The following is a 122,614-nucleotide window of genomic DNA, read 5'->3' as shown; positions in this document are numbered from 1 at the left end:
GGGGGGGGGGGGGGAACTGGCAAGTCGGTTTCGGGGTGACGGAAAGGTCTATATGTATATGTGCCGATACATGACAGTTTCGTTTCTCAGTAGTGCGCGGGAACGTAGAGGGCGCGTGCGGCGGCAATTTTGAGGCCCCGTAAGTACACTGCGTACGATAAAGTCCCAACGGACTCAAGCTTCAGGGGAGACCTGCTCAAGCAGGAGGGTCTTGTAGATGCAAAATCCACCATCTTTTCGCCTCACACCTCATAAGGTGGATTATGGCGTATATACATAACCGATTTTCATTAATTTGGAGTTCATTTCATTTTGCGGCTCTTGCCGTAAATTCGTCTTTTTGCTGTGGACAATTAATAAAATGGGTAAAGTGAGAACATCTCACATTAAACAATTTTTTCATGCTCAAGTAACGCAGTAAACACGACAAAAGAAAGACGGGAGATGACACAAGCGCTGACTAACAACTGGTTGTTTTATTCTGGGAAAAGTATAAAGGCGCAGGACACAGGGAACAACCGAAAAAAAACAGAACAAAGGTTAAAACTTAAAAAACATACTGCGCACGCACTTCACAGTCGAGTCGTGACGTCTTTTTGAACGAAATTCGAAGAGTATCTTCCATAGTAGACGGCACTCCCCTATCTCCTGGACCTCACACAATGCCAAGAAAGCCTGACTCCTTATCTACCAAATTGATAGATGGTGAAGCTACACACTCATCTGCTTCCTTCCTGATCCAATTGGCCTCGACCAGCTCCCTACAAATGCAAACAGGGTTATTAAACAGGACACTTGTCTTATCTACTGTGGGAAGCAATCGTTGCACTCGCTGCAATGCAAAACCAAGTTGTACGACACCGCTACTTTTTCACCCATCTTTGATGTTCGAACAAATTCCCATTGCTTCCCCACTTAGAAAGACAAGTCTCCTGTTTAATCACATTGATCGAATTTGTAGGGAGATGGTGGAGGCCTTTATGATCAGGAAGGAAGCAGATGAGCGTGTTGCTTCACCATCCTTCAATTTCGTTGATAAGGAGGTAGGCTTTCGTGGCAACTGTGTGAGGTCCAGGAGATAGGGTAGTGCCGTCTACTATGGAATATAGTCTTCGAATTTCGTTGAAAAAGATGTCATGACTCGACTATGATGTGCATGCGCAGTACGGTTTTTAGTTTTAATCTGTGCTCTTCTGTTATTTGGATTGTTCCCTGTGTCCTGCGCCTTCATATACTTTTCCGACAATGTAATAACCAGTTGTTAGTCAGTGTCTATGTCGTCTCCGTACTTCCTTTCGTCCCGTTCACTATGCTGCTTAAGCATGAACCCAAGCAGCGCAGTTAACTGGCCCAATATTGGAAATGTATTTGCAAAGGCCGGTCCCACAAGGAACCAGAGTGGAACCATCCATTTCCAATACAGGGCGATTACCTGCGCTGCTTGGGAATCCTTACCAACTAGCCCAGTTTTATGTTCTCGTAAACAAATCTTTGCATTTTTTTTATTTTGTATTGCGATGCGCAAGAACAAAGAAAACGTATAGCAAGGTTGACTGAAACCCATCTGCGTTCTAATTTTTTTTTCTCCTGAACCCGTTTGAACCCGTTTGAACCGGTTCGAGACGGTCCGAACCGGTTCGAACCGGAACGGAATGGCCTTCTGGAGCCGAACCCGGAACTGAACCCGAAAGGCGTGAACCCGAACCCGAACCGAACCCGAAAAAATGCCGGTTCGACACCCTGGTTCTAGAAGACCTTGTGGTGGCAAGAGCGAAGCGCGTTGCGACGGGAGGACGGTGGCGCTGCCGCCGAATCCTTCCTCCATGCTACTGTATCCATGCGCCGAACGGCGCCGAATACAAAAGCTAGCCGTCTGTTTCGCCGCGCCGCTGCATTGAGCGCGTTTTAGCGTGGCCGCTGGGTAAAAAAGTGGCGATTTCAGCTGCTTGAAGAAGTTGGGATAAGAACAGCAGAAAGAATATTCGTTGGAGGGACGCAAAAATGTTCAAAACGACAACAAAACGCAGAGGGCACCCCTCACACCTGTGGCTCCACTCCATAAAAAGCCGCCTGCGAACACGCGCACTGAACAGGACAGCCCTAGGAAGCACTGCTGGCCAAAGGCACAAAGCGTGTGAAAGCATCTTGCACAGAGAAAGTGCAGTGCATGGCAAGCTAGGCGGCCAACGGACGCGGGAAAAATTGACAAACAAAGGTTATGAGTAGGAGAGGGGCAAGAACGTAAAATGTGTGGAATGAAACTAGGGGAGGAGTTGCGAAATCACATTGGAACAGCGAGAAAGCGGCGGTGGAGCAAGGGGTGTGAAGAAGAGGAAAAATAATTAACAGAGAAGTGGAAAAAGAATTAAGTGAAATGAGGCGCGAAAAAGCCTTCACAATAAAAGCAAGTAGCCATTCCAGGCGGAACAAAACAAAACTAAGCGGCAACGACGAAAAGCTTACACGTCTGACGACCGTCCAGGTTTGCGGAAAAAAAAAACGTCATTGTCCTTTATGTGAGAATGATGGAGGGAACGCTGACGGTAACATGTCTCTTGTCGAAGTAATTCGAAAGTCTCCAATAATCCCTCTGATTAAGGAGCAGTTTCCATTATTCTTGCTACAAACAGCTAGTTTTGAAAGGATGATACAGTCGCAATACTGCTGTCCGCTGACCACCCCCTTCACAGCAGAAATGTGGAGGCGGGTTAATTAGCGGGCATAGATTTTCTACCTATGTGAACGCGAGCGCGCTGTAATGCCATTTATTACAGAAAATGCACATGCCCCACTTATGGGGACAAAACGCGCGTCGAAGCCGGAAAGACAATGATCTACGAAGAGTGAACATTCGTCGTTATTTGCATAATTTCCAAATGCGTCTGTTTGCGCTACTGGGCACGTTATAATGTTAAACTGAAGTATATATTACGTAATAGGGGCCCGTAGAAAGCGCCGGAGTGACACGAAAAAGCATCGAGGAATGCTGAGCTTGCTGTGTAACTTTTTTTACGCTAATCAACACGGGTTTAGGAAGGGTCACTCCTGCGAAACACAGTAATTCGAACTAACTACTGATTTGCATTTTAATATGAACGATAACCTTCAAACTGATTGTATATTCCTTGACTTTACCAAAATGTTCGACCGCGTAACTCACTGCCGCATGATTGTATTGATCGATTGTGACAGTTTGTATTTGTTAATAATCGGTCCTCTAACCTTTCCCCGGTTAACTCCGGTGTGCCGCAGGGCAGTGTGCTTGGTCCCTTATTATTTCTTATTTGTATCAATGATTTACCTAATAATATAACTTCCAGTATGCGAATTTTCGCGGATGATTCCATTATATACCGCCCTATAATGACCACCTGGCGCTCCAGTCAGCCCTTCTTATTATTAACGACTGGTGCAACTCATGGTTAACGACTCTTAATGTATCAAAGTGCAAAGTCATCTCTGTCACCCGTAAAAGTAACAAGTCTAGCTACACATAGCGTATTCAAAATGACCCACTCTCTCATGTATCACATTACAAATACCTTGGCGTTAACCTTTCTTCAGATCTTTCATGGTCATTCCATACCTCATCCATATGCGCCGTCGCCTCAAAGTCATTGGGATACCTACGCCGTAATCTCCGAAATTCACCATCTAATATTCGAAAACTAGCATAACCTCACTTTTGTTCGTCCACAACTTGAATTTGCTTCTCCCATTTGGTCTCCCTATCATAAGAACATAATCATCGCGTTAGAATCTATCCAGAACAGGGCAGCACGATTCATTTCACGAAACTGTGACTACCGTTCAAGCGTCACTCAGATTAAAACCGACCTTTCTCTACAATCATTAAGCACGCGCCGTGACATCGCTCTCCTAACACTCTTTCACAAATATGCGCGCTTCAATAGAACTAGTTCAACTCGATGTCTCATCCCGCACGTCGAAAAGATTATATAATCAGTTCAGTTTCGCAAGGATATATGGTGACACATTCGCTTTCAATTCATCTGCACTGCCACGAGCCGTCAGATTATGGAATGATCTGCCAGACAACATCGCTTCCGCGTCTAATCTAGAATCTTTCCATTCTCAACTCGTCACATATTTCATTGAAACCGTCATATAGCACGCCTCCGTTGAAGTTTTTTTTCTGATTTTTGTTCTTTACTTTGCTGCTACTCTCATGCCATTCGGATGTTTTCTTACTTATGTTTGCCTGCCATGTTTCCATGTTTGCCTTAATCGCGCTGTTTTACTCATTGTTCCCACGTTCGGTGAGCACATTATCCTTTATTGTAGTGCTTTATTTTGTGCCGCGTATTCTTTCTTTTCTTTTCCTGTTGTTATTTCCGCGTCGTTTCTTCTTCTCTACTAATTTGTTGATATATTGTTTATCATGCCTGCATGTTTACCTTTTGTTTCTTTGGTTATTAATGCACTGTATGGATTTATTTCTTTTTTTTTGTCATGATCATATGTTACCTTTTGTTTCCTTTGGTTATTAATGCACTGTATTATAATTTTTTCGCCTCCCTTACACAATGCTCAATGGGCCTGTAAGGTACTTCAAATAAATAAATGAATAATAAAGGAACTGAAAAATCCAGCTTCGAATGACATTGATACCATTGAACAGGCCGTTCATTGATTTTTTTTACTTGCCTTGTACTTTTGTTTTGTGCTTTCTGTATTGCGTTTATTGTGCCCCTCCTGCCAGGTCCCTTCACTGGGCCTGCAGTATGCCCTAGATAAATAAATAAATAAATATGACATGTGTGTCCGCAAGGAGTGACCAGCGTCTTACTTTTTACATTGCTGGATACGTAGCCCGAAAGATGTTGGCTAAATCAACGTGTGATGCATGCAGAAAGCTCCGACTTGCTGCCAAAAATGACATACGAAACCTTCGTGCCGCAGATTCTACAAGCCCTGTGTGCAAGGAGGCCCTGTATATCCGTCAGGTTTTCTTTTTATGTAAAAGAGTGCGGTGAGGGGCTAGTTGGTACGACATTATGAGAACAAAAGTAACTGCGCAAAAGGACGGGACAAGAGGGTCGCCGGAAAATTCGGCGTTGACGTCATTTTTTCTGCACCTTGCAAGTTGTCGCGTTTGTGCAATTTGGCGAGAAAAGATAAGCAAAAGAAGGTTGAGTGTGGCATTAACCACATGAATAAGTTCGTACAGTGTAAATGCAATGTAATTTATCAGATTCCCCTGAGTTGTGGTAGGTTCTACATAGGGCAAACTGGCCGCTGCGTCAACATTAGATTATTAGAGCACGCAAATTCCTTAGAAGATTCAAGGGGGCAGCATCTGCCTAAGCATTGTCACACTTGCAAGCATGATGACAGAGATTGTAATCCGCTTTTCGATAGGACTAAGATTATCGGACGCTCGAGGGATGAGAAAGAACGAGAAATTATCGAGGCCTTGGAAATCGCGAGGTTAGGGCCTGATAAGTGCATTAGCGATGCTTCAGTACACCTGTACCGCAAGGAGTTGGAGTTCCTTGATTCCACGAGATGAGTGTCGCTTCTGTTTTTTGTTTTTGTGGTTGGTGCGCATGCGCTTTGCTGCTGAAGGAAAGAGGAGTAGGTGGAATAAATCAGTTGTCAGTCTGCGTTTGTCCCGTGTGGTTCTCTTTCTCTTGTCCCGTCCTTTTGCGCAGTTACTTTTGTTCTCATAATTTCTTTTTATGTTCCTGGAAAACTTAGAGAATCTTTTCACCAGCTGTTTCAGCACGCATGAGCTTCACCACGAAAGTGTGATGGATATTATCGCACTTTTTCGTTGCAAGCTAGCGGGAGAATATTGGCTGTCCCGATCACTGTGAATCACTGAGTGCTGAGATGATGACATTTTATGAGACAACAAGGTTGCACTTTTTTTGAAGTCGCTGAACCGTGCCAGGGTGCAGAAGCGCGAAGCGGCGAAATATCTTAAACTTAGTCTCTTTCCACAAAATATTTAATTATTTCAAATTTCTATACATTGTTCATACGAATTACTGAAGACACTTTGGAAATTCTAAAGTGTGCTGGCGAAAGCCTGGTGGTTCGCATCTGGTGCCATGTCCAGTCGTCGCATGCGCTCCTTGTTCTTCTGGCGTGTGGTGTTGGGGGAATCCGGCGTCCGCTGCCGCTTCCCCGAACCGCTTGGCGCGGAATCACGGGGCGGCTTCGGAGCCACGCGCTTCACGCACTCGACTTTCGAGACGTCTGGCGAAGGAGCGGCTATGCAGCTGCCAGCGCCGACGCGCGCGGGCTCGTTCTACCGCTACTGTGTGATGTCACGGTTGCTATGCACAGTTGCGCCCCCCACTGGCGTGCCGGTCGCTAAGCAGGGGAGGAGGTTGCGCCGCTGTGCGGAGGAGAGGCCACAGTTGGCACGATTCCAGCGAACGGACGGACGTGGAGGAAATGTGTGCGCGCTATCCGCTCGGCGTTCGCTGTGATCTGTGCCCTGTGCTCCGGTCGTCCTTGTACCTGCCTAGACTTGGGGCCACATAACATCTTCATTATTTTCAAAGTGTGTTTACTTGCGGTTTACATCTGTTTGGGCTTTTGTAATACGATTTCACATGCGTGCGATTATTCAGTGTTGTTGTACATATAGATGTCTGTAATCTTTTATTGTGCCGACGGTTTCCTGTTTTCACGATTTCTTTTCTTGTGCGTGTTCAGGTTTTGTGGTGGGCACAACATCTGAATATATGTAGGCAATATTCCTTTGCGTTTGGAGTGCAGTTCTGATGCACAGAAAGCAGCCATTGCATAGATTTGCAACATCGTCGTGTGTGAGAAACGTCTCAGCTGTACATTTTCGCTTCATTCATTTTCATCTTTCTCAAGGCTAGCTGCGATAAACTTCTTCAGTGATGTGATGTCATGCAACCAATTATATTCTGCTATTGTTCTCCTTGTTCCGCCACTCTAAAAAACCATTTCAGTACGCCTGTGAATTAATATTGGACAAACAAAGGAAGAATATATAGATCAACTGCGATGTGTTGTGTAGTGCCGTGAAGTGAAACTCGGTAATCTCCGGATCCATTTCATCGGGGGCGAACCACTACCCCATTTCGTCGGGAAGACATTCAGCCTGACCTTTTTGAAAAGAAGGAAAATGAAACCTCGGAAGAACCGAGGTAAACAGTTGGCCTTTTTTCCCAAAATGAAAGCACCCTTGCAACTCGCCGATTTCCTTCTAAAAGGCTCACTTATTTCCTTTGTGCCTTTACATCGGCAGCCAAGTGGTGATGTAAAAAAAATGAGGGGGGATACTTATGCGATAATTCCTATGTTTCTGCATGTCGCTATTAAGCAAAGTGTCATTTATGTCTCGCAGCTTGTGCATATGTATATTGCATGTAGGATTATATTGCCACCTGGTGTTCTCAGGTGGCGCTGAAGTGTCTTCGAAGACGTTGAAGTGTCTCGCGCTGGCTGGCTGGCTGCTGCAGCCAGCCAGGACCCCTTTCGTTGCGTCGTCCAATCTGTCAGCCTATACCCTATTAATTCTCCTTTTCCTCTAAAGCTCCTAATCCTTCCAACAGTTCACCGCCTGTGTCTTGGCCACTCCCCCGTAGTGGGTATGTGCCATTCTACTTGAGGCCAACCAACCAACCATTCTGCTGGTTAGCGACCTGTCGCCCTGTTTTCCGTTACATATTTTGGTGTAGGCGCTGGGTACGATCCCTGTATATGTCTAATACTCCTCCGCATACCCTGGGCTCCAGTCCTTCGCTGGTGGACACCCCTGTGCACCGTGCTAGCCGGAGAAACCAAGGCCTACCTCCCGAACACGGGCTTTTGGAGTCTGCAAGAGCACCCACCCATCGACCTGTTATGCCAGCTGCAGCCTACTATACCTTGCAGAATCCGCGACTGCCCAAACCATTCCATGGCAGTCAGCTCGAAGACGTCGAAGACTGGCTGGTCGAGTTTGAACGCGTGGCCTCGTTCAACCAGTGGGACGACGCAGCTTCGAAACGTCTTCTTTAGCCTGGAGGATGGTGCACGTACGTGGTACGAGAACCGAGAAGATGCGCTAACATCATGGCACGAGTTCCGCCGACGCCTGCTGGAGACCTACACCAGCACGGATCGCCGAGAACGGGCTGAACGGGCTTTGCAGTCTCGCATTCAAATGCCGAATGAGACTGTAGCCATGTACGTGGAGGATATGACTCGGCTCTTCCGGCGAGCTGACCCAGCCATGCCCGAAGAGAAAAAGGTGCGCCAACTCATGCGCGGCATTAAGGAGCAACTTTTCGCTGGCCTCGTGCGCAGTCCACCTGGGACTGTTGCTCAGTTTCTCACGGAAGCGGTCACGATGGAGAAGATGCTCCTGCGGCGGTCTACCACCTACGACCTGCCGGTACTCGCCGCTTCACTTACAGAGCCGCTTCCTGCCTTCGGGGCTAAACCTGATCTCCGCGACCTGATCCGCTCCGTTGTGCGCGAAGAGCTCCAGGCGCTTTTCGGTGCTCCCCTGCCGACGGCCGGCTCTCCCGCTAGCCTCGTCCGCGAAGAGATTCAAGCCTTACGACCTTCGTTCCCGTCCGTTGACCCGCCGGCTTTACCCACGGAGTGCCGTCGTCCAACGTATGCTGAAGCCTTGCAACGTCCTGCGCCCTCTTCGGCGCAGTTTCCTCCGTCCAGTCAAGGCTCGCTGTTTTCCGCACACCCCGACACGTACTACATCGACAATCGACGATCGCCCCAGCGGAAGACGGACCTGTGGCGTGCTCCAGATCGGCGGCGTCTCTGCTTTCACTGCGGGGAACCCGGTCATCTGTATCGCCAGTGCCCGTATCGACAGCTTGGGCTGCGGGGGTTCCCTATCGACATGCCCCGTCCACCAAGAGGTCAACGACCCGGGGAGATCGAGGACTACGTAGCCCAGCAGCGCATGGCGACAATTCCCCAGCGGCAGTCTCGGTCTCCATCACCACGCCGACCTTCGCCACAGCCCCAAAGCTCCTCCTGGATGGCGCAGAGACGGTCGCCAAGTCCCCGCCGGGAAAACTAAAGAGAGCGACCTCAGGGGGCGAGGCCGCTGGCAATCGATGCGAACAAGACCCCCCGACAACGCGAACAGCGACCGACCGCGATTTAAAGGCAACGACTGCAGTACCTGAACTCGGAGATCGATTCTCGTTGGATATACCCGTGCTTCCCGATGGCTATAAGGTTAGTGCTTTGGTGGACACTGGCGCTGATTTCTCGATTTTAAGCGGAAAGCTAGCGGCGCTTCTTAAAAAAGTAATGACGCCATGGTCCGGCACGCAGATTCGCACGGCTGGCGGACATGTCGTTACTCCGCTTGGCCTATGCACAGCAAGAGTCGAAATTCGCAGCTCCACATTTGTTGTCAGCTGCCTAGTTCTACCTGACTGCTCCCGTGACTGCATCCTTGGCGTTGATTTTCTCCGGGAGTATGGAGCTATTATTGACCTCCGAAAGCGCACTGTCACATTTTCTACCGAGAAAGCTGATGTTTACTCCGAGGACTGTCAACGCCGCGCCGCCCTTCGAATATCCGCCGAGAGCGTTTGGATTCCGCCACGCGCCAGTGTTTTTGTGAGTGTTCACTGCGACGGACTACGTGAAGGGACAGCGGTCGCAGAAGGCAACCTGTCCCTTTTGCTCACCCACGGCATCTGCTCAGCGCGAAGTCTCATCCATCTCCGCGACGGCTGCTCTGAGCTCCTGGTGACTAACTTCTCTAACGAGCCCCGGCACCTTTTTCATGCTACTGCCATCGCATTCGCCGACCCCTTAGCGGAGGTGTCTGAATGTTTCGCGTTCGAAGCTGTTAGACCTGTGCGCCCATCCCTTGACATCAGCCCGGACCTTTCGGCGACTCAACAGCGAGAACTACGTGCCCTCCTACTCGAATACGCTACCTGTTTCGCTTCTTCGTCGAAAGTCCGGCAAACGGCTCTTCTCAAGCACCGCATCATTACGCCCGACGATGCCCGCCCTATCCATCAGCAGCCGTACCGTATCTCACCGAAGGAGCGCGAGGCGATCCAAACGCAGGTGAAGGAGATGCTTTCAGATGGAATAATTCAACCTTCCAGCAGCCCCTGGTCTTCACCTGTCGTGCTGGTGAAGAAAAAAGATGGGACACTCCGCTTCTGCGTGGATTATCGAAAACTGAACAACATCACTAAAAAAGACGTCTACCCGCTGCCTCGTATCGACGACTCGCTCGACATACTTCGTCGCGCACAGTACTTCTCCTCCATTGATTTAAAGAGTGGGTACTGGCAGATAGAGGTCGACGAGCGGGACCGCGAAAAAACGGCGTTCGTGACACCCGACGGACTGTACGAATTTAAAGTGCTACCTTTTGGGCTATGTTCAGCGCCGGCAACTTTCCAGCGGATGATGGATACCGTTCTCGCTGGACTAAAATGGCAAACTTGTTTGCTTTATCTCGATGATGTCGTCCTATTTTCCGAAACCTTTGCCGAACACCTTGAACGCCTGAGGACAGTATTAGATGCCCTCCGATCGGCCGACTTAACGCTAAAGCCAGAGAAGTGCCACTTTGGGAACAAAGAGTTGAAGTTTCTCGGTCACCTCGTGAGTGCCGATGGCGTTAAGCCCGACCCCGAGAAAACTGCTGCCGTCGCCAACTTTCCTGTTCCTGCAACAAAGAAAGTGTGCAACGTTTTTTGGGTCTGTGCGCATATTACCGCCTCTTCATCGCCGACTTTTCAAAGATTGCCGCACCCCTGTACCACCTCACGCGCAATGATACACAGTTCGTGTGGGCTGCCGAGCAGCAGGAGGCTTTTGCCGAGCTGCGCAGACGATTGCTAACAACCCCTGTTCTTGCGCACTTTGATGAAGAGGCTGAAACCGAAGTCCACACCGACGCGAGCAACGTCGGCCTCGGCGCCGTACTCGTCCAACACCAAGGTGGCGTGGAAAGGGTCATCGCGTATGCAAGCCGCACGCTTTCTCGCGCTGAAACAAACTATTCGACCACAGAAAAAGAATGCCTTGCGGTTGTGTGGGCAACCATGAAATTTCGTCCGTACCTCTACGGCCGCCCGTTCAAAGTAGTTACCGACCACCATTCGTTGTGCTGGCTTGCCAATCTTCGCGACCCATCGGGGCGCCTAGCCCGATGGAGCCTCCGCCTCCAAGAATTCGACTACACCATTGTGCACAAATCTGGCCAGACGCACGAAGACGCTGACGCACTCTCTCGCGCACCCGTCGGGTTAGCGGATGATAGCATAGAGGACGAGAGTGGTTTTATTGGAGTTGTCAGCGACTTAGACTTAATGACCCGACAGCGAGCTGACCCAGACCTGCGACCTATCATTGATTATCTGGAGGGCCGAGCTTCTGTCGTACCCCGCCAATTTTCTGGGAACCTGCCGGCCTTCTGCCTCCGGAACGGCATTTTGTTTAAGAAAAACTCCAGCACTGTTGACCGAGCGCACCTCCTCGTCGTTCCGGCAGATCTCCGCACCGATATCCTTCTTGCTTGTGGCCGACCTCCGGCCACTTGGGCTTTGCCCGCACACTCGCACGCGTGCGCCAGGCGTATTATTGGCCCAAACTTTCTCACGCCGTCCAGCGTTACGTCAGAGGCTGCCGCGATTGCCAACGTCGTAAGGCGCCTCCTCTCAAGCCAGCGGGCTTGCTCTAACCTATTGAACCGCCTCGGACGCCGTTTGATCAAGTCGGCATCGATCTTCTGGGCCCATTCCCTGTGTCATCGGCCGGTCATAAATGGGTCATAGTCGCGACCGAGTATGCGGAAACCAAGGCGGTGCAGCGCGGTACGTCATCTGAGATCGCCCAGTTTTTTATGCAACAAATCGTGCTGCGTCATGGCGCACCGTCCCACGTAATCACTGATCGAGGTACGGCGTTTACGGCACAGCTCATGCGCGACGTGTTCGAGCTCAGTCACACGAACCATCGCAAAACCACTGCCTATCACCCACAGACGAACGGGCTCACAGAGAGACTCAACAGAACGATCGCCGACATGATCGCAATGTACATAGACTCGCAGCACAAAACCTGGGACGAGATTCTCCCGTATGTCACATACGCTTACAACACGGCCACCCAGGAGACGACCTGATTTACACCATTTCGTCTGGTCTACGGACGTGACGTTCAGACGATGCTCGATGCAATGCTTCCATGCTGCACTGATGACCACCCACTCACGCCCGACGCCGAGCAGTTCGCTCAGCGCGCCGAGGAAGCACGTCAACTTGCCCGTATTCACATTCAGCGGCAGCAGAGCACGGATGCGCGCCGCTACAACCTCCGTCATCGGCCCGTCGAATACCATCCGGGTGACCAAGTTTGGGTATGGACCCCGGTACGCCGCCCAGGCTTGTCTGAAAAACTGATGTGCCGTTACTTTGGACCGTACAGAGTTTTGCGCCGCGTCACCGAAGTGACCTACGAAGTTCTTCCTGACGGGACTGTGCAGCCTCAGCGTCGCCCACCCCGCTCTGAGGTTGTACACGTTGTCCGCATGAAACCGTACTTCACGCGGTAATGGATAGTACGCTCAGTGTTCCGCTAGTTTTCGCGTGGGACACCTTCGCCCACCTCCCTTGTACATTTTTGTGTGCCTGTGCTGTTTTGTTTTTTCTCTTTCCGCTGCCCGTACTGCAACTACAGTGTACTGCAACCCCGCCTTTACGTTTTTCTTTTTTTTTGGGAGGGGGAGTAATGCCACCTGGTGTTCTCAGGTGGCGCTGAAGTGTCTTCGAAGACGTTGAAGTGTCTCGCGCTGGCTGGCTGGCTGCTGCATTCTGCTGGTTAGCGACCTGTCGCCCTGTTTTCCGTTACAATATAATGATCCGATCCGATCTGATCGTGATTAGGATGTATACTTAAGGTGATATGGTATGTACTACTGCCTCTGCGCGCTCGGCGAGGCCAAGACCTAGTCAGGAGACCAATAGTCTGATCGTGATTAGGATGTATACTTAAGGTGATATGGTATGTACTACTGCCTCTGCTGCGCTCGGCGAGGCCAAGACCTAGTCAGGAGACCAATAGTCTCCTTTTGTCTTGCCTCGTGGGCAATACTTGTATTGCCTAAAAAATGAATAAATAAATAAAATAAATAATGCCACAACAAAACAGCGCGACTCTCCGATCCCCCCCCCCCCCCTCTCCGATCGCCCCTGTTGCCCCGTCACCTACTTGAGAAGACCAGCAATATGTCTTCGGGAAAGGCGTTTCAAAAAGAAAGGTCTGCAGACGTGGGTGGCCCTGCCTCAGCCTTACTGTGTGTGAGGGGAGCGGGTGCCACAGGCCACTGCGATGTGCGGCGCCCACGCACCTCATCGGGAAGCTTGTATGGGCAGTGAAAGGGAAAGTGCCCTGTGTCAGTATGTAACGCCTTCTTGCCTCCTCAAATGTCAGATTCGCTTTTTTCTTTATCGTAATTATTTCATCTCCTTTCTTACAGGTAGTACACGACTTCGGATATGCGGCGTGGCCAGCTTCGCAGTTTGCGCAGCGTCGCAGCCGTCGGATTGGTGAGATCATCAGGTATCGCGACCGCGGCAGCTTTTGCAGCCATGTACAGATATCTGGCATTTGAAGCAGCGTCGAGAGTTTGATATATATGGACGGACGGATATTTCTGGTGTACTGTTGGGACTGGGTTAGCGACATCGGCGCCTCCGTCGTGGTGTCGGGCCCGAGTCAACGGGGATGCGCAGTTGAGGGAAGACGAAGAGCTTTACACGCAAAAGGTTGCACCTTGCAGGTTGTGGACCAGAGAGAGCCGATACATGGTGGTACTCTGTATAAGTGGAATAAATGTTCCCTAGGTCCTCCGACATCGTTTCTATTGTAAGCGATCGGACAACGCAATTCCACATCTGCGCCTACTCCCGCCCAGACGGCGGCAGTCGTCTCCTCGAGTGGCGCTCACGTGAATCTGGCTCGGTGCGCTGGTCCGTCCGGAGTGCCTACCGCATCGCCTGCCTATACTCTCTCATCTCTTCCCGGCGCCGTCTGGACGCCGTTTGTGTTTGTGATGGTTGCTTTTCGCTAGTGTGCGGTGCGTCGACATCAGCATCACCAGCATGGACGGCGAGAAGCGCAGTGTGTGTGGTGCGCGAGCATGACGAGCGGACATGCGTGGGACAGTGCGAGCCCTATTGAAAAGCGCGAACAAGAATTGGGTTGTAGTTGCAATATATCCGTTGTTTATTCTCAATAATTTGTGTGTGCGTCGAGTGTCCTTACTCGCTCCCCTTCTCGCTTTTGTCATCTCTAACACTATGCTATCACGTCACATTACGTAGCAAGGGGAGAGTCAGGAGGACCACCCAGGGTCGAAGGGCAGCTTGGAGCCATAGTCGCATTTGGACGTTAAACCTCATTAAACCAAGATTAGATACGGGAATATTGATCTGGCTGCTTTTATATCTTTGTTCACCATGAATGGTGTGGTACTTGGGGAAAGTTGGTGTCTTCTTGTGGAAGAACTGAGAGGTCACTTCGGTCCGTCCTTTTGTAGCGAGAGCTACATTACCCGCAGTCTCACCGTTGCATGCGCGAGGAGCGGAGTGACGTCACAGCACGCAGCTGGCGCGCCGCGCCACTCCCCTCCGACCGAGAGGAGCCGCCGAGTGACGTCACAACCAGTGATGCCACGGCTGCTGATTTATCAGTAGATCTACTGATTTTTAAAATTATCTGCTGATTCAGTGATAAGGCACTTGAATCTACTGATTTTCTTGCTTTTCTACTCAAACGAAAGCAAAAGCTGCTACCTTTTCGGAGAATGTTCAGTTACCACTGAGCAACGTCAGTTCTTCCGCTTAAGGTGCCTTGATTTTTACATTGAGAGTGTCGACCAAATTCTGAAGCGTATCCCTTTTCAAGAGCCGGTTTTAAAACATCTCGAACTCCTATATCCTACTGTGTCCATGACGGGGAAGGCAGCGTCTCTTGCACCACTGGCCTTTCCGCCTTAGTCTCCGCCTTTCCGAATTTAGTCTCCGGCAAAGCCTTGCAATCTTTGGATACCGAATGGCGATATTTAAGAAACGCTGATATCCCTACAAGCGAAGATACCTCGTTGCACGAGTTCGGCAGTGTTTTCTCAAAAACATTGTGATGGAAGCGCCGCTTTTCCTGCATTGACCGAGTTTGTGCAGCACGTCACAGCTTCAACATTAACAGGCTTTGCTGCTTTGCTGGCTTTGCTGGCACAGCCACTTGTGGAATTTCACAGCATATCTAGTCATATACATGGTCATTTTGAAGTTGCCTGTTCACGCGCAATTCTTATTTCTGGATCGTCATCATCGTGATCAATCTATATTTATGTCCACTGCAGCACGGAGGCCTCTCCCAGCGATCTCCCAATCACCCCTGTCTGGAATATACTATACTCTAAAGATTTCAGGTACTAACTACCATCTCACGCCTTTGAATATGCCATCAGAGGGCTTCACTGTTTTTTACTTCGTGCTTGACAATGGCTCTCTGGATCCCCGGGTTTTTCAAAAGTATCGCCAAGAAAATCGTGGCCAATTTTTGTACTATTTCTTAGACGCTACAATACAACAGCAGAGTGCTAATATAAGCGCTGAATTCGTGGGCTCATAAACTGAGTACAAAAATTGAAATTAAAAATCTACTGATTTCTACTGATTTTTCGCGAAAAAATCTACTACGATTTTTTTATGTGTCGTGGCAACACTGGTCACAACTGCCGCCGCCGCTTGCCTCCGACCGAGAGATGATGGTGATGCGGCGGTGGAAAAAAAAATTAGCTGCGGTTCAACTACTGCTGAACTTGGTTAGAGAGCGAAAGCTATTGCGTATCGGGCCACTATAAGCGGCTTGGTGTCTGTAACGTTGATTGCGTTCCCGACACTGGATAAGCAGCTCGCCCACCCTGGCAGTTAATGGTTGACCGCGAGAGTTTACTCACCCAATGAACGCTGTGGTCTATTGCAGCAGTGCCGCGTGTCTTCCTCAACGTTGCCAGAGCTAACGCATGCAGCCCACATCTAGATCTCTCTCATCACCCCACATACCCATAAACGCGATTTAGGCGTCCACTGACCCAATGAATCAGTTATGCGCATTTCCTTTCCTTAATTAAAATCATCGGAGTGTAAAACATGGTCAAGGCCAATGAACACAGTGAACGCCGACGCCAAATGGCTTCAGTGCCGCGTTTCTGCCACAACGTTTTCAATGCCAACGCATGCAGCGCACATTTGTCACTACGCCACATAGCTTAAAGCACGACTGAGGTGTGCAGCCTGGCTTCTTTCAGCCTGTCCGGCTCACTTTGCATATCTGCCGACGATAAAACGCCGGCTCCTCCTCTGTTCTTGCAACGCGGTTTCACCCGCTCCTCCTCTGACGTCATGCCAGATGGCGCGGCTACAGCGCGGCGCTGCCAGCTGCGACGGTTGCTAGGCAACGGCTGAGTTGGCGGTGTGGCCACCGGCCACAGCGAAACGGTGAGAATACGGCCAATGTAGCTCTCGCTACAAAAAGTACTGTCATGGCGGCCAAGGAGAGTGAGGCCGACGCTGTACGGCGTAGGAGACCCGAGAAACTTGAGTCGTCGGACCCCAAGGCCTGGCAGTTAGCCGTCCATGCAAGAAAAAACAAGCGGCGCAGGGCCAAGAGAGATGCGGAGACGCCGGAGCAGAAAGAAGAGCGCATCGCCAAGCGCAGACGCACCTCTCGATATGTATATCCTGGCATAGCTGAGCTAAGCCACTGCCATTTTTTTTTCGCAGGCCGATCACTTAAAAGCCAGGGGGTGTCCATAAGAAGTACGTGTTGTTCCGCCATGCATGTGCCAGTCGACAACCAACTATAGGGACGGGACAGGAACTTAAAAACAATTTCGGTCCACGCCAGCTATACACCATTGCTCTAACCGAATATGGGGAAACTCAGGGTAGTTACAGCACACTAGGTTAACCCTAGCCGCCAGGAGAAAAAGAAAGACCAAGAAGGGAGGAGAGGACAGGAATGTTGTGAGAAAGGGATAGGCATGCAGCAGAGGACGGGAAAAAGCGACTGCCGATCTCCCCCGGGTGGGTCAGCCCGGAGGGCCATCTATGGGAAGCGGGCGCCAAAATGGTGTGTTGCCTGCGCCGATGAGCCTTAAAGGTCCAAACACTCGGCATCTACCCAACCTCCCAGGGTCCCGGCTTTCCAGGACATGGCGTTGCCACGCACGGCCATGCTCGATATCCGTTGTGTCGCACAGTACACAAAAACAACTGCTTTAACAGGTACCCCGTGCGGGCGGGTGTCAGCTGGAGTTATGTTCGCATACATGCGTGCAATGCTTGCCTAACTTCTATGCATACAACTACGAGTATCGCTTCTGTCCGTCCGTGCCCTCCCAGCACTAGCAGAAAGCAGTTCAAACAAAGAGTTTAGCCAGATGCGGCCCCGTAGTGTTCACGGGGATTGTCTGCTGAGCATGCAGCGGCGGACTCTGATCCCGGTCACATTTCGAAAGGGACGAAACACCAAATGCATGACCTACAAATGCATTCTGATCCTACCGCTTTTTGTAATTAGTATCTTACGAAAGCACACACCTACAACACACGGCACATAAGTTATAATAAGGAAAAAATACGTACGAACTACGGCGCCCAGAAACTTAGCTGTAGAATTTCCAGTTTTTTAAACGATCGACATCCTGCTGTAAACATTATTCAAGAAAGTAAGTCATTGAAAGCTTTGAAAAATCGCATCACCATGTATCTGCTCCAGGCATAACCACTCTTTTCGTTTTTATTCTGTTGTTTCTCAAAGTATTTGTCCATTATGTATTTCCACCTCGTTTTGTGACAGAAGCCAACAGCCACAGAAACCGAGGGGCACAGGGGATTTTTTTAATTAATTTATTTGTTTTGTGGTGTTGATTAATTTAGAATATTACTGAGTATGTTATCGCTTAAAGCTAATTGATTAGAAAAGCAGAAGAAAAACCAACCAAATGCCGCCGGTGGGATCCGAACCCACGACCTGCGAATTACGCGTCCGGTGCTCTACCTCTGAGCTACGGCGACGACTGTCAAACCTTCTGCTTTCGGGGGTATTTATGTTTACAAGTAACCTAACCTTGAGAGTGTTCATCAGCGCCACCCACGTTCACAAGCGGCGGACGTAGAACGTCCTGAATTACCGCAGGTGTGACGTAGAACGTCATCGAACGGAGAGGGTAGAAGTTGCTTGAGAACCCTCTTATGCTTCCTATGGCCTCAAGGCTGCCAGAACCGAGGCCCTCGCTAAGCAATTAAGCGGACAAGGAAAGGGGAATGAGGGGCTCGTTATAAATATGACAGAAGCCAACAGCCACAGAAAAAAAGGGGCACAGAGGATTTTTTAAATTAATTTACTTAATTAAAAAAATTACGTCACACCTGCGGTAACTCAGGACGTTCTACGTCCGCCGCTTGTGAACGTGGGTGGCGCTGATGAACACTCTCAAGGTTAGGTTACTTGTAAACATAAATACCCCCGAAAGCAGAAGGTTTGACAGCCGTCGCCGTAGCTCAGAGGTAGAGCACCGGACGCGTAATTCGGAGGTCGTGTGTAAGGGATCGGTAGTGTACGCGGGGTCATCGGAACGCGGCTGGGGGCGCTCAAAGCGAAGCGTCTCCTTTCTTGGAACGCGGCCGCTCGCGAACGCGCCCGGAACTACGGGTGTCCCCCCGCCCCGCGTTACCGATTCGCGCACGTGCTGGCACGAATGTGTATTTGTGTTTGTTTTTACTTTTAGTTTGCAATGGAAAGGGCGTTTTGCCCTACGGAAGCTGGAGGGCTGGCCATGCTCTCGGTAAACAAATCATGTGAGCAGTGTAACATGATTGGGTGCTACCAAATGTGGGCCGGGCCTTTAGGTCTTTAAAACCGGACCCCGGGGCCGGAAGCGGGGTTCTGCGCTAAGGTGACATGCTATGCGTCTTCGGCTACGCCGAGTAGGGGCCTCCCCTAGTGTTAGCCAGTTGCGCCTTTTTGTTGTTTGTCCTTTTGCCGCTTAATATGTCTCTAGTGTGCCTTAACTTGCATATGATTGTAAATATCTGTACATAAACTTCAAGTATTCCCTTTATCCCTGCGTCCCAACTCATCGCAAGACCGTCTCTGACGGGGCACCCCTGGTGCGAAGATCAAGCTTCAGTCTTCGAGTTACACAAACCTTCTCTGGCGGGGCATCTCTGGTGCGAGGAAGAAAGATAGAGAACCTGAACTTTACTTCATGGGTTCGGATCCCACCGGCGGCATGTGGTTGTTTTTTCTTCTGCTTTTCTAATCAATTAGCTTTAAGCGATAACATACTCAGTAATATTCGAAATTGATCAACACCACAAAATAAATTAACAAAAAATCCTCTGTGCCCCTTGGTTTCTGTGGCTGTTGGCTTCTGTCATAGTAATAACGAGCCCCTCATTCCCCTCACCTCGTTTTTGTGTCTATTTTATGCGCTGAATGTCTTGTGCTCTCGAATGGGAGCAAGAAGGGCGCACTTTTTGTCAGGCATCCATTTTAGACACCCTATCCATTTCCCTTTTAGTCTACGCCCTAGGCAAATGTACCATTGAGTTGTCTGAATAAACACTTTGACTTTGAAAACAGCTGTGCCATATGTCAGAGGAAGCCAGGCGGACGCCTCACGGCAGTCCGTCCAAGGAAAGCGAGACAGGTACAAGATTAATTTGCATTTGGCGGTCCCTATTTATTGGCGTCGTCAGGGCTCGTGGCGCTGCAGGAGGAATTCGCGCAGGGCGCGCACGGCGCGGTGTCGGTGCGAGATAGCGTTCTTCTCGTCGGCGCTCATCTCGGCGTAGGTGCGCCCGTGGCCCTCGGGCTGGAAGCAGGCGTCCCAGCCGAAGTTGTTGCTGCCCCTGGGCGCCACCACGGTGCCGCGCGTGCGGCCGTGGAAGAGGCGAACGGGGCCGTCAGCGGCCGTGCTCAGCGCCAGCGTGCACACGGCCTCGGCGCGCTTGTCGTCGAAGCCTGCCAGCATGCGGTGCAGCCCCTCGGGGCCGACGCTCTGCAGGAACCACTTGACGTAGGGCCCCGGCAGGCCGCCCAGGGCGTCGAAGCACAGCGAGGTGTCCTCCACCAGCACCGCGCCGCCAACTAGCCGCGCGGCGGTCTCGCACTTGGCCCGGCAGATGAAGTCGCTCTCGCCCTGCGGCTCCGGAAGGTCCAGGGCGCGATTCTCCAGCTGCGAAGAGAACGTCTCGTCATCGACGTCATCAGCCTGACTACGCCCACTGCGGGACAAAGCCCTCTCACATATCTCTCCAATAGGAGGATGGATGGATGGACGGACGGACGGACGGACGCACGGATGGATGGATGGATGGATGGATGGATGGACGGACGGACGGACGGACGGACGGACGGATGGATAGCAGCGCTCCCTTTGAAACGGGGTGGTCAGCTTTTCTTTTTGTTCAACCGTGTTGTTAACTCTCATTATGATTCGTCATCTTCTTTCACTACGGTTCCCTACACTTAACCGTCACATCTCTGCTTTCCAGCCACCAGTCCTCCAATCGCTTTTTGCTAACTTGCACTGCAGATTTATTTACATGACCATTGTTATCTTTAAACCCTAGCGCCTCCGGAAGAGTGACTGTGCCTGCATCGACATCCGGATGGATACCATCACATTTGAGTATGAGGTGTTCAATTGTTTCCACAGATGCACATGTGTCATCATCTTCGTTGATTTTTTTTTTGTAGCTGCGCGTTCTAAGACACCCTGACCTAGGTTCAAAGAGTACAGCGCACTGCCTCTTGAGTTATCATAGAAAACTGCTTTCCTGATCTGTCTTTTCCTGTACTGATATAGTTCTACACTATGTTTCTTTTCCATTGAACTCATCCAATTTTTAACTTCCGCGTTTTTAACCTCTCGTTTAATGCTCTTTCTTTCTCTGTCCTGATGACCGGCATACTTACTGGTTAGTATTTTAGTTCATTTCCGCCACTGTGAGTTAACGTTCTTTCTGTATAAATATTTAAATACCTTAGCTGCCCACCTGTTATCGTCCAATTTCCTCAGGCGTTCTTCATATAGTATTTTACTCTTAGCTTCCCGTGCTTCGAACGAAGCCCAGCCCACATCCCCTTGTACTGCCTCGTTTGTGGTTTTGCCGTGGGCACCTAGTGCTAATCTTCCAACAGCTCTCTGATTTACGTCTAGTCTCGACTGAACTTCTGCCCTTAAGCACAGAACCGCCTTGCCGAAAGTAAGTCCCGGCACCATTATTCCTTTCCAAATACCTTAGTACTTCATATTTGTTCTACCCCCATAATGCCCTATGCTTCATTATCCCGGCGTCTCTTCGTCCTTTTGCTCTAAGAGCCTGTTCATGCTTTTCCGTGTATATCTGTCCTTCGTTTAGCCATATCCCGAGGTATTTGTATTCGGCCACTTAGGGTATTTCGTGGCCTTGTATCGTAAGCACCCGATCAGATGTATCGTTAAAAATCATCACACCTGATTTAGTTGCGCTAAAACAGAATCCTAGAGCGTCTCCTTCGTCTCCACAGCAATTAACCAAAGTTTGTAAATCTTCATGGTATCTGCTAACAGTACAATATCGTCCGCATACATTAAACCTGGGAGTCGCTGCTCAACTACATTTCCGCCTAATATGTACGACAGATTACAACCTAGATTACTTTCTTCTAGCCTTCTTTCCTTATTTATCACGTAGAGCATGAACAGCAGCGGTGATAGAGGACAACCTTGCCTTAATCCTTTGTGCACCCCCACAGTTGTGGTACTTTTTTTCCCTTCCCATGTAATTTAAACTTCATTATCTCGGTAGATTTCCTGTAGAAAATCAATTACTTCATGACCGATACCTAAATTTTTCAATATGCTCCACAGGAGTTCCCTGTACACGTTATCGTATGCACCGCTTATGTCCAGAAAGGCTAAAAACAGAGGTCTGTTTTCCGCCTTAGCTATTTCTATGCATTGGGTAAGCACGAACAGGCTATCATCTAAACGCCTACCCCTTCTGAACCCATTCTGAAGTTCTCCGAGTATCCGATTACCTTCTACCCATGCCTGCATTTTTAATTTCACCGCCTGCATGGCCAGCCTGTACATAACAGACGTTATCGTAATCGGACGGTAGGATTTGATGTTCATCTTATATCCTTTCCCTTTATAAATCAAATTCATTTTACTCTGTCTCCAGCTGTGCGGAATTTGCTGATTTGTTATGACTGTCTCCAATGCTTTTATGAGCGCTTCCTTGCTTCTTGGGCCAAGTTCATTAATAAGCTTAATTGGAATTTCGTCTATCCCTGCGGATGTGGTTACGCTTACGCCTTTTCCCAGTTAAGACTAGTCAGTTGTAAGCTGAATATTTGCTTCCTAATTCAGCGCCATCTATCGAGTGAAACACGAAGCCTTAGCTGCCGCCATTAGCTTGGTGAGCCACTCCGGTAGCGTCCGCGCACGCATGCAGACGAGACGCCGTCCATGCGGAATCGCCCGCTTTCCCCGCGTTTCTCAACCGCTGTGTTGAGAGCCACCCGCATCATGCCCGCTCACTGCTGTGTGCCACTGTGCAAGCAACGAGGAGTGCTCGACGAAAGCGGCTCAAAGGCAAGTACACTCATTATCAGCCTTTTCTCATTCATGCACTTTTGCTGTAGGTGTCCTTCTGTTGCTTCCCACGGTGCGCTTATTGGGAGAAGAGGTGGCTGATTGCAATTAAACGTGACGAGGGGAAGTTTAATGTGACAAAATTCACCAAAGTGTGTTCGAGGCATTTCGTGGAAGACTGCTATCTTGGAAATGTAGCGGGGAATCGGCGTTTTCTCAGACAAGATGCTGTGCCGACTGCGTTTGCCTTCTCTGCGCCGAAACCTCCGCCGAGAAGAAAACCTCGAAAGAGGCACTCATGCAGCATAAACTCTGCCACCAACGGTGCTATAGTCGGATACAACTTAAAAAGGCAGCGGCTTTTCCCCGTCAAAGTATCCCCTCTCAGCCAATGGCGTCGGCCGATTCTCTTGACCCTTTTAGGGTGACAAAGCAGGGAGTGGTAGATGAAAGGAGATAGTCCCCTCCCTCCATAGTCGGGGATAGGCCCCTCTCTCCATTGTGGCACCGCTCCCTGCACTGTCACCATAGCAGGGTCATGAGAACCGGCCGACGCCATTGGCTGCAAGGGGGTCCTATGACAGGGAAAATCCTCTGCCTTCTTAAGTTGTATCCGACTGTAGTGCCGCCCACCGATGTTGTCACCGAGCCACCGAAGGCGGCAGAAATGGGCGACGGGAGCATTCCTGCCGAGGCTAGCTCATCGAGCAGCATCGGTGACGACCCTGCGTGCGATTTTGTGTGCTCGCAGGAAGTGGCGGACCTCAAGCAAAAAGTTCAAGCTCTGATGGCACGTGTTAAAACCCTTGAAGCAAAGCTTAAGGGCCAGGCAGAGGAACTGAGCCTAGCAAAAGCCTCTTTCAACAGGGTGCAACGTGAAGGTGAGCTAGTAGAAGCTAAAAATGTGCAGCTTGAAAAACGATCTGAGTCGAAAATTTTCCGTTGAATGTTTTAAAGACAGCCCTGAATACATAACATTCTACACGGGCCTTCGAAGCTATGAGGCTTTCGTAAGCAAAATCCGATAGTTCGGCATCTCATGGCTTTGTTGCTGCTTGACCGGCAGCGAAAGATGCATTTATTTCGAAGAGATTTGGATTCGAAGTTGAAACAGTTTTTCCCGCCGCTGATTCAAACTCAGGACTCTCTTATGACGACACAGGACAAAGTGACGTGACACATGACGTGCACATGACGTAACGTAGACTGTGATTTCTGGCGGGTAGCAGTGCGGTCTAGCAGCAGCCGAAATGAAAGCTACCGCCGGCCGCACGTTGAACGCATCTATCGGCTGCCAGCCCGGGATAATTGCGACGTTTTTTTCGACGACGTTCGCGCGGCAGAAAACGTAGCGGCGGCGCGACGCCCGGCAGGAGATACAAGGAGCATTGAAGCGGCGGCGCGTCGCCACGTATCCCTCGACGCGAAAGCAAATATGATCAACAAGTGGCAAACACCACTGTGCAAGGAGGTCTGTGAGAATAGCGACTCTGACCATTCTGTTGAAATCAGGAAAGTTTCACTTCGACACCATTTTACACATTTTAGCAGGCGTGCTCGAATGCATGCCGTCGCGTACCTTCGGACGCCCGCTCAGCCGTGGCTGTCTGCGACACATTCGCTTCAGGGAGGGAGCGCAGGCATCCCGATCCAAGATTCGGCCGCGTTCTCCAAAAAGAGCGACATTTCAAGCCTGAAGAAGCGTTTATTTTCACGACAATAACATTTCCGTGCCAAAAAAACACTGCGTAGCTGGACGGCCATGGCGGCCATGTTGGCGGCGGCAGGCAGAGGACCGGAAGAGCGGGCTTACTGCGCTGCTATTGGCTCGCTTCAGCCGTCGCTTCCGGTCTCACCGGACGCCGCGCGTCAAAATCTAGCCGGTCCTGATCGGCGGCGGCGGGCGCTTTTCTCGACGCCGGGCGTCAAATCTGCGCCGTCGGGCGAAAATCGCCTCAAAAACGCTCCATGTATTCCGGCCTGCACTTCAGCGACCTCAGCCCAACAGAGCGTGCTATGCTTTTGAGGGCTGAAGCGGCTGGTGTGGCTGGATATCAAGGATGTCCAAGTGCCGAGGAGCCGGCATTGTCGACAGCAAGTGTGGGAGCAGTCATCGCCGAGCCATCGTCACGACTGATGAGATAGAGACTGGTACATGCGGACATATGTGAATTCTGTAATAATAGTCCTCGTAGACCGTAGTCCAGGCCAGCTGGCCACTAAGCGAACACGCCGAGCCGTGCGTTTGCTAATATCGAGGCTCGTGGAACATTAGCTAGCCATAGGCGTTTTCCTCTTCCTTCTCCAAAGCATGTGACTGCGAGGTGCACGAAAACAACATTTAAAAGCCGGCAGCTGCTATGTCGCCTACTGTCATGAGAAACTGTGATAAATCCTCTTATTCATTTACTGACTGAACGCTATGTAAAATTTGCATTGCTACTGCAGATAAGCATTCGCAGTCAGCGTTTTCTTTTGCGGTTGTTTCAGGTGCAGTTGTGGATAGTGCCAAACTTCTGACGAACTTTTAGGAGCTGAAGTGTGTGCTGCTGCGAGATGGACCACGCCGTTGTGGCTCAGTCGGAGGGCTGCATCACGGAACAACCAGGCTGCTATGCCTGAACATCGCCGTGCTCCACGTTGCTTACTTCGAACTACGCGCACAGCAGGTAACTATGAGCGACGGTGTCCACAAGCGAGGTTCTGTTCCCGTTTGATGCTGATGCTGCGTTAGGCTGCGCATACGGTACAACTTAGCATTCCAGGGCATTCATCCCTGAATGTTCTTGAGCGAGAGTGTGGTTTCCTAATTGCAACTATGTACCGCTTGGACTCGCGTCCTCTAATGGAGTCCAACGTTCTGGGGCCTTGGACAAACCTTCCTCACAAAGGAAAGCGGTGAAAGCGCTCCCGAGATTCTTAAGGGACTCGGGGTTGTATTCCCGTCTATAATCTTTAAGTTTTCAGTGTGCGGCATAGTGGTCGCTGGACACTTGGAAAACACATTTTATTGCTGCTCTTTTTCCTTTTTTCCCTTTGTTCCCCTCCCCAAGTGTAGGGTAGCCAACTGGGCATCGCCTGGTTAACCTCCCTGCCTTTCCGTCCTTTTCTCTCTCTCTTTATTTTACACCGGATCATAGTGCAGTTATATTTTTATGAGTAAGCGTTTCATGCTAGATGCAGTGCAAAAAAGTTAATTTCCGGTGCACTTCATTGCCTATGATAAGTCTTGTAGCGTACCGAGTTTTACAACTATGAAACTGTATTCATCCTTGGGTGTTATCTAACATGCATGCACGTGTGTATTGCCATCACAGTGCATGATTCACTCAGTGCTTTGGTTATTTATTCCCAGAAGGTACCGATACACAGCATACCAGCAGTTTGTTCGGTGGCTCTGGCATTGCCTGGGAAAAAAACATAGCCCTCACCTTGCCAGCCTGCGTTGTGGTGAAGATAAGGGCATATTTTTCCCGACGAACACACCAACAGGCTTTCGATACCCTGAATATTAAGAGGCAAGTACAGCCAATTAATTTCTCATGTTCTTGTTGTGTGGGCTATATTCAGTGCCCTTGAAGGCAAGAACAGAGAAACGTGGTTCTCCTTACATCTCAAGAGAACTTCTTATTGGGTGGGTTGGTAGCTGTTCATTAGAACAATTTAAAGGCATCAAAGCCACTACACACCCCACAGTGGAGTACAATGGAACAGAGAACCACTCACAGCTGCTTTATTTCATGGTAAACACGTGCATATGTATCCTCAGTCGTCAATTGCTCAAAGAACATATTCATGCATCAGTCATCATCATCAGCAGCCCGACTACGTCCACTGCTGGACAAACGCCTCAGCCATAATAATTCTTCCATTAACCCTGGCCTGTGCCAGCTGCGGCCACCCCATCCCCGCAAGCCTCTTAAACTCATCCATCCACCTGACTTGCTGCGCTTGCCCTCTCTTGGAATCCACTCCGTTACCCTTAAGGACCAGCGGTTATCTCGCCCTCGCATTACATGCCCTGCCCAAGCCCACTTCTTCCTCGATTTCAACTAGGATGTCATTGACCCGCATTTGTTCCCTCACCCACTCCGCCCTCTTCCTGTTTTCTAATGTTACACCTATCATTTTCCTTTCCATATCTCGCTGCGTTGTCCCCAACTTACGCTGAACCCTCTTTGTTAGCCTCCATGTTTCTGCCCCATAGGTGAGTACCGGTAAGATACAGCTGTTGTATACTTTTCTCTTCAGGGATATTGCTAAACTGCCATTCATGAACTGATAGAACCTGCCATATGCGCTCTACCCGTCTTATTATTTTAGTTATTTCCCTCTCGTGATTCAGATTCACTACATGCCCTAAGCAGACGCATTCCCTTACCACTTCCAGCACCACGCTACCAATTGCGAACTGCTGTTCCCTTGCTCGGCTGTTGAACATTACTTTGGCTTTCTGCATGTTAATTTTTAGCCCCACCGTTCAGCGTTGCCTGTCTAATTCATTGATCATGCTTTGCAGTTCATCTGCTGAGTGACTTAGCAGGGCAATGTCGTCAGCGAATCGCAGATTACTCAGGTATTCTTCTCTTATCACCAACTGTTTCCAATCCAGGCCTCTGAATGCCTCCTGTAAAGAGGCGGTGAATAGCATTGGCGAGATCATGTCTTCGTGCCTGATACTCTTCCTTATTGGAATTTTATTGCTCACTTTATGGATGACTGTGGTGGTTGTTGAGCCGTTGTAGATAGTATTTTTACCAAAGGCACATTTACACCCCGATTCCGTAATGCCTGCATGATTACTGAGGTTGCTACTGAATCAAATGCTTTCTCGTAATCTATGATGACCATATACACATAGTAGTTGGTTATATCCTGCGCATGTCTCCATCACCTGATTGATAGAGAGAATATAGCCTATTGTCGAGCAGCCTTTACGAAAGCCTGCCTATTTTTTCGTTATTTGAAGACTCATGACTCTATTTTTGATCAAGTGTGATGTGATAAATAGTTCTCAGAAAACTTTTTCTCGGCCTTATACAATGTTATAGAATTTCCACTGATGCACGAGCTACCTTTCTGATGTGGAATGCTTCAATCAGTGCCCTGGCTATTCTTACTTCTGGCAAGAAATCGCATGACAGCAAAGCATGGCTCACAACAGCATGAAGGGCAAGGTCTAGTGTGCTTTGTTCAATTTCAGCCCTCTTTATTTTGTTCATGCTCCCTGAGGTTTGCTCATTTACACAGTGCCCGGTTTATCCTATACAGGAAAAACCACTCACGAGGGCAATTTCATATAGTACCCCTACGGTGCACCCGCGCTTGGTTCCGCAGCCCCTTTTTCTTTTTTCTTTCTTTCTCTTGTGAGTGCATGGCTTCCTGAGTGAAGATCCAAGGCAATGTGAAGGAATCCCTCTTTTTTACTCATTTTCATTGTGAGGAGTCGAATGGCAGAAGCCCCCCCTTTTTTTTTTGAACACATAGGATAACACCAGCGCACCCAGTTTGTATAGAACTCAGTGTTCAGGTCTAAAAACAAAAACTATAAAAAGAAAATTGTAAGACAAGCTTACAGGATGAAAATATAAATATGAATTGCAAATAAGACACATTACAATACTAACACATACTATAGGTTGCCACAGAACGTAACAAATACTATAGGTTGCCACAGAACGTCAGACAAAAAGCCAAAAAAGATAAAGGAGAAAAACAAAATCATGGCCAATGTACAAGGTAAATCAGTGGTATTTAAAATGCTTTATTTTCTGGGGAATGATTTGTGGTAGTGAAATATGCAAATGATTTGAATAGGTGTATCCTCACACTCTTTCATGGCACGAGATGCTGGAGATGAGTTGAAAGCTTTCCAATTTCTTTTTTTTTCCCACAGCTACATCAGTGCAGCAGCCACTTCATGGCTTTGCAAAGCGTGCTTTGTGGGCTTCCACCAGGCCTGCCCTGAATGGCCTGGACTGCACAGTTTTTGCGCGAGCTGGGCCAACTCTGGGTTCTGTGTGTTCCATGGCCTCTCTGAAGCTAGGGTACAAAAGACGGAGCTCGTTGACCTTCATTTGTACGTCCCCTGCATGCCCTGCAATAAACAAAGGCATTGGTCTCTCAATGGTTGACTTCACTTTGTTTTTGTTTTTCCACAATCTACGAAAACTAGAGCCTGACTAGTTCCACTATGAGGGACCGAACAAAGCTCATGAACAAGTCTTGAATGCTGATATCTTGCTTTGCAGCCAACGTCAATTAAAAGAACTCTACCGAATGTTCACCTTTGCGTTGATGAAAACAATGGTATTGTGTATTTTTTAACAAGATGAAGGCTTCTGGTAGATTTATTAAAGGCTTTGCACCAGCAGTGGTTGCTTCCTATGCACTTTTACACACAACCACCAACTACACAAGAATATAATATGCAAATCGCAGTGACTTGCCAAATGTTGGTGCTGTCTTCTGTGGGGTGACGAATGTGGCACCGTGCCTTGCATTTGCTGTCTTTACGTGCCACATGGGTGTGCCATCGCTTCTCACAGCCTGGTCCCTGTCACCGTTCTCATTAAAATGAAGAGCTGCCAGGAGTGTGCTAGAAAGGTACAGAAATATGACCACAGACTTTGAGACATCTTTACCATGTTGGAAAAAAAATTTCCTTATGCTTTGTGTGCTGCACTGCTCAGACATGATGGATGACATTGTGCATGTGTCCTTATGCAGACTCACCGAGCCCTCATACCTTCATACTATGTAAATGCGGTTGATCTGGGGGCGAACCCATTCACCCGTCGTAATATTACTAATGAAACTGACCGCCATTCCCTTCAAACTGATCTTGACGCTGTAACGGCTTGGTGTTCCTCCTGGCTAATGTCTCTAAATGCATCTAAAACAAAGTTAATGTCGTTTACTACCAGTTCCACTCGAATTCCTTCAGCCTACTTCCTCAATAATGATAGAGTAGAACTTGCAACAACTTACAAGTACCTAGGAGTTCACTTTCAGTCTGACCTAACTTGGCATCACCATATTAACACAATCTTAGCATCAGCAATCGTGCACTCGGCCTTATTAGGCGTAATCTCGAACACGCGCCTTCACACTTAAAAAAACTTGCTTACATCACTCTAATCTGCCCTAAAGTTGAATATGCTTCTGCCATATGGGACCCCCAACAAACTTACATCATAAACAACCTTGAATCCCTGCAAAACCGTGCTGTTCTCTTCATCTTTTCAGATTATTCACACTTCACCAGTGTCACAGCATTAAAACAGCGTGCCGAGTTGGAACCGCTATCATGTCGACGCCATTTCGCTCGTTTAGACTTACTTCACAAACTGTATCACCATCCCACCCTCCACGACAACTTCTTTTTGCCTCACCCTGCAGTCTTTCCTCGCCGCGACCACGTTAACAAAATAAAACGCATAACATGCCGTTCATCGCTCTACGCAAAATCATCCATTCCTCGCACTATAATAGACTGGAATAACTTGCCATCACACATAGGTACTCAGGTTAACTCACATTCGTTTCAGCATTCGTTAAAGCAAATCATGCACTAACAGATTTTGTATTTTTGTTGTATTATGTGCATTTACTGCGTGTTTTATTTTGCGTTGTTTGTTGTGTTATTTGTGTACATTACTAGCTTTATTTCATACTTTGTTATTACGTATATTTTGTTTCAAGTGCCTGTGCTATATTTTTATGCTTGTATCTCCCCCCCCTATATAATACCCTCGCACGAGGGCCCTTAGGGGTATTGTAAATAACTAAATCAATAAATAAACACGCTGTGGACCGACTCCAGGCCGTGTGTTTGTACTTGTGGAGACAGCTCTACAAGCAGGTTTAGAAGCACTGCTGCTTTTACAATGGCTTCCACTTCCTTGTGTGGAAGGGAATGTGAAAAAAATCACACACAACATTTTGTGCTGTTATGCAACTGTACAAAAACGAACATTCTGCATGCTGTAGAGATAACTCTATTGGAATGGCATGGGGTAACAGTGGCATTATTTTCTCTGACTACTTTCGGTAGGCGCACAAGATCTCTGCTGGTGGACTAGTGTTGTTCTAAGAGCCCACTGAAGTCCTGAGAAAGCTGAGTAGAGGTGTTAACTGCACTTACCAACACTGAGCCATGCAGAGCTGCTCAAAGGTCCATGCAGACACCTTTTGGATAGAGTTGGTTGTGCCCTTCGTGGATGTTTCTCACATGATTCACGAGACTATGCCTAGCTGCCGCAAGCAGCTCGTCGTCCCCACCACAAGCACAAGCACACCAGTATACAAGTGTTTTATAATCACTTGCTTCCAGTTTCCTATAGCACTGGAGCCAGATTTTTTTGAAGCGGTGACCAGTTTTTTCGTGATCCCTGAAAAACCATCCAAAATTTCTCTTTAGTAGGAGTTTCAGCTGGATTTTTAGCTGCAGGATTCATTCAGTAGGAAGAGCACAATGCAGAAAACACACACACACAAAAAAATGCAAGAATGAAAAGGAGTTCGTGATGAATTTGAGTTTAGGTTTATTGGAATTTAACGTCCCAGAGCAACTCAGGCTATGAGGGACGCCGTAGTGAAGGGCTCCGGAAATTTCGACCACCTGGCCTTCTTTAACGTGCACTGACATCGCACAGCACACGGGCCTCTAGAATTTCGCCTTCATCGAAATTCGGCCGCGGCAGCCGGGATCGAGACCGCGTCTTTCGGGTCAGCAGCCGAGCGCATAACCACTGAGCCACCACGGCGGTGTGATGAATTTGAGTGTATCATGTATACGAGACAGTAAATGTACATAGCATGTACAGTTTGTCAGTATTCTTCTTCCCATAGCCAGTCACACATTGCCACCACTGCTGCACGTTTCAGAGCTGTCGATTCGAAGGCAATGCTTCTCTTTGTCACGAAATGGTAATGAGTAGGTGCCTTTATCCGTATGGTGCATGGCATGTTTGTTTAGAGCTGCTGTAGAATATACTGTTCATAGCTATTTTGGTGAGGGCAAGAAAAGGAAGTTGGAAACGCACTGTTAGGCAAGTGTCACCTTTCCTCTAACAGCGAAAAAAGGAGATATTTCCCAATGCCTTCCTTGGTTTCAGACACTGATGGCTTTGTATCATAAGTCCTAAAGAGCCCCGATCTTCCCTATTCTTGTCTCCACTCTGCACCTGTCACTGATGGAGATAGCTGTGCATGGGACAGTCAGTGTCAATATGAAGATAACTGTATCATTGCAGCTATACAAAACATTTTTTTTTCTAGCATAATGTCTAATTTTCTTTTAAAAAAGTGGCAGTGAAATGTGTGGAGACAAAGGAGCCAGCTATTCTCATCTATTTTGCTTGTTTTTCTCCTAAATGTAAGCTGTGGTAGAGCACTTTGTCCTAGTAGGTTTAGTTTGGTTTATGGGGGCTTTAACGTCCCAAAGCAACTCAGGTTATGAGGGACGCCGTAGTGGAGGACTCCCGAAATTTCGACCACCTGGGGTTCCTTAACGTGCACTGACATCGCACAGAACGCGGGCCTCTAGAATTTCGCCTCCATCGAAATTCAGCCACTGAGGCCAGGATCGAACCCGCGTCTTTCGGGCCAACAGCCGAGTGCATAACCACTGAGCCACCGCGGCGGGGCTGTCCTGGTAGGTTTGTCTGGGAATGATCACCTTCATATTGATTCCAGCTGTAAATGAACATTAGTGCTTGGAAACTACATATTCAGTTCCGTTCACATTATAGATTTACTTAATTCATGCCTAAAAGACAATAGGAATGCCCAAGTAAATCTAGCATCCAGTAAGGATTGTGTTGGGATAATTTGTGTGTTGTTGCTACCACAACAAAAGTATGAGCAATTACAGCAGGTTATGAGTAAATTTCATTTTACATGGCTTGACATCACATGTTAATTTGAAGAAGGTGAAAATCTCTCCATACCTTTTGCTACATGCCAGACATGAGAGTAGTGCACTTTGGAGTGGTACTGCTACATGTGTTTATTCCTGGGTGCCTGTCCATAGTCAATGCCATTGATGTGAATTCCTACATTTGAAAAGAAGGCAAGGCCTCTTATAAGGCCTTCCTTCTCCATGTGGCCACTTGCCTCCACTGCATCTGTCTGAAAAGCATAGGAGTTGATGTGACTGTAAACAGCTGCCGGTGCAGGCAGGGGCTCATTATTTTTATTAAGGCAAAAGCCTTTAATGCCTCCTACTGTCGTGACCAAGACGTGTTAGCAAATGTGTACGCGTTTTGGATGCATGCCTTACATGGGCATATCAATAGCCAATCGATACTTAATCGGGTGCAATCGAAAGAGATCGGAACATGATATAAAGGGATTTCATGACTATGTCATTGTACTTAATGACTACACGACTAGTTGGTTATTAGTAGTAGTTAAGAAGTGGCATGTGGGACTGTGCACTCCACCTGTACCTTAACTAACACTAATTAATCAGTGTACTAGTTAACGTCATGTTAACTATCACTGACCATACATTAACTAGTATCACGAAATGTGCAAGTCATGCTTAACTATCATTAACCTCATTAGTAGTTAGACATTTCTAGACGTTTCAGACACTGTGTCGAACATTCTAGAGAGTTCCATCATTTGACAGGTGAGTGACAGGACATGATGGATGACATTAGAACAAAGGTAAAGACCAATTAGCCTAATGAACCTTTCTAGTCAGACCACATAAATAAATAAAACCGAGTAGGAAATTGGTCGAGTTGGGGAATCGAACCAGGGTCTCCAGAGTGCGAGATGAGCACGCTAACCACTCTGCCATGCCAGCTCGATGGTTTGGAATGAACAAAGGCCTGTCTAGCTAATACCGTGTCTTCGTTCACTCCCATCTTCCTCCCTTCCCGCTACAGCGCGGTTCAGGTGTCCACAGACAGCTACATTTCCTTTCCTCAAAAACCAATTTACCTTGCGTACAGCCAAACAGGCAATGGCATTCTGTGGACTCCCTGGCAACGTTGCAAGACGTTCAACTCTTAAAGGTGAAGTTTAACATCTTAACGACACATCAGTGACACAAGCAGCGACACTGCGCTTAAGGCTTTTGCCTCACGCACTTCAGGTCAACAAAGTGCCCCCCTGGATTTTTTTCTTTTTAGTTAGCCCTAACCTAATGAATGTTAAACAGCTGCCATCACTGGGCTAAAGCCGTGAAAAAAAAGGGGGAAAATAGAGTTAATGCAATGTTCCTACATTGCATTTGAATGCACTCTGAAAATGTTTTATTTAGAATTCAATTCAGCTTTAATGCTGAGCTTCAAAGTACCGTCATAAATTCTGCTTGCTCTTCAAAGCAATGCATTTTTGCACTTACCTCTCCCACTTGCACTCATTCAGTGTGTGCTATTTTTCCCAAGCTGGGGCACAGAAATGAATATGTTAGGAATTCCGCACTGCAGCCAGGCGAGTCGCAGCGTCCATCACCACAGAGCTCCACCTCACTGTCAGCTAGGGATGCCAGTAGTTTTTCTTCTTGCTCTTGCCAGATCTGTGGGAAATGCAATGTTCAGCTTCAGTTGAAACTGTCTTGTTCTCCATGTTTGGTTTATTGGGGTTTAACGTCCCAAAGTGACTCAGGCTATGAGGGACGCCGTAGTGAAGGGCTCCAGAAATTTCGACCACCTGGTGTTCTTTAACGTGCACTGACATCGCACAGTACACGGGCCTCTAGAATTTCGGCTCCATCGAAATTCAGCCGCTACGGCCGGGATTTAACCCGTGTCTTTCGGGACAGCAGCCGAGCGCTGTAACCACTGAGCCATCGCGGCGGAGCTATTGTTCTTCATGTGATAGCAGTAGTAGTAAGACACTTTACTTCAGAGCACAGATCAAGTGCTCAGAATGTGCTCTGCCTGCCGCACCAGGCTGAGCTCATTCTCTCCATGAGAAGCCAGCCAGAGGTGACAGGAGAGAACTGGGCGTGAGAGGAGGGCACAGAAAGGGGACTAAAGAGCGACAGGAGAGTACAAGAGACAGTGTGCAAGATCAGCATGGAGTTCAGGGTAGTGAGGTCAGGAGAGGCCAGAGCGGAAGAGGTACAATGAAGCCTTGCTGATGTAATGAGTGTGATTTTTATGAAAGGCATGGGCCTGGGAACTAGAGACACAGGAGTGTGGGGCAGGAAGAGCAGTGAGCTGCTGCCTGAATTGGATGTAGGACCGGGAGATGGCTTTCTTGGGCAGGAGGCCTTTGCCACACAACAATGGGCTGGCCTAATGGATCACTAGAGCTCCGTTGAAGGTCTCACACGGCTAGACTATGTCAGTTCATCTCTTCCACATTTTTCAAATTTTGCCTACCCTGACATGTGCTGTTGGCTGTGAGGTGATGAACTGGCGCATTCGTTGATATTCTGCCCAATCACCAGCTGCAGCATAGCCCAACTACCTTTCTGTTTTGTAAAAATTAGTTTGCCACAGCTGGGCACAGTGATCATTATGAGCAATCTTCAAAACATATCCCGTCTTTGCAAAAAGTAACAAGGCTATGTGTGCTGCTCCTTATGCTATCAGGAGACTGTGATGTCGTAGCTGCACACCACACAGGTGATCCTCGTAGCCAGTGAGGGCTGGTAACAGCAGCTTCAGTGCTTTGCGACTAGCTTACGTTGTGGTCAAATGTTTTAGGGGAATCCCCCAGGGTGGAGTAGATTTGTAAGGGAGTAATTACTCAGTGACATCCACCCGAGCGCAGCCATACGGCTTTTCTTTGCAGCCAAATGGCTGCGCTTGGGTGGATGTCAATGAGTAATTCACAGGCAGCCTTATTACTTTCGATAAAGATGTCACAGCACAAGGCTAGGAGTGCAGGAGTTTTTGTTCATGTAGACTTTTTCTGATGGGTTAACCCAGAGCAGTGCACCTTATCCTTTGCTGAACATGCACTGGATTGAAACAGTATTCGCACTGCCAGTGAATGCAATGAAATTAAGCAGTAGACAGCATACAACTTTGACATCACTTGGACCAACACTAATATTTGAAGGTAGTCATGCATTGCACTGCCATTTGCAAATTCCTGAAAGAACGTTGCCTGCCGGATTTATGATTTATTAGCTTTATTTTCTGTTGCATACTGTAAATTAGGGTTTGTCCACAGTGAAAGACGGTAGCTTGCACACTCACCATGTTGACCGCAGGGAAGAGGTATGCCTTCCGGTAATCAAAGAACGTGTGTTCACTGATTGCCTTGATTTTCATTATCTGCATCAGTCTTAGAGTCCCTGCAGGGCTTGAACCAGAGGCAGGCTCGACCATGTGTGTATATGCCCATTGGGGCATTCTGTTTGTGCACTGATGCACGTCCCAATGTAGCGCAGCCTCACTTTGCAGGGTCGGTAAAGGCAGGTCAGGCATATTTTCAGCAGTACCATGAGGCAGGTATGGGCAACAATGTAGTTGCTGCTCTTCTCTGTGTCTCCATTATCATCGCTGTCCCTGTAAAACGAGGTCATTTTGTCAAGTCTCGAGTTACGCAGTAATGCGCCCTGTTCAACTATTTCTTTAGGCAAGATGGCATAGACTGATTGGTACTTTTAACATTGACAACTTGCCCGCAGAGCTCAGTTACAGCGCTGTATGTAACATTATTTTGTTGTAAGGTTATTGAGAGCATTTTTTTCTCTTAATGCGACTACTTGGTCGTGACACATGTCAATTTATCAGATGCGGTTCAAAAGTCAGGCAGCAGATCGTCTTTTCATTCTTAATTTTCCAAGGGCACTTCGAAACCAGGATGAAGAATGAGAGGGAACACACACGGCATTGTGTGCGTGCATTCCTTCTCGCTCCCTGCCCTGGTTCTGAAGCAGTGTTGGAAAATTATGGAGGAACACCAACTTGCCCATTCTGCCATTTTTCTTGTCTTCTCAGTCAGTTTACTGCAGAACACAGAGGATTCTAAATGGTATATTCCTTTTCAGGCAGCCTACTGTACTTACTCATCTTCCAGTGTCTCGTCTAATGTCCATGTTGAGTCATTCGGCTCATACGTGTCATCGTCATCACTTCTGACATGTACTGGTGACACTTTAGGTGACACCAAAGGGCTGGACTCCTGTTGAACGTCCAGACGGAGACGTTTCACAGGCGTCGATGTAAACTTTTGATAGGTGGCCTGATCTGTCAGAACTGCCTGTTCTCTTGTCTCTTGACCACAGCGTTCATCTGAACCACTGAAACACAGAAAAATAATTCAGAACTGCACTGCTGCAATTAAACACTGCCTAATATCTCTGTAGCAGTTGCCTCATAAATTGGTGTGGCAGTTCACACTGCTGCAAGATATTGGACTGGCAGTACACATTAACATAACCATTTAATTTTATTACTTCAAAATTATTTTTCTGCCTAAGCACCTGCAATAACAGAAGGCTAACTTCCACTCACAGACGCAGCAGTAATTAAATTAGTGCAAGACAATAAATTACAGTATTTTACACACCTTTTTATTTCACTTTTTAATTTAGCAATTTAATGCGATGCATTGCCTGGAGGCAGTAATTTCACACCAAAAATAATTAATTAATTTTGAATTTACTACTTTTAAACCACTGCTTCTGCTTGTGCCGGCAAAGGAGGGCAGAGTTTTCTACGCCCACTTTGAAACTGGTCAGATGTTTTAGGGGAATCTCCCAAGGTGGGGTAGATTTGTAATGAGGGAGCAATTACTCAATTGCATCCACCCATGTGCAGCCATATGGCTGCAAAGCTGCAATTGGTTTGGTTTATAGGGGTTTAAACGTCCCTGGGGTTCTTTAACGTGCACTACATTGCACAGTATACGGGCCTCTAGAATTTTGCCTCCATAATTGCTCCCTTAATTGCAAATTGGTAATTGCTCCCTTAGCACTTTGAAACTTCATTGCAACTGCGGTATTATGATTAAGAACCTGAAATCTTTATGGGAGCTTTTCACAGTGTACTGTCGGAGTCAAAAGTAACAGACCCCTGTCCACTGCACCGGTGGTTTTGGCACCAGGAATGCGTCGTCAGGTGGTACCGGCACGGAATGCGGGGTGATTCGGAACTTGGAGGTTGGGTCAGTTACTTTTGACCCCGATTGTACTTCTTTCCGTGTGTGAAAAAAAATTCTAAAATTTTAATAACTGCAATTAGTTTAGTGTGAAGTAATTGCAATTTCATTACTCTTTGTGAGCAGTAACTGGTGATAAACCCACATTTGCGTGATCCTGGGTAATATATTTATAATTACCTTCCAAGGGTAGCCTTGCCACCTATGCCTACACATGTCCACGTACACATCCAGTTACCATGCTTTACCTCTACCACCCAGCCACTTCGTTCTTTCCTCAACTTCTGATCAGGCCTGTTGTTGAAATACTGAAACAGATCTGCTAGGCTCATAGGTGGCGTACACACAACAGTATATTCTATACTTGTAGTAATGGAAACAAAGTTATAAACATTTTAGTTTTCACAGTAAAAGCCAGCATATATCCGGTGACATGCTCCAGCTCACCTGTATTTCGGCCAGGCAAACGAACTTGCACACCTATGTCGTGCATAATGCTACGACTAGATGCTTACACAGCTGTTCCCTGTGGAGCATCTGTCTCCATTCTTGTACCTCTGGCAGCAATTGGGGAGGCCTGAGATAATTAAATAATAGCCTGTGATTTGGTTCTTCAGCTGCATTTCCGGCATACGCAATTTTCAGATGCAGAATATACGACTTGTCAAAATGCAAGTGGATGAATGATGGTGCTTCATGAAAAGCTTACCTCGGCATGTTCTGTGGAAAGTATACTGACTCCGTCATCACTTGTGTCAATGTATGCCTGGAAACCACAGGAGGCCATATGTAAAAATGCAGTAAACTGTGCATTATGGTAAGCTGACACACTGTTTAACAAGCACACACAGATGATGATGCATGGTACAGCTTACCTCTTCATGTCCCCCAGAAGACTTGCCAGCTCCATCATCTATTGTCACCTTTAATTTCCTTCGTTGTCACCGCAAACGATGTGAATACCCGAGTTCTGATCAAACCAGGTAAGTATCCCAAACAAACATGGTATAAAACTATTCTGCCGACCAAATGCCATTTCTGTGCGAAATTTCAGCTCAAACAATGCGCCCGTTTAGCTGGGAAAAGCATTCTAAGGCGAGCATTTATTTGTGCAACACACACACATACGTGCGCACACACGCGCACATCAGGTCCGTCTGTCCGCTGCACTGTTATCCACCGCCATAAAAGTTTAGTTGAGTGAGAACTCATATTGCCCAATTTTACTTCGGTCTGAACCAGAGGGCTTATTTCATTTTTCCTCGGAAAATAATGTATTCACATAAAAAGAGGAAATGTATGTGTACATGCAGCATGTGTCTGTCCTTCGTTTGTTGTAACTAAGCATGTTTTTTTTCCAGCTCTTTTCTAGTCTTCGTATGGTTCTTTCACGCTGTTTTCTTTTGCCAACCAAATGTACCTGATCGCCATTCTTGTCACCTTTCCGAACTACGCGCACATCGACGCGGAAGGCCAGTATGTTGAGCTGAGTGGATGATCAGCCTCCCTGCTTCCTCTGACACCAATACCTCACGCGCTTCTCTACTCACCACTTACACGGACATAATCCAGAACTACCGGCTCGAAAGATGTCTCTATCCTTCCACACACCGTGATCTAGCAAGACGCGAGGCCCTCCAATGGCGCAAACTACAAACTGGCAGTTTTCCAAACCCCCTCTTATACAGCGGGATCTTTCCGCAACAGATAGACCCTATGTGCAAACTCTGCTCAACTCCAGCCCCTCTCATACACGTGGCGTGGACTTGTACACACTACAACACAAACAACTCAAACACCCCAGAGACTGGCAGTCTCTCCCGCGTACTTCCGAGCCGGCAGACCAGCGCCGGCTTATCCAGCGCGCGGTGGAGGCGGCGACATCCCAAGGGATCCCCGCCGACCTCCTCTAAGCCAGCGCAACCGGTTCTTGGACTGGTCACCAGTTTTTGGGCGTAACAAAAGAGTTCACCACCACCATTGATATGTTGAGCGCAGTGCGAGTACGCTTCCAGAGACTACCGAGACTACAGCCACAGCACAGCTGGTTTGGTTTCGTTTATTGGTGTTTAAGGTCCCAAAGCAACTCAAGCTATGAGGTACGCCGTAGTGAAGGGCTCCGGAAATTTCGACCACCTGGGGTTCTTTAAGCCTCTAGAATTACACCCTCATCGAAATTCGGCCGCCGCGGCCGGGATCGAACCCGCGTCTTTCGGGCCACCAGCCGAGCGCCGTAACCACCGAGCCACCGCGGCAACCATAGCACAGCTGCACTTTATAAGAAACCTCTGGCTGTGCGCAAACGAAAACACCGTACTTCTGCCGTGAAGGTACCTCTAGCTTCGGACTTCGCTCCTGCGGTTCATCAAAATACTTTACAACTGCTGTTAGCACTTCCTGACAGCGTTATAACAGCGTTCGAACCACGCGCGCGAAAACAGGAGCCTACATTTTGGTTCAACTGGGCGAGATGGCGCAGTAGTCGCATTAACTTCGTCACATGCCGTCTCGACATAACGCTTCAAAATTTCATACATTGCCGGCCGGGTCCTGTGTGGTTTGCCCCGTACGAGTTGCCGAGCTCCTTCGTCTCGCAAACATCGACAGGTGTTTTGAAAAGCACAGTAGAAGCTTTCCTTTTCGAAGAATGCGCGCTGCACAACGGCTCCCGGAGACAGGCACGCGGAGAATAAAATGCTACATCGGGGGTTGGAACAGGGATATGTCGGGGTCACTTACTTCGAAACCAGGTATCTTGCCCAGCACCGCCACCACTTCTCGCAGCTTGTTGCTGTTCCCTGTTACAAATACAACACGCGAAACTAATTCCGATGCCATCATCGAAAGCGAACGAACAAGCTGCAGTCGGTGTGCGAAAAGCCGCATCCACAGTGACCGCGGTCCGTGCCGCCGTATTTATCGCATAGTGGCGGCACCTATGAAACAGGGCAGTAATCATGCAAAATATATTTACTGGTATTTACTGCGTCCAAAATCCGGCGCGCACATACATCCACGCACGCACAGCAAGTATTTACAATCCGCACGCTGGTCGCATGTTGCGTCACGAGTGTCATTGCTTCCCATGTTGCTTCCGGCTGTTATCAGCTGGCCGCCGGGTCGTTCGGAGTGGCTGACCGGTCGCGTGCGGTCGATTGTCAGAGACTTTCCGGCAACACGAGGAAACCTGCCGCGGCATGGCTGGCGGCAAAACGGCAACCGTCACTCGGACGGGCCTGAGGACGTTTTGTGACAAGCGTGTGGCTGTCACCCTAGTTACGCTCGTCGTAGGGGCTTTCCTGGCACTCCTGACCGTGGTCGTGGTTCGCGCGCTGCTGATTGCGGCGCCGGAGATTCACTGCGCCTGGCCGGACGGCGAACAGGTACATACTTTCGGCTCACATTGACACGCGGTATGTGTGGTGTGGTCGGAATTGAGCGGTCCTCCGCATCAATGTTTAAAAACGTTGCTCCGCATGACCTTTGAGCTCGTGACCCCCCCTGGCAAGAGGGTCGGTCCACGAGCGTGTCGCGATACGATATGCATTGTATGCTCGAGGACGTCTCGGGGAGCTAAACAGGTGCGACCACTGTAGCGGCCTCCATCGCTAAGTGCACATCTGTAACCGGACGTGTATTCATGCACTAATGCACGAATTTCAGAGAGAGAAACCAATCTTCATTAAAGCAGAATGGTTATGAAACAGATGGGTGGCGGATAAAGTTTTCCTTGTTAGAGATTCTTTTTGGACGAAATACACGCCTAACATTGTGTGCGCTTGTGGCTTGTCAGGCTTGTCAAGGCAGGCGCAACTAATGTCAGTATTCACATCAGCTGCACTCGAAATGGGCAATGGCTTTTGATAATGGTTTTAGGACAAGATAGGAAACAGTTCAAATATGGCCACAAAAAGTGCCTAGTTTGAGACTGGGATTGCTCTGGTACTAATGCAAAATTGGTGGAAATGTTATGGAAAATGTGCACAGCAGTTGCTCAGCAGCCATAGTCTTTTACAGGGAAAGTACCAATTTGGAAGGGTGTCAGGCAAGGAGAGAAAATCCCTCTGCTACTATTCACCTCATGTTTACAGAAAACTGGATTGGGAAGAGTTGGGCATTAAAGGGACACTGAGGAGAAATTGAAGTTGACTTGCATCGACAGAATACCAGCTCCTGATTACAAAAACGTCATTCATACTGACAACAAAGCTCCTGTAACATAGAAAAGAGCAAGAACCAAAATGCAGGTATCGCCGCCACAGGCCAAACTCGCAAGTACAAGCTTCATGGCGTCATAGCACAAAACAGTGTTGCTAGAACCAATAGTTCTAGCAACACTAGGACACGAGAAGCTACGAATCACTGAGGCGCAGCAAATGCATGCGCAAATCTCCTTGACGTCGCCAGATGGCGCCACGTACCGATAGCTACGCGCGCTCCTGCAGCGCCGGGACCAATCAGCGCTTGCTCTCAGCGGTATGGGGGCTCCCGGTATTCCGCTAACGGTAACAAGGTACACGGTATGCTAAAGGCGTCTATTTGCGAGAACTTCGTTGACGACTTCGAGAACGGGATCCATTGTAACGCTGGCAAAACGCCGGTGCAAATGTAAACGAAGCGACGGCCGCAATAGCCGATAGATGCCTTCAACGTGCAGCCGGCGGTAGCTTTCTTTTCGGCTGCTGCTGGGCCGCACTGCTGGCCACCAGAAATCACGGAGTCTGCGTTACGTCATGTGAATGTCATGTTTCACGTCACTTAGTTCTGTGTCGTCATAGCAGAATCCCAAGTTTGAATCAGAGCGGCGGGAAAAACTATTTCAACTTCGAATCCAAATTTCTTAGAAATAAATGCATCTTTCGCTGCCGGCCAAGTGGCAACAAAGCCATGAAATGCCGAACTATCGGATTTTGCTATAAAAAAAATATTAATAGAGCTCTCCTCAGTGTCCCTTTAAACCGAATGGAGAAAAATGCATTATACAAAAAGCGCATGTCAGTCATTTTTAGAAAGTGCGTGCAATTTCTCTATTGTGAGGTAGCATTTATTTAAAGCCTGTGGAATGCTAGACTGAGCCATCTGAAATCCATAGTTTGTGCGAGACATGCTAAAGTTCTGTGTGCCGCATTGAGTGTAAAGAAGTGTTGCTTTGTAAGTTTGCCAGTGTTGTTGAAGTGTGTGTGTCCTTACGTATTTCAGATTTATTTGTTTACGGTAGCTTAAACTCATACAGCTTGTGTAATTTCATGATTTTGAGTTTGATGGACAATGGAGATGTGTGGGCATCATAAGGCTGTTTTGAAATTGCTCTTAGAGTATTTTGTTTGCACTAAAATTGGCTTATACAGTGCCTTCGTAATGCTGTTTGCCCGTACTCGATAGCAGTAATGCAAATGCGATTCAAACAAGGCAGTATATGTTAATTGATTTTGATGGACTGGGAGGAAAAACATACACTTCCTTAGCATACCTAAAGCCTTCGTAAGTTTAGTGCGCATGTAGTCAGTGTGGTGGTTCCAAAGCATAAGTTCAAATTACTCCCAGGGATTTGCATCAGGAGAGGTTTCAGTCACTGAGTCATTTAAAGTTTAGGACTTCACTAATATTATGGGATGGATTTTGGGTAGAAGAAGACAGCATTTGTTTTAGAACAGCTTATTAATAATGAGTTTCTGAGAGACCATGCATTTAATGCATGCAGTATAAGATTTTCACATTAGGCCATAAGCATCAGTTCCTGTTAAAAAGATACTTGTCATTTACATACATTATGTAATTAGCGGAGTTTTCATTAATTTATATACATAACGAATAACAGCGGCCCCAGGATACTGCCTTGTGGAACGCCACACTTAATCTCATGGGCTGTTGACAATTCTCTGTGAGCGCAAACGGATTGATACCTTCGTGATAAATAGCTACAAAGCTTCGAATTGTATAACAGAATAGTTTTTTCAACATAGTAATGTGATTTATCCAATCCAAAGCTTTCACAAAATTGATAAAAATACCCAGGGTTAGAAGTTTATTCTCAGTGTTACATTATATTAATTTCTCTTGGTGTAATAAAGCCCTTCCATCGATAAAGGAGGTCTAATGCTGTACTGAGCTGAAGTAATAAGGGAATGTTTACTGAGGAAAGTAAAGAGTCTGGAGTGATTTACATTTTCCAGTGACTTAGAAAACAGTGGCGAAATAGATATGGGCCTATAGTTAGCAATAGCTAGATTATTTCTGTAACCACTTTTAAACAAGCCTGTTACTTTAGCTGTCTTCATTATTTGATGAAATATTATGGTACCTAAAATTAGATCATAAATGTGCATTATACATGGAGTGATAATGCCATGAGGCAGTTTAATATGGAGAGTCAAGCATGCTTTTGAGAATGGAGGTAGCCAAAAAAACAGTGAAGAGGAAACTGGGCATAGGTAAAAACCAGATGTATGCAAGAGACAAACAGGGCAATGTCATCAGCAATATGGATAAGATAGTTGAATTAGCCGAAGAGTTCTACACAAATCTATACAGTAGCGAATATAATCATCAAGTTACTGAGGGAGGCAGTCGAGCACAGCAATGGGGCATCCCTCCAGTAATGAAGGAGGAAGTAAAGAAAGCCTTAGGAGCAATGCAAAGAGGGAAAGCAGCTGATGAGGATCAGGTAACAGCAGATTTGCTGAAGGATGGAGGAGAGATTGTGCAAGAAATACTAGCCACCCTGTATTCGTCATGCCTTGTGACCTCGATAGTACCTAGAGCTTGGAAGAACGCTAACAGTATCTTAATTCATAAGAAAGGAGACGTCAAGGACTTGGAAGAATTACAGCCCAATCAGCTTACTGTACATTGCCTACAAGGTATTTACTAAGGTAATCGCTAATAGGGTCAGGACAACCTTAGACTTCAATCAACCAAATGATCCGTTGCCTACAAGGTATTTACTAAGGTAATCGCTAATAGGGTCAGGACAACTTTAGACTTCAATCAACCAAATGATCAGGCAGGCTTTCGTAAAGGATAATCGACAATAGACCACATTCACACTATCAATCAGGTGATAGAGAAATGCGCAGAATATAACAAGCCCCTATATATAGCCTTCATTGATTACAAGAAAGCATTCGACTCTGTAGAAACCTCAGCAGTCATGTAGGCATTGCGGAATCAGAGTGTAGAAGAGTGTTATGTGAAAATATTGGAAGGTATTTATAACGATTGCACAGCTACCACAGTTCTCCATAAAGTCAGCAATAAAGTTCTAATAAGAAAAGGTGTCAGGCAGGGAGACACGATCTCGCCTATGCTATTCACGGCCTGTTTACAGGGGGTATTCCGGGGTCTGAAATGGGAACAGTTAGGGATAAGAGCTAATGGAGAATACCTAAGTAATCTGTGATTTGCTGATGACATTGCCTTGCTAAGTCACTCAGGACATAAACTGCAAAGCATGATCAGTGAGTTAGACAGGCAGAGTAGAACGGTGGGTCTAAAAATTAACATGCAGAAAACCAAAGTCTAGCAAGAGAACAGCAGTTCGCAATTTGTGGTTAGGTGCTGGAAGTAGTAAAAGAATATGTCTATTTAGGGAAGGTAGTGACAGCTGATCTGGATCATGAGAGGGAGATAACTAGAAGAATAAGAATGGGATGGAGTGCATATGGCAGATTCTCTCAGATCATGAATGGCAGTTTGCCAATATCCCTCAAGAGAAAAGTATACAGCAGCTGCATCTTACCGGTACTCACCTATGGGGCAGAAACGTGGAGGTTAGCAAAGAGGGTTCAGCTTACGTTAAGGACAACGCAGCGAGCTATGGAAAGAAGATTGATAGGGCGGAGTGGGTGAGGGAACAAACGTGGGCTAACGACACCCTAGTTGAAATCGAGAGGAAGAAGTGGGCTTGGGCAGGCCATGTAATGCGAAGGCAGGATAACCGCTGGTCCTTAAGGGTAACGGAGTGGATTCCAAGAGAAGGCAAGCGTAGCAGGGGGCGGCAGAAGGTTAGGTGGGCGGATGAGATTAAGAAATTTGCGGGTGCATGGTGGCCACAGATGGCAAAGGACAGGGTTAATTGGGGAGACATGGGAGAGGCCTTTGCTCTGCAGTGATGGTAGTCAGGCTGATGATGATAATGGTAATAATGTCTAGCTCGAAAATTGCTGGTTGCATTTGATGCTATCAAAATCTTCGCATTTGATTTTCTTATGTGCCATGAATGCGTTAAAGACTTCACTAGTGTCTGTTGGAGTTAAAAAAAAATTGATTACTGAGGAGGAGGTCTCAAATAACAATGTATAAAAGGATTGTGGGAACTCTGAGGAAGAGGTGTGATGTGAAATATTCGTTGAAGACACCTACTAACTTTCTCTGTTTATCGTTTTGTTCTCTGTTGTCAACTCTTTCAAATTAATAGTTGGGTTGCTAGAAAAGATAACTGAAAACAATATTCGCATTTAGTGTTCCAAAGTATTTTGTTAAGAATTTCTGCATCTCTTAAATGCCTGTAATGCATCCAGATTGTGGTTTTCCAGCAGAAATGTGTTGTAGAGTGTATCCTTTTCATTTATCATTTTTCTCAAGTATGGCGTCACCCACGGTTTATTTGTGTGGCTTGGTTTCGCAGACTTTTTTTAAGGAAAATGCTTTTTTGTACAGTGAGCTAAATACTTCTTCAAAGCTATTGTATGCCATTTCTGTGGAAGAGGATGAGACTTTGTTGTCCGAATATGTTTGGCCAATTTCATTCCTAAACCGACCTAAAGTGCCTGTATTTATCTCCTGAGCAGAGGTAGATGGTAGCGCTTTATACCCTAGTCCTTTTTGTTTCTCTTCAATTAGATAAAGGGCAAATGGTCACTCATAAATACTGTAACTGTACCTGTACATACACTGTCTTGTAGTGGCAAGTTTGTCGGAAAAACGCCTCTAAGTGTAGCAGTGTTCGAAGTTGTGCGCACTGGAACAGTGAGCATATTACCGTATATACTCGTGTAACAAACTCACTCGCATAATGAATGCACCACCACTTTTGTCGGCAAAAATTAACTTTTTTTTTTATACCGTTAACTTTTGGTACCACGTTCCTCAGTTTTCATGCCGTCCGTCTGCAGCGCAGACCTTGGCAGCATGCCAAGATGTTGCATGCCGATAACATCATCATTACTGGAACAAACCAGTTTTGCAGCTTAACCAAAAACATAGCCTTAAAGGTGCACTGAAGAGGAACCTGAACTCGTCTTTTTGCCGCGGGAACTCGATCTACACGTTCTGAGCATTCTTCGAAACTTCGATTTATTGCCCTGTGTGGCTAATTTTCCTAATTAAATCGAATTAACGTCCAGCTCCCACCTTCTTTTTTGAATTCTCCCTTGTACGGTGGGCGGAGTCGACCAACGCGTGGAGTGCCTTGCAGCCAGCAGTGGAGGCTTTGCTTTCGCTTTATTTTGTTTTTTAGGTTTCCGTGAATAAATAGTTTCATTCGCAGATAATGTAGTTTCATTCGCAGATAAAATAAGCCCGCAGAAATAAAAATATGCGTGGACTATTTGCTTCTACGGACTACTATGTATTACTCCGCCGATGGCAGAGCGGCAAGCCGCCGCGGGACTGGCTGAAAGGCACTCCACGCGTTGGTCGACTCCGCCCACCGTACGAGGGAGAATTAAAAAAAAAAGGCGGGAGCCAGACGTTAATTCGATTTAATTAGGAAAATCAGCCACACAGGGCAAAAAATGGAGGTTTCTAAGAATGCTCGGAACGTGCAGATGGAGTTCCCACGGCAAAAAGATGAGTTCAGATTCCTCTTCAGTGCACCTTTAATGGCAGTCACGCGAACTAACGGCGCTGCAATTTTCTTGCTTCCAATGGGCCAGCGCGTCGTCTGCTACATGCAGAGCACAGAGGCTGTGTTTATATGTTTTCATATATGTGTTATATATGGTTATATATGTGCCTTATATGCGATCTTTGGAATGAACTGTACCTTGGAACGAAGCAGGCAAGTCACAACTGCTTGTGCTGGTTGTGTGACACGATAATGATGTGCTGAGATTAGCACAAGTGCCGCGAAAGTCCTACGGTGTCCTCTTTTACGTGTGCATTGTCTCGTGAACAACTTGAAGCTTGTGATTACTCTCATGATGGCCGAAGAGAAGCAATAATTGCTTTTCTTGTACGACAATCCCTCATTCTCCTTAAAAAGTGGAGTTGAAGGATACAAGGATGGAAGAGCGAAATTATCTCATGCAAAATCTCATGGCAGCTTTTGTGACTAATTTGGCATCTTTGTATAAAGCTAATCCGGTATGTTTTCCGCAAAGAAGCACTAGTCGTGAGCTTTATAAGTGTTGCACAAAGAGCTATACGCTTTAAAACCCTACTGTGACAGTTCTCTCATGGACACGTTCCACTTACAGGAACTGCTGTTCTATGCATCTTTGAGCATGCATTACCGGGTGGCATAGAGAAGCCGATTAGCGCTAGTTAGGGCTCAGTTAGCTCCTCTGTGCGCTTGTTTCACAGTTGACCTCAGCAGCTGTACGTTATGTACATGTAATTCGCAATAAAATTTCTTCTAAGCACTCATGTACGACCACAGTAGGTTTTTGCACCTGTTTCAAACAGCCAAAAGAACACGTTTTGATCCCTGAGTGACAAGCAGTGAAAATGGACGTCGGCCTTATAGCCAGAGCTCAGAGCAAATACTTACGATTTAAACACTTCCCTTCAATGTGAAATAGAGGTGAGCAGCATGAAAAACTATAAAAGAAAGTGCCCCACGAGCATGGTTGCTCCGCTTTTAGTTCCTCTGTTTTGCTATGGCAGTAGCAAACGACAGGGCACGACCGGAAGCAAGACTCGACTGCAGCGCTGTTAGTCCTCGTGACCTCCACTGGGGCCACCTTCAGCCGCTGGTGCGGAACTGGTTCAGTTCTGGGAACGTTGGATAACATCACAGCATGATCTTTTCCTGAGAGCTCCCGCAGAGACGGGGGGGGGGTGCGCACAGCGAACTTGGGAGAGCGGCGAGACTGTGTGCACCCTTGACAGAAGCGGCGGGGCTCTCTCGGTGCACTGCTGTGCGCATGGCTGCACTACATGTATGTTCTAAGCATTGGAGCGCTTGAGCATCGGAGAGGAGCGTAGCAGTTTAAGCCAGAACCTTGTAAAATACATCCTCTGCACTGAAATGCTACGAAGGAATCAGGACCTGCAGACCCCCTAAGCGATTTGGCGAGCACGAGATCGGGAGCAAAAATGCCTGACCTCTCACTGCCCTATGGATTTTTTCAACCTTACATTACCAACGCGCACCTGACCGTGAGAACCAGTGTTCAGCATGTTCGCTTTATCTTGCCACGATTTGCCGGCGCTGGTCGCTATCACAGAATTGCCAGATTGCGCAGTGATACGGCAAGCACTTTTCGAAGTGAACAATGCTAAACACTGGTGACACGAGCACGTCTCACTGTGTGCGTTTGTTGATTTTTGTTGATGATGGATGGATGGATGGGCGAACGGGCGGGCGGGCGGGCGAACGGGCGAACAGCAAGCGGGCGAACGGGCGAATGGGCAAGCGGGCGAACGGGCGAATGGGCAAGCGGGCGAACGGGCAAGCGGGTGGGTGAGCGGGCGGACACGCATGAAATTTTGACTCTCCCAAAGAAATCTGTTAACTTTTTTCTGGCAGAATGAACTCTCCCGCCAAATTGATGTCAAGTTTTCTGAAAAAAATAAATAAAGTGGGTTCATTATGCGAGTGCTTATGGTACGTATGAAATATGGGTCAAGGAGCATGGATAGTTCGGTTTGTTTGGAAGTTCCCTGAGTATATCGATACTGATGTCTCCGCCAAGCACTGATGTATAGGTATGGGTCAGGACAAATGAAAAACGTTCAGCTAGCAGCAATAAAAACCATTCAGCGCAACCATCAGAGGGTCCGTAAAGGACAACAAGAATGATGCTTCCTGATTTTACGCAAACTATTTCTGAATCAGGTTCAGACTGAGAAAACTTTTCATTGTATTCCTAGCTTGTTCCTTCTTTCAAATATAAGCAAATACCACCACCTCTTTTTGTTTTACAATTTAAGAAAATACTGCTGTACCCTTCAAGATGAAACGCATCACCATCATTTGTAAACCATGTTTCTGTCGACATGATAGCCGTGAATGCAGTATTCAGTTCTCTGAGAAAAACACAAAATTCATAATATTTTTTTCGCGCTGACTGCACATCCAAATACAAAAATGGAAGAGGTGACACAGGCAGTCCTTGAAACAGAAAGCATTGACAGAAAGCGTTCACAGAAAGCATCGATAACAACAACAAGTACCGACACAGATAGACGGGTATCAGCTACAGCAGTCAAACAGGAGAACACAAAACCATCCAGCTCCAGATAGGAACTGCAACTCTTTATCTTTATCCAGAAGGGCTGTTTATTGATTTATTTATCTCTCTCAGAGGTTTGCAAGGGATGTAAAGTGAGGGGTGGGCTGAGAAAAAGAGCTTTAGCATGTGTGCAGTTGTCTTCGATGCCAGATTTGAAGTTAACGCGATTGATGATGGTTGCCACTTTGGATGGAAGGCCATTCTAATCATTGCCTGTTTTGAGGAAAAAAAAATCTGATGACATGTTTTAGTGCGCATTTTCTCAGGGTAGATGGCATTAAGGTGACTGTTACAAGAAATCTAAAGAGCCCGTTTGACAGGGGAGCTTCGTGGTTGAAAGCTTGATAAAATTCATGACGTAAGGAAAGATGGGCAATTTTGTGATGACAGGTCTGTGTAGTGAGATAGAGCGGAGATTTTAGTATCGAAACACTAGTGTGGTGAGAATAGTCAGAGCAAATGAATCTGGCAGCATGGTTCTGGACCGATTCACTTGTGCTAATGAGGATAGCATAGCAGGGACCACGTGCAGCACATGTGAACTCAAGTTTTGTGTGTTTAAACGTTAAGTGAACAAGAAATTCTATATAATGGGGGCACTGGTCTTAGACCTACTTTCCTTATTTTTAGTCCAATCCTAATGAAACTGTACCACCTTGCTTAGTTTTTTATACTGATTTCAACAATGAAGTTACCTTTTTCATAAATTTCTTGGTTCCCAAGATAATTAATTCTAATTAGTCATTCATTAGTACCTCAGTGCAGTTTAAACTGCTCAATAAGAAATCATTTTTAATCCATGGCTTCATAGTATGGTGAGTAAAGAGTGCAATAATCAAAACCATTTTTCCATTTTACCCGCATTAGTAATTTTACAGCACTTGGAATATCAGTATTCAAGGCGTGAATTTAATGCATCAATAAACTTTGCAAAATTATAAATTTTTGAAGTCTGATTGAAGAAATCTGCTTCGATTATTACACACACTGTGCCTTCAGATTCCCTGAACAAACAATATGACATCTCTATCTGTCCTAGACGTTGAGATATCGACATACCGTAATTTCCGCTGTATAAGACGCGGCTTTTTTTCAAAAATCTTGCTGGTGCGTCCTATACAAGGGTGCGTCTTATAAGCAATTTTTTCGGTTTTTTGCGAGTTCAGAAATTACTCAGGTTCATGTTCAAGCTTATTTCATAAAAAATACCTCTACCAATCACGCGGATGCAACATGGTTAATACTTCAATACGGGGACCACCGTGCGCAACTTTTTTAGGTGAACTTTATCATGAAATGGTGGGGATGACGACTTCCGGGATCATAAACTATGATTTCTTGGCCCCAAGCAAAAGTTAGGGAAATGCCAAAAGGTGGTGACAATCGCGCTTCTCACCATTGTCAAGAGAAGCGAAGACAAGCCGGCATTTTTTTTTAGTCACCCTTTGCAACTTGTACGTAGTGCGAAGAAAATGTTTCAGCTGCGTTGCCTCTAGAAATGGGCAAACTTTCTGATAGCGCTTCCGAAGATGAAGACTTCATAGGTTTTAAGTAAAAATAAAATGTTGTTATGGACATAAGGAGAGTTCTTTAATTTTTTTTTTCTTTTTGCTAAAACGTGGGCGGGTATGGCATGAGTGTTGCCTTTTTCGATCACTTAGCATTGCTTAATAACTTCTCACAGGTACGGTGCATTTCACGATGGTCGCACAAGCATCTTTAATTAAGCCTCACTATCCTAACTGGGTAAATTGGGGTGCGTCTTATACACAGGTGCATCTTATACGCCAACTTTTTCAATGGCGGTCTGCATATATGGTGGGAGCGTCTTATACAAGGGTGCGTCTTATACACTGGAAAATACGGTACTAAGACAGCCAGATGTCCAAAATTTTCATGCCATCAAATTTTCTGCTCATTCATAAATTCGGCTCATTTGATGATCTGAATTTAATATTGTGGTCAAAGTGTTGATTTCTTGAAGGAAACAATTAGTACAGTTGGAAAATGATAGCTGGAGATTCCACAAATGTCACTTTTTGAAAACCGATTTTTTTTGGTCATTTTTTGGCTTGAAAGACCAGTGTCCCTCCTTAAGGGGAGCTAAGGAACGGTTGCATCGTAAATACCCTAAAACTTTGTTACCTGAATTAGTGATGCGGTGAATGTGATGTGATCAGGGCTGATGCATATAAGGCTTTGATGCGTGTAAGATCTTCTTGAAGGACGGTAATCTCAGACAGATTTTTTATTGGCCAGTAGATAATACATAAATGGCAGGTTTACTGTAAAAGATTGCTGCGTTCGTTCATGAATCACTGCAGTTATTCGCGTGTGTGGTCGATGGCAGTCTGATGGCATAAACCATGTTCGAAGCAGCGGGCACACCCTGGAGATGAGGGGCTGCAGTCTTTCATGTCCAGCTGATAGTGGAATGATGGTATGATGTGCAGGAGCTGGCCATCAGAGATGATGAACGCCGCTTGTCCCAGCGGCTGGCTGCTGCCCTACGCTTTCCCACCATCAGTCGGGCGCCCCACGAGTACGACCGCCAGGCCCTGGCTGACTTCATCCGCTTCCTGGAGAAAGGTCGGTCTTCTTTCTGCCGACTTTACTCCGTTTCATACATAGCTGGCAACACTGCGGAGGTTGCTGAAGTAATGCGTCCAGGAAACCATATTACTCCACCACGTATCATTCGTTCTTCTCGAAACTCCGGTCAGTGTTTGGACGAAAATAAAAAGCGGTATAAAACGATGTGGTGGCATTGAAAATCATGGTCGAAGCTGTCAGGCGCTCTGGCCATAATTTTCACGGAGTGTGAACTACTTTTTGGGCGCGGATTTAGTAGGAGCGATTCTCCCTACTGAGATTATTCCAATCTGTAATCGTTCTAGGGAAATAGGAATACTTATAGGAGTTAATTCTTGCATTTAATCGTGTCATTGAAAAATCGCACCATTGCCTTGTGTTATATCCAGATGAATACGATAAAATGTTGGAGGTGTTAATATTGTATTCGCCTTTGATCAATTGAAAAAAAGAATTTCAAACGACAGATGCGGTTTCTGTGAGAGACTAGAAGCAAACCACTTTGATTAAGTAGATGCCTGATAGATATACGACCATATGAATTGTAAATACACCGTACTGCTTTTTTCTGAACTCGCTCTAATTTAGCAGTGTTAGTTTTAGTGAAGGGATCCCAGATTGTGACGGCATATTCTATCATTGGGTGAATAATGGTATTATATGCGAGCGCAAAGTTACACTGGCGGGCGTGAGCTTCAAAGCACGTCGCATGAAAAAGAGCTTGCGAAGGGCGTCAGTGGTGACGTTATGACAATGACTGGTATGACTGCTGCACGGTTTTGCCGAACTGGCGGGACTTGAGCGCCCGTTCTTTGGGCCGCAGCCTTTCCGCAGGTCCACTCTTCAGGGCTGGTGCGGCGTCAGCTGGTGGGCAACTACAGCCTCCTGTACGAGGTGCAGGGCTCAGACCCCGACCTGAGGCCGTACATGCTGTGTGCGCACATGGACGTGGTGCCGGCCGATGCCTCCAGGTGGCACCACCCGCCCTTTGCAGGGGAGGTGGTCGACGGGGAGGTGTGGGGCCGGGGTGCCATTGACGCCAAGGACATCCTCATGGTACGTGGTCCCATCTGCCACCAATGCCAAAGAGCCATGTTTTCATCACCATCATCATCAGCCTGACTACTCCCACTGCAAGGCAAAGGCCTCTCCTATGTCTCTCCAATTAACCCTGTCCTTCTTTGCCAGATGCGGCCACCGTATTCCCGCCAACTCCTTAATCTCATCCGCCCACCTAACTTTCTGCCACCCCCTGCTACGCTTGCCTTCTCTTGGCATCCACTCCGTTATCCTTAAGGACCAGCGGTTATCTTGCCTTCACATTACATGCCCTGCCCAAGCCCACTTCTTCCTCTTGATTTCGACTAGGATGTCATTAACCCGTGTTTGTTCCCTCACCCACTCCGCCCGCTTCCGATCTCTTAACGTTACACCTATTATTTTTCTTTCCATAGCTCGCTGCATTGTCCTTAAAGGGACTATGAAATAAATTTATCGAGATTACGCAAAGATAGGCAATCCATCACTCGTCACCCCAGCGCAAGAATTTTTGAGCTAGCATCAATAACAACGAAGTTATAGACGATTAAAAATCACGCTCCTCCTCTCCCCCCTCAACTCGTACGCGCGGAGCACCACAAAAAAATAAAGAAAACAGCTCCGGGACTGGGCACCGCCCATGAACACGTCATTCACTGACGTTCAGTTTACGAAATCCGGTTGTCCCACTCCCGAGGAGCAGCGTGCGTCAGCAGCGTCTCTCCGGTCTCTGCGCTTTCTTGGCTCCCGAACTCGCGACAGAAAGAGGTGGCAGAGGTAAATTGAAAACATATGCGCGGCAATGCCCTGGATCGTGCTTGCCCGAGGGGGGCGTGCGGCGGCTCGAGCAGACAATTTTCACCGGTACCGAAAGTGTGCCCGTGATGTCGTAGCTGCCGCGGCTCGAGCGAATGACAGCATGTGGTGGCCTGCCAACGTCATGGGACTAGTGACGTCTGTTTTCCCGATTTTGGTTCCAAAATGGCTCCCTATGAAGACACCAAACGGCCCGTGAATTTTAAAAAACACGATTTTTAAAAATTCATAATAAATTGCCGGCTCAGTTCCGCAGACTCATACTTGGTGTCAATGCTTCTGAGCATCACTTCTAACATTTACAAGCGGCTTTTAATTCTTTGCATGGTCCCTTTAACTTAAGCTGAACCCTCTTTGTCAGCCTCCACGTTTCTGCCCCGCTAGGTGAGTACCGGTAAGATGCAGCTGTTGTATACTTTTCTTAAGTAAGTAAAACAGCGCTAGACACGGGACAAAGGAAGAACAACACAGTACAGCTGCGTTCTTCCTTTGTGCCGTGTCTAGCGCTGTTTTACTTACTTATGATGTACTAACTTGCCCAAGCCACCGCCATGTACTTTTCTCTATAGAGGGATATTGGTGAACTGCCAATCATGATCTGAGAGAACCTGCCATATGCGCCAGTTGGTTCCAGCTGGTACCAGTTGGAACCAACAGGGAATTGTTCCATAGACCAGTTTTGCTGGTTACATCTGTTCACCTGTCTGTTTGCCTTTGTAAAAGTACGCGAAATGTCGGTGGTAGGCCCACAGGCAAACCTGTGTCGAGCAGCCTGGGTGTGCGCAGGGCATCCTGGAGGCGCTGGAGTTCCGCCTGGAACAGGGTGACGTCCCCCGCCGGACTCTGTTCCTGGCCTTTGGCCACGACGAGGAGGTGGAGGGGCGGGACGGAGCGGCCTCCATTGGTCGGGAGCTGCGTGCCCGTGGGGTCCGGCAGCTGGAGTTCATCCTGGACGAGGGCATGATGATCCTCGAGGGGCTGCTGCCGGGGCTCCACAGGCCGCTGGCCCTGTGAGTCTCCCCCTCTTTGGCGGCCAGGGGTTTCTCAGACACAGTTCCCCAAGCACTTATGTCCACGAGTGCCCCATCTTAGCAACTTTGCATGGCTATAACCACACTGCTGTTGCTTATTACAATCGCTTGCTTTATTTGCAGCCAGTAATTGTTAAGCAGGGACAAGGGTCTTAAAATTGACGTTTTTATTTATGGCTAGAATCTCGTGAAATTTTACACACAGGTGTGCTTTTCTCTTCCGATTACAAAATATGTAGCCATAATTGAGCTGGTGGTCTCAGATCAAAAGTTATCTTAAATTCTAAAGTGTAGTTAGGTAATTTCTTACGCAGCTTTAATGAACTTTCTCAATGCATTTTGTTGCTTTTATTTACATGAACTGATACCCAGAGAGTTCCCATACCCGATGACATTCTTACTTTTTTGTTTAGGCTACGTATAAATAGCAATTTACAATTAGCTTAACGAGTTGCAGTGTCAAATGCTGCGACCTTTTACTCTGAACATAGTATATCAGGATTATATGCCTTTAGAGAAAAACGAAGAATGTCACTGGGTATGGGAACTCCCTGGCTATCAATTCATGTAAATAAAAGCAACAAAATGCAATGAGAAAGTTCATTAAAGCTGCAAAAGAAATCACCTAATTACATTCTAGACATCATAAGATTTAAGACCACCAGCTAAATTATGATTACATATTTGGAATCAGAAGACAAAAACGCATCTGTGTGCGAAATTTCATGAGATTCTAGTCATACATGAAAAAGATTGTTTTAAGACTATCGTCCCCCCTTAAAGCTTTCTGGCGGTTTGTACACAATTGTGTAAGCGACAAATTTACAGCTTTTTCGGTGAAACTGGAGCACCTAGCAGTGATTTGTTTCAGTCGAATTGGGCACCCTTCTTGTTGCAAATAAGTTGCTTTCTTGTGCCATGTAGCGAATGCAGTAAGTAATATTTCACATGAGAGAGAGCTAGGTAGCACTTTGTCTGCTGTTTTTGTGCAGACAGGTTTTGCCACCAGTGAAAACATGATTGCTTCTACTCAATTTCGAGCGTAATGTGCATCTTCGAAGCACAAAGTGATTCCACTATCCCTAAGGTGTTTACCTGACATACGAGAACATTTCGATGGTACTATCTTTAAGAAATATGACACTTTGTGCGGAATTCTGCACATCGTTGTAAAAACTGACCTGCTGGTCTTCCACGCTCGACAACTAACAAATTCCCTTTCTTGAGGCCTGAATATACTGCTTAGGTGAAAAAATAATTGATTTCAGTCAAAAGAAAAAATGGCTCCTGAAAGGGTTAATTTTCGCGTGTCTAGAAAGGCCGCGAGTCTGTGTGCTAACCAAGGCATGCAGGGTCCCTCAGTGCCATTTATCAGAAAATTAGGGTTCCTTAAAGAGACTGCAAACCCTTTCTATGGTCAACACTGGTGACACCTGGTGGTCAGAAGAGGCAGCTGTCCTTTGTGGCAGTCATGTTCGCCACGAGGCGATCCTTTGGTATTTGTGCATGTCGAGACTCTCTCTGAATCTTGCCGATTTCCAGAAAAGCAGTTTCAGTGATAGCTGTACCAGTTGTGCCCTCTCACGGTGGCAATGGAAAGCACACGGCATGACATAAAATGTGCTTTCACAGACGTTTGTTTGTGTTGTGGCATGTGCATGAGTGAATGTTCACAGTCCATGTCTTAAGGGCCACTTAAGTGTTGCTCCCGTAGCTAAGCACACTGCTGTGTAGGCTGCCATCAGCATACTTTCACTTTGTTTTGGTGTACTTTGGTTCACCTTAGAGTTATCCAAGGTCATGAACTGAAATCTTTCGATGTTAACGTGAACATTTTTTAACAGCGCAAAAAAGACGACGATGTTTACACACACAATAACCCAAGCGCTGACTTTCAACTGATTTATCACAAACGACATTTATACATAATCCCACCAAAAGACACACAGAAACCTACTTATCCTACCTTAATCTTCCGGCAACGACTTCTCAAGAAAGGCAAATTCACGGTTAATCAAGAGACATCTGTAATTTTCAAACACAAAGATCAGACGGTAAGAGAATTGGTAGAAGCTTATCACATTGATAAAGGGGGTTCTGCGGGTGTCGCAAAACTGTCGTCGTTGATTAACCGTGAATTTACCTTTCTTGAGAAGGCGTTGCCAGAAGATTAAGGTAGGATAAGTAGGTTTTTTTGTGTCTTTTGGCGGGATTATGTATAAATGTTGTTTGTGATACTAAATTTTCAGCTGAAAGTCAGTGCTTGTGTCGTTGTCTTTTTCGCACTGTTAAAAAATGGATAACAACCAATTTGCCCTGCTTTCTGTTCTTCTTAACTTGAACTTTAAGTTTAATCCATTTTGGTGGAAATATAAACCAATGGCTTCCACATTTGCTGTCTTATGATCCCATGTAGCATGCATGTGAGACAAGAAACGGAAGGTCCTGGTCTTCTGCCTGCTGTCAGCTGTTTTATGCTGCATGTACTATTTCTAGTACGGATCCACTAGCCAAATAGCAAGCGTTCAGGATGCTGAAAATTTTTAAGAACATGCCATTGTATTGTTTGGCCTGTGTTCTTCTCTTGAGAGACGTTCTGTTCATTCACTGAGTGAATGATTTTTGGCAGAAGCTAGAAGCCTCATTATACTCAGAAAAAAAAAAAAATTTGAAGGCCTTCATAACCATGCTCTTAAAGAAGAAAATTTCGAGAGCATTTAGGTTGCCTGCTGTGGTGTCTACATCATCATCATCATCATCGTCAGTCTGACTCTGCCCACTTCAGGGCAAAGGCCTCTCCGATGTCTCGTGCCCCCCCAACTTTTTAATGTCTAATGTGGTTCTTGCAATTTTCCCGGCCAAACTCTGGTTGGAGCCAGTTATATTGCCCTAATATGGCATGCATCACACCTTCTTGACTTTTCAAGTACCCCCAGATTCAGTAACCATTGTGACATGTACCACAGTGGGCAGGTTGTGATTATGTCACAAGGTCACAGGACCTCTCTCGACCAATCAGGGTGGCCCATCAGGGCAGGCTGCGATTGCATAACAAGGTCGCACGTCCTCTCCAGAACAGTTGTGATTTCATGACTGAGAAGCCAGAAATTTTTTGTGAGATGACAAGCTAAATGGTACCTCATTAAAATTGTAACTCAGATGTGCAAAAAGTTGCTACGATTGATCATGCAATGCACCGCAAGAGTTGGCTTGTCCACTTGCGCATCTGTCAACTGGGGGGGAGTTGTGCAATGCCCTTCCCACCCACCACTGCAGGGTGGCGGTGACTGAGAAGGGCTCCATCATGGTCCGGGTGTCGGCACAGGGCATCAGTGGCCACTCGGCCGCCCCACCTGTGAACAACGCCATCGTCAACCTGGCCAAGGCCCTGTCTGGGTATGTTGGCATATGGAGACTGTGTCTCCTCATTTACTGCCAGTGCTGTTTCTGTTGCATCTGCTTGCTGAAGTGTTGCGTGCATTTGCCTAGTCGGTGTGTTGAATGCGCCTGAAGCAGCCAGTTTTCAATGGTGCAGTTTTTCACTAGTGCAGATGAGGGGAAGGGGGAATTTTAGCTGAAGCAGTAATGTTCATCATCATCGCCATCATCATCACCATCATCATCATCATCATCATCATCATGCCCACTGCAGGGCAGAGGCCTCTCCGATGTCTCTCCAATTAACCCTGTCCTTCGCCAGTTGCGGCCACCGTATCCCTGCAAACTTCTTAATCTCATCCGCCCACCTAACTCTCTGCCGCCCCCTGCTGCGCTTGCCTTCTCTTGGAATCCACTCCGTCACCCTTAAGGACCAGCGGTCATCTTGCCTTCGCACTACATGCCCTGCCCAAGCCCATTTCTTCCTTTTGATTTTGATTAGGATGTCATTAACCCGTGTTTGTTCTCTTAATCTTAGTGTTAGCATTTCTTAACAAGACCACCATCGTCACCAAATATTAAGACTAGACCTCACAGCTCACCTGCGAGGCATCCAACGTACATAACTACAGTTGCATGTGTGTCAGCCTGTCATCAGGGGCTCTGATCCCACAAGCTTGCTTATTTTAATCAGCGACACCATTTGACTGTACCTGATTGTCGACATTTCACATTATGTTTGGTCCCTTGTGTACTGCTGGGGACAAAAGTCTCCAGCACGCATCATCGGGAACCGAAGCTGATAGCTCTGTGATTAGCCGCGAGCTGGAGAGGTGAAAGTCGGACTTGCGTGCTGTGATGTGTGCTAGTGATAGTAGGAGATCGCTAAAATCATGGCAGCTATTAGCCGAAATCGCCTGTCGCGCATCCTGGAGAACTATGTCCCCCATAGTACCTGCTTGCCATGTTTCCTTTATATTGCTGCCTTCCCTGTGTCAGTAAATCATTTGATTGCTATTCAGCGCATGTGTCTGTCCCATCTGTTAGTGCTATTTAGTCCTTTCCATCACCATGCATACTGACTAAGACCTCTTCTTGAAACCACGGGATTGCGTCCATAACCTGAGTTGCTTTGGGACGTTAAACCCCATAAACTAATAAACTAAACTGAAACCATGGGATTTCATGAATGAAGGAAATGGTTTGCGTGCAGGCCGGGAAATGGAGGAAATCAGTGGCATCACTTTGTTGGAAGTGGTGCAATGGAAAGCCGGTGACATTGTCGTGGTGTCCCCTGCAGGTTCCACGGCCAGTGTCAGCCTGCCCAGCTGAGTCGCTCGGTGGTGGCTGAGATGCTCACCGCCCTGGCACCCGAGGTGGGCACCTTTTTTGGCGCTGCAGCCACCGTGCTTGCTTACTGTGCCTGTCAGGCCTCAGTAGACAACTGCTTCATCATCATCATCAGCCTGACTACCGTATTTACTCGCATAATAGGCGCACTCGCATAATAGGCGCACCCTTAGTTTGGGCGCAAAAAATCAGATTTTTTTTATTTCCGCGCATAAAGGCGCACCCCGAACTTGGCACTGTGATCAATACTGTATTTACACGATTGCAAGCCGACGCCTCGCCACCCCCCGCTCCCCAATCTTTATTTTAACAAAGCTTTTGCTGAACTGACTACTAGTCCTCACTAGTGCTGCTGCAGACCCACAGCACGTACAACGACATCGCGTAGAACAGCCGCACACAGTTTTCAGGGATGCTCACTTCAAGCATCCGTTTGGAAAGCTTCATCTCCAGCCGGAAACGTTCCCGACTTAGGCCCGCGAAAACCTCGGCGCTTGGAGTCCCGTACGAAAATTTAGGGACGCCGCAGTCGCAACTGCCCCACTTCTTGGCCACGTCGTATTTTCCGACCTGCCGCACGCTAGCCGTGTTCGAGAGCAAACTCCCAGCCGTGTAGCTGTTAAGGTGCTTTGCCGTCGAGCTAAAACAGCAACACTCTGCGGCAAAGCCACAAACCACGATGAACTATCGCGCTACCGCAGATCCCGGCACTTGACAGTAACAAAAAAACAAAAAAAAAACGAGCTGGAGATGCTGATGGCGATATGGATAGCGAAAGCTCGCGGCGCGGCGGAGGAAAACGTTGATGATGATGATGATAAGCTCTACCTCGGGCGCCCTCCGTGGGTGGCGTCTGGAAGCTCCTGTGCGCGTGTGTGGCCTCCGCGATCAAGCGCCCGTTGCGCGCAGCCGGAGCCGATCGCAGAGGCCTCGGCGCGTGCATTCCGAAGGCTATTCCCGCGTGGGTCGTGGAAAGTTTCGGTGCGGCCCTTACACGGATCTTTTTTTTTTAATATTTTCTTCGGGAAAACGGGGTGCGGCCCGTACACGAGTGCGTTTACGCGGTGTGTTCAATTTTGAGAGTCGAAAAATTTCCGGAAATTTTACCCCGCGTAATAGGCGCACCCCGAACTTTGAGCCGGATTTTCTGGAAAAAAAGTGCGCCTATTATGCGAGTAAATACGGTACGCCCACTGCAGGGCAAAGGCCTCTCCCATGTCTCTCTCCAGTTAACCCCCGTCCTGTGCCAGCTGCTGCCATTGTATCCCCGCAGACATCTTAACCTCATCCGCCCACCTAATTTTCTGCCGCCCCCTGCTGCGCTTGCCGTCTCCTGGAATCCACTCCGTTACCCTTTAAGGACCAGCGGTTATCCTGCCTTCGCATTACGTGCCCTGCCCAAGCCCATTTCTTCCTCTTGATTGCGACTAGGATCTCATTAACCCGTGTTTCTTCCCTCACCCACTCCGCCTGCTTCCGGTCTCTTAACGTCACACCTATCATTTTTCTTTCCATAGCTGGCTGTGCAAACCAGCTCAGTCAGGCCCTCCTCATCGCAGTTGACATCACTCGCCGCTGTGCAACATCCGCGATGATGGCCGTGCGGGGTCTCAACATCATCTGCAGGCACCCTGTAGTGTTTTGAAAGAAACTTAGAGACCAGAACATCAGAAGCAGCTGCGGATGGTTGCAGGACACTGTAAGTGGGAGAGACAGGGCCTTTGCCCTGCAGTGGGCGTAGTCAGGCTGATGGTGATGATGATGATGAATGTGCTCAATACAGGAAGACCACCTCGCAGGCATAGGTCGGTGGACTCACTCACAAGTCGACTAACTTGGACCCGCTCAGGCTGAAATTCAGACCATGATCTGAGTGTGTGAGTGAGTCCAGACTCATATGCAGACCATGATCAGAGTCGTGAGTTCGGGCTCACATGCAAGTCATGATCTGAATTGTGACTCCACTATGCGCTCCATCATTCCATAGGTTACATCGATACTCACCATTGCATCCTTAGTACCCATTTCATGGCCGCATTTTATCTTCCGGTTTTATTTTTTTTCACCTCTTCCACGCTGCTCTCCTTCTGTCTTTTTCTCCCAAATTCCCCTTCCTACGCAGAGTAGCATGCCAGCGATTTTTAAACGCCGGCTAAATTCTCTGCATTTCATTAAAGAGTCTCTCTCTCTCTCTCCCCGGACTCACATTCAGGTCATGGTCTGTGTTTCCTGTGATGAGGGTGTGCACTTAGTTTTTTTTTCTCTCAAGTTTGCTGACAGCAGACTGGAGGAATGATTTGTTGCCGTAACGAAGGACAAGTGACAGCGAGGCACCTGGGCGATGTTTGTGGGCGACTGAAAAAGAGGAAATGAGGACGACTGTGCTTTGTCCCTTCCTCTTTGCCAGTTGGCACAGGCGCAGATCCTGTAATGAGCCGCGTGGGGATGTGGCAAAAGCTTTGTCAGAGTTCGTGCATGTCACTGCGCAGTGGGCGGAGGTCTTTTGCCGTGCGTCTTGGTCAGCTTGGGGGCATGCCACATGGGCATGCTTCAGTGAGCCCACGTGTGTCTTGACTCGAAACGAGTGAGTGAGCCCAAATGAGTCGTCAGTCTAAATGAGTGAGTGAGCCCAGAAGGATCGTGAGTCGACATGAGGCATAATGAGAGGCTAACCCTGCAGGAGTCTTGAGTTGAAGAGAGTCCAAATGAGCTGTGAGCCTGAATGAGCTTGCATTCATGAGTTACCATAAAAACCGGAATATAGGTCAAACTTTTTTCAAAAATCCATGGCACAAAGTCGACCCCCATGTTATATACCGGTCATTGGCGGAAAAACTGTGGAAGTCTTGAAACAATGGGTGGCTGAAGTCAACAGCCTCCATCACCATCAGCAGCAACACGATATGGTGACAATGTGGCACCGCCAATTTGCATTTCCGTTGTCACAAAGTTGTTTTGCTTTGCGGCTGGGTATTGTCGGCATGGAAATCTCTCCGCACAGAGATGTTGCGCAAGTCTTTTAGAAAATGCAGCATAAGTAGTGCACCAGACGGCACAGAGGATGATGCTCTATGGGACGTGGGCAGCGAGAAGCAACTGTCATGCGACTCGAGTTCGGGCGACTCTGATGACTCGGAGTAACGCTTGCGCACTTAGTGCCCTTCTCTGTACTGTACACCCAGCCAATTCTTTAACAGTATCGGGCGACCGTTGCCTCACGTGTTTGTCAGCACCTTATCACGGAGCGGTGAAAGAAGCGAGTGTAAGTCCATGTGTACACGTGTGCATCTCGCTTGTTCCGCCGCTCAGTGCCGTTAATAAGGTGCTGACAAGCATGAGGGTTGATGGTCGCGCGATAGTGTTAAAGAATTGGCCGGGTGTACATATGAGCAGCATCTAAATGAAAATAAATGCTGTCACCATTCTATAGCAGGTTGAATCACATTTGTTTCAAGGTAAGGGTGTCTTTTGGTACTTTTGCCGTTGAAGAAGATTTCTTTCAATTTTAGAATTGGTTAGTTGAGGGGTCGACCTATGTTCCGGTTTTTACGGTAGTGTGAGCCTGGGCCTGAGTGAGTGTGAGTTTGAGTGCACCCATAGGTGATAGTTTTGAGAGTGGCGATGCAGCTTTTGGGGACACAAAAAACTTGTTTCTAATTTCTTTTTGGAAGCTCCTAGCAGAAAATTTGTAAATTGTTTTTTGAGGAAAGCAAGTGACACAGTAACTGTCTCACACATCTCGGTGGATATGCTGTAAGTGAAAGGAGGAAGGTGGGAGTGAATGGAAAAAGGTGTGGTAGTGGAGGCCTGGTAGACCGGCGCCCTAACCACTGAGCCACCATGGTGGGTTGTAGTTTTTTTTTTTTGCATTTTGTGCTGGAGGACTCACAAAATGCAAAAAGCTCTTCCTACCTGCGTGCAACACCACAAAAGGGGTAGCCGCGGCGTTTGAAATTCATAGCCGTGATAAAACGAGCTCAGTTCTGCCCTTTGGTCCGTCACCACGTGTGCTCACTTTTCAGATTTCCGTCACTTCTCATCTATATTCGAGGCTGGGGTTGGTGGGAATCACAGGGGAAGAGTTACAGGTAACAAAACAAGCAAAAACAAGAAACGCAATATTTTTATGAAATTCGTCATTTTTTCACGCGCATCTCCCCTTACGAGTGCAGTGAGGTCGTAGCATTGGAGATCCCTCCAGGGCAAGTACTTCTTCTGTTCCATAGATCATTGGGAGCCCTGATACCCGCAATGGCACAGTGGTGCAGTGGTCAAGCGAAGAGCCAAAGCCCTGGCAGAGGTCTGTGGCAAACACAGTCTCACCGGTGGGGCTTGTGAGGCCCAGGCTGCTGTGTCCGAGCTCTCGTAAGGGGCCCTTTTTTTGCACGGATAGCTGTTTGGCAGGCTGTCTTTGTCTTGACCGTTAATCTCGTGCACAGTGCCACAGTAGGCGAATGCATCGAATTTATTTGAATTAATTTCATTTTGGGGTTGAGCAGGACTGGCTGGTGGGGCACCTGCTTTTTCGTGGATGGACTTCTAGTGCTGTTGCATTCCAGTGTTGTTGCAAGGCATGCTGGGAAATGCAAGGAATGCCTGCATCACGTGGGCACCCGTCTCTCTTCTCCTTTGCAGGTGCCCTTCCGCTTCCGACTGGCCCTGGCCAACATCTGGCTGCTGGGGCCAGCCATCAGCTGGTGAGCAGGAGCAGCCCCCCTCCTAGGACTATATACACAGGCACTGTGTGCAGACACGGTTTAAAGGGCACCTGAACCACTTTTTTGAGAATTTTGCGCTATTCAAGGATTCAAATCTATATAGGCTGTAGGTAAAGCATGCCAAGTGTTTTTGCACTAGCATTTGAAATAGTGATGTAATCGACGATTGAATTTTGCGCTTCTCCTCAATGCACGGAGGAGTGCAGGAAAACTCAGCGTGACGTCACGGAAGGTATGATTTCAAATTACCGCTGTCGTCAGCCACACCCTGCCCTGACTCGTTAGACGCTGCCAAACAACTCCTGGCAGGGTTTGCCTTCAGTGGCGTTTTTTTTTTTTCTTTCAAAGCAGGGGTTTGTGCTTTGCAAATGTACAGACACCTTCCATGACGTCATCATGCGTCCCCCCACTTGGCGTTGTGCACTGCGGAGAAGCTTCAAGGGCATCCAGATTTCAATAGGCGATTACTTCACTATTTTGATGTGCTAGCCCAAAAAGACTTCGCATGCTTTACCTGCAAGTTTCACACATTTGGCCATCTTAAACTCATTGATTTCTAAAACCTGTGCACCTTCCCTTTAAGGGTGCAGGCTTTTATGTGGAGAATTAACTCAGGGAGGGTGCGCTGTGTGCCCCTGGAAACTGGTCAGCATCGATAGCAGCAAAGGGAACCGAAACTTGGGGCAGCATTTGAGCTCCGCCTTGAGAGTACGATGCGGTGTGCGTTAAAGGGTCCCTTCAGGGGCCTCGTGTCCTCTGTGCCTATTGCTTCACATATCACCTCTGGTCTTTCAGGGAAAACACCTGTTATGAATACTAAATTAATTAAATGTGTTAGAATAGGGCTTATTATCTCAAGCACATGCATTATCGGAGCTATCTGCAATCCATCATCATCTCAGCCTCTGCTGTTCCCAGGGGACAAAAATGTTGTTTGAACTTCCACTGTGGTTACCGGCAACACAATAATGCACTATCGAGTGTGCTGCATTTCATTAAGTCCATTGAATGCATGTCGTGTAGGGCCTGAGGTGGAGACAAAGTACTCGTTGAAGGCGGTAGCTAATTCATCACCTGTGATCGACTGTCATGTGGACAGAAGGGCATCTTTGGTACGGCTAGGATTTATCAAGGAATTTATTCTCTTCTATAGCACATCTCTGTGTTTTACAGTGTTGGTGTTAAATAGATTTTAAGAATAAGACGACGTGCTTTTGCGCAGCAGTCATTTTGTTTTACTTCTCTGCAATGACATCCTAGTTGAAATCAAGAGGAAGTAGTGGGCCTGGGCAGGGCATGTAATGCGAAGGCAGGATGACTGATTCCAAGGGAAGGCAAGCGTAGCAGGGGGCGGCAGAAAGTTGGGTGGGCGGATGAGGTTATGTAGTTTGTGGGGATACAGTGGCCGCAACTGGCGAGGGACAGGGTTAATTGGAGAGACATGGGAGAGGCCTTTGCCCTGCAGTGGGTGTAGTCAGGCTGCTGCTGATGATGATGATGTTCCATAACTCTAGTTTCTTTAAAGTTATTTTCACGTGTACAAGCTATTCTTCGGGACATAAAATGTTGTGTTATTTCTTGTTCATTGCTTTCCTGAATGATGTGTAATAGTGGCTCCAGAAGAGTGGTCCCCCGCTTCCTTGCATCCTGTGCAGGTTCATGTCTGGGAGCGAGCAGATGGACCCCATGATCCGCACCACCACCACTGTGACTCGCATTGGGGGGGGCATCAAGGTACTTCACCCTCTCTTCCCTTAGGTGATCTTGTGGTCGCTGGTGGCCATCATCATCATGCCCTCTACTACGGTCCCACTAAGAAAGCGGGTGCATAGCCTCTGCAGATGATGTGGCAACATCACACACAACATAACTCAAGGACAAAGCATAAAACTCTGCTGGCTACCAAGTTATGTCGGCATAACAGGTAATGAAAGAGCAGATTTGTGCACTGCTCAAACTGGTGGCAAGCCAATAGAGAAAGTAAGTGTACAGCCTTTGTCAAAAGTTTGGAGCCCAGGGGGTTTGCTTCTGAAGCACACTGTCCGGTTCGTAATACATGTCCAGCGCTGCAAATTTGCTGACGGTGAGAAGATTCCTGGTCCTGCCTCCTCCAATGGGTAGGACTACCACGAATGTTACAGGAGTCCCACTGCGAGGCTTAGAAGCAAACCCCCTGGGCTCTAAACTTTTGACAAAGACTGTACCTTTTAAGGATTGCATGAACGTCATCATCATCATCACCATCGTCAGCCTGACTACACGTACTGCAGGGCACAGGCCTCTCTCCCATGTCTCTCCAATTAACCCTGTCCTTTGACAGTTGCGGCCACCGTATTCCTGCAAATTTCTTAATCTCATCCACCCATCTAACATTCTCCTGCCCCCTGCTACGCTTGCCTTCTCTTGGAATCCACTCTGTTACCCTGAAGGACCAGCGGTTATCTTGCCTTCGCATTACATGCCCTGCCCAAGTCCACTTGTTCCTCTTGAATTCAACTAGGATGTCATTAACGCGTGTTTGTTCCCTCACCCACTCCGCCTGCTTCCGATCTCTTAACGCTACACCTATAATTTTTCTTTCCATAGCTCGCTGCGTTGTCCTTAACTTAAGCTGAATACTCTTTGTTAGCCTCCACAATATCCCTCACCAATATCCCTCAAGAGAAAAGTATACAACAGCTGAATCATACTGGTACTCACCTATGGGGCAGAAATGTGGAGGCTTTCTAATCAGTCATCTTGAAAATAATTATCCCATTAATGTCTCATTGATGAACACCACAAATAAAAAAAAATCTCCCATGTTCCTTGATTTCGGTGTCTGTTGGCTTCCATCATGAATGCAGTGAATAGAAGAAGCAGTGGAAACAGTCTCTGCATATGTGCAGAGCGGGTACATACGCACTGTCGGCAGTAGTGCCAGTTCCTTCATGAAGTCCTTCCATGGTAGCAAGGTTTTAAAGGGGCTCTTAAACACCTTCTCGGAAGAGTGCGTAAACTTGCTCAATCGCTATATTGGGTCGTCACACATGTCTGAGCCAAGTAATGCACTTCTACACGCAGGAGAGAAACCACAATCGTGCACGAAAGTTGACGAGCCCATTCCGACAACATTTTGAAACTAACTCTTCTCCATGTTGCGTGTCTTGCTATGTTGATTAAGGGGGGATGAGGGTCTTAAAACTGACCTTTTTATTAATGGCTGGAATGTCATGAAATTTGGCACACAGATGCGCTTTTCTCTTCTGATTTCAAAAAATGTAGTCATAATTGAGCTGTGGTCTCAGATCAAAAGTTATCTTGAATTCTAAAGTGTAATTAGGCAATTTCTTGCACAGCTTTAATGAACTTTCTCATTGCATTTTGTTGCTTTTAATTACGCAAGTTGATAGCCAGCAAATTCCCATACCCGATGACATTCTTACTTTTTGTTTAGGCCACATATAAATAGCAATCTACAATTGGCTTAACGAGTTGCAGTGTCAAATACTGCGACCTGTTACTCTCGATGTAGTATATCACGATGACATCCCTTTAGAGAAAAACGAAGACTGTCACTGGGCATGGGAATTCTCTGGCTATCAATTCATGTAAGTAAAAGCAACAAAATGCAATGAGAAAGTCCATTATAGCTACGTAAGAAATCACCTAATTACATTCTAGACTTCATAAGATATAAGACCACCAGCTCAATCATGATTACACATTTGGAATCGGAAGAAAAAAACGCATCTGTGTGCAAAATTTCATGAGATTCTAGCCATAAATAAAAAAGTTTGTTTTAAGACGCCTTCCGATGTCGTGCAGCTACCATCGTTGTGCCTTGTCAGCCCTGTCGTGGTGGGGCTGGGTGGGTGTGGCAAAAGCCCCCTCAAAAGGTGTGGTTAGCAGAGCAGTGCCAACTGGGCATGTGCAAATAGTGTTTTTTTTTTTAATTCTAAACGAATTTGAAGCGAATATAGTAGTTTTGTTCGAATAATTTCGAAGCGAACATTTCGGATACTTCTTGTGCGCAGAAAAGGTTGAACGCTGCTGTAAGAATTTTCGAATTGGTGTATTTTTCGAACACACTTCATTACATGTAGAAACGAGAGGATGCGTTGAACCTGTGTCAACTTTCGGCCTTTAACACAGCTTTAGTGAGAACCCCTTTTAGAGACCGTTTAAAGGCAATACTTATCGTTGCCAATTGGCCATGACTTGCTTTGGGCGTTGTGTGTGACCGTGTCGTTTGTGCCCTCCGCAGGACAACGTGGTTCCGGCAGAGGCACACGCGTACGTCAACCACCGAGTGCATCCCTCACAGTCAGTGGCCGAGGTGAGTGCTGACTGGCTTTTTTTTTTTTTTTTTGGTCACTGATGGGGACGGGAACGCGCTGCAAGAATGATGTGGTAACAAATCAAAGGCTTTCTAAGAAAAGCACTTTACCCTTAAGGACCAATGGTTATCTTGCCTACGCATTACACGCCTTGCCCAAGCCCACTTCTTCCCCTCGATTTCAACTATGGTGTCATTAATGCGCGTTTCTTCCCTCACCCACTCCGCCCTCTTCCGATCTCTTAAGTTACGCCTATCATTTTCCTTTAAATAGCCCTGAAAATTTTGGCTGTCTCAACTAGTTATGTGCACTGGAGGGACTGCTTTGCCTGCAAGCTTCACGAAAGTTTGTTGCCTATGGTAATCGACTTTTTGAAATTCTAAAATTGATATGCATTTTATGTACAGTGAGCTATATGCCAGTCAGTAAACAAGGAGGCTAAACAGTACCAGTTCAAAAGTTCAGCACTCAAGGTTAATTAACCAGCCTACTAATAGCACGTCTTAGCGCTGTTTTCATGTGCTACATTGCTGACAATGTTATGTGGAAGAAAGCGCTCTTCTAAATCAAAAAAGCCTATGTTTAAAATTTGCAGAAAGTTTTAGGCGAAACACCCCTTGTATAGTTTACATTTCCTTTTGTGAGGCACAAAATGTTCAGGACTTTTGCTAAATGCACTGCAAATCTCATTCACATTTTTTGATGGAACTTGAACAAGGGGAATTAAGTAGCCACTGTGACTGCGTTGTTTTGCTGAAGCAGTTAAGTAGCATGGGGGTATGCATGATCCAGCAAGGGCTTCTTTTTTTAAGGTGAAAGCCTTCAAGCGCTCATACTCGGGGCCGTGACTGTCTGTCCCTCCGTCCTTTCCTTCTGAAGTGAAAGTTGTAACTAGTCATTACTTGTCACAAGTCATGACTAACTGGTCATTAACCAGTCATTACTAGATAGTCAATAACAAATCCTGACTAACTAGTCATTAACCAGTCATGACTAGTTAGCCAATAACAAATCCTGACTATTCATTAAGCAGTCATGACTAGTTAGTCAATAACAAATCCTGACTAGTCATTAACCAGTCATGACTAGCTAGTCAATAACAAATCATGACTAGTTAGTCATGACTAACTATGCATGACTAACTAGTCATTAACAAATCATGGCTAGTTAGTCAATAACAAATCGACTAGTTAGTCATGACTAACTATATGCATGACTAACTAGTCATTAACCAGTCATGTCTAGTTAGTCAATAACAAATGACTAGTTAGTCATGACAAACTAGGCATGACTAACTAGTCATTAACCAGTCATGAATAGTTAGCCAATAACAAATCAGACTAACTAGTCATGACTAGTTAGTCAATAACAAATCCTGACTAGTCATTAACCAGTCATGACTTGTTAATAACAAATCATGACTAGTTAGTCATTAACCAGTCATGATTAGTTAGCCAATAACAAATCATGACTAACTAGTCATTAACCGGTCATCTCTAGTTAGTCAATAACAAATCATGACTAGCCAATCCAAGTCGCCCCATAGCCGCCTTGTGTGTGCCTACCGGCTGTGCAGCGAAAGTTGCGTGCTAAGGCTTTTGCCTCGCGCGCTTTAGATCGTCAAAGTGCCCCCTGAGTTTTTTCCGAATTGCAGTCCCTTCTTCAGCTTGATGAAAGTGGAGAGCACATGTTACTGGTGCATGTTATTTGTTTCCTGGTGCAGGTTCTGGAGCGTGATCGGCAGCTGCTGAGTGGCGTGCCCAACGTCAGCCTGGAGGTCCTGTACGCGATGGAAGCCCACCCGGTGTCCCCACACTCGGAGGAGGACTTTGGCTTCAGGGCCATCGCCTGCAGTGTCCGCCGGCTGTTCCCCAATGCCCTGCCTGTGCCTGGTGCGTGACGATGCAATAGCAGTGTATGCCTTCAGGTTGGCTTAACCCTTTCAGGCACCATTTTTGTTTTTACTACAATCAATTATTTCTTCTCCTAAGTAGTATGTTCCGGCCTCAAGAAAGAGAAATTGTTAGTTTTCGAACATAAAAGACCAGCAGGTCAGTTCTTACAACGATGTGGAGAATTATGTACAAAGTGTCAGATTTGTTAGAAATAGTACCATCGAAATGTTCTCATGTGTCAGGTAAACACTCTAGGGATTGTGGAATCACTTTGTGCTTTGAAGATGCACATCACGCTCGAAATTGAGCAAAAAGCAATCGATGTTTTCACTCACGGCAAAATCTGTCTGCACAAAAATGGTGGACAAAGTGCTACCTAGCTCACTCTTATGTGAAATATTACTTACTGCATTCGCCACATGGCACAAAAAAAGCAACTTATTTGCAACAAGAAGGGTGCTCAATTCGGCTGAAACAATGAAATCACTGTTAGGTGCTCTAGTCTCTCAGAAAAAGCTGTAAGTTTGCCGTTTACACAATTGTGTACAAAGCACCTGAAAGGGTTAATTATGCAGCTCACAACCATTACTTAAGCCTGGTTTGGTCCAAAGTAATTATTTTATTGTAGCCGGCACAGCTTTAACCCTGTGACAAGTGATTTTTTTGTTTCCCCAGAAATGATATATTTTTCCGCCTAAACTGTATATTCCAGGACTTGAGAAAGACCGCTTATTACTTTTCCAGTGCAGAATACTAGCGGTTAGTTTTCTGTAGGGATGGGCCGAGTTTCGTGCAAATTGTCATAATTTATGAAAACAGCAATATCGAAATCCTGAGACATGCGAAGTAAACACCCAAAGGATCGTGAAAACAATTTCGATTTTGAAGTTGGTCGTTACACTCGAAATGTGCAAAGAACCGAAGAGAAAGAACCATGTGGCGCATGCCAACAGGCGGCTCAGTTAGCTGGCTGATACAGGCTTGTGTGAAGCTCTCAAAAGTGAAACCGAAACTACGCGGCCTGACTGGCATCGAGACATGGCAGTACGTTTGTCATCGTGCCTACAGTTGCACACACGTCAACGTACATGGATCACTCTGCGGCATAGAATTCAGGTTTGTGCTGGGCTGTTTGGATAATCGCTTGCCGCGCCAGTCATACCTGGACACAGCCTCCGGGAGCCTGTTAAAGTTAACTGGGGTCCGTATTCCCAGTTTGTGTCATAATAAAAAGCGTCGTAATCTGTCATAGCTAGCTTGTTCATAGCGTCGCAGCTGGCTTGTTCGCACAACACGGAGTTCTACATTTATCCTGAGGGTAAAATGGAACAGAGAGCAAAATTTGTGCCATGCGCTCACTCGCCGTACAATGCGCTCTCCGTGCCGTGCTGAGCCATCAAGGCGCCGTGACGGTTTGTCGTCTGCAACATCGCTGAACATAAGTTACTGTGACAGGACGGTTTTGCAGAGACTTAAGTTTTTCATTCCTTTTATGCAGGCACTGCAAGGACCGCCAGATGCCGCTGTTAGGTTTTTAATTTCTCTGCAGCAAATAAATGAAAGGGATGAGCTAAAAATAACTTCTTGCTGCGTTTCTCCTCATATATTCGTTGGGAGACTTCGCAGAAGAAGTTTTCATAGGTTCGCCATGGCACGAAGCACGCTCATGCCTGCACTGACGCCTGAAAACTGACTTGCAAGCTAACTCGTGAACTCAGTGCAGAGCCACATCACTGCGGCTATCGAGAACTAACCATCCGTGCACATGAGCGGTGCCAGACGTTGCACACGATCATGATGCACGACGCTTCAAGATCTAATGGAGGGTTGTAGAATAGGAAATGTACATTTGCGAGCAGTAAACGAAATGTACATTTGCGAGCAGTAAACGCAAGCATTTTGCGGGACATTATGGTTTTATGTTACATCATTCAACGTACGGAGATGAGATAACTCCGGTGATAGTGGTGCCACCTGGTTTGAATGAAGAGAACAGTTTCTACAGCAAACTGGTTGGTTGTCCTGAAATGTGCCGTGCCGGCCCGCCCTGCAATGCATTTCATGCCTACAACTACTCTCAGTGGTCAGTTGGAGTGCGGCCTTTTTTCACACCTGTTGGCTCCACTGCATCTTTGTTACACATTTGCTTTTTAAAAGAATGCAACCAAAACTTAGTCGTGGTGTATCTGTTGCTGCATGGTGGGTGGTGCGTTCTTTGCATGCCACTCTTATGGTATCTATATTTGTCTCTTTTAGTGTCATTGGGAGGGTCTTTGTAAGCGGAAATTGTGGCCGCTGCCACACATGACGCGTGGTGTGATGCTTGACCGTAGTATGCCAGCTCGAATATGACAAAATTTAGTGTTAGCCTCGGATATAACGAACATAAGTATGCCATGCTATAAACTTTCATGGGTTCAACAAGGGGAAACTTTGGGCCAGTTGGTCTGACATGTTGAAGAGGAAGAATAACCGCGAACTTGGACGAGACTTGAGAACGAGAAGAAGACAGGACGAGCGGTTCTGTCTTCTTCTCGTCCTTAAGTGTCTCATCCAAGTTCACAGTTATTCCTTCTTTTTGTGCGTTAACCTCGAATGTAATGAACTTTCATCTGTTACTTTTGATCTAATCAACCTAATATGTTACCTCGGATATGGCAAACTTTCGTGTGTTACCTCAAATATAATGAACCTAAGTACGTCACCTTGAGTGATCCGCTGCAATGGCTCAGTGGTTAAGGCGTTCGTCTACTGAGCCGGAGTGCCCGGGTCCGAACCCGGCCGCGGCGGCCGCGTTTCAGTAGAGGCGAAACGCAAAAGGCGCCCGTGTGCTGTGCGATGTCAAAGATCCCCAGGTGGTCAAAATTATTCCGGAGGCCTCTAATACGCCATCTCTTCCTTCCTTTCTTCTTTCACTGCCTCCTTTATCCCTTCACTTACTGTGTGGTTCGGCTGTGCACCGAGATTTGTGGAACAGTTACTATGTCATTTCCTTTCCTCAGAAACCAATTTTAATTTTTTTCCAATTTTCACTTTGGATGTAATGAACTTTTGTGTCTCGACCTCAGATGTAACGAAGTTGGTGTGTCAACCTCGGATTGTAATGAACATTCGGCTTCTAGCGCCTTCAAACAATCCACCGAGGATTGCGTACAAGTTTTATTGCATCTCTGGTTGTTATTCTATTTGTGGATCGGTGCCATTCTTAGGTAAAGGTAACACATGGGCCTTAGTTTTTATCTTCCCTTGATGCTTGAAGAAGCGGAGCATAGAGAAAGAAAACTTCAAGTGGCAGTAATTTTGTTGGTAGCATGCACATCGTTTTAAGGTACTTGAAGAATGCTCATCATCACCATCACTTATCAACCCTTAAAGGTCCCGTTAGGGACATTACATAAGGGGGGGGAGGTGTTAGAGGGGTGTTCAGCAGTCATACGTGAATATACATATAGATGGAATATAGAAATACAGGAGAATATAGAAAATATAGATTAGAAAAAAAAAGTAGAACAAGACGAAAAAACACAATAGTAACAAATTCAAATAATCAGGTCATGGCAGAGTGTGGCAGAAATATGAACAAAAACAGACTACAACTGTGGATGTAGAACAGGCTGGTCGGTTTGCAGGGCTTGGAAGCTGACATAGGGTGCAGGAAAAATTATTTTTCGTTGAGAAGGTCGATTAGGTTATGCTTAGAGGTAAATTTATAGATGACATTTCTTCTGAAAGGGACACTGTGATAAATTTTTTTTCAAAATGGTGTATTGTTTTTGTTGTTCTGCTGTTCAAGTGCAAGTTTCTTTTTCCTTGTGCACCCGGGATTGGAATCTGTAGGTGTGATGAGCTCTTTCCATGCAGCCATGTCGATCGGCAACACCGACACACGGCACTATCTGGACCTGAGCCGCAATGTGTACCGCTTCTCGCCAGTGCTGCTGACACCACAGGAGGCCTTCCGGCGCTTCCACGGGGACAACGAGCGGATCTCGCGGCCCAACTACGAACGCCTCGTCAACTTCTACCGTCTGGTCATGCGTTACGCAGACCGTGTTCACAAGGTGCCGCCAGCGCACAGTGAGCTGTAGTCTTCTTGTCCAGTCCTCAGGCAGGCAGTGTTGTTCCCGCCCATTGGGCACTGAAACTTCCTTGGAGATCCTGTGGACGTGTATGGGACGTGTATGGGATGTGCATGGGACGTCCAAGGAAGGTTCAGTGGTCATTGCCAAAGAATCCGTAACACATATACCAACACCGATCTGTGACTCAAGCAGCATGTGCTGATGCTTCTGTTGTTGTTTGGGAGTAACGATGGCCACAGCAGTGCACGTTTTATGTGTAGTTTTCTGATTTTGCAATGCCACTATGAGGTCGTTCTTCCCTCTGTTGACAGTGTCCATGTACACTTGCTGTCGAAAGTAAATAGAAGGCGACTTTGTCAAAAAAACTTAATTTCTTTAAATCTAAAGCATAATGGTCCTGTTTATTGGTGCACAGTGCAATTCGCACAATCACAATTAGGCTGCACATATGTATTCAGAGATGCATAAACTGGGGGGGGGGGGGGGGGGGGGGGGCAATGATTAAATATTTTTGTTAATATTGCCGTCCATTTACTTCTGACGGCACCTGTACAGTCCAGCACAATTTGAGAGTGATTACTTCAAGCTTTACTTACTCGGATTATACTGCTCTGGCATGGTTTATTTTTGCAAGAGCGCTGCAACGACAACATGACCTCAGATAGGTGCAGGGTTCCTCTATCTTCCACCTTCATGTTTGTTGTGGGCAAAGTGACCGTCACACTAGGAGAAATTTCTCGGATTGTTTCAAGCGGAATGAACGTGATAACCTTCAAATCACACTGGGCTGCACATTTATACATCCTAAAACGGAGTGTGGAAATGTGGAGCGTCATTTTGGAGCCAGTGTATATTTAAAACACCATAGTATGTGTGTGCCTTAGTTACCCCCACGTTTGGATGCCACTTGAAAGAGTGGCCCATGGAAACAGATGTAAACAACACTTCTTTAGACATTTTCTCATTTCGCAGTACATACCTGTAAAGATCACCATTTGTTCACAGCTGGTGAGCGCTTAGAAAAGCATGAAAAAGTGCGCAATGTCATTTTGAAGCTGATATCACTTTAAAACATTATGATAAACCTGTGTTGTGGTGCTGTACATATCAGTAAGTAATATGTCAGTTTTCTTTTGACACACACTGCACTAGCAAAGTAGGCTGTTCACATAGCACTGTCGTGTATTAGTTGCCATTGGCAACAAACTGAGTAATAGCTGCAACATAACAGGCCAGACTCATTGATGGTGAGGCAGTACTGAACAACCTTCTGTGATGCCTCCGTGGTCGGAGTGTTAATACTGATTCTGAGCGCATTTTCATGCTTTGGTGTGCTTTCAGTGCTTCCTGAGTGGAAAAAACAAGGCCCTCATAACGGTACTCCTGATGGTTACAGCTTTGGATTATATATCACTTTTTTCTTGATTATACTAGAACTCCATTCAGGTCACATTTTTATCATCTCAAACTAAAAAAAAGGTGCACATTCCTGATAAGTTTTCAGACGCCGTCCTTAGTTTGTACAGGTATCTCTAGCATAAAAGGGAATGTGTCTTGAGCCTTCAGTGGTCATGTGTTGGTGAATATTGCTGCTGATTCATTATATGATGCTTGTTGTATCAAGCTTTCACTATGGGTCTTTGAAAAGATGTGCGGGATTGTGAGTGCAATCGTCACAGCTTCAAATGGAGCCGTGGGGCCTCCGTTTTTTTTCTTGCTCTGGAGAACTTGATCATGCTTCGTTAATCGTTATACTAGTCAGGAGTCTGAAGTGGTTTCTTCCGATCAGGTTTAATAGGAGAAACAAACACTGCAGTCACTGATTTAGACACCTTGGTCACACTTTGCAATGAACAGCGTCCTTCTCTGTCTCCTCCTTTGTGTGTGTCCTGTCACTAGCACTGTTTTTTCTATTACAAACTTCTTTTATTGTGGACTGTTTTGCATGCCAGACTGTGTCGTGCCTTGCACAGCACAAGTGTTGTATATTGCGCAGCTTATATAGAAAAAGAAGTTCAGCTTGTGAAGCGTGCAGGCCTGTCTGTGTGATGGTTGTGAATTATTTTTTACAGTGAACTTTTTGATTTAGTATTTTTGTTGTAGACCACCTAGTGATCTGCAGCATAGATGCAGCGGGTCAGTGCAATTATTATCTAATGGTGTGTGTTTGTACACATGCTTTCTGCTTTTCTTGTGTTTTGCACTTTTGAGAGTCTTTGCTGAGCTTAGTGGAAAGTACTAGAGCGCTTTCAACTTTGTGACTTGATGAGAATGTGCAATAGAAGCAGTGCCAAGTGTTTTGAGCAGGTGAAAACATGCAATGCTGTTTTAAGTAGCAGCTCATATCAGTCGGAAAAGGCAACTAGTGTGGCTTTTTATTTTGTGTTCATAGCTTGACAACATGAAATCAAGCCCCTCAAGTGCTGCTGCTAAAAGTAGTAGTATATTCTTACCTGGATGGCACTATAAAGGTTAGAGCAGCTTCTTATTCGCCCTCATTTTGCTAGGTTCACAAGAGTGTGGGGCTTTGCTTCAGGAGCAGAGACGGAAGGTCACTTTGGATGTCTTCATGGGGTAACTGCCCAGCGGACGCCAAAACTCTAATGGATGTCCTGCGGACGTCCATGGGACATCCATAGGACATCCAAAGGCATTTCAGTGCCCACTGGGTGACCCTGAGAACTGCAGAGGGCAACACAGGTGCAAACTAACAGCTCATTTGAACGCAGCACTGTACACATCACACATCCAGCTAGTACAAGTAAGCGCACATTGGATGTGGATTTGTGTTCGCCTCATAGACCATAGTGTCTCGTACATTCTGTGATCCGTCTGTTGTAGAGCATAGGCATGTTATTTGTAGTTTTGGAAAATGTGCGTAAATGTAACGCGCAATGTTTTATAGAGTGACACTTCTGTCCACTGCGTTTTTGCCAGAGGAAGTGCAGTGCGATGTAAAGCTGCATTTCGTAGTTGTGCCAAGCCAGACAGTGCACTGCGCAAAAGCAGGCTTCACATCGTGTGGGTACAGTTGATTGCTTTTGAGATGGAGGCGCCATGGAAGAATGAGCACTCCAACACAAAGGCCCTAGGGGCTGCTGTCACTGGGCTCGTTGTGTTACGATGCATTTTGCATTGGCGATGTCTGTGAGTTTCGTGCAGGTCTCTGGCATGGCTTGCGAGGGTTCCTAATGCACAAGTTTGACTCGCATTGCCTGCACTGTGTATGTTGGGAGTTCATGTTCGTGCGAATGCACAAAAAGTCTGTACTCAATATCTTGGTCACCTGTTATACCAGATGCCTTTGACAGTTGGTCATACATTGTGTAACAGAGGCAGTCATAAGGTTTAGAATATAGTCGCCACTTTTTTTTCGTTCATTCCTACGAAGTCACATGTGCATCAAGGCTATTCTCACAATTTTATGGCATTTGTGCTGTTTTTGTTCCTTTTGTGTACCTGATACATGTGCCTGCCTTTGTATTCTGGTAACTTGAAAAGTAAATAAAATGCAAGGGCTTTCTTTTGCAACATTCGTGCCCATTATATTCGCTCTTAAGCCAAAGGGATCTCGACAGAATGCTTAGAGAAAGGCACCTGACCCACTGTGTTAGGTTGGCTGGCACCAGGCAACGGACGTCGCGACGGAGAGCTTCCACCTCCAAAGGTGCTCAGCAACGGCGTCCAGCTGCTGGGGAGGACCAAGCCTCCTGCGAGCGCCTATAGGCTTAGCGGCACCGGCCGCTGCGTCGTCGGCTCCATCGGCTGGTGAAGACTCTAGTTGTGTGCCACGTCGTGTGCTTGGCTCTGGGAGCGGGTGAGCAGCATGATCCCATTGCTGCCACCATAATAAATGTTACAGTGTGGGATGGCACCGAAAGACACGAACTCAGGATTCTCCGGTAAACCGCCAACTTACTGTCCCATTTCGCGTTCGTGTAGTCACGCGCCCGTGCCGCGCTTCGTTCTCGTACCTTTGGTGATGATGACGTCCTCGGGCTTTAATGGCACATACCCATGGCGGGGGATTGGCCAGGGTGCATAGTGGATACAAACGCACTCATGTACAAGGAATGGAGTATTTGGATAATTTTGGGACGTAGGCCTTGCCGCGGTGGCTCAGTGGTTATGGTGCTCGGCTGCTGACCCGAAAGACACGGGTTCGATCCCAGCCATGGCGGCTGAATTTCTTTGGAGGCGAAATTCTAGAGGCCCGTGTGCTGTGAGATGTCAGTGCACGGTAAAAAACCCCAGGTGGTCGAAATTTCCGGAGTGCTTTACTAGGCGTCCCTCATAGCCTGAGTCGCTTTGGGATGTTAAACCCCAATAAATTAAACCAATTTTGGAACGTAGAGCTAGACTTTGTACAAAACAAAAAATACGGAAAAGGAAAAGTAGTGAATTCACATTCTAGCAGAGGAATCTACCAGTTGACATATAATTGGGAGTATAATCGCACACTGGTTTCAGGGCATATCCCTTGGCTCTCGCCCCGAAGCATAGGAGAAACGGAATAGATAGAGGAAGCCGAAATCGAGCGAGGGGAATCTGCAAGTAAATTTTACAGAGAGTAGCGAACCGCCGGCAGGAGAGGAAAAAGTGTTCTATAGACTCAATTTCGCCACAACACTCACAAAGGCTGGTTATAGAAAGCCCCGATCGGCATAAATAAGGACTCAATTTCACCACAAGACTCACAAAGGTTGGTTATAGAAAGCCCCGATCGGCATAAATAAGGACTCAATTTCACCACAAGACTCGCAAAGGTTGGTTATAGAAAGCCCCGATCGACATAAAGATTTAGCCGCAGTATCCTGCAGCGCAAAAGGGTCATGGACACCTCACATTGCCTCGAACTGCACATCCGCACACTCCAAGGAAATGTCAGGTGTTGAAAATCCGCTGCAGCGAGGAGAGGCTCATGGCTCAAGGTGTGGAAACGCTGGAATTGCTGAAAGCGTGCTAGAGTCAAGTAAATAGTATTTGGGACGAAAGGGACAATAGGTCCATCAAGGGCAGACTTTGCTAAAAAAATCAACCTCTCATTAGAAACAATGCCACGGTGCCCAGGGACCCAGTGAAAGCGTACTTCTGTAACACATGGAGGAAAAAAAATTGAAGGGAACGGCTCATAGGAGTATCCCTCGAGTTTTCGAGCGCTGTCAAGATGGAAAGGCTGTCTGAAAATTTAATAACCCGACTGATACTGCAGGAAATCATTATTAAAGGGCCTGTGACCACCCCCTGGTCGCAAAAACTCTCTACCGCTCTTGGAGCGAGCCTGCTCTCCTTCCGTTCCCTCCTCGAGATTTTTCTCTCCCGCTCCTCGTCGAGTAGGCTCGGCAAGGCAAAAATCACCCCTTCCTTCTCCGATGTAGCCGGAGGCGTGGTGTCTGTGGAGTACGTCACATGCCTACGTAATGGCCCCGCCTTCAATAGAATTCTTTTCCGGGAAGGAGGGGGGGGGCGCTGCGGGTTTCCTAACACCCTCTCTGTTTTGCTCTTTGGGTCTCCTCGCGGTGTTTCGCTGCAATTTTTTTTATTTGTCCTTCCTCTCTCCAGTTGCTGTTTTTTTTCTGTTTGAAGCTTTTTTTTTTCACCTTCGCCACTCCATTCCCTGCCCTTCCTGGTTGGGGGTGCAACAAAACTGCTCGACCCCTGTTACCGGCCTGTATTCGTCCCTCGCTTTTCCATCGTCACTGAGCAATGCTTGGCGCGCCTGCATTTGCTGCCTTGCTCCGCTGTGCTCACAGATGTTTTTCCGCACTCCATGCGTTCCGTGTTGTCTGAGGCCGCTTGTCCTTGGCGAGGTTTTTTTTTCTTTTTTCGTGGCAGGCCTTTGAGAAGTCAACACGTGCGTGGTTTCTCCCGCCGCTTTTGATGTTTTTTTTTTTAGCTATATTTTGCTGCTTCTAGCACCCTGTGCAGTCTTGCCCTTTGTCGGGCTCCCTGTTTCTGCTCCTCGATCTACGAAATAAATCTCCAACGGAAGACCAGCGCCGGCCATGTCTGTCACTGTGTCCTGTCTTTCCCGCGCTGTGGTCTGAAGTTGTCAACTGACTGTTGTTTGTTGTTGGGTTCGAAAGTTCGTGATTGTCCTCGCACTGAAATGGACTCTGCCGTGCATGCCCGGTTGGAAAGACTGGCCCAACAAATGGACCCGTACGGAGACACACCTTTGCACAGAGAGGCAACAATGAGAGACGACATCCCGGATCCTCCGCCTTCACCTCATCGCGGCGCCAATATGGACTGGTGCGTAATGATGCTGTGACTAACTTTCTCTTTGTGCCTGTGTTTCCGCTGATAGTACTTCGAATTTTGTGCTTTAGCATGCTCGATGCACTAATTTGCTGTTTCTGTACTTCCTTCATGCGTGGTAAAGTTTCTTCTTGCGTTGTCTCTTCTCTGTAATGGCTGCTGAGAGTGTTACGCACGATCTCTGGGACCGCAGGTGCTCGTGCGGATTGTGCGTGGCCAGCGCTAACGCTGAGGAGAATGTGTGCTGCAGAGAGGTACCAGAAGTTGTTACCAAGGGTAATGAGGACTGTATCACTCTGCACGCATATTTTCCCAGCATCTGCCTAAATCCTGGCGTCCTCAAGGCGGCGTACTATGTGTTGCAGGAGTATGGCGTCCGAATGGAAAGAGAACTGCACAGGTGACGCGCCTCCAGCACTGCTATTCGTGTATCCCACTAATGGTGGTTTTGCTGCTTACAGAAAGTACCGGTATGTGGCTTACCACCTCTTCACAAAGTGGATCTGGAAACGCCTCGGGCGTGGAAACAGAGTCGTGCTGCCTGCATGCGTTGTTGAACGCATTCGGAAGCAGTTTCCGTCGGCGACCTACGTCGGTTTTCAGCATGCTTTGTTGAACGACTGAGGAGCCAGAAATGGCAAACGGCATTTTTTTTTTCTTCCTTTTTTGTGCCGTATATTCAAAGCATTCATGCATGATCTGCTATACCGTTGCATCACTGAATCCAAACTACTAGGGGTGTGCGAATACGAATCGATAATAATTGTTACTTGGTCCATTTTCGATTCGAGAAATGTATATGCGAGAAATTTCCATTAATTAACACTTTCTCAGTATTCGGCAGGGATTTAACACCACGCTTAATTTCACAACCTTAATGAATACGGCAAAATGTCTGAAAATTGAGTAAAAGTTTAGGGCAACAGCATAAAGACGCCCTTTTCGCTCTCCTCATCGTCGTTTATCACGGGGACCGGTCACATTCTTGCGCTGATAGGCTTGGACCCCGTATGAAACTTTTTAAGTATGCTTTCCCACATATCGCAAGTGATGAGAACAGAATGGCCGACCGGCTGCTGTGAACAGTCACAACGCAAATGCGCACGATATATTTTTTTATCCTTCTAATGTATCACATACCTAGCACCTGCACACATGGCATTCAATCTGTTGCCTGCCCTAGCCTTGGCAACTCTTGAGCTCCGCCGTCTGGTTTTTAAAAAGTCAAAGGAGGGACTGGGTCGACGTGTCACCAGCAGGGAAAGCGATCGTGTAAAATTATGGCCTCCTGCATAGTGCAACCTGTGCATTTCTTACGCACCCGTTATGGGAGGCGTGCATAGAGTTAATGCCCCGAATAGGCCCTTGTAGCTAGGTTAAAATATAGGTTGGCCGTGTAGTTTCGGTTTCTAAGCTTCACAATCAGCACGTGGCAACGAAGGCGGTTATCGACCGCGCATTCGCCAGCCGTGGAACCCAGCTGCGCACCGTTTTCACACACTTAGTAGTGCATCGCTGGTTGTTTCTTTTTCGTTTCAGAAGCAGCCTCGCTGTTCAGGCACCAGTATGCGTGCGCCTCGGTTTCGTTTACGTTCTTTCAACACGCCGGAACTGCACGCTTCGTCTCTGGTTTTTCGCTGCTTGTGCGATGGAGTCTCCTTATAAGGGTTTGCCGCATTTCGGTCTTTTTTTTTCTGGAGGGGGTAGGATTACTGACATTCGGATAATCGGCCGGTCTCTTGAAGTCTGAACTAATGAGGCTTCATTATCCATAATGTTATTTTCAGTTGTCATGTCGTGTCAATTCATGGATTGCGTTTTGTTACTCATTTCACAAGATCACATTACAGGTAGCATTCTGTTATGCTCTCTAAGCAAGCAGTTTACATTTCTGTAATGATTATTAATAAGTGCGTTGTTAAATACAGAAACGGAAGTAAAAAGATGTTGCTAGCCAGGGCATGTGCCATTCATACCTGAAGCACCTGAGCTCCGGCTAGCAGAAAAAAGGGCTAGGGAGAGAGAATAAGGCGGAAAGAAAGAGAGGAGCTATAGTAAGAAAGGATAGGGATGGAGGGTTTAGTTTAGTTTAGTTTATGGGGTTTAACGTCCCAAAGCGACTAAGGCTATGAGAGACGCCGTAGTGGAGGGCTCCAGAAATTTCGACCACCTGGGGTTCTTTAACGTGCACTGACATCGCACAGTACACGGGCCTCTAGAATTTCTCCTCCAAAGAAATTCCAGCTGCCGCGGCCGGGATCGAACCCGCGTCTTTCGGGTCAGCAGCCGAGCACCATAACCGCTGAGCCACCGCGGCGGCAGGGATGGAGGGATATGTATGAAACTATTCAAAAAAAATAGTGCCACGCCCACCGCGATAGTAGTGTGCTTAGTTACTCTAGTTTTATTTATTTCGGTTGCAAAGCCCATAAGCTGTCTTGAGAAATATAGGGCAAAAATGTTTGTCTGTTTTCGTTTTCCTGAAATTTTTCTCACACTGGACAGATATTTGATTCGATACTCGAAGGTATTTTTTTCTTGATATCCATATTCGATTTGTGTTTGAAAATTTCGGTATTCATACACCCCTACAAAATGCTTCTGCTGTCTAGTGAACTGCAGCACTACATGATGGGTGCAAAAGTTCAGGAAACGTGTTTTTCTTCATTGACTGCCACACATAAACTTCTTTCATTTATTTATTCAGCATGACGAACGACGAACCCTCTTCTCACGTAAGTGCATCTTGTTTGTGCACAGCATGACTAAGTGGCAGGGTGTAACCCGAGCAAGTGTAAAACTGGAGCCTAAAGCCTTTTCAAGTGCTCCCATCGCAAATAAGATATTTTAGTTGTATTTTGGGAGTATGTACCCATCTCGACTGTTTTGTCACTACACTTTTTGTTTATTCTAACAGGCCCTGCATCGTAGTCAGGAGTGCGGCTCTCTGCTTTCATCACAGTATAGAGTGCACTTCATGAGGCTCGTGATTCATGAGGTTCATGAAGAACTCCTGATGATCGGAATCATTCGAAAGCTTGATACTATAGCAAGCCGCATAGTAGTAGTAGTAGTAGTAGTAGCAGTTGTTTATTTACAAATAATAATAAAAGGAAGGAACAGATTTGTGCTAGCCCCGGCATCTGCCATCGGTACGGTAAGCACCTGCGCTGGGGCAGCGGAAATAAAGGATAGCAGGCAGACTGCAGAAATGAAATGAAAGAGATGAGGGGACAGGCTGAAAGGATATGGGCGAGAGGGGTACAATATACAAGTGGTTTATTTACACTATAACACATGTACAGGTAGGTACGCCTCACAGCCCACATTTTTTCTTTGGCATAGACCTTCGGTGAAGAGCGAAAAAAAACCATGAGCGAGAGCAGCGCCCAAGCCAGTTGACGAACTTGTATCCCAGCCATTAGGTCATTGCTCAGGCCCATGCTCAGTTTTGTTTATAGATTGATTGTTACATGCCAAAGACAATTGTGGGGTGCGCCTCATAGGCCACAATTTTCCTTTTGTAGGAATCTATCAAAGAAAACTGAGCATGGGCCTGAGCAATGACCTAATGGCTGGGATACAAGTTCGTCAACTGGCTTGGCCGCTGCTCTTGCTCATGGTTTTTTTTCGCTCTTCACCGAAGGTGCACCACAGTTCAAGAAGAGTGAAGTCAGTTCTGTGAAAAATCCGCTGCAAATCTTGATCGATGTTCATGGATGAGGATTTCCATTGAAGGCTGCTGGTAATCATCGGTCATGTTCCGCTGTGGTTCTCGGGTGATGAGGTGAAGACTCTCCTTGTGCGAGGATTCCCTGCATCTTTCAATTACATCTCCCAGAAGCTGGAAAACGTAACCTGTGAAGGAGTAAAAGCAAATATCAAAATTTTTATTCAGTTTCAATGCCGTAAGGAACAGCGTGTTGCTTTTGTCGCCCACGAATGGTTTTGGCGAGAACGATGAGCGTTCACTTGCAATTTTAAAGAGCAAAACATCTGCTAACAAACCGTTGGCTGGAGCTATCCTTCTGTACAGCTACCATTACACTTCACTGGAATATTGCACTGGCTGCAACAGCCAATTTTAGCAGTAATGGGACGTATAAGCAGAAGGTTAGTCTGGCTATCTCAACAACAGCAGTTGTAGAGGAAAGATCAGTCTTGACAGGCAGAAGAAACGTGTACGTTGCCAAGGTTTTTTGGCATGAGATGTGAAGGCGGCTATGGATAGTCTGTCGGATTGCTGTTTCTAAGCATCAAACAAGCACTGTGAAGGTATGGAGGAGTACTCTGCTATGCAGTTCACCTGTGACTGCTAATTTATTCAAGCCATTTCATTCCTCCGTATCATGCAAGCAAAACAAAGTTTTTGCGTACCAAATGTTGGCTCTGTCGAGATTTTGCGAGCTGTAAAGTGCCTGTCCGTATCCTGCTCAACCGGCTTTTCCAACGTTCTCTTCCACTTTTCGTTCGTGCTTGCTTCCGTGAGGCATTTTAGTTAAAATGAAGCACGGCAAGCAGAGTCCTGAAAGAATTTCAAGAATCAGTGCATAATCTTCTATATAAAATTACGAAAAAATTTATACCTCGTTTTCATGCCACGCGGTGAATATGTTGTGGACTTAGGTGTGAACCGAGTTAGCAAACTGTTGAATGCTTCCTGTTGAATGAAGTCTGTAGTGAATAAAAACATATCTCAGTAAAACTTGTGAGTTTACCTTCTCTAAAGGACTATCTTGCAATCTACTTTCAAGCCTCGCTGCTTCTGGAAAAAAATATTCATCTTGTTGTATGCCATCCAAGGCAAGATGAGAGAAGCCAACAGTCACAGAAACCAAGGGGCACAGGGGATTTTTAATTAATTTATTTATTTTGTGGAGTTGATCAATTTATATTAGTGAATATGTTATTGCTTAAAGCTAATTGATTAGAAAAGCAGAAGAAAAAACAACCACTTGCCGCCGGTAGGATCCGAACCCACGACCTCCGAATTACATAAGAGTTATTCTCTTGCATGATTAGGCAAGAGTTATTCTCTCTTAATACAAGCTGAAGGCAGCCACTGTGTATGCATAAAATTGAATTTCAAATTTGTCCTAGCCCAGCAAGTTTTCTTCAGTTACGAAGCTCGTGAGAAAGCTGTATAGCTTTCCTTTGTTACTCTGTGGTTGTGCTGAGATGGATGGTAATGAGCAATTACTCCTTCATTAAATGCAATGCACTATGATGTGCAGGTCATGCGGTCACATTTTCACTGGACATTTTCAAAATCAAAATATTTACCTCTCTGTAACCATGCTCTGTTCTCAAGCAGTCCATGAAAACAATTGGTGAAGGGTCCCTTGTGTCCAGTGTGCTGATTGCAGATATGATTAAGTAAGCTGCGCCATATGCTAACAGTGAGGTCCGCGCCTGCGGCAGCAACATAATAAAGGTGTTTTATCACACTCTGAATCCAGCCACTTATGGAGCCACAGTGCTGACTTCTCCCGGCAGTTTTGAGCTTTTTCCTGAGACCTGGGCAAAATAAAGCCAGGCGAACTCAGTGGTAGTTATCTCACGCATTGTGTTGCCACATACCTTTAGCAATGTGCCACACATCAAAAAAGTGCCTCAGCTTTGGCCACTTTTTATGCATATGGGCTCTTACACCAGGATGCAGATCTAAGGAACGAGAAACAAGAGAGTAAGGTAAAAGTAAAATCGAAAGGCCATATGTATGGTTGAATTTTGGTTTAGACGTGCCATCTACAAAATAATAACACTGCAGGGAATGAATAAGTGCCCTACCCTACCTCATTTTAAATGTCATACGAAACAGTGACTTGCCATTTCTCAATTGTGGCAGCTGACCACTGTCACTGGACCGGGCGAAAGCCTAATCAGCCATGTGCCCAATGTGCATTTTGGCTTCACTCACACGCAACAAAAAAAAAAACAAACAGTCCACTTGTTCAATTTCCACTGCAAATAATATTCCTGGCACGCACTTGGTGCTTATGTTACAGCGCATTCAAACTTGCATGTTTGCACTGCGAAATAATAAAAGCAACTGACGTGCTGCTTTGTGTTCAGTTCATCAGGCTTTTGCATATACAGATTTCATGATGTACAAAGTGCATTCAATGCCATGAGTCCCGCTGTGGCCAGCACAGGGATGAAAATAGCAGCACTTTGTTCCTTTCCCCATGTATTGCGTAGGGGTATGTGAGTGTTCCAAATTCTGAATACGAATTGAATATGCTGTTATTCGGTTCAAATTCTATTCAAGAAATATATTCAAGAATTTGAGGGTATTTCAGAAATTTCTGAATATTCGCCAGCGATCAAAAACAACTCAGATTTTCAATAATCCCACCATGGCAAAACCACAATGTATGGGCAGATTGACTGAAGGTGGAATACAAAGTGCTGAAACTGCGCCAACACAAAGTGCTGAAAGCATGCTGCACCGTCGTCATGGCCTTCCCAGTCAAAAAAAAAACATTGAGATTTCCAATTGGAACCAGTTGATTTTTGGGCACCATTGGAACCAATTGGAAAGACCAATTGGAAATACCAATTGGTTCCAGTTGGCTTTTGAGCCAATTGGTTCCAATGGTGTCTGAAAACCAATTGGTCCCAATGGTTTTTTTTGACTGGGTAGTGCCAATCAACATTTTTCTACGGAATTGAAATTAACATGCTTTTATGGAAATCAAAGCCAACAGACACACATACATCACACACAAGCAACACTGCACATTCAGGCACTAGTAGCATACATTAGCTCAATATGTACATCCAGAGAACACACTTCTGCTCCAACTTATATACCCAATTTATTAGGCTGTCATGCTGGGGCCGGTGGCGCTTGCCCACTGAGCGCAGTTATTTAATTTAATTTCAGCTCCAGTGGTGGTGTAGGTGATGAGTACAATTTATTAGGCTAAGCTGCTGATAGCTCTTATTGTAAGTACCATATTAGTTCTACCTTTTTCGACAAACATGCAAACATTCATTGGATAAATTGGTTTGGTTTGGTTTATGGGGGTTAACGTCCCAAAGCGACTGAGGCTATGAGAGACGCCGTAGTGAAGGGCTCCGGAAATTTCGACCACCTGGGGTTTTTTAACGTGCACTGACATCGCACAGTACACGGGCCTCTAGAATTTCTCCTCCAAAGAAATTCTAGCCGCCGCGGCCGGGATCGAACCCGCGTCTTTCGGGTCAGCAGCCGAGCACCATAACCGCTGAGCCACCGCGGCAGCATTGGATTGGATAAATTGGGTGCAGTTCGGCAGACCAATTGGATGCAATGGGTAAGATCAATTGGGCTCACCAATTGGAAACCCAAATGGTCCAATTGGATAGTCCATTTGGACCATCCAATTGGAACACCATTCCAATTGGAACCAATTGGAAACCCAAACGGTCCATTTGGATAGTCCATTTGGACCGTCCAGTTGGAACACCATTCCAATTGGAACCAATTGGAAACTGAACTCGTCCAATTGGAATCAATTGGAACCCACTGGGAATCCAATTGGTTCCAATGTTTTTTTTGACTGGGTTTCGCTATTTGTACTATGGACCCTCATATAAGGAATTGCCGCATTTCAGGTTTTGAGCATATTTTCCCAGGGACGGGCGCTTTTACACCTAGTCCTTTTTATTTCCAATCCCTTTAGCTCTTATTATGCGAAGCATATTAACGTAGGTTTCGGGCCTTCGCGCGACGCCCGGCGGTGGCCACCATTGACCCTGAAGTGGGGTCACGTGAGATGACGTCACGTGATGACGTCACACCGGCTGCAGATGGGGCCTCATATCGCGCCGTCGGACGTTGCCCGGCGGTGGTCTCCACGCTTCGGTTCGCGCCGTCGCGCGCGACGCGGTGGCGGCGCCACCATCGCTGCATCACGTGATATGTGACGTCACGCCAGGGATGAAGCGGCGCGCGCCCGCCGTCGCGTCAGTCTCTGTGCCCGGAACCGCGCCAGCGTCTTTGCGCCGGGCGTGTATGCGGTCAAGAAGTGACGTGCAAACCAAGAGTGATGCATTTACGGACCATAAGAGTGTGTTTGTCGGGCTGCAAAGAATAAAGTTCGACGATTAACCTAAAACCACGTCTCCGTTACTTAGCCCCATCCACACTGAGGCAGCTGCTTAACATGCTTCGCATCCACTGGGCTTAACCTTGATAAGCCTCCAATTTTTTCCAATGGGTCTGGCAGCGGCATGGCGAACGGTTCTTGCAAACACGTGTGCTTCATTTTGCAGATAGCCGCAAGCATCGCTGGACCATACTTCCTGAGCAATGCTTCTTCTTCAAGCTTCCTTCATGGAAAATGCACGCTCACGGGCCCTCCATTCAGTTCCTGCTGTCAACCGATAGATGGCAATGCAACCATAACCTCATCTTCCGTCGATCTCGCTTGTCTCGACCACGCATGGCACAACCCCGGAACGTCATCGACACGGACCCGACGGGATATAAAAGCAACACACCGGCCAATCCTCTTCAGTGGGTCTGGCAGCGGCATGGCGAACGGTTCTTGCAAACACGTGTGCTTCATTTTGCAGGTAGGCCACAAATACGCTTTCAAATGTTATAGGAGCGATGATCGTTTCTTATTGCTGCTGCCAGACCCTCAGCACTTTGTGTGTATTTTTTCTTGCCTACTGCATTCGTTAAGAATTTTGTTGCAACTGTCCGGCGATGTCGAGACAAATCCAGGCCCAAAGTCAGAGGAAATGCTAACGGAGCTGCTAGCTGGACAAGCACGAATCAGCGCAGAGCTTTCCGCGCTCAACTCTAGAATGGCTACCTTTGAACAGCGTATTACGCACATAGAGGCGTTGGCTTCAACTGCTAACGACGCTCTTCAGCGTGTTCATGATCTTGAGATAACTGTTGAGAATCTTAAAGATGTCATTACCAAACTTGACCGCAAAAATGCTGACCTGGAAAACCGATCCCGTAGGAATAACTTAATCATCTATGGCTTGAAGGAACCATCAAATGAAACTTCTGAGGGGCTATTGGCTTCTGTATCGGAGTTACTGTATTCCAAACTTGGAATCCAATGTGAAGGTATTGAACGCTGTCACAGGCTTGGCAAGCAAACAACTGAAAAGACGAGACCTGTCATTTTTAAACTGCTAGACTTTAGAACCAAGCTTTCCATACTTAAAAACGCCAGAAAACTAAAAGGATCTGATACGCACATTAGCGAAGACTTTTCTGCGCGTGTACGGCACATTAGGAAGGCTCTCTGGGACAACTCGGTTGATATCCGCAAAGAAGCAGATAAGTATAGGTTGCAATACGATTCCCTGATAATCGACAGTGTTCGTTACACTTGGGATGATGTTTCCAAAAGGCTTGTCAAGGCTGCACGTGCTGCATTGCCTAGGGACACAGAGTGACTTGTTAATGAGCAGAAAGGTAGAAATGAGCAGAAAGAAAAGCAGAAAATGACTCTTTTGAACTTAAATGCTAGAAGCTTGCTTAATAAGATTGAAGATTTCAATTGGCTTGTAGAATGTTACACTCCGTCAGTTATTTGCGTAACAGAAACATGGTTGGACAACTCCATATCAGATGTAGAATTTTTGCCTCCAGATTACTCGGTGATCAGAAACGACAGGCAGTTTGCTAGAGGAGGGGGCGTAGCTCTGTTCGTTAGGAAAGGCATTGAAATTTTTGTATTGCCAGAACTTCCGAATACTGAGTCTGTTTGGTGCCGGCTAAACATTTCTGGTTTCGTGACAGTCGTGGGTGCTGTGTACCGTCCGCCCGATTCGGAAAATATTTTCTCGCACATTACAGAATACATAGCGGAACACAGGCTCCACAAGTATAAAATGACCATTACAGGTGATTTCAATGCTCCTTGTATCGATTGGAAGTTGTTAATTTCAACAGGTCGTGAGAAGGTTGTTTGTGAATCCCTAATTAATATGGCTATATCATATGATTTAACACAAGTCGTTGAATGTCCAACTCGAGTAAACTCTGTTCTTGACCTTGTTTTTGTTAATGAACAGTTGCTGCAATACGGATTTCAGTGCGATGTAGTCGACGGACTGTCAGATCACAAGTGTGTTTTCATGCAATTTAATGTGGTTTGTGAGCCCCATAAGCCGAATTTCAATATTGTTAAAGATTTTACCCGTGCCAACGACCGTGCTATTACTGAACTGCTAGCGTCGTCTTTCGGAGATTTCGTGACAGACAGTGAAACGTGTGGTGTTGATGCTTTGTTAGAGCAGTTTTATAATTTAGTACATAGCTGTGTGCTTCATTTCGTCCCCACAAAATGTGTGAAACATAACCCAAAGCATCCGTGGTACACAAGAGACATAATTCATCTCATAAGACGCATCAATTGCGCTTGCGCAAGCGCAGCCGGCCAGGAAACGAAAGCCGCGATTCACTACTACTTTCACTCAAGTCGGAGCTAAAGACAAAAATGACACAAGCTAAACACTTTTACTTCAACACAACACTGTCAACATTCATGAAAGAGAACCCATCGAAATTTTGGAAAACAATATTACCCTCTTCCCATGACTCTGTATCTTTCATTATCAACGAGCAGCCTTGCACTGATCCTGTAACCATTTCTGAAGCCTTCAATAGCTACTTTCACTCTGTCTTTCATCTTGATGATGGTACCAATCCTCCCTTCATTCATAGCTCGGAACACCAGTTACCCAACCTCGAAGTAAGTTACCCTGGAGTTCACAATCTGTTAGTAAAAATTGACACAACTAAAAGTGCGGGACCAGACGCCATACCTAACATGTTTTTAAAGAGGTACTCGGAATGGAGTGCCCGTTACCTTACAGTGATTTTCAACAAATCACTGGACACATCCTCCGTTCCCCGGGCTTGGAAAATTGCCAATGTCATCCCGGTGTTTAAATCTGGCGACAAACAACGAATTAGTAATTACCGACCGATCTCCCTAATTTCCACTTGCTGCAAGCTTCTTGAGCACATTATTCACAAGCACCTTGTTCAGTTCTTAACTTGTCATAATCTACTGTCACACTGTCAGCACGGTTTTCGATCTGGTTTTTCCACTGTCACTCAGCTCATTGAATTTACTCACGACATCGCTTCCGCTTTAAATAACCGTGATCAAATCGATGCAATATTTATAGATTACTCCAAAGCATTTGACATGGTCTGCCATAATAAGCTTCTTCGTAAACTACGCACCATGTTTAACGGCAATAAGTTACTGGACTGGATAACCGACTACTTACACTTAAGATCCCAGTTCGTCACTTTTAACCATGCACAGTCATCGTCAGTCACTGTAACTTCAGGTGTGCCCCAAGGGTCGGTGCTTGGGGCTCTACTCTTTATAATTTTTATTAATGATGTAGCTAATGTTACTAACGACACCGCAGTGAAGTTACGCCTATATGCCGATGACTGTGTGCTTTACCGCAACGTTGCTAACGCCGATGATCAACAGGAACTAAACAAAGTGTTTTCATTGTTCTGTGAATGGAGTAATGCATGGCAAATGAAAATTAATTTCACTAAAACAGTTGCAATGACCTTTGGTAACAAAAAGAATCCGCTGCATTTCTCTTACAGTAACAACGGTAACTGCTTGACCCACGTCAGCGAGTTCAGATACCTGGGCGTTATATTTTCGCATAACTTAAAATGGAATGCTCACATAAATAACATATCTGGGAAAGCACTTCGCAAACTTGGTTATCTCAAACGAACCTTAAAAAATGCCACGAAGGAATGTAAATTAACTGCTTACAAATCACTAGTTCGACCCATCCTGGAGTACGCCTCAATTGTCTGGTCCCCTCATTACGCGCGTGACATTGACCGTTTAGAATCAGTTCAAAAAAAAGCAATAAGATTCATCTTCAGCCGGTATGATCGCAAGTTTTCACCTTCTTCCCATATGCACAGTTTATCTTTACAAACATTAGAACATAGGCGCACACGTGAACGCATCATTATGCTGCACAAGATCGTTCACACATCATCTGGCATTCAGGCACCCTTCACATTTGTGTCATCAAGCGCACGTGCAACCCGACGGAACCACCCATTAAACATTGTTCCCTTCAAACCACATATAGATTGTTTTAAATTTTCTTTTTTCCCTCTAACCGTTGAAATTTGGAATGGATTGGACGGCTCACTTCGTTCATTGCCAATTGAAGAGTTTGTTGTTCAGTTGCCTAACAATTTCACCCGTTGATCTGTTTTTAATATTTCTGTGTTATCTATTTCTATGCTACCCATGTTATTTGTTTTTACTCATGTATTCACCCACTCCTGCTATGTCTCTCCTCAGAGACAGCAGTATTTATAAATAAATAAATAAAATAAATAAAATAAATCCCTTTAACACCATAACCACTGAGCCGCCGCGGTGGCTCAGTGGTTAGGGTGCGTGCTCGGCTGCTGACCCAAAAGACGCGGGTTCGATCCCGGCCGCGGCGGTTGAATTTCTTTGGAGGAGAAATTCTAGAGTCCCGTGTGCTGTGCGATGTCAGTGCACGTTAAAGAACCCCAAGTGGTCGAAATTTCCGGAGCCCTCCACTACGGCGTCTCTCATAGCCTTAGTCGCTTTGGGACTTTAAACCCCATAAACCAACCAACCCTTTAGCTCTGAAGCAATGAGGTTTTACTACCTGTACTACCTGTCATGTTATTTTTAGTAGCGTGTCGTGTAAATTCATGGAATTCATTCCTTTACTCGTTATGCACGACCAGATTACATTTTGCATACTGGTATGCTATCTAATCAAGCAGAATACATTTCTGTGCCGGTTGTATTTTTTGGTATGGTGCTTAGTCAGTGTAGTTAAAAAAAAAAAAACGTGTTTTAAAAACTACTGCACACAACACTTTCATGTTTACCTGTTTCGGAAATTTCTAGTCACACTAAACAGACATTGAATGTTCGATTAGATATTTGAATATGTTTTTCTTTGTATATATTGCCACGTATCATTGTAGTGTTTGTTCGTTCACGCTCAAGGCTGCAGGAAAGGGCTGTTATCATTTTTGTTCATTTTTGTTCGTGACGCGAGAAGCGACCAGTCTAATCTCGATTGATCGCAGCCATGAAAGGCTGCATCTAGGTTTTTCCAGATTACTGTAGACGATCTTGTCCTGCTATCTCGATTGATCGCAGCCATGAAAGGCTGCATCTAGGTTTTTCCAGATTACTGTAGACGATCTTGTCCTGCTATCTGGAAGTTTCTTTGCCGGCTTTAAATTGAGCGATGCCGCGAGCGGCGGGCATTCGTAGTTCGACGATTGACGAGCACGCTTGTTGCTTACGCCGCCACCGAGTGAGTCAGTTCTTTTGCGGGCGCAAGTCAGCCCAAATAAAGAGCTTCGTTTGCAAGTGTTTCTGGTGTCTTCCTGACCGCTTGACTGCCGTCACTACAACGTGACATCTGGTGGAGGTGCTGGGTAGCCTTCCATGTACCGGACACCCCCTACAAGCCGTGACGCCAGCCCTCTGAGTCATCAACCGCAGGACCTGAGTCCAGTCCACCGCGCTAGCCGACGCCTGCAAGGGGACGCACCAGAGTTTGGGAATCTGCCAGACCCTACCCGGAAGCGGAAGCCAGCCGCAACGTCTACCATGAGCTTGCCCCAGACGACGACTCCAATCATTCTTCACCAGCCCCGGGTGCCACCAACCTTCGACGCTTCGCCTGGCGCCGACCCCGAAGAATGGCTGGAGCAGTTCGACCGTGTGGCTATCTTCAACAACTGGGACGATGCCACGAAACTTAGGTACGTCTTCGCCTTGGAGGGACCAGCAAAAGTCTGGTTTGAGAATGAGGAAGCTAACCTCACGAACTGGGAAACCTTCAAGGAGCAGCTTCTAAAGACCTTCACGAACGTCGTGCGAAAGGAGAGAGCCCAGCAGCTGCTACAGTCTCGCATACAACACCCAAACGAGACCGTTGCTGTGTACACAGAGGAAATGAAGCGTCTCTTCCGGCGTGCCGACGCGAGCATGAAGGAAGAAGAGAAGGTGAAGTTGCTTATGCGAGGAGTTAAAGAGCAACTATTTGCCGGCCTCGTTCGCAACCCACCGAAAACCGTCGCGGAATTCGTAGAAGAGGCATACACAATGGAGAAAACTCTTGACGCCCGAGCCCGCCAGTATGACCGCCAGCAGCGCTTTTTGTCAGCAAGCTGCATGGATACCGCTAACAACGATAACCAGGGTTGCCAGATCGCTCCGACCTCAGGTAGCCAAACTGACCTCAGTAGTAGCCCAAACGCAGCCAATAGCGAAATTTATGCGTAGCCCAAAAGTAGCCAAAAATATTTTTGTGACATTTCTTAGGCATACTAAATAAATTTTTGGCAAGAACATTTGCATATTACATTTTTTTGTAGCACATGATGTCTGAGGTGGTCCACACGGCATGTTCTTTCCGTTGTTACGTTTCGCCTCCGTCATGCGCGCTAACCAGGTCCTGAAGATGGGGCCGCAGTTCCACTTTGCTGGCGCGGCAATAGGCCATATCACCTCAGGCTGATGACGACAGCCAGTCTTTACGCGCAAAAGAACGGCGGCGCGATATAACGCAATCGCAGCTTTAGTTTAGAAATATTTCGCCATTTAAATGTTCGTACGCAGATTAGGCATATCGACAGTGAAAATGCCTTGCTGTATACTTACGCAGCCTCACATTTCAATTTTATGCATTAAGAGAAAAGTTCTCATTGAGGGCATCACCTCAAACATCTAGCATGCGCCATCTTGAAGCTACATTCGGTGATATGCATGAGCTCAGAATAAATCAAGGATATATGTCATTATCTGATAATCTATGTCAATTTTATCTTCAGTCTAACAGCATGTTCGCAATAATGAGAAAAACATATTACCCTTGAATTCCGGCTCCTTTTTCCATTCCTTCTTGTAGTTCGAGATGTACTTCGCCAACTTGCCCATTCTGATTAAAGTTCTCGTAGCGACGGATCTAATGCCATGTTATGCCACTAACTTCCGCCGCCCTCATTAGGTACAGTGGGTTCTGCGCCGCGCTGAAGGATGGCGCCATGGCTGCCATGGCTCCGCATGAGTGCACGCGGATTACGCGACGGACACGGCGCTCTCGCGTAGCTCGCAATGAATCTCGAGGGCTGCACGTGTGCCGCTTGAGGCTGCAGAAAACAGCGTAGGCTCTTGCGAGTGGCGCGCTTGCTGTGTCCACCATGAGAATAGGAAGAGAGAGAAAAAGACTTTATTAATGCTTACGCATTACTTGCCTCATGCGTATCTTGAGCAGAATGTGTCCGCAGAGCCAGGATAAAAAATGCAAGAAAAAGACATGCCTGCTGGTGGGTTTCCAACCAGCCACCTACCGCAGCCGAAGCGGGCGCCCAAACCACTAGGCCACGCCTACGGTTTGTGAGCATCACGAAACCACGGAACAGAAGCGAAACAGTAGCATTTAATGCTTAAGCATTCGCACCACGTAGGGAGACTTAAGTTCTTTTTGTGTTTTCCCTCTATTCTGGCGCCAAGGTCACCCGCGGTGCGCCTTCAATGGGAGAACGCTCACATGTGCAGACGGCAAGAGTCTATGTTCGGTGGCGCGCGCGCGCGCGGCTGGCGTTAGTGCGCGGATTAAGTGGAGCCTATAGGCCCTAAAGTGTTTCCTTGGGGCAACTTTCACGTAGTGTCCACTCTATAAAATAAATCAAAAGGCCGTGATTCTTGACTGCCTGACGCATATAAGTTTTCTCGAACACAGCGTTTTCAAATTGTCATTTTGTAGCAGACGCGCTCAATTACTTTTATTTCTGTCCCTGAGTAATTGTAACAGAGCACATTATAACTGCTTTAGCTTTTTTTTCACGCATGAAAAAGATGTAGCCCAAAAGTAGCCACATAGCCAAAACGAAATTTCTGACGCCAACTCGGATAAAAAGTAGCCCAATTTGGCTATTAATAGCCCAATCTGGCAACCCTGACGATAACCTGCGGGAGGTTATACGTGAAGTTGTGCGAGAGGAGCTTCGACGATTGCTGCCAACGGGAACGCAGCCGCAACTTTCATCGCTCACTGACGTCATCCGGGACGAGGTTCAACAGGCCTTGGGTGTGACGCCGACACCCACGCAGCCTCTGCAGCCCCCAGCCATGACTTACGCCGCAGCTGTGCGCCGTCCTGCACCTCGACGACGGGACCCAAGCCCCTATCGCCCTCAGCCAGCTGCGTTGGACCGCCGCCCACTCGCCCCAACCCGCGCGTCCTACGAGCGACGCGCGCAGCCGAGGAAATGCGACGAGTGGAGAACTCCCGACTAGAGCACTGCACGGGGCTGAATTTGAAGCCCGAGCCCGGCCCAGGCCCGCGGCTTCAAGCCCGGGCCCGGCCCAGGCCCGCTAAATTATCGCTCTAGTGAGGCCGGCCCGGCCCGTGAATCCCGGAGTGAAGCCCAGCCCAGCCCGGGCCCGGCCCGGCCCGCTTCACAGTACCGCTTGAGGTATACTGCTCACTCTGAGCAAGTAGACTGCTACTAGACCGATAAGAAACTGGCCGACAAAGGTTCTGAGTTTGGCTTGCAGAAACTTGGTTCTTCTTGACCCAGAAGGAAGTGATTAAGAGTAGTGCTCGCCAGGCCCTCTTCTGGACACTGATCTCGTGTACGTGCGCAAAGGTAAACTCGGAAGTTCCGAGAACCAAATAAAAAGGGCTGCATACGCGCGTAATAGACTACTTTGCATTCCCCTATGATTTTAATCAGTTATATTTTGCCGCCCGCGAAGTATAAACATTAAAGCTGCCTAGCAAGCAGTGGGATGACATTTTTTTAGTGAACGCGATCTCACAGGTTTAACTCTTAGCCGAACTAGTCGCTTTTCAGCAGAAACGAAAAGCTAAAAGGCTTGAGTATTTCACGGTGTGTGTTTTGAAGACTATAAGCGTCCTAAACTAATATGTCCTTCCCGAATGCAATTCTAATAGTGTATAGGTATGTTTTGGGATGACGAACGATCAATGGGCGATTAAGACCGGTTAAATTTTACTCTCGTTGGTGGAGCAGAAGATAACGCGCGAACCACGTGATAACTTACAGGGCAAAACACTTGTCATGTCAACCAGGCTGAAGAAGCAAGGAGGGATAGATGTGGTTATCAGATGAGATTTACAAACTGTCGCGAGATTTTGTGACTATTTCATTTACGAGACGTTCCGGTCAGCTGATCAAAAAGAAAACCAAACGCGCTTTAGTTTGTGAATTTTCTCACACGAGAAAAATATAGCTATAAAATGAAAGCGATGTTTTTGGGGCTTAAGGGCCCAAGGGGAGTCAGGCTGTGAGAGACAGCGAAGAAGAGAGCTCCGGATCATTTCGACCACATAGGTTTCTTCAAATAGCAATGATAATACAAAGTACATGGCTGTCATGCTTGCCTCCTAATTAGAAATGCGGCCGCCGAGGCGAGGAGCAAATCCTGGTTCCCCGGCTCAGTAATCAACACCTTATCCACTAAGCCACCGCGGTGCGGAAACAAGGAAATAAATAAGTCAATCAATAAAGCTTAGTTCTTTTCTCAGCGCGTACTATAACCCATAGCTCACCTGTGCCGTTGCTCCAATGCCGCAATTGTGTGCTTCACTCTGCAATAGTGAATGAATAGTCGGACACCAGCCGTTTCTATACGGACCGAAGCCCGGCTCGGGTCCGCAGGTTTAAGCCCGAGCCCGGCCCGGGCCCGCAACTTCAGGCCCCAAAACAGATCATGTCCCGGCCCGGCCCGAGCCCGTGCAGTGCACTACTCCCGACCAGCGCCGCCCACTATGCTTCCACTGTGCCGAAGCCGGTCACGTCCTCCGGCACTGCCCATACAGAAGACTGAGCATCCGAGGGTTCTCTTACGACGCTCCACGACCCCGACCCGGCCAGCGACCAGCCGAAATCGAGGAGTTTTTACGTCGGGAAGAATACTCATCGCCGAGCCGCCTATCACGTTCCCCGTCGCCATCGTCCCCGCGCTTTGTATCTCCTAGCCGAGGTTACGCCGTGCGTGGACGCTCCCCCAGCCCCCGAAGGTTAAACTAAATAAAGCAGCCTCTGGAGGTGAGGTTGCTTCTAAGCGCAATGACAAAGATCCTCCATCGACGAGTACTCAAGACCATGCTTCAACTACGACGACGACGACGACGACACCGACGACGACGACACCGACGACGACGACGCGGCCATACTTGAAGCTTTTACCGCTGCCCAGTGAAGTAACGTCGCAGTACGCCCACCGCAGCCTCACTACTCGGCGAAGCCGAGATCGGACACCGAAGACAACGTACAAGACGAGAACGCGAACAAGTGACCTTGAAGTTACGGTCGACGGTCACGCGGTTACTGCCTTGGTGGACACGGGAGCTGACTACTCTGTCATGAGTGGCCCACTCGCTGTCCTACTCAGGAAGGTAACAACAACCTGGGATGGCCCGCTGATACGCACCGCAGGTGGCAACCTGATTACGCCGTCAGGACGCTGCACCGCGAGAGTTACTGTAAATGGGAGAACCTATGCAACAACCTTCCTGATCCTACAGCAATGCTCGAGAGACGTGATTTTGGGAATGGACTTCCTGAACGAACATCGGGCGATCATCGACCTTCGATCTAAGTCGATCAAGCTTTCCACGGAAAAGGCCATACCTGTTGCGACGGGCGTGACTCATCACGTTGCCTTAAACGTCCTCGATGAAGCATTGAGCGTGCCGCCCCGATCAAGTGTTCTCGTCGGCATAGGTACTGGAGACATCGAAAATGCCGAAGGCGTTATCGAGGGGAACGCCCAGTTACTCCTGGATCGAGGATTGGACGTCGCGAGGGGAGTCGCCGAAATCCGAAATGGCCAAGCCCAGGTGTTGCTAACCAACTTCACGGAAGAATACCGGCATCTAAACAAAGGTACGACGATCGCTTTCCTCGACGAGCTGGCAGACATCAGAGACGTATTTGCCCTACCCGACCAACCCGCAGAACCATCTGACCAAGGCCATCAACCCACGTTCGACATCAACCCGGCATTACCCCGGATCAGACAAGACCAAATACGCAGTCTTCTTCAAATGTACACCGATTGCTTCTCATCAGCATCGAATGTGCGACGAACCCCGGCTTGCCAAGCACCGCATCGTCACAAACGAACACGCACGACCACTCCGACAGAGCCCCTACCGCGTATCGCCGCTAGAACGCCAAGCAATCTGCAAGCAAGTTGAGGAAATGCTTCGTGACGACGTCATACAGCCATCGAGGAGCCCCTGGGCAGCACCGGTCGTCCTAGTGAAAAAGAAAGACGGCACCCTTCGCTTTTGCGTCGATTACCGCCGCCTGAACAACATTACGAAGAAGGATGCCTACCCCCTCCCCCGCATCGACGATACACTGGACCGGCTGTGCAACGCTAAGTACTTCTCATCGATGGACCTGAAGAGCGGCTACTGGCAAATTGAAGTCGACGAAAGAGATCGCGAGAAGACTGCGTTCATCACGCCAGACGGGCTCTTCGAGTTCAAGGTGATGCCATTCGGCCTCTGCTCTGCACCAGCGACGTTCCAGCGAGTAATGGATACGGTGCTCGCAGGCTTGAAGTGGCAGATTTGCCTAGTCTACTTAGATGACGTTGTTGTCTTCTCCTCAAGCTTTGAAGACCACCTCAGAAGGCTTCGGATAGTGCTGGAAACGATCAAGTCTTCAGGCCTGACACTGAAACCAGAGAAGTGCCACTTCGCCTACGAGGAGCTGCTCTTCCTTGGTCACGTCGTAAGCAAGGATGGAGTTCGCCCAGACCCCCAGAAGACGGCTGCGATCGCAGAGTTTCCACAGCCTAATGACAAGAAGGCTATACGCAGATTCCTTGGTGTCGTGTCCGGTCGCTGTGTTGAATGCAGCGAAAGACGCACACGGTACTTTTAGACTTCGTTTATTTAAAGCCGATGAGGGTGCGACCAGCGTCGACCGAGGCAGGAGCCGAACTGGCCGCCCGAAGAAAGGAGGGAGCGGAGAAGCGTCCACGGGAGGGAGTGGCTTCCCAAAACAGGAGGAGGATGCGGGGGCGCACCATGGGGGGGCATCTGGCGACAGCGTGCGACGAGGGGCAAGTGGTCGTTAGGAGGAGGATGCGAGTGGTCGTTAGGAGGAGGATGTGAGTGGTCGTTAGGAGGAGGATGCGGGGGCGCACACACACAAAAGCAATAAGGGGACACAACACTTCCTTCCCCCTTAGAAAGTTGCCTGGTATCGTGCAGGGGGTCGGCGCTCACGCGTGGAGGCGCGCTGGCTTTGTGCGCTCGGGGGAGAAACACTTGTAGGCTGGCTGTTGTTCGCTGTGTCTCCTAGGTCTGTCCTGGGCGAAGTCTCTTCTTCCGGGAAGAGGTGCCAGGCTATGTGGGAAGATGGTGCACGTGTTCTCTCCGCTGGCGGACAGCTCTCAGACGGCGTCGTAAATCTACGCAGCTGGTTGAGATGTCGGCGTGCTACTGTGCCATGTATGTTGACGAGCCAAGAGCGCAGGCCTATGCGTCTGACAATTGTAGCTTCCTCCCAGCGTGGCTTTTTCAGAAACTGTCGGGCGAGGACGCGCTGCCCCTCATTAAGCGTGCCGCAGCGCGGAATTGCTTTTTCTTCCCGGAACGTCTCTGCCTTTGGCTCGGGGAGGATGGCTGTGAGCTGGGTTCGCATTTCACGCTCGAACATCATTTTCGAGGGGGTCTCGCCTGTTGTGCTCTGAACCGTCGTGTGCTGCTTGAAGAGAAAGCGCGCAAGGCGGCGCTGCAGCGAGCCTGTCTGATCTCTTTCAAGGGCGCGTTTTAGCTCGGCTACGTAGCGCTCGGCTTGTCCGTTTGTCGCTGGGTGGTAGGGGGCCGATGTAACTGATGAGATCCCGTTGTCGCGATAAAACTTGAGGATCTCCGCAGACACAAACGGTGTTCCGTTGTCCGACACTACCTTGCGCGGCAGGCCGAACGTTGCAAATAGTGATCGGAGGTTGTCAATGACTGCTGCCGAAGTCGTCTGTCCCATTTGCCTTATCTCAAGCCACTTTGTGTAGGCATCTACGACCACAAGGAAAGTGCAGCCCTCAATTGGTCCTGCAAAATCAATGTGCAGTGTGTGCCATGGTGTGTCTGGCTTTTCCCATTCTGGGACAGGAGCTTTCGGCGGGGCGCTCCGGCTGCTCTGGCAAGGCTTGCATTCTCGCACCACTGTTTCGATGTCGTTGTCAATGCCAGGCCACCACATGTAGCTTCTGGCACACTTTTTCATTGCAACGATGCCCCGATGTCCGGCGTGGATGAGAGACATAGCTTGTGCGCGTAGTTCTCTCGGCATCACAACTCGGGACCCAAATATGATGCAGCCGCGATGGGTGCTCAACTCTGTAGCTCGCCTGCGGTAAGCGTCGAAGTTGTCCCCTTTGAGTTTATGCACGTTGCCTTGTTGAACAGCTGTGTAAACTAGCCGGAGAGCTGCGCACTTCTGCGTAGATGCTGCAACTGTGCCTGCTGTAAGCGGAGGTTCTGGCAGTGCTTCGAACATCAGAACGTCTCCTGGTGGAAATGGTTCGTCAACAGTTGCGTCTAGTGGCAGACGGCTTAGCGCATCGGCGTTTTGATGTTTACTCCCATTGCGGTAGACCAGAGCGTAGTCGTACGCTGAGAGTTTGATGCACCAACGTGTCATTCGCGGAGACAAAGTTGGTGGCATAGGCCTTTGTGGTCCCAGAATGCCCAATAGCGGTCGGTGATCGGTTATAAAGGTCACCTTCCGGCCGGCAATGTACTGGTGAAAATGTGTCGCCGCGTAGACGATGGCTAGCCCTTCTTTGTCAAGTTGCGCGTAGTTGCGTTCTGCTTGCGACAACGTACGTGAGGCGAAGGCGATGGGAGCTTCCCTTCCTTGCTCGTCAGTTTGCGATAGAACCGCGCCGACTCCGTACGGTGATGCGTCGCAAGCCAAAAGCAGAGGCTTCCTTTCGTCGTAGTGGCGGAGGACTGTACATCTTCGAATCAGGTCTTTCAGGGCATCGAATGACTGCTGATGGCGTGGCGACCATGTCCATGTCACATCTTTCCGAAGGAGTTGGTATAAGTCGTTGGCCACGGTAGCTCTTTGTTCCAAGAACCGGTCGTAGAACGTCAAGAGTCCGAGAAAAGCCTGTAGCTCCTGCTTGTTTGTTGGAGCTCGTGCTTCTGTGATCGCTCGCACTTTGTCCTCGGTAGGGTGAATGCCTTCCGCATCAATTCGGTGTCCCAGAAATTGCACCTCTGGCACCGCAAAACAGCACTTCGATTTGCTTATGCACAAATTAGCGTTTGCTAGCCTTTCGAGAACGAGCTCTAGGCGCACTGCATGCTCTTCAGTGGAAGTGCCACTGATGATGACATCGTCAAGGTAGACACAAACTCCTGGGATGCCCTGAAGCACTGTCTCCATGAATTTTTGAAATATGGCCGGGGCTGCAGCTACGCCAAAAGGCAGTCGCTTGACTTTGTACAAGCCTTTCAGTGTGTTAATTGCCAATAATTCAGCAGTTGACTCGCTCACCTTCAGCTGCTGATACGCCTGGGTGAGGTCCAATGTGCTGAAGACTCTTGCGCCACGTAGTACACTGAATACTTCTTCAGGTGTCGGTAGCGGGTAAGAGGACGCTTTAGTCGCAAGATTGACGGTGCTCCGGTAGTCTCCGCAGAGGCGTATGGTTCCGTTCTTCTTGCGAACTACGACAAGTGGTGTGGCCCATTCTGAATGCTGCGTCGGCTCGATGACACCTTGCTGCTCCAGTTTGTCCAACTCTTTTTCAACTGAATCTCGGAGAGCAAACGGCACCGGCCTGGCCTTCAGAAATTTGGGTTGCGCGTTGTCCAACAACTCCAGTGTGACCGGGGGCCCTTCGTTTCCTGGAATCTCTTCCGAGAATACTCTTTCGTATTTCTCTTGCAGTTGCTCAACCATGTTCTGGCTCGGCGTCTGGTGTATGCCGCATATCATCACGCCTAGTGGAGAAAACCAGTTTCTCCCTAGAAGGCTTGATCCTGTGCCCTTCACAACAAGCAGAGGTAGCGTATGGGTCTGGCCGTTGTAGTTAACCTGCACGTTGGCAGAGCCCAATAGTGGCAGATTCTGTCCTGACCACGTTCGCAGGTGCGTGTCGTCTTGTTGCAGGGCGGGTGCGTCAGATGGCCATGAAGTTCGGAACGTGTCCTCACTGATCAGAGTACAGGCTGCGCCGGAGTCCACCTCGAACTTAATCAGCTGGTGATGTACGCTTACTTCTGTAAAAATCTTCGGTCGCGTGCCGAGATTCATGGTGTTCAGGTCGTACAACACAGATGGTGTTGCTGATGTTGTTCCATGGAGATCAGATAGCGGCGTATTCTCTGAGGCGTTGACGCTGTGATTAGGCTGGGAAGGTGACTTTATCTTGGCAAGTCTCCGTTTCGTAATGCATGCTCTCTCGATATGCCCTCGCTTGTGGCAAAAATTACACGTGGCTGACTGGAATCGACATCCCTGGGGGTTGTGTTGGTCGTCACACCGCCAGCAGCGTTGTGCCTTTTTGACCGATTTTACAACAACAGAAGGCTTGCGCACCTGGTTGCTTGTCTGGTGTACCGGCTCGGTGTTCCGGCGAATCCCTCTCTGCTGGTGACCGGCGCTCTCCGCTCGAACGGCGATGTCGTAAGCTTTGCTGAATGTGAGGTCCTTCTCAGCGAACAGGCGCTGCTGCAGTGACTCGTCACTCAGTCCGCACACAAATCTGTCGCGTAACATCACGTCCAAGGGAAGCATGGTGGTGTTAGCAGAAGAAGCTGCGTCTCCCTCCTGCCCGGTAGCTGTTGTCGACAGCGTTCCAAAATTGCAGTCGGCAGCGAGCTTCTTGAGCGCGGCTACGTAGGCGCTCACAGTTTCTCCTCCCAGTTGATCTCGTCGTTGGAAGCGAGCCCGGCTGTAGACCTCGGATGGCCTTGGGTCGTAGTGCTTTTGCAGCGCTTTTACGATGTCGTCGTAAGACACTGCCGCTGGTGTGCTTGGCTGAATAAGGGCGCAGACAGTATCGTAGGTCTGCTCCCCGCACAGCGTCAGCAGGTTGGCCCTCTTCAAGGCTGGGTCTGTGATGTTGTTAGCTTCAAAACTGAAGGCGTCCAACCCACGATGACCACGATGAGCCGTTGAACTCTGGTATCTGATTGGGAAACCCTCGCGTAGCCATGGCTTGTCAATAGCGTTGCGTAGCGCGGGTCGAATCCACTTTCTCGTCGCCACTGTCGTGTCCGGTCGCTGTGTTGAATGCAGCGAAAGACGCACACGGTACTTTTAGACTTCGTTTATTTAAAGCCGATGAGGGTGCGACCAGCGTCGACCGAGGCAGGAGCCGAACTGGTCGCCCGAAGAAAGGAGGGAGCGGAGAAGCGTCCACGGGAGGGAGTGGCTTCCCAAAACAGGAGGAGGATGCGGGGGCGCACCATGGGGGGGGGGGGCATCTGGCGACAGCGTGCGACGAGGGGCAAGTGGTCGTTAGGAGGAGGATGCGAGTGGTCGTTAGGAGGAGGATGTGAGTGGTCGTTAGGAGGAGGATGCGGGGGCGCGCACACACAAAAGCAATAAGGGGACACAACACTTGGATTGTGCGCTTATTACCGACGATTCGTCAAAAACTTTTCGCGCATCGCTGAACCTTTGACTCAACTTACCAAGGCTGACGTGCCTTTTAAATGGGAAACGCCACAAGAGGAAGCTTTCAACGAGCTGAAGCGCCGCTTAGAGTCCCCTCCTGTGCTCGGGCACTTTGATGAAAACGCCGAAACCGAAGTTCATACCGATGCAAGCGGGGTGGGCTTAGGAGCGGTCCTCGTTCAGAAAAATGGCAGACAGGAGAAAGTTATCGCGTACGCTAGCCGTTCACTGTCGAGAGCCGAAGCCAACTATTCGACGAGAGAGAAAGAATATCTCGCCATTATTTGGGCCACGTCCAAATTTCGCCCCTACCTATACGGACGACCATTCAAGGTTGTGAGCGATCACCATGCTCTGTGCTGGCTGGCCAATTTGAAAGATCCCTCCGGCCGCCTTGCTCGTTGGAGCCTGCGTCTTCAAGAATTCGACATAATTGTAGTCTACAAATCTGGCCGCAAGCATTCCGATGCAGACTGATTGTCACGAGCTCCTGTCGACGCAGCACCCGAAGAGGAAGACGACGACGCTTTCTTAAGACCGGTAAGCGCCAGCAGTTTCGCGCAGCAGCAGCACTCGGATCCTGACTTGCAAAGCCTAGTTGATTATCTCAAAGGCAAGACCGCATCGCCTCCCCGAGGGTTCAAGCGGCAACTGTCGTCCTTCGTCCTTCACAATAATGTCCTCCTGAAGAAGAACTTCGCACCGAACAGGACAGTGCATCTTCTTGTCGTGCCCAAAAATCTCAGGCAAGAAATTATGCAGGCATGTCATGATGAGCCGACTGCAGGACATCTCGGGATTGCTCGCACGTTGCACCGCATCCAGGAGAAGTACTATTGGCCACGGCTAGCTACCGACGTTTCCCATTACGTGAAAACGTGCCGTGAGTGTCAGCGACGCAAAACGCCTCCGACTAGACCAGCCGGACTCCTGAACCCCATACCACCGCCAACTAAGCCCTTTCAGCAAATAGGGATGGACCTCCTCGGCCCCTTTCCGACCTCTTCATCAGGAAACAAGTGGATCATCGTGGCCACCGACTACATGACCCGCTACGCCGAAGCAAAAGCATTGCCTAGTGGTACCGCAACAGAAGTCGCAAAATTTTTTGTCGAAGAGATTCTCCTGCGACACGGCGCCCCGGAAGTGCTCATCACAGACAGAGGAACGGCGTTTACAGCGGAGCTCACGCAAGCCATTTTAAACTACAGCCAGACAAGCCATCGGAGGACCACTGCCTATCATCCACAAACCAACGGACTCACAGAGCGTCTGAACAAGACCATCGCAGACATGCTCTCCATGTACATCGACGCCGAACACAAGACGTGGGACTCGATTCTGCCCTACGTGATCTTCGCTTATAATACTGCCGTCCAGGAGACAACCAGGTTTACCCCATTCCAGCTGGTATACGGCAGGAAGCCCACGACAACACTCGACGCAATGCTCCCGCAGGTTTCAGACGAAGACAACCTCGACGTCACCGCCTACCTTCATCGTGCCGAGGAAGCCCGAAGACTTGCGCGGCTTCGCATTCGAGACCAGCAGCACACCGACGCCCGACGCTACAATCTGCGCCGACGAGACACGCATTACAAGCCAGGTGATCGGGTTTGGATATGGACGCCAGTTCGCCGCCGCGGATTGAGCGAAAAGTTGCTGCGACGCTACTTTGGCCCGTACAGGGTTCTCCGTCGCATCGGTGACCTCGACTATGAAGTCATCCCCGACGCCACGACAGCATCTCAGCGACGCCGCCCTCGCCCGGAAGTCGTACATGTCGTACGCCTGAAGCCATATTATGAACGCTAAAGGACTCGGAAGTTTCATTTTCCGTGTTTATTTTTATTTTAAAGCATCGAGACGATGCTTCTTTTGAAGGGGGGTAATGCCACGTATCATTGTAGTGTTTGTTCGTTCACGCTCAAGGCTGCAGGAAAGGGTTGTTATCATTTTTGTTCGTGACGCGAGAAGCGACCAGTCTAATCTCGATTGATCGCAGCCATGAAAGGCTGCATCTAGGTTTTTCCAGATTACTGTAGATGATCTCGACCTGTTATCTCGAAGTTTCCTTGCCGGCTTTAAATTGAGCGATGCCGCGAGCGGCGGGCATTCGTAGTTCGACGATTGACGAGCACGCTTGTTGCTTACGCCGCCACCGAGTCAGTTCTTTTGCGGGCGCAAGTCAGCCCAAATAAAGAGCTTCGTTTGCAAGTATTTCTGGTGTCTTCCTGACCGCTGGACTGCCGTCACTACAACGTGACAATATATTATATTCGTATTAAAGATTTAAGTATTCTCACACGCCTCGTATTATGTACTGGACTGCGTCCCTTTCAAACTTGTATAACTTGTTTTCCTGCTTTTCTCCAGGCCAATCACTTTTTTGCAGTATAAAAATAAAAGACCAGATATGTGCAAAGAATAGAGCAGCACATTAAGCAACTAAAAGAAGTTCAGTAATTTTGTTTGTTACCTGAGGTGAAGGATCGGACTTTGGCACCACAGTTTTCGAGCTTAGTGAGGGTCCTTTCGAGACCTTCTTTTTCCATTGCGTTGTTGTTAGGCACAGCAGCTGACTGCGTAGGAACACCCATGTTAAATTTGTGAAACTGACGTAATTCATTTTATCTATTTTTCATTTCCATACCTCTCGGACCTGCACTTGTTCACAGTGCAGGATGCGGTTGGTCATGGTGTCAAGCACAGAATATGTCATGTACTTGGCGCTATGGCCTGGAGAGTCGCAACGGCCATCTCCTGCCAGGTCCAGTTTCTCAGCAGCTGTTTGTGCCAAAAGGTGATCCTGCTGCTCGTGGTAAAGCTGGACACAGAGAAGCAAAACCATTACCTGTCAGCCTTGGTATCCTCAGCTAGCAGCCACTGATGATCACACCGCACTTCAGTGCACTCACCGCTGCATTGCCAATGTTGGTTTTGGATAATATTACTAGTTAGTTGCAAATTTATTTGTTCAAGCGTTGGTTGACTGTCCATAAGTTTGTCTATTGCAGCAGAGTTTTGAGAATCTCGTTGGTATAGCTTTATCATGTCTGTCTGCAACTGTCAAGAGTAAATGGAAGGCGATTATGAAAAAAAATTCATTTCTTTCAATCTAAAGCATAGCGGTCGGGGTTTATTGATGCACTGTGTAACTTACACAATCACAATTTGGCTGAATATTTTTGTTCAATGGTGTATAAAATAAGGGCAATGAAATTAAATTTTTCGCCTAAGATTGCTTTCCATTTACTTTTCATGGCACCTGTTCAGCCGCGTAGAGCTTGTAACTCGCCACAGTAGATTTGCTGTTTTCTTCTAGATTTTGAAAACTGCGCAAAAAATTTGCATGCAGTAGCTCCACTTCAAAAGTAAGCTTGTGCAGTTTGGTGCATTGTTCTCAGGGAGCTGGCGTTTTGGATTGAGCATGTTTCCACAATAATAAATGTATGTTGACATGCTTCAAGCAGCAGAGAATAATGTGGCTGCTTGATATTTCCAGTTGTCTTTTAATTTCTGTATTAAGCTATGTGGCGATTCTTATATGCCAAAAAATTGTTTGTGTGGTACTTTCCTTCATGAAAACGTGTTCGCAATAGAAAAATATAGTTACTGTCACACTCAGTATGAGCTACAACCGCGCTAGCGCCTGCCCAGTCGCTCGCACAGTGTGCCTCATACTAAGCGTATTAATACATACAGGATTGCACACGCAACTCTTACCTTGTTTACTGCTGGCACCATGTAAAGATCCTGGTACAGGAAAAATCGCCTGTAGCTTATTGCCTGTACATTTATAGACTGTAGCCATCGAAGTGCTGCGACAACAGGGCACCCAGAGAACAGCAGGCCCGCTGCCAGCAGCACGTTCCCAGCTGGTTTCGCACCAATCAATGGCTGGCTTTGCCATGTTGCCACATTCTGACATCGGTGGCAGGCGCTCTTGGTTGTCACCAGTGAGCCCATCAGTGAAAGGCTTGTAGTCCACGGTGTATGACAGCTGGGGCAGAAAGATGGCAGCAGTTGCTGCAAGCAGCTTTCGAACACGATGAATTTTCTTTCATCTCGTGCTGCTGCTGGAATCACACTAAAACTGCACGTGGATGGCATTGGCGGAGCAACTTCCTGCAGATGTGCGTTGCTAGTGGAACTCTCCAGGCAGTCGCTGTACATGGAAGGCATCAGGTGTGGTGTAAGAAAAAATTACGAGGAACTTTAGCGGCTAAAGTGGTGAAAGGCGAAAGCCTGAGTGCTGCATTCTGCTACGCGATTGTTCACTGCACATTCTGTTGGTGCATTAATTAACTGCCAATTAAAGACGCTTAATCTTTGCCTTTAGGAGTGGAACGCGACAGCGTGTTGTAGCGCTGCAAGGGGGTCCACGGAAGATGGCGTTGCCCTTTGAATGCAACGCTTTTTGAGGAAAGGTTCTACACCTTGCTCATGGGAAAATTGGTTTTTGAGGAAAGGAAATGTATCTGTCCTGCATATCTCGGTTGACACCTGAACCTCCCTGTAAGGGGAAGGGAGGAAGATGGGAGTGAACGAAGACACCGTGGCATGGCGGAGAGGTAGCGTGCTCTTGTCACACTCCGGAGACCGGGGTTCGATTCCCGAGCTCGGCCAATTTCCTACTCGGTTTTATTTATTTATCTGGTCTGACTAGAAAGGTTAATTAGGGCTAACTGGTTAAGTAAGTCCCACTAACTTGCAGCATCACTATACGGTCCCTTTAATTGGTCGCATGGTTACTAGCCAAAGTACAATTGGCCCCGTTCGAAATTCGCGCACTGTGACGTCACGACCGTTTCGACCAACTGAAAAGCGTGACATTTCTGACGACAACTTCTGCTTACAACGATGAGGCATTAAAGGCTTCCGCCTTAAAACCATAAACTTTCCTTAGCTGTAGCATTTAAAATTTAAGCCTGACGTTATCGTGGAGGGGAAGTTGTTAGGTTAAAATGTTCAGCAGCTTGCTGGATGTTTGAAGTGCTGTTAAAAGTTCTCTGAAAGTTCAATATTACAGCCTTGTATTATGCTGCTTGAACTGCTCCTGGCATTATTGTGCTCTGTTTATATTGTTGTGACATTGCATTTTTTCACATTTCATTTTGTGTCGTGGAGTTGTATGCATAATTTGTGCTTTTATTGTTTGATCTAGGCAATTTATTACTTGGGCTAAAAATTGCAGTAATGTCTCATTTGCATGGCTAGAGGGAGCAGCGCGAAAAGATGAGAATGAACACGGAAGCTAACAGGATTGTTGGTAGTTTGGCGCCTCTCCTCTCCTGTCTCCGTCATTTTGCGCTGCTCCCTCTAGCCAACTAACGAGACCAACAACCCCAGACCAGAACTATAGTCTTATTGGCATTTTATTATTTACTTACTACTCAACCTTTGCATCTTTTAATCGGAAATCGGTTTTTCAGTCACTTTGACTTCAAATTTGTGCTGATCTGCTTGTTCTGATGGTCAGAGTATCTTTCTCATAATCACAAAAGACATATTTCACTGTGCCTGACATGCTGATGTGTTCTCTTCTGTCTGAAAGGTTTTACATGCTTCTGCATTACGTTAGAGACTTTCATTCTTTGAACATAGCTTGTATTGTTATTTGCACTTACACGAGAGGGCCTGTATGGCATTCTTAAATAAAAAAAAATGAACTGGTCACTTCCCTGCCGTTCAAGCTATGGTTCGACACTCCCTACTTGCATGATTATAAAGTGGTATGATTATAAAGTGGCATAAAGTGGTAGCCATCAAAATGTTAATCTAGAGCACAAGTGCATCTTTTTGGATCCAGGCCTACATTATGTCAGCGGAATGGAGCCCCGGGAAAAATTTTTACAGAGAGTTAAGAACAATAGGTTTTTAATAGTTGTTACTGCTGGTTGCGTACTGTAAAAAAACTTTTGTGCACTGAAATATATACATTGCACTTATGTCCTAACCTTTCTGGCATCAACCTGAGGTCATGGTTATTTCTGTGGTACTGCAAGGCGAAAGAAGCTGTACTTATAACTTAGAACCGAGCATTTTGCATATTATTTATTTATTTATTTATGTACATACTGCAGACGATGGTTAGGTCCAAGCAGGACGGGCACTGTACAGACTGAGTAAATCAGAAAAATCACATGGCAACAAAAAGTCACATGGCGAAAAAAAAAGAAAAGAAAAAGAAACATGCATACAATTACAAAGCATGGCTGATGTCAAATATGTCAGTGTTGGTCCGTGTGGGGCAGAGAGTTCCAGTCCGCTATTGTGCGCGGAAGAAAACAAAACTTGAACAGATTTGTGCGTGCGAAATATGGTGCTAACAGGCTGGTGTGATAGTGGCGTGTGCTTCTTGCGGGCTGAAGGAAAAGATATAATGACGGGTCAAGTCCCAACTTACGGTTGAGCAAGAGGGCAAGAAAATCTAAACGAGTACCTTGTCGACGACACTCAAGGCGGGGAATACCATGAAATTGCATTATTTCGGAGGCTGAATCAGATTTGGAAAATTTAGAGAACACAAACCTAACTGCCTTCCTTTGTATTTTTTCAATCTTCTTTATGTTGGATGCCGTATGCAGATCCCAGACTACACACGCGTATTCGAGTTTTGGCCTGATCAAAGATAGATAACTAAGAAGCTTTACATTTGGAGGGGAATTCCGAAGTTTATGTCTCAGGAAACATAGTTTTCTGAACGCAGATGAACAGATGTTGTTAATGTGGGCGTTCCATGACAGATCATGAGTGATTGTCACACCCAAGTACTTCAGCGAAGTGACTTCCTTAAGCGGGGATGAACCAAGAATATATGCATGTTTTATCGGATTTCTTTTACGAGTAATGCAGAGAGAAACAGTCTTCTCCGGATTTAAAGCCATTCCAAAGTACACACAAAGTGTGAACTGTGTACACACAAAGTGCACAGTTCAGCAAGACATACCCCAAAAAAAGTGCTGTTCAGTGATGTTTCTGAAGCTCTGCAGGTCCAGTCATGCTCAGCAGGAGCACTCTGATCAATATCCATTTCCTGTTCTGACGCCTCATCGTTTGAAAATGGTGCCCATTGTACTGTACAGGCGTTGAAGAGCGTGCTTGGTGACCCCACTCCAGCTCTGAGGAATTGATGGACTCCGGTGCCCTTGTTGACGGCAGTTCTTTATGAAAACTGTCAGTTTGAGCAGCTGCTGACACCTGCACCTTAACGGCAAAGTGTGCCTGTGTGCCTGCATGAATTTTTTGTGTTAATGGGGTGTAATTATCCCTTCCAGTCAAATATACTCTTCCTCAAAAACATGAATGCACAGCAATAAACTTCTAATTTTTGCCATTTTTTAGCACTATCTTGTAGTATTGCACCTGTTTTTCTTCGGAGCATAGAGGGGTAAACAATGCAGCATTTATATGATATAAAATCTGTACCCACACAACTGGCACACTATTGACTGCAGTAAAAAAAAAACATGCTTACCAGTGTCCACTCGTCGGGGCAGATTCCAAGATGTCTGTGTTGCAACTTCATGCACCACTATAGCTGAGGTTTGTGTGCTTGCCTCTCTTGTTGCATGAAGGCGGCTGTCACTTGGTGGTGTCCCAGTGATAACTCCATGCTTTGAACAAGCACATCTGCACACCCCAGCCTGTAAAATGATGCAATTGTTTGAACTTTACAGAGTTTCTGTTCTTTTCTGATATCACTTTATGTTCCGCAAATAATGGTGCATGGAATGCGATACATGCATACAGAGAAATAGCTAGGTGGATCATTGAAAAAAAAAAAATTCTGGGAGCTCTCGTTTATGTCTGGGACTAGGAATGGATGGCCTATGTTTTTTGCATCAACAAAGTTTAGGATTTAGCATCTGACACTTACGGTGGAAGATGCAACTGCCAGGGTTGCCTGGCTCTCAGCTTCAGGTTGTCCATGTTGCTGCTGTAAAAATAAGGTCACATAGAACATGCACCCATTACAACGACAATTTAACAACTGGCAAAATTTTGTGTGCGTGGGTTTTGTTTTTCTTTTACATATATACCGGGTGTTTCAGCAAACATCTTCAAAAATTCTTAGAAATAGGATTTCGAAATAGAAAGAAAATCTTTTCAGAAACAGCCGCAACGGATGTCAGTTAGTATAACCTCCACACTAACCACTAGCTAATTGATTGAAATCCTGTAATTAACGTTTTCATTAACGTCATCCGGTGATTAGGAGTCTAAAGCCATGTACAAAACGATATCATGCCAGTTTCTGAAACGAAGAAATAATCATATCTGCTGGCGCTATTTTCTGGAAAAAACAACAACAAAGTGAGCGCTGAGGCTCGTACGAAGTTACGTGCCAAATTCAGACTCCTCTGATGACGTGCTGCAGTGCCTACGGCATTCAATTCGAACTGCATGCGCTCTGATACCACGTCATAATCATGCTTCTGCGGCTCTGGGTGAAAGGAAAATGATAGCTGGGTAGTTTCACGTGAGATCGAACAAAGGGTAGCTGGTAGACTTCTTGAACTTATTTGAAACTTCTATATATTAACGCCCCATGACTGGACAGAAGGCATCCGCAATTGGTTTTGTCCCAATTTTTTTCGCACCACGCGAAATTAACGACGGAGAAGTGGAGTTCCGCGCTTGAGTGCTCTGCTGTTTTGGCCAACTTTGATTATGAATTACGCAAAATATATTAAAGTTAGGTACCTGAAAATTCTGTGAGCAGATATAGTGATGTTTTTATTTGTGTTCCGTTATTTTTGTCTGTCTGCAAGCTATACATGTTATTATAAAAGTTGTCAAAATCCGCTCATAGAGCGTTTTTGCATCTAGTTCGCAGGTCGTTAATTAAAAACGACTTGTAGCATATTGGCAGTAATTGTGAATTGTAATGAATTCAAAAAAACCTATCAAACCGCTGAAGGTCATATTTATATGTCTTTTCTATAAAGAGATATGATGGCGCTAACTTCAAGACAACACGGAACAAAGAAAACCTCGGACGGCAATTAAAAAAAACCCATTTTTTATATTTTTAAACTTTGTCCACATGTTCTCCTTTATATCAACATTTGGAATCACAAAAAACATGTTGCATAATTTTGTTTACGTAGTAGCTACGACCCTTCCAATGAGACCCTCGCGCAAGGTTGAGCACACCATGAAGGTCTGAAGAGCCTATCTTCGTGATCGGGTTGTCAATTTTGGTAAGATATCGTATGTAGTCATTTTTGCCTCGATTCGTCAGATTAACTACGAGAGCCACTGTAGAGAAGGACGCGGGATTATTTTTCACCACCTGGTGTTCATTGATGCGCTGCGGCATCGCACAGCACACGGATGTTTTTGGCATTTCGCCTCCTCCAAAACGCATTCAGGACTCGATGCGCAGCTTAGAATTCACACAAAGAGGTTAAAGTCAAATAAGAAAGTAGCATATTTCAAAGAATTTTTAGCGAAATTAATAATTAGAAAACGTCATGGGAACCTGCTTTATTAAAAACGATTTGCTTCTCGGCTGCAGTCGTTTATTCGAGTGATTTGACAACGCACAATGTCTTCACTTCTGTACACTTGGTTTCTTCCGTGCCAACTCGGCTGTGCGTGCCACAAATAATTCAGAGGATGCTTCTGTTGGTGACTTGGATAGCTGCCACGCATGCCATGATTAAATGCCATTTACGTCACGCAACAAAAGAGGTAAAATTACTCGCTTACACATCATTGGTAAGACCAAAACTAGAATACGCATCCCCCATTTGGAGCCCCCATCAAGCATATCTAATCGATGCACTTGAAGCCGTGCAAAATCGCGCCGCCCGTTTCATTCACTCCCAATATTCATACGAAATCAGTGTGTCATCCCTGAAATCACTGTCCAACTTACGAAGTCTTTCTTGCCGTCGTCGCGTCGCAACCCTATCTCTTTTTCATAAATTTTATTACAGCTCACTCGGCCATGAACCATACATCTGCGCACCTCCACCGCGCATATCACATCGCACTGGTCACCCCCTTCAAGTTACTCGTCCACGTGCCCGTACCGTAACCTTTTCCACCTCCTTCTTTCCACGAGCCGCGTCAGACTGGAACGGCCTCTCCCACTCCGCTGCTGCTATTACCTGCCCGTCACTCTTCAACGCCAACATTGAACTTCATATGTCATCGTGAAAAAATGTACCAATTTTTGATTAACCCACCCCTTATGTAATACCCCGAAAGGGGCCTTTAAGGTAAATAAATGAAGTGAAATGAAATGAAAAAGGCGTGCACTGTCATTCACTCTTCCTTTTTTAACTCGCGGAAGGCAAGGACTTCTTTTACTTCCAAACGTATCAGATGCACACCTTTCAGTTGTTTCGATAACACACGTCCAATTATGTCTCTAGGTGCCTGAATTGCGCTTTCAGGGTTTAATCTTAGGTTGGTGAGCATTGCTCGGGTTTTGACGAGTCCTCCACCACCGTCGCATGTGTTCTTCCCGTGTCTGGTTGGTGAGAATATCCATTGGGTACTGGGACGATCGCTCTTTACAAATTTTCATTTCCATATTTCATTGAACAGGTAGCGAAAGCACGGGTAGCAGAAGTAGAACGTGTCATTGACATTCACAGGTATTTCGGATAATAGCAGTTGCTTCAGCCACACGGTCGAACTGTTCCAGCCATTCTTCGGTGTCGGCGCCAGGCGAAGCGTCGAAGGTTGGTGGCACCCGGGGCTGGTGAAGAATGATTGGAGTCGTCGTCTGGGGCAAGCTCATGGTAGACGTTGCGGCTGGCTTCCGCTTCCGGGTAGGGTCTGGCAGATTCCCAAACTCTGGTGCGTCCCCTTGCAGGCGTCGGCTAGCGCGGTGGACTGGACTCAGGTCCTGCGGTTGATGACTCAGAGGGCTGGAGTCACGGCTTGTAGGGGGTGTCCGGTACATGGAAGGCTACCCAGCACCTCCACCAGATGTCACGTTGTAGTGACGGCAGTCCAGCGGTCAGGAAGACACCAGAAACACTTGCAAAGGAAGCTCTTTATTTGGGCTGACTTGCGCCCGCAAAAGAACTGACTCACTCGGTGGCGGCGTAAGCAACAAGCGTGCTCGTCAATCGTCGAACTACGAATGTCCGCCGCTCGCGGCATCGCTCAATTTAAAGCCGGCAAAGAAACTTCCAGATAGCAGGACAAGATCATCTACAGTAATCTGGAAAAGCCTAGATGCAGCCTTTCATGGCTGCGATCAATCGAGATTAGACTGGTCGCTTCTCGCGTCACGAACAAAAATGATAACAGCCCTTTCCTGCAGCCTTGAGCGTGAACGAACAAACACTACAATGATACGTGGCAATATTAGCGAGAACCTTAGCAAACACATAGTAGACAACGCGCAGTATACTGATCGGTCCGTAATTCTTCAAGTCCTTGGCATCTCCTTTCTTATGGATGAAGATTATGTTATCGTCTTCCAAGCTTCTGGTCCACTCGAGGTAATAAGGCATTGCGTATACAGGGTGGCTAGTTTTTCAAGCACAATCTCTCCTCCGTTCTTCAAGAGATGTGCGGTTACTTGATCCTCACTATAGCTTCTTTTCCCCCTTTGCATTGTTGTTGTTGCCTGACTGACATGGCGCATACCCAAGACGGGGAATAGGCCAGGGTTCAGTGAGGAGGGCCAAGAGAAGAGGGCAAACTAGTGCCAAGCTTTGTGTTGCTCCTAAGGCTTTCTTTACTTCCTCTTTCGTTACGACATTGGTGAAAACAGCGCGAAAGAAGAAGCCCGAAGGCGAAACGAGGAAGTGACAGGAAAGAGCGCTCGTTTCGCCTTCGGGCTTCTTCTTTCGCGCTGTTTTCACCAATGTCAGAATGGACCAACTAGCCCAGCAAAAAGTTCTGCTAGATTATCTTTCGTTACTCCCGGGATGGCCCATTGCTGCGCTCTACTGCTTCTCTCAGTAACGTTCGGCGGAGCAAACGTGAGTATTGATTTGTCCCCTTAGTTCGCTTTGCGTAAGTGCGCGCCGATCTGAACGATCTTCTTGAATCAGCAGTGCAGGCGATATGCAGTATACGCAATGCCTTATGACCTCTAGATTACCAGAAGCTGGGAAGAACGCCAACTTTATCGCTAACGCACAAGCTCGTGTTTTGATAACGGGAAAATGATTCGTGAATGTAGCCCTTTAAACGATACCTTTAAGAATTCATTTTTTCCGAGAACCATACGCGCTTGGAATAAATTACCTAGGAATATTGTCGACAGTCTCAGTACGCAAGAGTTCGTTACAAACCTGAAAATGCTGGGGTGAAGTTGTACTTGTATTCTTGTATTGTTTCTTGTATTCGTGTATTCTTGTATTCTTGATTCTTGTATTTGTTTTTTTTGTGTCCACTCCTGCTTGGAGTCAGCCGACTCTGCATTATTCCCAAATAAATAAAAAATAAAAAAATCGCAAGAAAGGAGACGTCACAGGACAAACTTAGACATCATTCAACCATATCATGGACGCTTTCGCAAAGGATACTCGACAATAGGTCATATTCACACTGTCCATCAGATAGAGAAATGCGCAGAATATAACCGACCGCTATATATAGCCTTCACTGATTACGGGACAGCATTTGACTCAGTGGAAATATAAGCAGTCATGGAGGCATTTGCGGAATCAGGATGTGGAAGGGTCTTATGTGAAAATACTGGATATCAAAGTGACTGCTCAGCTACCACAGGCTTCCATAAAATCAGCAATGAAATTCAAATAAAGAAGGTGGTCAGGCAGGGAGACAATCTCGCCATGCTATTCACCGCCTGTGTACAGGAGGTATGCCGATGCCTGGATTCGGAACAGTTCGGGATAAGAATTAATGGGGAGTACCTAACTAATCTGAATCCGCTGATGACATTGCTTTGCTAATGCACTCCGGAGATGAACTGCAAGCCGTGATCAATGACTTAGGCTGAAGAGAGCGGTGGGTCTAAAGATTAACATACAGAAAACCAAAGTAATGTTCAACAGTCGCGCACTGGAATAGCAATTCAGAATTGGTAGCGGGATGCTGGAAGTGGTAAGTGAAAACGTCTGCGTAGGGCAGGTAGTGACCGCAGCTCAGGATCACGAGAAGAAAATGACTAGAAGAATAAGAATGGGGTAGAGCGCATTTGGCAGGTTTCTTAGGTCATGAAAATGAACTTCCCAACATCCCTCAAGAGAAAAGTATATAACAGCTGTATCTTACCGCTACTCACTTATGGGGAAAAAACGTGGAAGTTAACGAAAAGGGTTGAGTTAAGGACAACGCATTGAGCTCTGCAAACAAAATTGACAGCTGTAACGTTAAGAGATCGGAAGCTGGCGGAGCGGGTAAGGAAACAAACGCGGGTTAATGACATCCTAGTCGAAATCAAGAGGAATAGCCTTGGGCAGGGCGTGTAATGCGAAGGTAATATAACCGCTGGTCCTTAAGGGTAACAGAGTGGATTCCAAGAGAAGGCAAACGCAGCAGGGGACGGCAGAAAGTTAGGTGGGCGGATGAGATTAAGGAGTTTGCGGGGATACGGTGGCCGCAGCTGGAAAAGGACAGGGTAAATTGGAGAGACATGGGAGAGGCCTTTGCCCTGCAGTGGGTGGAGACAGGTTGACGATGATGATGCTGAAGAACCCCAGGTAGTCGAAATGATAGAGTCCCTCATAGCGTCAGCCGCTCTGGGACCGTAAACCCCATTAGCCGTTATGCACGCATCAGCACATGTCTCTGGCGCACATGCCCAAGTGAAAGACCACAACGCATTCACCAGGCCCACCTTTAGTCGGCTTTAACCAACGATTGTTGGACCTCCACTGTATATGGCGCTCAAGAATGGCAAGCTATCGTTGTGATACAGATGCACGACCTGCCCAAATTTACTTTCGGGAAAGAATGGACCGGTTTCTTGCCATCCAGAAAGCCGCTTCGGAGCCTCCCGAGTGGCTCTCAAGACTAGAGCCGTTGTGTATGTTACAGGAATTTTAATCTGACGAAGCCAGACTCGTGTTCACTGACCACGACAGTGTTGTATGTACATAGCGTTTCGTGTGTTTTTGTTGAGTTTTTTGGTTAAATGTTATGTGCCAAAGCCAGGCAATAAAAAAAAAGCGTCCGCCGCGAATGGGTAGCGTGTCCGTCTAGCAATTCGAAGGTCCTGGATTCAATTCCTACACAAACTCGAGACAGCTGAATTTTCGTATGATCTGAATTTTATTAATTCTTTGCTTCATTTCTGCATTTTTTGCTCAAGGCCGTCTACGCTGAAAACGACACTGGCTTTTCTTCTACACGGGGCCCTTAACGCTATGCCGTTAATACGTTATGATGAAAAACTTCGCTCTACGAAGCAGACACGTGACGCATGAGCGTAGATTAGGAACTGAAGTTAATTCCACAGTTCAGGGGGAATTTATATAGAAAAACTAAAGAGAACAGATAGAAAGTTTGTCTGCGCAAAGCGCTGAACTAAGAAAAAAGAACTGCAAAACTTATTTCAAGAATATCACTTATGACATGAGTAAACTGAAGCTCACTTGTACAATTACTTCTTTTGTTTGTAATAAATATAATACGCCTTTACATTTGCTTCGCATTAGCGTGAACCCTTTTTTAATTAAATCTCTTGTCAATCCCTCTTTACTCCGCCTTAGCGCCTGTCCCGTCCAGTTCTGTGTCGTGCGTGTCCTTTTTGCGCTATGTTTTCGCAGATTTTTGGGGTCTCGTGAAAACCAAGTATAAGAAAAAGAGCGCATTAAACTTCCACAGCAAATGCGAAGAAATTCTTTTCAAGCACGTCAGAATGTGTTCTGGCGGCATAACACAGTACAGGTGCCCACAAATATTTTCGAAAAGCGTCGGCTGGCTGGAATGGGCTCGTCAGATGCCCGTCAGATGCGACGAAGAACAATGGCACGTCTTCGTCCGCTCGTCCGGCGACACGTTTCCGACTGGGGCAGCAGTTCCAACTTCTTGACACACAAAACTTGTTTATTGAAGACGGGACCAAAATACAAGTGCTTGGAGGAAAAGGCGGTTTAAAAGAAGGGCTGTATAAAAGCGGTCTATACTGAGACTCGGCGCGCTCCTTCTTTTTCGCTCTGTGTTTGCAGCGGGTTTTAATCCCTTCGATAATTGGGCGGAGCTTTAGTATCTCGCCCAATTTCGACCAATACCGGAGCAATGGCACTGTATATACAAGTGGGCGGAGCCCAGTTCTCGCCAGAGCCCGACTCAACGGACCGCGCACTTTTCCTGGAACATGCAACCTACCGAGGCGCCAGTAAAGCAGAACTCCACAGCTTAGCTCGACAGTCGGGGGTTTCAGAAGTCGCCGACCTTACTGACCCCCACCCCCACTTGAGAGCTCATCTCTTCTGAATGGGAAACGGTCGTCGGCCCTTCTTTGCGACCCTGACAAGGCTGTACGCGGTCTTGCTGCCCGTTTCCCGCGGCCTTGGACAGCGTCCGAAGCGCGCGACGCGCTGTCATCATCCTTAACCCTTCGGCGAACAGCCGAAATCTCTAAAAACGTCAATTTACTTTCTGGCTGGAAGTGCAAGCAGGCACTGAGGGGTGCATTGTGCAGGTCGCGCTACGAACTACAAAGCACACCATTAAACTCATGGCTGCATGCTTAGGCTGCCCAGTATTTAGGCTTTGTGAGAATTTTCGTGTTCCGAAAATTTTTGTGAACACCTGTACGTCGTGCTTCCTTTTAATCCTGTTGGCCCGATCTCTCTCGTTTAATTGTAAGTGCGTGGAAGTTTGAATGTATGAGCTTCAGCCACTCGTATTTTTACACCAAGCATGACGGGATTCCTTCAACGAAACGAGCTGCCCCCTATGTTTCTCCCCTATGCTGCTTGGTTTCGGTGACTGTTGGCTTCCGCTAACCGCCTTACCGGGAAGATAAAAAAAAACAAACATGCGCCTAATAAAATGGGGAGATATGGTTTGCCTTTCGCCAGGCTTTTATTTTGGTTCCTTTCTCTGCCTATTCTGGGAGCTGCTACCTCCTGGAGTGCGGTTTCTTCCGAAAATTCTGGCAGCTTTGTGTGAAGAGGGCTGCATTTTCAAGGAACTTTCAATTTCTATGTTTTTCGCAGGCACAACCTGGAATTTTACTTTGTACCTAGTGGCTTTTATTTCGGATGTGCTTTTGCACTGTGTTTACCATTGGCTACGGGTCCGAGCTTACATTTGCATGAGTAGCTAGAAATTTTATTCCGGCTTCTTTTCTAGCGGAAAAAGCATACTTGGTTGCACGT

General features: G+C 47.1%; 6 protein-coding genes and 1 long non-coding RNA gene across 8 annotated transcripts; 3 read left to right on the top strand and 4 right to left on the bottom strand.

Annotated features, from left to right (window-relative positions):
* Positions 1–19,734: 19,734 nt before the first annotated feature.
* LOC149337727 (inosine triphosphate pyrophosphatase) lies at positions 19,735–41,063 on the bottom strand. Its single transcript, XM_089553487.1, has 2 exons — positions 40,484–41,063; positions 19,735–20,254 (listed from the first exon to the last, which is right to left on the bottom strand). The coding sequence occupies exons 1-2, from the start codon at positions 40,628–40,630 to the stop codon at positions 19,772–19,774; spliced, it is 630 nt and encodes a 209-aa protein (XP_089409613.1). The 5' UTR covers positions 40,631–41,063; the 3' UTR covers positions 19,735–19,771.
* Positions 28,540–33,334, bottom strand: LOC149337728 (uncharacterized). Of its 2 annotated transcripts, XM_089553488.1 has the most exons (4): positions 32,617–33,334; positions 30,810–31,056; positions 29,113–29,261; positions 28,540–28,760 (listed from the first exon to the last, which is right to left on the bottom strand). In XM_089553488.1, exons 2-4 carry the CDS (start codon positions 30,821–30,823, stop codon positions 28,582–28,584), a joined length of 342 nt encoding a protein of 113 aa, XP_089409614.1. In that variant the 5' UTR covers positions 30,824–31,056; positions 32,617–33,334; the 3' UTR covers positions 28,540–28,581. The 2 variants fall into 2 exon arrangements, with proteins under 2 accessions (XP_089409614.1, XP_089409615.1); XM_089553489.1 differs by lacking the exon at positions 32,617–33,334 and having other exon boundaries at positions 30,810–31,312.
* Positions 40,721–75,834, top strand: LOC149337726 (N-fatty-acyl-amino acid synthase/hydrolase PM20D1-like). Its single transcript, XM_089553485.1, has 11 exons — positions 40,721–41,127; positions 52,596–52,731; positions 53,558–53,790; positions 55,375–55,598; positions 58,896–59,015; positions 60,298–60,373; positions 64,983–65,044; positions 66,721–66,799; positions 69,312–69,383; positions 71,108–71,276; positions 75,141–75,834. Exons 1-11 carry the CDS (start codon positions 40,942–40,944, stop codon positions 75,365–75,367), a joined length of 1,584 nt encoding a protein of 527 aa, XP_089409611.1. The 5' UTR covers positions 40,721–40,941; the 3' UTR covers positions 75,368–75,834.
* Positions 75,835–81,470: 5,636 nt separating this feature from the next.
* On the top strand, positions 81,471–82,250 carry LOC149337725 (P2X purinoceptor 7-like). The gene is made up of 3 exons (XM_089554935.1): positions 81,471–81,616; positions 81,816–82,022; positions 82,084–82,250. The coding sequence occupies exons 1-3, from the start codon at positions 81,471–81,473 to the stop codon at positions 82,244–82,246; spliced, it is 516 nt and encodes a 171-aa protein (XP_089411061.1). The 3' UTR covers positions 82,247–82,250.
* Positions 82,251–86,015: 3,765 nt separating this feature from the next.
* LOC149337724 (uncharacterized) lies at positions 86,016–87,135 on the bottom strand. The gene is made up of 3 exons (XR_016284655.1): positions 86,906–87,135; positions 86,209–86,296; positions 86,016–86,147 (listed from the first exon to the last, which is right to left on the bottom strand). It is a non-coding gene; the product is annotated as an uncharacterized LOC149337724 (long non-coding RNA).
* Positions 87,136–89,837: 2,702 nt separating this feature from the next.
* On the top strand, positions 89,838–91,033 carry LOC149337723 (uncharacterized). Its single transcript, XM_089554505.1, has one exon. The coding sequence runs from the start codon at positions 89,843–89,845 to the stop codon at positions 91,031–91,033; it is 1,191 nt and encodes a 396-aa protein (XP_089410631.1). The 5' UTR covers positions 89,838–89,842.
* Positions 91,034–108,978: 17,945 nt separating this feature from the next.
* LOC149337722 (uncharacterized) lies at positions 108,979–114,401 on the bottom strand. Its single transcript, XM_089554503.1, has 4 exons — positions 114,383–114,401; positions 113,455–113,572; positions 110,064–110,433; positions 108,979–109,164 (listed from the first exon to the last, which is right to left on the bottom strand). The coding sequence occupies exons 1-4, from the start codon at positions 114,399–114,401 to the stop codon at positions 108,979–108,981; spliced, it is 693 nt and encodes a 230-aa protein (XP_089410629.1).
* Between the last annotated feature and the right edge of the window lie 8,213 nt (positions 114,402–122,614).

Source organism: Amblyomma mixtum, chromosome 7 (assembly GCF_055824585.1).
Source record: "Amblyomma mixtum isolate Tamu chromosome 7, ASM5582458v1, whole genome shotgun sequence".
In the NCBI taxonomy this organism is placed as follows: domain Eukaryota; kingdom Metazoa; phylum Arthropoda; class Arachnida; order Ixodida; family Ixodidae; genus Amblyomma; species Amblyomma mixtum.
This window is presented reverse-complemented; position numbering and strand designations above follow the sequence as displayed.

What these genes read in the sequence shown, in the direction of transcription:
- LOC149337728 (XM_089553488.1), bottom strand. An exon ending in GAAGACAGCACCAACATTTG is followed by an intron (nt 28,761 to 29,112) that starts GCAAGTCACTGC and finishes TGTTTATTGCAG; the next exon opens with GGCATGCAGGGGACGTACAA.
- LOC149337726 (XM_089553485.1), top strand. Translation starts at nt 40,942, where the DNA reads ATGGCTGGCGGCAAAACGGCAACCGTCACTCGGACGGGCCTGAGGACG. An exon ending in CTCCACAGGCCGCTGGCCCT is followed by an intron (nt 55,599 to 58,895) that starts GTGAGTCTCCCC and finishes CCACCACTGCAG; the next exon opens with GGTGGCGGTGACTGAGAAGG. An exon ending in TCACCGCCCTGGCACCCGAG is followed by an intron (nt 60,374 to 64,982) that starts GTGGGCACCTTT and finishes TCTCCTTTGCAG; the next exon opens with GTGCCCTTCCGCTTCCGACT.
- LOC149337725 (XM_089554935.1), top strand. Translation starts at nt 81,471, where the DNA reads ATGGACTCTGCCGTGCATGCCCGGTTGGAAAGACTGGCCCAACAAATG. An exon ending in CGCGGCGCCAATATGGACTG is followed by an intron (nt 81,617 to 81,815) that starts GTGCGTAATGAT and finishes CTGGGACCGCAG; the next exon opens with GTGCTCGTGCGGATTGTGCG. An exon ending in ATGGAAAGAGAACTGCACAG is followed by an intron (nt 82,023 to 82,083) that starts GTGACGCGCCTC and finishes TGCTGCTTACAG; the next exon opens with AAAGTACCGGTATGTGGCTT.
- LOC149337722 (XM_089554503.1), bottom strand. An exon ending in ATCAATTCCTCAGAGCTGGA is followed by an intron (nt 110,434 to 113,454) that starts GTGGGGTCACCA and finishes ATCCACGTGCAG; the next exon opens with TTTTAGTGTGATTCCAGCAG. An exon ending in TGGTGCCAGCAGTAAACAAG is followed by an intron (nt 109,165 to 110,063) that starts GTAAGAGTTGCG and finishes CTCTGTGTCCAG; the next exon opens with CTTTACCACGAGCAGCAGGA.
- LOC149337723 (XM_089554505.1), top strand. Translation starts at nt 89,843, where the DNA reads ATGGCGAACGGTTCTTGCAAACACGTGTGCTTCATTTTGCAGATAGCC.
- LOC149337727 (XM_089553487.1), bottom strand. Translation starts at nt 40,630, where the DNA reads ATGCGGCTTTTCGCACACCGACTGCAGCTTGTTCGTTCGCTTTCGATG. An exon ending in GCAAGATACCTGGTTTCGAA is followed by an intron (nt 20,255 to 40,483) that starts GTAAGTGACCCC and finishes TTCTCTTCGCAG; the next exon opens with CTGGAGAATCGCGCCCTGGA.